We start from the raw sequence: 135122 nt of genomic DNA, 5'->3' as shown, positions 1-135122 counted from the left end.
TTTATAGCCTGCAACTTTGCTGAATTCACTTATTAGCTGTAACAATTTTTTTGTGTGTGGGTTCTTTTGGATTTTCTATGTGTAATATCATGTCACTATGAATAGACACGATTTTACTTCTTCCTTTCCAATTTGGATGCCTTTATTTCTTTTTCTTGCCTAATTGCTCTGGTTAGAACTTCCAGCACTATGTTAAATAGAAGTGGCGTAAAGTGGGCATCCTTATCCTGTTCCTATTATTAGTGGAAAATCTTTCAGTCTTTCACCATTGAGTATGATGTTAGCTATGGGTTTTCTTTTGTAGCGTTTATATTATTGAGGATATTCTCTTCTATTCCCAGTTTATGAAGTGATTTTATTAGGAAAGGGTGTTGACTTTTGTCAGATGCTTTGTTCACACCAATTGAGATGATCATGTGGCTTTTTTCTTCATTCCTGTTAATATGGTCTATTGTAGTATGCAGATTGATTTTTGTATATTGAGCCATCTTTGCATTCCTGGAATAAAACCCACATAAATCATGATGCATAATGCTTTCAAAATGCTACTGAATTTGGTTTGCTAGTATTTTGTTGAGAAATTTTGCATTTGTATTTACAAGGGATCCTGGTCTATAGTTTTCTTGTACTGTCTTTGTCTGGGTTTGGTCTCAGGGTAATGTTAGCCTCACAGAATGAGTTAGGAAGGCATTCTTTATATATTCCAAATTTAATTCCTTGGTCATCTACATTCTATCTATGCTTGTCTTTTTCTTTTGTTCATAGTATCTCCAATGTACTTTTAATTTAAAATTTAAAAAATTCCAATATGATTAAAAATTTCAGTCTTGGGCGCCTGGGTGGCTCAGTTGGTTAAGCAACTGCCTTCGGCTCAGGTCATGATCCCAGGGTCCTGGGATCGAGTCCCACATCGGGCTCCCAGCTCAGCGGGGAGCCTGCTTCTCCCTCTGACCCTCTCCTCTCTCATGCTGTTTCTCTCTCGCTCGTTCTCTAATAAATAAATAAATAAAATCTTTTAAAAAAAAATTTCAGTCTTTTTCTTTAAAGTTTGTACATTTTGTACCTGTTATTAATGGGAAAGATCCTATTCATTTGTATTTTTCAAATTATAGAAGTTTTCTTCTCATATGTTGGACTTTAATTCAATAAATTAATTTAATTTGATGTATCATGTAAGCTTGGAACCCAAATATACCTATTTTTCATCTGGATAACTGGCTGTCCCAGCATCATTTATTGAGCAGCCCATAGTTTCTCCCCTGATTTGTAGTGCTGCACCAGGCATGTATCAAGCTGCCATATATATGTGCATTTTCTTTTTGGCTTCTCTTTTGTTTCAGTAGTCTGTCTCTTCTTATGCCAATACCACATTGTTTTAAGTACTATAGCTTTTTAGTAAGTCTTGGTACCTGATAATAGGCATTTTTTTCCTTTGTTCTTCAAAATTGTCTGAGATATTATTGGACAAGTTCTGTGAAAAAACTGTTGGGGATTTTAATTGGAATTACATTGAATTTTATTATTTTTTTTTTAAAAGATTTTATTTATTTGACAGAGAGAGACACAGTGAGAGAGGGAACACAAGCAGGGGGAGAGGGAGAAGCAGGCTTCCTGTGGAGCAGGGAGCCTGACGCGGGGCTCGATCCCAGGACCTGGAATCATGACCTGAGCCGAAGGCAGATGCTTAACGACTGAGCCACCCAGGCGCCCCTACATTGAATTTTATATTAATTTGGAGAGAATTGATATTTATGATATTGACTCTTCATTCACAATGAACATAATGTATACTATTTATTTATTGCCTTGTACTTTAGAAATATTTTAATTTTCTCTGTGAAAGCTTTTGTATATCTCATGTGAGGTTAGTTCTAGATACCTTGTAGCTTTTATTTGTGTCTTATGTGTGTAGGCAAATGTTTCAAGCATATAGGTACCTTATAGTTTTTGATGCTATTGTAAATGGCATCTTTCATTTATTTATTTTTTAAAAGATTTACTTATCCATTTGAGCAGGGAGGGGCAGCAGGAGAAGGAGAGAGAGAGAGAATCTCCAGCAGACTTCTCACTGAGCATAGAGCTCGATGCAGTGTTCAGTCCCATGACCCCGAGATCATGACTTGAGCTGAAATCAAGAGTCAGACGCTCAACTGACTGAGCCTGTAAATAGCATCTTTTAAAAATTACATTTTCTGATTGTTGCTGGGGTATGGTCACATTATTAATTTGATATATTGATCTTGTATTCACAACTTTATTGAACTCTCATTCCTAATAGTTTGAAGGTTCTCATGGATTTTCTATGTGAATAATTTGTCATCTGAAAATAGGGGCACTTTGGTTTCTTCCTTTCTAATCCTTATATATTTCATTTTTCTTACACCTGCAGTGCAGTAGACGTGGTTATGGTGGGCATTTCAGCTTGTTCTGACTTTAAGGGAGTACTCCTGAAGTTACACTATGAACATGATGTTTTCTTGTAGGCTTTTTGTAGACACCCTTTATCAGGTGAATGAAGATCCATTTTATTCCTAGTTTGAGGAACATTTTCATCATGGGTAGGTGTGGAATTTTAACATGTTTTTTCTGTATCTATCAAGATGGTTATATGGTTTTCCATATTTTTTTTTAATATGGTGAATTCAACTAATTCATTTTCTAAGATTTTTTTTTTACCCTTGCATTTCTGGGATAATTCATGGTCACAAAGTATTTTTTTAAGATTTTATTTTATTTATTTATTTTTTTTAAAGATTTTATTTATTTATTTGACAGAGAAAGACACAGCGAGAGAGGGAACACAAACGGGGAGTGGGAGAGGGAGAAGCAGACTCCCTGCCGAGCAGGGAGCCCGATGCGGGACTCGATCCCGGGACTCCAGGATCATGACCTGAGCCGAAGGCAGTCGCTTAACCAACTGAGCCACCCAGGCGCCCTAAGATTTTATTTTTAAGTAATCTCTACACTCAACATGGGGCTCGAATGACAACCCTGAGATCAAGAGTCACGTGCTCTACTGACTGAGCCAGCCGGGTGCCCCTTGAAATATTCTTAATACACTGATAATATTCAGTTTCCTAATATTTTAATTGATTTTTACAGCTGTTATCATAAGTGAATTGGTCTACAATTTTCTTGTATTGTTTTAGTCTTGTCTTGGTATCAAGTTATATTAGCTTCATAAATGTCTTGAAAAGTTTCTCTTTCCTTGTTCTCTGGAACAATTTGCTAAGATAGGAATTCTCCTAATCTGTTCTTTAAAGGTTTGGGAGAACTCTCTAAAACCACCTCGTCCCAATACACCACAATCCTGTATATTGTGTATTGTGGGGATGGTCTTTACTACTGATTTAGTTTATTAAATGATGATAAGAGTTTTTCATATTAATGCATGAAGCATTAACAAGTTACAGTTTCATAGGCCATTATTTAGTTGTCTAAATTTTCAAATGTATTAACATAAAATTATAATGTTTTTATTTTATTTTTTTAAAGATTTTATTTATTTATTTGACAGAGACAGACACAGCGAGAGAGGGAACACAAGCAGGGGGAGTGGGAGAGGGAGAAGCATGCTTCCCGCGGAGCAGGAAGCCCGATGCGGGACTTGATCCCAGCACCCTGGGATCATGACCTGAGCCGAAGGCAGATGCTTAACGACTGAGCCACCCAGGCGCCCTGTATTTTTTTAAAGATTTATTTATTTGAGAGAGAGAGAGCACACAAGCAAGGAGAGGGGCAGAGCGAGAGGGAGAAGCAGGCTACCCGCTGAGCAGAGAGCCCCATGCGGGGCTCAATACCAGGGCCCTGGGATCATGACCCGAGCTGAAGGCAGACGCTTAGCTGACTGAGCCACCCAAGGCACCTCCTATAATGTTTTATTTTTAATAATCACTTTTTATAGATCTGTTCCCTTTTTAATTCCTAATATTGACTTCGCCTTTTCTCTTTTTGTTGATCTGTCTTGCTAGAGATTTGTCTGTTAGTCCAAGAGCTGCATTTTGACTTTATCCACTCTGTTGTCTGTTTACTATTTCATTAACATCATTATTTTATCTTTATTATTCTTGTCCTTCTGCTTTATGTTAATTCACTTCTCTAACTTATTGAATTTTTTTCACACTTAAAAAATTTTTTTTTTAGTATTTTTTAAAATTTAAATTCAATTAACATATAATGTATTATTAGTTTCAGACGTAGAGGTCAGTGATTCATCAGTCTTATATAATACCCAGTGCTCATTGCATCACGTGTCCTCCTTAATGTCCATCACCCAGTTACCCCCCCTTCCCCCGCAACCCTTAGTTTCTTTCCTATGATTAAGTGTCTCTCGTGGTTTGTCTCCCTCTCTGATTTCATCTTGTTTTATTTTTCCCTCTCTTCCCCTATGATCCTCTGTTTCATTTTTTAAATTCCACATATGAGTGAGATCATATGATAATTGTCTTTCTCTGATTGACTTATTTCACTTACACAATACCCTCTAGTTCCATTCACGTCACTGCAAATGGCAAGATTTCATTTTTTTTGATGGCTGAGTAGTATTCCATAGTATATATACCACATCTTCTTTCTCCATTCATCTGTTGATGGTCATCTGGGCTCTTTCCATATTTTGGCTATTGTGGACATTACTGCTATAAACATTGGGGTGCAGGTGCCCCTTCGAATCACTACATTTGTATCTTTAGGATAAATACCCAGTAGTGCAATTGCTGGGTCATAGGGTAGCTCTATTTTCAACTTTTTGAGGAACCTCCATACTGTTTTCCAGAGTGGCTGCGCCAGCTTGCATTCCCACCAACAGTGTAAGAAAGTTCCCCTTTCTCCGCATTCTCGTCAACATCTGTCGTTTCCTGACTTGTTAATTTTAGCCATTCTGACTGGTGGGAGGTGGTATCTCATTGTGGTTTTGATTTGTATTTCCCTGATTCTGAGTGATGTTCAGCATTTTTTCATGTGTCTATTGGCTATTTGTATGTCTTTGCCCATTTCTTGATTGGATTATTTGTTCTTTAGGTGTTGAGTTTGATAAGTTCTTTATAGATTTTGGATACTAGCCCTTTATCTGATAATGTCATTTGCTAGTATCTTCTCCCATTCTGTTGGGTCTTTTGGTTTTGTTGATTGTTTCCTTTGCTGTGGAAAAGCTTTTTATCTTGATGAAGTCCCAATAGTTCATTTTTGCCCTTGCTTCCCTTGCCTTTGGAGACATGTCTAGCAAGAAGTTGCTGCAGCTGAGGTCGAAGAGGTTGCTGACTGTGTTCTCCTCTAGGATTTTGATGGATTCCTGTCTCACATATAGGTCTTTCATCCATTTTGAGTCTATTTTTGTGTATGGTGTGAGGAAATGGTCCAGTTTCATTCTTTTGCATGTGGCCACACTTAAAAAATTCTATATTTAATTTTTTTAATAGATATTACATTCTCATAGCTCAAATATAAAAATACTTATATGCTCAGATTTTTTTTTTTTTTTTTTTAGAGCGAGAGCTTGCATGCGGTGGAGGTCGGGGAGTAGAGGGAGAGAGAATCTTTTTTTAAGATTTTATTTATTTATTTGACAGAGAGAGAGTGAGAGAGAGGGGGCACAAGCAGAGGAAACAGCAGGCAAAGGGAGAGGGAGAATCAGGTTCCCCACTGAGCAAGGAGCCCAATGCGGAGCTGGATCCCAGAAACTGGGAGAGAGAATCTTAAGCAGGCTCCACACAGTGCAGAGCTGACGTGAGGCTCAATCTCATGATCCACCCCTGAGATCATGACCTGGGCTGAAATCAGGAATTGGGCGCTCAACCGACTAAGCCACCCAGGTGCTCCTCAGAAATTTTATTTTTAAGTAAACTACCCCCAACCTGGGGCTCAAATTCACAACCCCATGATCAAGAGTCGCATGCTCTACTGACTGAGCCAGCCAGGTGCCCTGACTCAGAGATTTTTTCAATGTTTATACAAACATTTATCTTTGAGCTCTTTCCAAATACATATATAAATAGCTTCCTTTTCCTCCCTCCCTTCCTCCCTCCCTCCTTCCCTTCCTTCCTTCCTTCCTCTTTGTTTCTTTCTTCGTTTTTTTTTTTTAAGATTTTATTTATTTATTTGACACAGAGAGCCACAGCGAGAGAGGGAACACAAGCAGGGGGAGTGGGAGAGGGAGAAGCAGACTTCCCACTGAGCAGGGAGCCCGATGCGGGGCTTGATCCCAGGACCCTGGGATCATGACCTGAGCCGAAGGCAGACGCTTAATGACTGAGCCACACAGGCGCCCTCTTTCTTTTTTTCTTTTTGTCTTTTTATTGAGGTATAATTGACATGTAACATTATATTAATTTCAGTTATAAAATACAATGTTTCAGTATTTTATGTATTGCAAAATGATCACCACAATAAGTCTAGTTAACATCTGTCAACCATACAGTTACAAATTTTTTTTTCTTGTGATGAGAACTTGTAGGATCTACTCTCTTGGCAGCTTCCAAATATGTAATATGGTATCATTAACTATAATCACCGTACTGTACATCCCCATGACTTATTTTATAACTGGAAGTTTGTATCTTTTGGCTCCCTTCACCCGTTTTGCCCATCACCCTCTTGTTCATTTTTATTTATTTTTATTTTTAAGAGATTATTTGAGAGCAAGAGAGAAAAAGTGTAAGAAGCGGGAGGAGCAGAGGAAGAGGGAGAGAGAGAATCCTCAAGCAGATTCCCTGCAGGGCACAGAGGGGAGTGGCAGGCAGAGGGAGAAGCAGGCTTCCCACAGAGCAGGGAGCCTGATGCGGGACTAGATCCCAGGACCCTGGGATCATGACCTCACCTGAAGGTAGACGCTTAATGGCTGAGCCACCCAGGCGCCCCTGGTTGTTTTAACTCTTATTAACACAAAAGTGCTGCAGTGAATAACCTTGTACCTACAGAGTAGTGTAGGTTAAATTCCTGGAAGTAGACTTGTGTGATTTTGATACATACTGCCAAGTTATCCTGCTTAGGTAAATTACTCTCCCTCCAGCAATGTAGGAGAATGCCAGTTCCCCTACAGCTCTGCCAGCCCAGAGTATTTTTAACTTGTGGATTTTGGCCAGTCATTGAATAGGCATCAGATAAACAGTGATTTCTTAGTATGATTTTAACTTGCATTTATCTTAGGAAAAGGTAAATAATCTTACTCCTATTTAAGAGCCATTTCTCTTTCAACCTTTACTCTTTTTTCAACCATCCAAAATCTTTGCTCATTTTCCTAATGGATTGTTGGTCTTTTTCTTCTAAACTTATAAGAACTCTTTGTATAATAGATTGTCCCTTTGTCCGTAATAGGAATTGCGGGACGCTTCACTCACTTTCTCCTTTCCTAATCATGTATGGAGAAAGGTGTCCATTTCAGTCCCTGTGGGGTGCGTTCCTCAAGTTTTGATAGACAGTGTTTCCATTTTCATTGTTACTTGCACTTTGCTTGAGAACTTCTTTTAGATTTATGCTTATTATATTGCTAAACAGTTGTTTTATTTTCATTGTTTTTATGTAATTGCTGTTGATTTCTCATTTTTCACTGTTATGTCAGTGATTCATTGGTGATTATCGACTTTCTCTGGTGAACTTTAAAAGATTGTCTGCGTGTGCTTGAAAGCATGTGTTTTCTCTATTCAGTTCAAGACTAATTGTATTGGTCAAGTTTTCTATTAATTTTATTTTATCCACGTGGCCAGTAATTGAAAGAGGTGTATTAAAATTTTCACTGTGATGGTGGATTTGGCAATTTTGTTAATTTTTCCTTCATATATCTTGAGACTGTGGTAGATGCATATAAATTCAGAATAGTGATATCTTCATGGTAAGTTATTCCTCTTATATTCCTCTTGTACCTTAATGTTGTGGTCATTTTTTTTCCTAATCACATTTTAAAAATATTGCAAAATACACCATACTATATAAAATGGTGTAAAACATGCGTCTGTTGTGTAAGGATGAATAAAGGAGATACCCATCCAATCGCCTTAGGTTATGGAAGAATGCTGACAGTACCTTGAGTTCCTCTGTGCCCCACACACCACATTGCTCTCTCTCCCTTTACCACAGAGCTAACAGCTATCCTAACTTTGAGAGGAGAACTCCTTTGCTTTTCTCTAGAGTTTTGCCATCTGTGTGTGCATCTCATTTAATTTAGCTGCCTTCTTCTGAACTTTATACAAATGGTATCATATTGTATGAAAACATGCAGAGTGCATACAAGGAAATCTGGGGTTTGTTTCTTTTGCTCGGTACTGTGTTTGAGATTCAGCCCCGTCAAGGTCCGGAGCTGCTGTGCACTTGCTTACCGGCCTGCAGCATATTCCTTTGTATAGTTCGGCGTCATCTTTTCATCTAAATTACCTTTTGCGGACATTTGGGTTGTTCCCAGTTTTCTGCTATTACCAAAACATGCTGCTATGTACAACATTCTTGTAAGTATCTCCTAATATAATGCACAAGGATCTCTTGAAGGAGAATTTTGCCTGGGCATAGGATTGCTGGGTCATGGGCTATGAAGGTGATGAGCCCCTGTTCTACTTTATTTGGCATTGCAGAATATTTTCCCAAGTTTTGGTTCCCATTCATATTCTTATTGCAGTATGACTTCCCAACATCCCATATCCTGGCCAATATATATTACCGGACTTTCAAATCTTCACTAATTCGGTGGATGTGTAATGGTATCTCATGATGAATTTAATTCGCATTTCACTGATTCCTAAGAACTGGTCATTCTTTCAAGAATTTATTAATATGAAACTGATTTAAACTAATGTACTTAATTAATATCCTAATATTAAACCAAACTTTAATTTGAAATTAAATGATTTATTGATTTTCTAATGTTAAACCAATTTTGCATTCCTGAGATGAACCCAGTTTGGTCATATGTATTATCCTTGACTATTCTTTTTAGATCTTGCTGGATTCAGTTTGCTGCTTTTTAAAGGACTCTGTATATATCTCTTGAGAGAGACTGACCTGTAGTTTTTCCTTCTAGTACTGTCCTTATCACGTTTTGGTAACAAGATTATGCTCTCCTCAAAAGATGAGTTAAAAAATGTTCTCACTTTTTCTATACTCCAAAGAATGTTTAAGATTGTAATTTTTTTTTTTAAGTAGGCTCCACACCAGCATGGGGCTTGAACTCATGACCCTGAGATCAAGACTTAACTGGCTGAGCCACCCAGGTACCTCAAGACTGCAGTTTTTTTATTCCTTGAGCGTTTGCTAATCTGGAAAATCATGTTGGTCTACATTTTCGTTGTGGGAAGATTTTCAGCTTGATTTTCTTGTTCATTTTAGGAATATTCAAAGTTTTCTATTTCTTTGTGTCAGTTATAGTAAGGTGTATTTTTAGGGATTTATCCATTTCATCTGATTTTTCAGATTTATTGTCATAAAGTTGTTCATGATACCGTTCTATTATTATCTTTTTAATCTCTGTAGCATTTGTGATTAGGTTCCTCTTTTCATTCCTCAGGGGTTGTTTGCCTCCTTTGTTACTGGTCAGTCTCACCAGATGTTGGTCAGTTGTATTACTCTTTTTAGAGAACCAACTATTTTGGCTCTATTGAGTTTCTGTATTGCATTTGTTTTCTATTTTATTAATGTCTACTCTTTATTTTCCTTCCTTCTGCTTTCTTGGGTTTATTTTACTGTTCCATTTTTAACTTCTTGAAATGAATGCTTAACTCCTTCATTTTCAGCTTTTCCTTTTTTATAAACATTTCTTATAAATTTCTCTCCAAGCACTACTTTAGTTATTATAAGTTTTTATGGCTATTTTAAATTTCTTTACCTAAATTTCTTTTTTTTTTCAACCCCCCCCCTCCCCTTCAGCAACCCTCAGTTTGTTTCCTATAATTAAGAGTCTCTCATGGTTTGTCTTCCTTTCTGATTTCATCTTGTTTTATTTTTCCCTCTCTTCCCCTATGATCCTCTGTTTCATTTCTTAAATTCCACATATGAGTGAGATCATATGATAATTGTCTTTCTCTGATTGACTTATTTCACTTAAACAATATTCTCTAGTTCCATCCATGTCATTGCAAATGGCAAGATTTCATTTTTTGATGGCTAAGTAGTATTCCATAGTATATATGTACCACATCTTCTTTCTCCATTCATCTGTTGATGGTCATCTGGGCTTTTTCCATATTTTGGCTATTGTGGACATTGCTGCTATAAACATTGGGGTGCAGGTGCCCCTTCGAATCACTACATTTGTATCTTTAGGGTAAATACCCAGTAGTGCAATTGCTGGGTCATAGGGTAGCTCTATTTTCAACTTTTTGAGGAACCTCCATACTGTTTTCCAGAGTGGCTGCGCCAGCTTGCATTCCCACCAACAGTGTAAGAAAGTTCCCCTTTCTCCGCATTCTCGTCAACATCTGTCGTTTCCTGACTTGTTAATTTTAGCCATTCTGACTGGTGTGAGGTGGTATCTCATTGTGGTTTTGATTTGTATCTTTATCTAAATTTCAAACAGATAATACTTTTCCATGATTGAAAACCCAGACAGTATAGAAATTTTTGTGCAAGGAAAATTCCCCCTCCCAAACTTAATCTCCCACCTGCTCAGTTCCCATTCATGCCCCACCCCCCACAGGTCACCTTGCTCTTAGTGTTTCATGTGCACTCCTTGCCTTTCTTTGTGGTTCACAAGCAGTTATGACTAGAGAATCTTATTTCTTTTTCTCTTTTTTTATACACAACGTATAGTTTATTAAACACATGTTGCAACTTGTTTTTATATATCGTGACAATAATTCTTAGAGATCTTTCTGGATCTCTTTCTGGCCTTACATCTAGAGCTTTGTTTTTTGTTTTTACTTCTGCATATTATTCCACTGGATGAATGTCCCATCATTTTGTCATTATTGCTATAGTGAGTAAATAGTTTTCCCTCCAGTTTTTGTTGTTATAAAAGATTATTACATTATACATATATTCATGTGTAAATATGTCTTAAAAGTATAAGTGCTGGGTGCAGTTTATATGTATTTAAGATTGTCCTTGTAAAACCTTTATTTTGGAAAGTTAGAAATACATAAAATCAGAGATAATTGTACAATGACCCCGTGATCATCTAGTTTCAACAAATATGTCCAGTCTCATTTTATCTATCTTCTTGCCCACCTCCCTCCACTACCGCCTCCACTGCCAGACTATTTGGAAGTAAATTACAGACATCATTTCACCCATAAATATTTCTGTATTTATCCCTCTAAAGTTAAAGCTCTTTTAGGGGCCCCTGGGTGGCTCAGTCGGTTAAGCGTCCGACTCTTGGTTTCAGCTCAGGTCATGATCTCCACTGAGCATGAAGTCTGCTTGAGATTCTGTCTCTCCCTCTCACTCTGCCTCTCCCTCCATCACACGTTCATTCTCTCTCTCTCTCTCTCAAATAAATAAATCTTTTTTTAAAAAAGCTCTTTTAGGGACGCCTGGGTGGCTCAGTTGGTTAAGCGTTTGCCTTCAGCTCGAGTCATGATCTCAGGGTCCTGGGATCAAGTCCCACATCTGGCACCTTGCTCAGCGAGGAGCCTGCTTCTCCCTCTGCCCACTCCCCTGCTTGTGCTCTCTCTCTCTCTGACAAATAAATTTAAAAAAATTTAAAAATAAATGACAAAGCTCTTTTTTTTAAAGATTTTACTTACTTATTTATTTATTTATTTGAGAGAAAGAGCGAGAGACAGAGAAAAAGCATGAGAGGGGAGAGGGTCAGAGGGAGAAGCAGGCTCCCCGCTGAGCCGGGAGCCGGATGTGGGACTCGATCCCAGGACTCCGGGATCATGACCTGAGCTGAAGGCAGTTGCTTAATCAACTGAGCCACCCAGGTGCCCAATGAAAAAGCTCTTTTAAAAACATAACTACAATACCATATCACACTAAAGAATTAACAGTAATTCCTTAGTATTATCAAATATTCAATAGCTTCAGGTTTCTCCGATTTTCTTTTCTTTTTTTTTTTTTTTAAAGATTTTATTTATTTATTCATGAGAGACAGAGAGAGAGAGAGAGAGAAGCAGAGGGAGAAACAGGCTCCCAAGGAGCAGGGAGCCCAATGCAGGACTTGATCCCAGGACCCTGGGATCATGACCTGAGCCGAAGGCAGACGCCTAACCATCTGAGCCACCCAGGCGCCCTCCCTGATTTTCTTATATATCTCATAATTACATAGAATATCTGGTAGTTGTGCCATTTGAGTCCTTTAAATTCGTTGAGACTTGTTAAATGGCCCAGTATATGTCAGTTTCTCGGAATGTTTCTTTGTGCTGAACGTGTACTCTGTTGTTAGGTACAGTGTTTTCTGTATGTCTTTCAGGTCATGATTATTAATTGTGCTGTTCAATCATTTGTCTTCTGCTATAATTATTGACTTGTCTGTTATTCCTTATTCTTAAAATTTATTCATTATTCTGTCTGTTGTTGCTTTATGTATCTTGGGGCAATCTGTTCATTTCTTCAACAAATGTTTATTGAGGGCTTCTACATGCCAGGTGCTGTTGTAGTTGCTAGGGATATTTTGGTGGACAAAAAAGACAAAAATTCCTGCTCTAGTTGGGAGAGACAGACAATAAGGAAGATAAAGAATTACATACAATTTAGGGTATTATGTTGAGCGAAATAAGTCAAACAGAGAAAGACATGTATCATATGATCTCACTGACACGAGGAATTTGTAATCGCAGGAAACAAACTGAGGGTTGCTGGAGTGGGGGTTGGGGTGGGAGGGATGGGGTGAGTGGGTGATAGACACTGGGGAGGGTATGTGCTCTGGTAAGCGCTGTGAATTGTGCAAGACTGTTGACTCTCAGATCTGTACCTCTGAAACAAATAATGCAATATATGTTAAGAAAAAAAAAAGAAGAAGAAGAAGAAGAAGGTAGCAGGAGGGGAAGAATGAAGGGGGGGAAATCGGAGGGGTAGACGAACCATGAGAGACGATGGACTCTGAAAAACAAACTGAGGGTTCTAGAGGGGAGGGAGGTGGGAGGATGGGTTAGCCTGGTGGTGGGTATTAAAGAGGGCACGTCTGCATGGAGCACTGGGTGTTATGCACAAACAATGAATCATGGAACACTACATCTAAAACTAATGATGTAATGTATGGGGATTAACATAACAATAAAAAATTACATACAATTTAAATTATCTTCCTCATAAGTTGAACTTTTAACATTATGAATTGATCTTCTCTATCTTAATTTTTTTTACTTACAGTCTCTTGTGTGGTAATAGAACTGTATGACAGCTTTCACTGAGTTTACTGTATTTTTTCATCCTTTTACTTTTATCCTTTCTATATTCTTATGTCTTAAATGTGTTCTGGAAACAGCATTGTTTTTTGTTTTTTGTTTTTTTTTTTTAAAGATTTTATTTATTTATTTGAGACAGAGAGAATGAGAGAGAGAGAGCACATGAGAGGGGGGAGGGTCAGAGGGAGAAGCAGGCTCCCCGCCGAGCAGGGAGCCCGATGCGGGACTCGATCCAGGGACTCCAGGATCATGACCTGAGCCGAAGGCAGTCGCTTAAACAACTGAGCCACCCAGGCGCCCTGGAAACAGCATTGTTATATTTTTAGAAATTTTTAACCATTTCTTTTATATATATATATATAAATTCATATATATATTTTTTGGATTTACTTCTAACATTTTATTTTATGCTTTCTTTTGTTCTATCTGTTCTGTTTCTTTTTCTCTCCTTTCTTGCTTTTATTTTCTTTCATTTTGTCTTAATCATGCCACCTTTTCTTTCACCTGAGTAAGAAGTTATGTAGTATTTTTTTTCAGTAAGAGTTTTGTAAAGATATGAGTCACATGCCATGCAATTCAGCGCACAGTTTAGTGGTGTGTAGTATATTCAGAGTTGTGCCATCATTACCACAATTACTTTCAGAACATCTTCCTCACCCTAAAAGAAAGTCCCTACTCTTTGGCAGTTACTTTCCATCAAACTGTCCCCTTGACCACACCCACCACTCTAGACAACGTCTCATCTTTCTGTCTCTACCGATTTGCCTCTTCTGGACATTTCATGTGACTGGAATCATACGATATGTGACCTTTGTGTCTGGCTTCTTTCACTTACTGTGTTTTCAAGGATCATCCATGGGTAGCATCACTATTACTTTCTTACACGTTATTGCCAAGTACTGTTCCACATACTGTTCATCCATTCATCACTTGGTGGACATTTGGGTTATTTACACTTTTTAGTTTCATGAACAATGCTGCTTTTAACATTTGTGAACAAGATTTTGTGTGGACATAGGTTTTCATTTCTCTTGGTAGATACCAAGGAGTAGAACTGCTGGATCATACAGTGAACTTTTGGAGAAACTGCCAGACTTTTCCCAAAGCAGTAGCACCATCTTACAATCCCGCTAGCAGTATATGAGGGTTTCTCCACATCCTCATCAACATTTGCTTTTATCTTTTAAACTATAGCCATCCTAATGAGTGTGAAGTGGCATTTCATTGTGGTTTTGATTTGCATTTCCCTGATGGTAAAAGATGTGGCACATCTCTTCATGTGCTTTATTAACAAGTTGTGTATCTTCTTTGGAGAGATGTCTATTCAGATCTTTCCAGGTGCCCCTAGGATTTTCTATATATAAAATCATCTGTAAATGGAGATAGTTGTATTTTTTTCTTTCCAATATTGATGCCTTTTATTTCATTTTCTTGCCTTATTGGCCTAGTCAAATGTTGAATGGAAGTGGCACAAGCAGACATCCTTGTCTTATTCCTTTTTTTTTTTTTTTTTTTTGAGAGAGAGAGAAAGAGCTTGAGCATGAGAGAGAGCTGGGAGAGGGAGGAAGGGGGAGAGGGAGAGGGGAAGAGAGAGAATCTCAAGCAGGCTCCATGCCCAGTTTGGAGCCAACATGCGGCTTGATCTCACAACCCCAGGATCATGACCTGAGCCAAAAAATCAAGAGTTAGACACTCAACCAACTGAGCCACCCAGGCGCCCCGTCCTTGTCTTATTCCTGATCTTAGGGGGAAACCATTCAGTTTTTCACCATTAAGTATAATGTTAGCTGTGGATTTTTCATAGATGCCTTCTAGCAGGTTGATGAAATTCCCTTCTATTTCATGTTTGTTGAATGTTTTAATCATGAAGATGTGTCACATTTTATCAAATGCTTTTTCTGCATCCATTGAGATGATCATGTGGGTTTTGTCCTTTATTCTATTGATAGGGTGTATTAAGTACATTAATTGATTTTTTTATGTTAGCCCAACTTTACACTCCTGGGATAAATCCACGTGGTCTGGTGTGTAACCCTTTTTATACGTTGCTAAATTTGATTAACTAGTATCTTGTTGACGATTTGGGGTCTTCATTCATAAGAGATACTGGCTTATAGTTTCCTTTTCTTGTGATATATTTGTCTAGATTTGGTATCTGGGTTATAATACTGGCTTTGTAGTATGAGTTGGGGGGAATATTCCCTCCTCTTCTTTTTTTCTGGAAGAGTTTGATTAGGATTGGTATTTATTGGTTTTTAAATATTTGGTAGAATTCACCAGTAGACCCACCTGGCCCAAGATTTTCTATGTGGTTAGTTTCTGGATTACTAATTCAATCTCTTTACTTGTTACGGGGTCTATTCATATTGTCTCTTTCTTCTTGAGTCAATTTTGGTAGTTGTGCCTTTCTAGAAATTTGTCCATTTCATCTAAGTTATCTGATTTGTTGGCATGTAGGTGTTCATAGTATTTCTTTACAATCCTTTTTTGTTTCTGTAAGGTTGATAGTAATATCCCCTCTTTCATTCCTGATTATACTAATTTCAGTCTTCTCTTTTTTTCTTGGTAGGTCTAGCCAAAGTTTTGTCACTTACTGATCTTTTCAAAACAACTTTTAGTTTCATTGGTTTTTCTCTGTTGTTTTTCTGTTCTCTATTTCACTTATTTTTGTTTTAATCTGTATTACTTCCTTCCCTCTGCTTGCTTTGGGCTTAGTTTGCTTTTCTTTTTCTAGTGATTTAAGGTAGAAGGTTAAGTTACTGATTTGAGGTTTTTTTTTTCTTTCTTAATATTGTCTTTTGCAGGGAAAAATTTTAATCATATATATACACATACATGCGTACACACACAAAAGGAATATATACATTTCAAATACATATAAGTACAGTTGACCCTTGACTAAAGCAGGTTTGAACTGTGTGGGCCTACTTATAAGCTGATTTTTTTCAGTAAATATATTGAAAAATTTTTTGGAGATTTATGACAATTTGAAAGAACTCACAGATTAACCACATAGCCTAGAAATATTGGGAAAATTAAGTTAGGTATGTCATGAATGCATGAAATATATGTAGGTAGTAGTAGTCTATCATTTGCTACCATAAAATATACATAAATCTATTATAAAAGTTAAAATTTGTCAAAACTCAGGCACAGACTTATAGACCATATATGGTGCCATTCACAGTAGAGAGAAATGTAAACAAACATAAGGATGCAGTAGTAAATCATAACAGCATAAAACCGTAGTACGTTCTGTATGACTGTAACACTTTCGTAGCCACCTGCTGTTGCTGTTGGGATGAGCTCAAGTGTTGCGGGTATCAGCTCCAAACTCCATGACGCTAATCATCTCGGCATGAGCAGTTTGTCTCCAGTAACTTGTATGTCACAGTTAAAAGTGACCTCAGTGTCCCTAACACCCTGCATTGTTCAAGGGTCAACTGTGTATATATATATGTCTATCTCAAATACATATAAGTATATATACGCTGTATTTATATAAAGCAAGAATGTGAAACACAAACTGGCTGGTTACCTGCAGGGAAGCTGCCTGAATTCAATTCCTGTTTTTACCACTTACCAGTGGTCCACCTGACTGAGTCCCTTAACCTGCATCAAACCTCAATTTTTTGAGCCACAAACTTGTGATATGCATCCCTCCCTCACTAGGTTTTTGTGATAATTAACGGGGCTAATGTGTGTACAGTGTTATCCACACAATGCACGCACAGAACCAGACACACAGTAAGTGCCACATAACAGGCGGCCGCTCCCGGAACAAAAGCTCCTTATTAGTGGTAATTATTATTTGTCCGCCCTCTCCATCCTGGCAGTTCCTCTGTGATGAGGGTGCTGGTATGTCCGGGGACTACATCGACCGTGTGGATGAGCCCTTGTCCTGCTCCTATGTGCTGACCATTCGGACGCCTCGGCTCTGCCCCCACCCTCTCCTCCGGCCCCCACCCAGTGCCGCCCCCCAGGCCATTCTCTGTCACCCTGCCCTGCAGCCCGAGGAGTACATGGCCTACATTCAGAGGCAAGCTGGTGAGTAATGAGAAGGCCAGGAGAGGAAGAAGTGACACGGGGCGGGGCCGGTGGAAGAGAAGGGATGGAGAGCCCAGAGGCACGTGGCCTCTCCTGCCCACACACTGTTTCTCAGTAGACTCCAAGCAGTATGGGGATAAAGTCCTAGAGGAGCTGCAAGGCCCGGAGACCCAAATGTGGAATGAGGCCCAGCCGGGGGCAGTGCCCTCAGAGAGAGCAGGTAGGACCTTGTTGCCTCAGTTCCACGAAACCTCTCTCCGTTTCTTCCCTTCCCCAGTCTTACTGCCCTGGACTGACTGTTGGGGGCGGTAGGAAGTACTCTGGGTCCTGATTCCTTAGCAATAGTGAAGGAAAATGTACCCCATTCTACTTGCTCCCTTCCATTTCTCCCCTCCTGTCAGATTCCTCCCTGTTCTCTGTATCCCAGGTGCACGCCCCACCAAGGATGACAGTAAGGAATCAGATTTCTGGAAGATGCTTCATGAGCCAGAGGAGCAGACCCCTGGGGCAGAGGAGGCTCAGGCTGAGGTGAGAGCCAGCTTCCCGGCCATTTCTCTGATGAGGCTGGCCCTGGGCGAGCTGAGGTCATCACGAGATGACCTACACCTGTCTAGGGAGGCAAGGCTGTACCCCGAACCACCGCCTTACGAGTGTGGTAGACATAAACACCTAGTGTACTGGACTGTGCCCTTTCTCCTCATCAGGAGCAGGAACCAAACCCTGAGGCAGCAGATCCAGCTCCGGGCCCTCCCCATGGTGAGCGAACCCTCCCTGTCTCCTTTACTGGTTGAATGTATTCTGGGGTTGGCTGGGGTGGGGGTGGGGTGGAGCTAAACACTGGTCGGGGAGGTTGGGCGGCCAGGCCAGCATCCAATTCATTGCTGCAGGAGGTAATGCTGTTTGCAGACAGCAGTTCCCTTCTAGGGAGATAGCAGGACACAGTGGGTCTGCTACTTGCTGACTTTGTAATCCTGGGTGATTTCACTTAACCTCCGTTTCCTCAGCCCCCAACAGTGGGTAATACCCCTACCTTGCAGGATGGTTGTGAGGTTAAGAGAACGAGTCTGTGGTTCGTAGCAGAGTGCCTGGAACAGAGTGGACAATCAGTGGTTTGTATTTGTGGAAAGGGGAGAACAGTATCCAGGGAGGAGTCTGTGGCCCTAGAATCTCTTCCGTGGGCCTAAAACCTGGAGTAGTTGTCAGCAGGGCCAGCGCCAGGAGCTCGTTAGCTTCCCCTCGCTCACCTGTGGGCCCACCTCGGGACAGTGCTCTCCAGGGGGCTGTGTTGGCCCCATCTCACTGACCAGACGGGTGGCTCCTGGAGGCGGGGGCCACGTCTTTCCTTGGTCTCCTCAGGAAATCAAAATAGAATTTAGGACACAACTGGTTCACTCCTGCTCTTTCATCTCAGATTTTCAGAACAATGTGCAGGTCAAAGTCATCCGGAGTCCTGCGGACTTGATTCGATTGATAGAGGAGCTGAAAGGTGGCTCAAAAAAGGTATGGGCCCTGCTTAAGGGAGGGGGAGACTCCGCCTCCCTGCCAGGAGCGCTTGGACAACCGCCCCTGACCTGGGCCTGAAGTGAGCCCCGTGGAGCTGACCCCTTTCTTTTCCCCCTCCCGAGACTACCCGCCCCCCTCCCGCCCCGCGACCGCGCTCCAGCCACTGTATGTCTGCCACCCGGGCGCCTCTCCTGAAACCCCAACTGTCCACCTCTTTCTTCCGGTCACCATCTACCCAGGGGAGGCCAGACGGAGGCCAAGAGCAGCCTGCAGACGATGCTGCAGAAGTCCCTCACAGGGAAGCAGAGGTGAAGGAAAAGAGTGACGCGGATCATCAGAATGAGGTGGAAGAAGAGGAGGAGGAGGAGGATGAAGACGAAGATGAGGATGAACAGCAGTTACTGGGAGAGTTTGAGAAGGAACTGGAAGAGATACTGCTGCCCTCAGACCGAGACCGGCTCCGGTCGGAGGTGAAGGCCGGCATGGAGCGGGAACTGGAGAACATCATCCAGGAGGTGCGCACGGCTCTCACTGCCCACGCTCCCGGCGGCGCTCCCGCAGCCCACCGCTCCTGGGGGCTGGGCCGGCCTGAGGGCCCAAAGGGAGCCCTAGGGAAGGGGGTGCAGAGAGAGGGCTGGGACGTGGCTAGTGCTCTCCTGGAGAGCGTGGACCGCTGACCAGCCCCCCCAGCCCCTTGACTCCCCACTCCTGCCTTGGGCACTCCAGACAGAGAAGGAGCTGGGCCCAGACGGGCTGCAGAAGGAGTCCGAGCGTGACCGGGCAATGCTGGCCCTGACCTCCACTCTCAACAAACTCATCAAAAGGCTGGAGGAAAAACAGAGTCCAGAACTGGTGAAGAAGCACAGGAAAAGGAGGGTTGTCCCCAAAAAGCCTCCCCTCTCCCCCCAAACAGCAGGTAAGAGCTGTCAGACAGGGAGGGGCAGTCAAGCCCGTTGTCTTTATCCCTCAGCTGGTGGACCCTGGAGGGGATCATGTTCTTTCCCTTCTGAGGGAGCTTACTCCCTTCCTTCTTTCTGGAATGCTGTGTTCATGCCTGCCTTCTTCCCACGGCATCCCTTTGCCTCATTAGCTCCTATTCATTCATCTTTTTGGGAAGCAGCTTCTAGAACATGTCTGTCTTGTTTTCTGGCTTGCTTCTGTGCACCTAGTGCCTGGCACTTTCCTGGCACATAGTGGGTGGTCAGGAGACAGGAATGGAACGACTGCGAGTGGGCCTGTGTGCTGAAGACCACACAGTGGTGAAGGACGCGGCTTATCAACAATGAGCCCTTTGCGCTGGGAGGGGCCCCAGCCAGTGGGGTGTGAATAGGCAAGCCCAGCTATTTATAAGCCCGTTGCCTGGACAGACTTGAAGTTATTGCTTCTTCTTGCACCCCGTGATCTCCCTTCCACAGGGTCGTATGAGATCAGACATTCCAAATGGAATGTTCTGTTTTCACACCGTCCATCCCACTACCTCTATGAACTTTGGAATGTCTTTCGAGTACCAGCATGTGGAGTACCAAACCACAGTTTTCCAACCTGGCTTTTTAAAACTTTTTTGTTGGCCCAGGTGGCCTGATTTTTGCCTCAGAAAACACAGTTGTTTTTCCTGTAGGGGACAGGCAGAGAATTATTGGTCCGGGAGGGAAAAGGGAGGCTGCAGTTGGTGGAGGGAGCTTTATAGGCTTGAAGGGGAGGGCACTAATTTATTCTGAGCCCTGGTTCATCTATGTGTTTGTGATGGAAAACTGCCCGAACCAGTGGATGGCTTAGGGAGGGGTGACCACCACAGCCCCTAACCTGGAGTCACGGCTCTGCTTTGTGTCTCCCTGTGTGTCTCCCCCTCTAAGAGGAGGATCCTGAGCACAGAGTCCGGGTCCGGGTCACCAAGCTCCGTCACGGAGGCCCCAATCAGGATCTGACTGTCCTCGAGATGAAACGGGAAAACCCACAGCTGAAACAAATCGAGGGGCTGGTGAAAGAGCTGCTGGAGAGGGAGGGGCTCACGGCGGAAGGTGGGCCCTGGGGCTGGCTGGCTTAAGAGCTGTTGGCAGGGCCTGCTGCCTGAGGTGGAGGGGCTGGGTCAAGGTGGACTGGAAACCTCGCTGGGGACCTGGGAGGTCGAGGGCCCTGCACAGAAGCTCCCATCCTGCCTCTCCTCTCACTGCCCACGCGGCTCCTTTCCAGGGAAAATTGAAATCAAAATCGTGCGACCAGGGGCAGAAGGGACAGAGGAGGATGCCCGTTGGCTGACTGACGAGGACACGAGAAACCTCAAGGAGATTTTCTTCAATATCTTGGTGAGAAGCAGCCCACCCTGGCCCTGGCTCTCCAAGCCTTCACCCTGCTCTAGCGCACCATGGAGTTGAGAGCATGGCCAGGCGCATCCTGGCCAGTCCCAGCCTCACCCCCTTCTGAGCTGCTGGAATTTCGGGCGGCTGTTCCCTTGCGAAGTGCGGGTGCTGGGTCCCCTGCCCACCCCCACCCCCCCGGGGCCAGTCCCCGGACCCTCGGGCGCCCAGCGCCGCCCTTGGCTCACCAGCAGCCACCCCGCCCACCGTGCGCCCTCGCCGGCCTCCCCGCAGGTGCAGGGAGCAGAGGAGGCGCAGAAAGAGCGGCAACGGCAGAAGGAGCTGGAGAGCAATTACCGCCGCGTGTGGGGCTCTCGCGGCGGGGAGGGCACAGGGGACCTGGAGGAGTTTGACTTCTGAGACCACCAGTGCGGTCAGCTGGCCAAGGAGTCCAGAGCCTGCCCAGACTGGCCCTGCCTCCTCCCCCACCCGTGCCCGGGGCCCTGAAGTCGAAACAGCAGAGGCGCACTGGGCTGTGGACCTGGCCTCCTGCCTAGGCGGGGGGAGGGGGCGCCTCCGCCTCGGCTGCTGCTGCTGAGAGCCACCCAAGACCTGGCAGGCCTGTGGGGTTTGCTCTCCCAGGCTTCTCCACAGCCCCTTCCTTTCTCCCTGGCTGCCCGGTCCCGGTCCCCTAACTTGTCGGTTCCTTTCTCCTCCCTCCCTAGAGAGTTGATGAGATCTTTTGAAGGAGGGCAGGGAGAGCAAGAAGAGTGGGGCAGTTCAGCAGGTCCCCCACACCCTGCCTGAGCTGCTCTTCCGGGCCACCCCCTTCCCTTGGATCGGCTTGGGATTCCCTCCTCCTTTCCCTGCCCACACTGTTCCCTACAATCCGGGCTTCCGAGTTGAGGTGCCTTCGCCTCTGTTTCTGAGGAAATGGGAGAAAGTTGCCCAGCACCTCTGACACGATGCCACCAAACAGGGTGGGGTACAGAACCACCCACCATGTTCTTGAACAATCAGGTTTCTCAATAAATAACTGGACCATCAATCCATCAATCTGTGATTTCTTCTCAGGGGGTAGGTGGGGTGGAGGCCCTAGCAGGCATGAGGGTTCTCCTCAGGGTGGAGTGCACACTCTCCCATCCCATTCTGTGCTCCGCAGCCCCTCCCCCTCCGAAGTGGCAGCAGTGGGGACTGGGATGCACGGGAAGAGACCAGGACAGAGGAACAAAGTCCACTGACCTGAAACCCTTGTAGCTCTGTTGTCCCTCCTCTTCCTCCTCTATTTCTATTCCTTCTCCTCTCCTCCTTCACATCCAGAAAGCGGAGTGCACAGCATGGAGTTACCCCACCACGGGGACCCTACTGCTGAACCCCCCCCCCCGCAGTGTGCTGCAGCTTCTGTTGGCCACCCGCACCCCGTGCCCACCTGCCATACCACGTCCTTTCTGCCAGGCCCAGAGAGGGCACTGCTGCCCACCTATGCCAGCTTCCTACTGTGCCGAGGGCGGGAGGGTCAGGGTAGGTCTCTCCTCCTCCCTGTTGCCAAGTGCACACACGGGGCCCCTCACCTCCCCCTTTCTCCTCTTGCTCTCCATCTCTGAGATGTACAGTCTTTCTGCTGAAGATGGCACTGACTCACAGGTAAGCCAGAGGCCATTGAACTCCTGGGTCTCCAGAAGTCAAAGTGAGATTCGATCGTTGTTGAAGGAAGTTGTCTGAGACCGACCTTCTTTCTAAATGTAGCCGGGTGCTTATTTTGCATGTCATGCTGACATTGTTTTACGGAGAAATGTAAATGGGTAGACTTGCTAAATCTTGCTTGCCCAGATCCATCTGGGTATCTTGCGGGGAGGACTGCTTCCCAAGGGCAGCTGCAGTCGGAATGCTGGGTTCAGATCCCCACTCCTCTCTTTACTCAGTGGGGCTGTGAACGAGTTATTTAACTTTTCAAGCTGTTTCCTCCCGGGTAAGTTGTGGATAATCACACTGGCCTCCCTTGGTGGTTGTGAGTATTGAAGGAAATCTACTGCGTGTGTCATACTCTTAGCACAGCACGTGGCCCACAGGAAGTGCTCAGTAAGTTCTCACGAACCAGCTCCTGAGTTCTGAAGAAACTAGATGGTACTTGGAGGCAAGAGTCTTAGAAGGAATCTCAAAAGCTGATCTGAAGCTACAGTGGAATCTTTTAGAATGGGAGAGCAGGAGAGGCTGGGGCAGGAAAGTTAGCTTTGATTTGATGAGGATGGACTCTTAAGATCATCAGAAAACAGAGTTCTGGAAACCTCACTAGATTTAATCATCTTGTACTTTCAATAGAAAATTCCTTTTTGCTTTCCTTTGGGTTTTGGTGAAACTCCCATGGAGAAGGTTGGTCTGCCCCAGCTGTGCTAAGGCAAACAAAAGGAGGGGAGCAGGGTGTGCGGCAACAGGGGTGGGGCGGTGAGGAGAGGCGGCAGGAATCCAGGTGAGGACACCCGAGGTGAGCTGGGAAGGTGGCATGGATGCAAAAGGGCAACTTCTCCCCTCAGCCCCCCCAGGGAGTCTCCTTCTAGACTCCTATTGTGCACGGCCTGGAGGGCTTGACATTTTGTCATCCCATCCACTACACCCTTCACATTTCTCACCAGGCCAAAGATGCAGCCAATGACAAAAAGCCAGTGGATTATTTAGTGTTGGGATTTTCAGTGGGGGTTGCTGACACCCCGACCACCTTTCCCTGGCTGGAAATGAAAGGAACTCCCCACTGGCCTGCAGTTCCCTGTGGTAATTTCACGCTCTCCGGGGCCCTTGCTTCCTCCACAAACTCTCTCACACTCGAGCTTCTGAGGAAGGGAGTGAACTTTTGCCACCAAAAAGTCAAGTGGAGATGGACTGCGGGAGTCCAGGGTCTCTGAGCTGAAGGTGGGAACGGCCAGGTGGTCCAGTTGAGTCTTTTTTGCTAATTCCCTCTCTTCCTTTTTTTTTTTTTTTTCTTTTTAAGAGAGGGAGGGGGGTGGAGGGGCAGCAGGAGAGGGAGAGAGGAGAGAGAATCTTAAGCAGGCTCCACGCCAACCGAGGAGCCTGACGCAGGCCTTGATCCCACCACCCTGAGATCCTGACCTGAGCTAAAATCAAGAGTTGGACGCTCAACCGACTGAGCCACCCAGGCACCTCCCCCTTCCTTTTGATTTGCCTTCCCAGACTGCAGGCCTGTCACTGCACCTGCATCCTATGTCGGGCTGCTGTGCCGGGTGGTCCACAGCCTAGAATCCTGGAGAATGGAGGCCTCCGTGTGATCAGGACCTGGCCCCACCGCGGCAACCACACCTTGTTAGCTTCATGACACACCTGCGGCTGTCCGTCGTCGTGGGGCTGAGAGGTTCTGAGCCTCTGCCAGAGGCTCCATTAGAAGACTCAGGGCCATTGACTGAATGACATGTGGTGGCTGTGCCCAGCCCGCATTGGCTGCTGGCCAATGCCACTCCACCCAGTCCCTCTATCAGGGCAAATGCTTTCTGCTGCCCACGAGAAACAGCAGGATGGGTTTCATGCTGAACCAGGAAGCACTGTAGCTCTTGAGGGCAGCACTGGCCTCGGTGGCCTAGATGACATGGAGGTGGGCAGATGTCTGCTACAGCAGCTGGGCATGGAGTGTGCGGACACCAGGGACCTTTGTGGCTGCGAGATTTCCCACCTCTTGCCTCCAGGTCCCTACTATAATGAGCTCTACTTCTGGCACCAGGTCCCTAGGGCAGTCCTCCATGGCCAGTGCTGGGGTCCTCACCAGGTCCTCTGAACAGATATTGTTCAGATTACCAATAAACAGATGCCACCAAGGTAACCTGCCCGAGGCCACCTAGCCATGAAGTGGAGGGCCCGGTTACAAAATCAGATCTGACTCCAAAGTTCCTGCTCTCAACCAAAGCTACCCCAGCTTCCCACCTCTCCAAGCAGCCCCCTCCCCTGTCCTCTCCTCTAAGTTCCACGCCCCAGCTCCTTCCCAGAAAAGGGATCATGTTGGGAGTCATTGACTTTTCAGCTCCCTGGATCCCCACTGTTGCTCTGACCTGCCTGGTTCCTTTCTCTACAGGGTGAAGTATCTGACCTGCCACCAGGTTGCCCTGCCACCAGCCCCAGCAGGGGCACCCTCTGCTGGCCCTCTCCCACCTCCAGTTCCCCACCTTGACCAAGTCCGTTCCCTGACCCGCCTCTTCAAGAACAAACCAGCAGCTCACCCCCTAGACAAAATCACTTCCTCTTTAATTGCTGTTGAAGAAGATTCACACCATCTGCCTCAGAGGAGATGGGGGCATTTCCCTCTGCCCCAGTCCCTCTCCCCTCCCCAATTACCTGGTCCTTTGCAAAATATTTTAGCTGAGAAAAAAAAAAAAAAGAAAAAAAAAAAAAAGACCGGAAACCACTGACACAGACAGTCCAAGGGCTGGATTGATTAAAGGAGGCAGGGCTGGGCCAGGTAAATCCACCCCACCATCCCCTTCCTGGGGATGGGGAAGGAGGCCTGGAAACCCTCCCAGCCACCTCTCATCCTCTCAGCCCTGGCTGGGAGGGATCATGGGGTTGAAGGACGGGTCTGGAGCTGCTCCAGTGGGAGGGAGGGGCTTGACAGGAAGAATAGTGGGGGAGGGGTCCCATTGCAGGGGTGCCCCCTACCCCAGATCACCATGGGCGCTGCACAGTCACAGGTACGCAGTCACGGTCACAGACACTCACAACCCGAGAGCACCCCCACCCCACCCCACCCTCTGCCCACCCCTGGCTTCCCCTACCCTGAAACGCCCTCCCCAAGTCCCTGCCCGCCCCCGCCCCCTTGTTGGAGAAAAAGCAATAAATTACAAGGTCCCTCCCCAATCCCCTTAGCCCGCTCTGCTCCATCTCTTCTCCCTCCCAAGATAGTAGTGAGGAGGGACCCAGGCTCTTGGCTCCCCCGGCCCTTTAGCTTCCATCCATGGGTGGGTGTGGGGGGACGTCCTGATTTCCACTCCTCATGGTCCCTTTCACGGAAAGGGTTGGGGACCCCCCTACCCCCTTGGGCAGCAGGGGTCCTGCCCCTCGCTGCCCTTCCCCTTCACTGGGCAGTGAGATTAGCATGGAAGGGGTGGGGGTCCCGGTATTGGCCCCAAGTCCCAGGGCTAGCTCTCCCACGTACTAACCCCTCCCTCTGGCGTGGCGTCGCCCCAGGAGCCAGCCTGGGTATGTGCTCCCGCCTGGGGATTGTCGAGCACAAGCAGGACTGGGTCTCCCCCCATCCCCTCCTAGGGGGCGCGAGCGGGCAAATCCAAGCTCCCAGGAGCAGGTACCGCGACAGGGGGTCCGCTTCCGCAGACACCCAGCGGGTAGACCCAGAGCAATCCGAGCGTGGAAACGGTGGAAGAGGGGGCGTGTTGAGCTGGGGTCTCCATGCCTCGTTGGGGAGAGGGAGGTGAGTTTGTGTCTTCTGGGAGGCGTGGGGGCGGTGCCCTCGTGGGGGAAAGAAATGCTCCCGTGGGGCGGGGTGCGGATTGGAGAGGTGAGTGGGTGCATCTGTCCAGCGGTCCACCCGATGTGGTCGTGCCCGGCCCGTGTGGGAGTGGGGGTGTCTCTCCCGCTGGGCAACTATACCAGCGCGACGGGGGCGTCGGCGCGGCCCATGCTGGCGGCGCTGCTCCGGCGGCGGGGGCTGGGCGTGGCGGTGATGCTGGGGGTGGTGGCTGCGCTGGGGGTGGTGGCGGTGCTGCCGCCCTCACCCGGGCAGCCGTGCTGGAGAAGGATGTCGGCGCACAGCTGGCTTCCAGCCTGGCGGGCGTAGAACAGCGCCGTGTGGCCCTGTGCGTCGCGGGCGGCCACGTCGGCGCCGTACTAGAAGGACGGAGACGGCCCGCGTCACCAAGCGGCCCCGTAGGGCCGACACCTGCACGCCGTCTCCCCAGAATTTCCAGGCCCGCTTCCAGGGTCCTTTCGGGGATAGCAGGCTCCCCCGTGCCTGGCGGGAGCCCTCCAAGGCCCCCCTTTCCCCATGCCCCACGCACGTACCCACAACAGCAGCTGCGTGATGACAACGTGGGCGAGCTCGGCTGCCAGGTGAAGGGGGGAGCGAAGCTGCGGGTCCTCTACGCTGGTGTCGAGCGGCCCGTGTCGCGCATGGGCCAGAAGCAGGAGAACGGCGGCCACGTCCTGGGCCTGCACCGCGGCCCACAGCTGGCGGCCCAGCGGTTCCTCGGGAGTGCCCAGCGGTTCCTCGGGAGTGCCCAGCGGCGCCAGGAACAGCAGCTGCTCGTACTTGGCGCGAATCCATGATTCACGCTCCTCCCTACAAGACCAGGGACGAACAGGAAGGGCTCTAGGGACCCTCGCCCAGGACCTCTGCCCCTCACTCAGGGAAACCTCTCGGGAGCCGCACGTCCTAAGCGCCCCCCTTCCCTCACACGTACCGCGAAGAGTCCCGCGTGGGTTTGGTGCGGCCCCGCGTGTCGCTCTCCCACACGCGGTTGGCCATGTCGTTGCCAATGGCCGTCAGCACCAGGGTCAGCTCCCGAGGCCAGTCGTCCAAGTCCAGCGAGCGAACGCGGGACAGGTGTGTGCCCAGGTTCCGGTGAATGCCAGAACACTCGATGCAGATGAGTGCGCCCAGGTTCAAACTAGCCCACGTGGGGTCTGGGGAGGGAGTGCAGAGGTCGGCGCCCGGCGGGCAGGCAGCATGGGCACCCCAGCGTTCGCCCAACCCCAGCGAACCACACTCCCTCCCAGACCCCTCCGCTTCCCCCTTGCGCTCACTGGGGGCCCCGCAGTCCACGCAGGTAGAGTTCCCCTTGGCGTTCCGGATCGCCTGGATGGCCACGGCTTCACTTTGGCTGTCTGTGCGCAGCTGCAGAAAGGGTTGGGGTTTGTATTGACTCTCCCTTGTATTGAGCCCTTCTCCAGACTCTTAAGACACTCACCTCTGCTCACCCCCAACCCTCACCCCCCCCCCCCCGACCCATTACCTTGACCTTGCTGCTCTCACAGCATTGCAGACTGGCTAGGATCTGACTTTCGATGGCCTGGACCCAGGCATCCCGCTCCTCAAAACTGGCTGCTTCAAAGTGCCACGTCTGACCAGTGCTGGACACGATCAGGAATTCGAAGTTTTCCTCTGAGTGGGGGGATGGGATGGGGTCATGAGGGATGGAGTTCAAACAGGGCTGCCTTGCCCAAACCCTTCCCCCCCTGATGTCCATCCCAAGCCCCTGGGAGTGGGGCAGAAGGGTTGGGGAAGCAAAAGGTGGGGGAGAGCAGGAAGCCCGAGCACATGCAGGGGAAGGCAGGGGCACCCCCACCCCTCTGCACCCCAGCTGAGCGCCCCTCCCAGCTCCCCACTTGTTACCTGCTTTATAAATATTTCTTAAACTACCAAAGGATTTTAGTTTCCACATTTTGCGCTTGGCTGGTTTCCCGAAGCGAAGGAGATAGAGATAGAATGGAGAGCAGAACAGAGAAAGAGACCAAGAAAGGAGAAAGAGAGAGGCAGATGGAGAGATGGAGAGAAATAGTGACAGAGTGCCAGAGACAAAGCAGGACAGACAGATGGGGAGAGAAAGCAGAACTAAAGTCAGTGGCCCCGGAGCAGAGTAGAGCAGAAGCCAAGAGCCATGAGAGTAGGCAGATCTGGAACCTGGGTCTGAGCACCCAGCAGAGAGCAGGGCGTGGGGACCAGTTATCATGACCAATGAGGAGCCAGGGCTCTGGGAAGGGAAGGGATTGTCAGGATCCGAGTGAACACAGGGAAAGGGGACAGAAGCTGAGTCACGGGCCTGGGACAAGGGGGTTGTGGGGTTCCAGAGGAGTTTCAGGGGCCTGGGGAGGTCACTGAGGGCAGGAATGGGGATCACTGTGGTCAAGGGCTGTTGGGGGAGCTTGGTGATCACAAGAAGCTATTGGGAACAGGGGCTGGGTGGTCATAGAGTCCGGGAGCTGAGGACTCAATGGGTGACACTGAAGTCAGGTGCTGAGTCCCTGGGGGCCACAGGGGGTTCTGGGTGCAGGGTCTGGGATGATAAATGGGGTTGAGGGCAGGAACAGAAACTAGAGGGTCATTAAGAGAGGAAGCAGGAGCTACAGGCAATGGGAGTCATTGGGTATGGGAGTGGCAGGACTGGGAACTACTGGGGTACAAGGCATTGTCTGGGGAATGGGAGGAAGGACGGGGCTGAGGGGTCTTCGTCCATTTTTCACTAGGTCATGTGCACAGTGATAATGATAGTCAAGCACTCAGCTCAGGCACTTTTCCTCCTCCTGCAGGAGCTAGGCCAGGGATCTGGAGTTGGGGGTGAGGGTCCAGGGTGGGATGGAACTGCCCACCAGGGCCTCACCTTCAGCCTGCCCAGCCGAGCCTTCGGTCTTGGATGGTGTTGTCAATTTTTTCCTCCTCTGCTTCTTCACCATGGGAGAAGGAGGGGGTTCCCGACTCAGGGGGCTCAGGTCTCCAGATGGGGTACAGTCTTAGGGAGGGGGACACAGCTGCCTCAGTTGCCCCCTCCACAGATTTCCTGATTTCTCCATAGCCTGTCTCCTCCCCTGAACTAGCTTTGGTGCCCCTTCTCTCCAGGAGGTCCCCCTTGATCATGCCTGGGAATGTGGGCAGATGAGTGGTCAGAGGAGTCAGACCTGCACTCAGCTCCTGGCTCTGCCACTTACTGGCCTTTGAGACCTTGAAGCAAGTCACTTAATCTTCTGAGCCTCAGTTTCTTCATCCCTAGAATGGGGATAATAATCTCGACCTGACAAGTTTGCTGTGAGGATTGCCATTACAATTTATTTGTGTGTGGGCGCCTGGGTGGCTCAGTCGTTAAGCGTCTGCCTTCAGCTCAGGTCATGATCCCAGGGTCGTGGGATCGAGCCCCACATCGGGCTCCCTACCCGGCTGGAAGCCTGCTTCTCCCTCTCCCACTCTCTCCTGCTTGTGCTCCTGCTCTCGCTATCTCTCTCTCTGTCGAATAAATAAAATCTTAAAACAACAACAACAACAAAAACCACAATTTACTTGTGTGTGTGTGTATATATACAGCAAGTATATTGTAAATTGTAAATGTGTATATATGTTGTACTTACACAGTAAGTTATAAATTGTAATTGTACATATGTAGATTGTGTGTGTATATATATATATATACTCAAACACTCCAAATACTGATGGCTGACTATGTGCTAGACAGTGTTCTCAGTTTGTTTAAGCCTCAAAGCAACCTCTGAGGTAGAATCTATTACCTCCACTTTACAGATGAGGAAACTGAGGCACAGAGAGGTCAAGTGACTTGCCCAGTGGCAAGCCAGGGTTTAAGTTCAGGGGACTTAGCTCTAGAACCCACTCGTGTTAACCATTACGATAATCACAGTATGACTGAGCTTGGTGCCTGGCGCCCAGTAGATGCTCAGTGTGTCCACTCACACACCGATTCCAGCCTCTAAGCTTCTACCCCAAGTTCCTTTCCCACCCACATCCCATTCGCAACTGGAAGAGAGTGGATGGAGGGTGGGTCCTCACTGACCAGTGCTGAGGGCTCGGGCCAAATTCCGGTCTGGCTTTAGCAGGTGCTTGGATGTCTGGTCTGGTGGTGGCTGCAGGGAACTGGGGCTGGGGCTGGGGCTGGGGGTGGGAGTGGTGGCCTCTGTTGGAAGGGAAAGAAGATAAAGCTTCAGTGAGCCCCTTGGTCTTTGGGACCCACTCCTGGTGTAGTTCCTCGTTATCACCCACCTTCCCACTTACCCAGTCCCAGCCTCCACTTCCCTACTATCCCTCCCCATCCCCCAGCTCTGGTCCCTTTTCTGCCTCTCTGTCAAGAGCCCCACTCACCAGGACCTTCACCCATCTGCACAGTGCTCATGTCCTTGACCAACCCATTGATACTGGCTGAGGGGCCAAAAGCAGAGATGGCTCTCGGGGGCCTCTTGCCAGGGACTTTGACTGTTGTTCGTAGCAAGTCCATCTCCTTGCCGTGGGTACTGTGGATGTAATCCTGGAGGGGCACAGGGGTTGCGAGTGTGGGAAGCCTGAGGTCCCTGGTGGTGCTGAGAAGCAGCCAATAGTGTGGGCTAGAGAGGATCTGGAGAGGGAGTCCTGGGGGCTGACTGTGTTGGGATGAGCTTCTAGGGGATGGGCTCCCCAGATTTGGCCCAATACTATCTCCTCCAGAAAGCATTCCCTGAATGGCAGAGCAGGTGGAGGTCCTTCCTCCGTCCTCTCCCACTAGACTGCAAGTTCCCCAGGGGGATGTCTTTACTTTCCCCTCTCCAGCATGGGTACATGGTGGGTGCCTAACACGTGTTTGCTGAACCTAAGAGAACGGGACTAGGGCTTCCCGGAAACGATGCTGATGTTTGTCAGAGGCTCAGACTGGTAGGGCGGAGGGGTGTTCAAAGCCAGCCAGGGTGGCCCAGCCAAGCTCTGCCACTCACATTAATGCTGGGGTGGTAGAGTAGGAAGCCATTACTGGACAGGGTCACATATTTCTTCTTCCATTCTTTGTTCAAGGAGTTGCCACTTCGCTTCAGTAGGAAGCTCTGGAGGATGGAAAGAGACATGTGGGAGAAGAGCCAGTCAAGACCAGCTACCCCCAGCCTGCCCCCAGCCCCTGGACCACTCACCTGTTTGATGGGGATGGCTCGCCCACTCCCTGTTGTCTCTCCCCGACTGTCCAAACTCCGCTTCTCAGAATCACTGCCCCGACGATTCTGGAATGGTTATTGGCATCAGTTAGAGAACTAATAGAGGGATCCACTGATGGAAGGACAGGGAAGGCAATGGAAAGGGGCCCAACAGCGGGGTCTAGGGACCAGGGAAGATGGACAGGTAACAGAGAACCGGAGGATGGGGGAGTCATCATGTCCAATACCGCGAAGAGGCTGGTCCTGCGCTTGGCAGCCCGGTGCAGGGACCCTGGGGTGCTCAATCCAGCCACGGCAGCTGCCTCAGCTCGGAGCTCCCGGTGACCAACATTGGGTGAGGATGGTAGGGAAGAAGAGTAGTCGCTAGTGTGGCCCCCATTGCTAGCCTGGGGATGGATGAAGGAGTCAGCAGAAGAGTTAAGATCGCCCCCACCCCACCAAGCTATAGTTACATTTAGTTATGAGGAATTCCAGACATTCCTTGATCCCATCGCCCTTTGTTTGCATTATCGTTCATAATAAAACTCCTCACTGTCATATGCTTTCCATTTTGCAAGTATTAGGTCATACAATTTTCCTGAAACCTTGGGAGGTTTAGGTGACTTGCTTGAGGACATTCCAAACAGCGTTTCAAACCTGCTTGATGTCCAGTCCAGTGAGCTTTCTACAAATGGTGTCACTGCCATTTCCATTTGCCCCCCACCCCCAACTGCTTTGGTATGCGGTACCTGTTCTTGGATCACCAGTCCCTCCTCTGCATCCTACCAGCCCCTCTGTGGACCCTGAAACCCCAACTCACCTGCCCAGCTACAGGAGTGGAAGCAGCCGAGTGGCTCGGGGAGCTGGGCAGGGACTTACAGGCAGCCAGAAGCTGTTGCTGTTTCCGTAAGGTCACCACCTTCTGGGCCACTGAAGGAAGGGAGAGAGGAAGGGCACATGAACAGGGCAGATAGCCAAGACCACCCTTTGTCGCCCAATTTTGAGAAATCCCCCAGAGATAACATAGGCCCAACTTCCTTGTCACCGTAGGCTTCGTGCCACCTGGAATCTTGGCAGCTCATCCAGCCCAGAAAGACCACGTGGTCATTAAGCAAACCTTCTCCAAACCTCCCTGATGCCGCCTCTCTCCCATGCAGGCTAGGCTGCTGTCACTCCCAGAGAGAGGCCTGGATGCCCTAAGAACTTCGCAGGCCCCTCGCTCCCTGCTTCCCACATGTGCGGTGAGTCACGGTACTCACCCTCCTGGAAGACGCGGTCCACATTGAGCCCGTAGGTTGCACATGTCTCGTAGTAGCTGCAGCGCTTCATGTCTGCGCACAGAGCCCTGGCACGAGCATCGCCCACCACTCGAGGGGAGGAGGCACTAATCCTGTCTGAGGGGACAGGAAAGGGGCAGGATTGGATGAGGGCGCCGCTTCCCCACTCTTCCTACTTTCTTTCTCCTTTGGCTCCAGTCCCAGGCTGGGCACACTAAGGACAGGTGATGAGAGAATATCCCCTTCTTGTCTGAAGGCTGGGCCCAAGCTCACAAGCCCCGAGGCAGGAGGAGCAGGTGGGTGAGCTCTGTGTACGTGTCTTCAGGGAATACTCGAGAGGTGAGCAGAACTTCTTAACAAGGTCTCAAATGGCTGAGACTCCCAGGTGTCCCGTCACCCTGCCCTGCAAACCCAAAGAACCCTGAGCAGAGTGGGAGTTCACCTTGGAAAGGGTTGAAAGTCCACAGGGAACAGGTGGACTGTTCACTCCGCAGCAAGGAGCCAGGAGGCGAGTGGCGAGGGGAAGCAGGCTCCTGCAGGCTAGGCATCCAGACAGAAAGCTGAGCCAGCTCAATACAAGGTGGGTACTGGGAAAGCTTTTCCTGGGCCTGCTGGCATCTGAGAGCCTCTGAATCACTTCTTTGAGAACTCAGACTTTTCTGCCCTCTGTGTTTTCTCTATCATTTCGTTTGTGTTTTCTCTTTTTTAGATACGTCCCTTTGAAACATGTTAGCCTGACCCAGCTGTAGCGAGGGAAAGGTAGAAGGCTTTCTATCCACACTAGAGCCTGAGATTTTCTGTGTTTGCCATGGTGGTGACAGGAAATGGCAGGGTGAGAACACAAAGTAGGTGACATCTCAGAGGAGTGGAGACTGCTCCTATAGCTGTCCCTTCCTTCCTGGAGGGTCCTCTTTTCTCCGCTCAGACCCTGGGACGTTTTTTTTGGTTTAATGACTCCTTTATTTGGAGACAAGGCTCCTTCCAGAGGGTTCCTGAAATCCAAGTGGCCATTGCCACACCTCACCAAGCTCTCACCTGTGTTGGGCAATACCTCAGCGGCCATCTCAAGGACTCCCTTGAAAGCAGTGCTTGCCCAGGCCCTCCTTACCTTGTGTCCCCACCAGTGCCAGTGCCAGGCCTCCTCGTCCTTCCCCCCGAAGGGAGCTCAGCTGCCCATGGAGACGGCTCACGGCCTGGAAACTGTTTTCATCCTCCAGGCTGAAGACCAAGATGACAGCATCTGCCCAGCCTGAGAACTTGCGGGGGGTGAGGAAGCAAAAGGGGGGTCAGACAAATCTACTCCTCTGGACACTATGTCCAGGGAGGTCTGGGGAACTAGAGCTTTCTCCCTTGGCCAGTGCTGACCCCAGCCAGCCTGCCTATCCCAACGTCTCACCCCTCACCTTGGCATCAGGTGCCCCAGCTTCCTCTCGGATCAACACCAGATGAGTCTGTCCATCCACCAACATCTCTTTCTTGTGCTGCTCACCTGTCCGGAAGGGTGGAAGTGGTAGTAGGTCAGAGGTCACAGGTCACCAAGTTTCCCATGCTCCCTGTACTTCAGCTGTTGTGGCCTCATCCTTTCCTCTGGTCTCCACAGCTGCCTAGTCATTGATCCTGGATTCCTGACCCAAAACCTTAGCTTACTATGGCTCCTGAGAACTCACTTTCTGTCTTCTCCAGCACTTGGTAGGAACCGGTCAAGAATCGGTGGATGAGCGATGACTTCCCACTCCTGGTGTCACCCAGCACACCCTGAGAACACGGTTGTGGAGCAGAGATGGTGAGAATTAAGAGGAGGTCAAATGTTTGGGTCTGAACACTCCCGAGAACTCAAAGAGATTGGCAGTGTTAAATCATCCAAGCAGGATCCTGCAGGGACTGGGGATGATGACTGGGCAGGAGAGAGCATTCGGGAAGATCAGCTGAGTGGGATAAGAAATGATCCCAAGCTCAAAGTGGACCGCAGGCTGAAGATTCTCAGCAACCCAGTACTGTGTGTGTGTGTTTGGGGGGGGATGATGTCACAGCGCTAGACCCTGGTTGGAAAGTTTTACCCAATTCGAGGCAATAGAGCATGAAGGGCTAAAGGGGAGATGCCAGAAATGAGGAGAAGCTTGGACAAAGACCATGAACAAACAGGAAAAAAGAAGCTAGAGAAGAAAAAATTGTAAGGATATATCAAGCCCCAGGAAGGTGGTAGACTCTCAGGAGTACTAGGAAACTATCCCCCATTCCCACAGAGAGAGGGAAGGGAGGAGGTGAAGGGGAGAGAGTTGAGAGTGCGGTGGGTGGGAAGTCAGCCTTCATACAGACTAGGGGACTGGGTTACCTACCAGGCGCAGTTCAGGAATGGAGCGGCTCAAAGTCCATTCCTGGCTATTGACCACAGCCTCTGTAATAAGAAAGGAGCCATTAAGAGAGGATGCTCCAGGCCCAGGAGCACCCCCGCCCCTCAGCCACCCCTCCTCATTTTGCAGCTTCCCTTAACCCCCAGGACTCTGCCTGGGCTGGAGAACTGTGTGGAAAGGCTAAGTTCGAGAGTGGTCCCCAGTCCTCCCATCCTAGCCGCTCTCCCCACAGCTGTTGCTGCCGCTCAGTGGTTGCTTAGCAACGGAACCAGCTAGACAAAAATACTTCAGCTGGCATCTCCTTTAAAGCACATCCCCAAACGTAAGTCTGCCCCAGACCAGGGACCAGAGTTCTGACAGTAGCCGGTTTTTCCCTCTGGAAGAATGGGAGAGGGTCTCCTTCCTACCGGCCTGACTGGGATTCCAGGGCAGATCCTGGGAGGAGGGGCTGGGACATGGGAGGCAATGGGTCTTCCTCAATCTCCATTTCACAAGAGAGAAACTGAGGTGAGGGATATCCCTCCCCCTTTTCAAGGTCAACAGCATGGTGGCCCTGACCCCTTCCCACAGTCCAGGCAACGGAGCTTGGACTTGCCTAAGCTTCCCTCTCCCATAGCTTCCTCACAAGCACCCTCTGAAACAAGTGTGGGGAAGGGCTCCATTCCTTGGCCGAGAGAAGCCTCAGGCCTGGGGGCGGGGGGTAGGATGCTCCTTCCGCCCGCCGTGTCCAGCCCCCGCGCCTGACACTGGCCGGACGTTCCCGGGGCGCCGCAGCTGAGGCGGGAACTCTGGGATCCGGAGCCATCTGCTCCCACCCGCTCCAGAGCCAAACCCCGGGGGCCGCCCCCGCTCCCGAACCCGCCTCCCCTCCGGGGAGTGTGAACCGCACCAAGAGTCCCTAGTCTCTTTCTTCCAGAAAAAAAGAAAGACCCCCCCCCGAAAAAACCAGTACCTTCTCAGCACCCCCTCCCAAGTCTCCGGGGGTAAGAATTGCCTTTGCAGCAGTTCGTCCCCCCGAGTCACTCCTGGGCAGCCCCCTGGGGGTTTCAACGCCGCTGTGGGGCCGGGGTGGGCAGTGGGGGAAGTGAAGCCTCCTATCCGCCCCCTCTCACTTCACATTCAAGTATTCATCACGTTCCAGCCCCCACGCACTCCCGTACAGCCCACTCCACCTTCACTGCATGGAAAGAAACAAGAGTCCCTCCCTGCTGCCTCACCAGCCGGGGCTCAGCCCAGGGAAGCCCTATCCCTGGCGAGGAGCTGCCTGCAAGGTCACTCTCATGCCACCTGCCCCAAGTGCTCAGGAGACACTGAGGCTTCCTCATCTCCTTCACCTTTAATATTCGTTTAGGCAAGGCAAAGCTATGTTCCCTTGCTCCCAGAGTCCAGCTGAGGCTAGAAGTGGGGTCCGGGGCTTCTCTGGGAGCAATTTCCTACAGTCACTCTGACCAAGGGCATTATTTTCCCAGAAAGCTCTGAGGCTTTCTGGGTCCCTCTGAAATCAAGTCATCTCTCGTGTGGCACAATGTAGCTACCCACCCCCTTTCAGGACCTCTTAGGCTTTGCCCCAGTCCTTGGCAGAGGAATGAATTTGGTTCATCCACCCACCCAAGAGAGAAGCTTCCCTAGTTCAATCCTGCACACCTCTCCTCCACCCCAAACTGAGCATTCCACGTGCCCTCCCCTCCCGGTTCTCAGGCCCTGGTCCTACTCACTAGGGGAGGCGCGAAGCTCTGCGCCCAGCAGCTCCCTGGACCCGCTGCCAGAAGACAGGCCCGGGGGTCCGGGAGGGGGCCCGGAGCCAGGAGGCCCCCCTGTGCTCTTGGTGAAGATGCCGCTGATAAACTTGAGCATCTTGCGATCTCGAGTGGATGCTCGGCCCCCCTCCCGGCCCCGTTTCAGCCCTGGAGCTGGAGGCTCCAGAGTGATTGGAGGTGCAGGCCCAGTGGGCTGCGCGGAGGCGGCGGTGACAGCAGCGGCTGGAGCCGGGGTTGCTGGGAGGGTTAGCGGAGGAGGAGAGCCAGCAGGCGGTCCCGGGTGCAAGTCACTGTTGTCCAAGGTCTTACTCTTCCCTTTCCGAGGGGACAGCTTCCCTCGGGCTCCCGACCCAGCCCCGACCCCACCAGAGGTCGTGGCTGCCGCTCCTCCTCCCCCGGCGGCGGCGGCGGCAGCGGCGGCGGCAGAAGCTCCAGTCCCGGCGCTGCTCTTTGACCCCTTGACCCTGGGCTTGCCTTCGCTCTCGGGCCATGACAGGCGGCTACCCGCGCCCTTGCCCCCGCCGGCTTTGGAGCCACTCGTGGTTACGGTCTTGCAAGGCTTGGGAGCCGGCGGAGGAGGCGCCACCTTGAGCCTCCGACTGCCGGTGCCGGGGTGCGGGGAGGACGAGCCTGGGACGCCGCCGCCCGCCCGGCCTTCAGGTTCCGGGGCCCCCCAGCTCGGGCTGCTGAGCAAGGGGCGCCGGGAGGTGGGGGCGCCCCCGGGCTTGGGGTCAGGGCTCAGCCCCCCGGAGAGTGGGGGCCCCGGAGGGGCGGCCCAAAGGGAGAGGCGGCGGCCGGGAGCAGGGGAGACGGGGCGGGCCGGACTGGCCGGAGCCGGGGACAGGGCGGGGGGCTCGGCGCCCCCGGCGCCCGCGCTGCTCGTGCTGATCCACAGCGCATCCTGCCGGTGGAAGAGACGCTCGTGCCGCTTCTTGCCGGGCTCCTCCGCGCCTCGGGGGCTGCCAGGATCCCCGGTCTCGGCACCTCTGGTCCCGGGGGCGCCGGCTGCGGCCGCAGACGGAGAAGGCGGCGGCGGAGGCACCGACTCGAGCTTGACCAGGGTCAGCGAGATGAGGTAGGTCGTTGTCCGGCGCTGAAGCGCGCCCGCGCCCCGGCTCATGGGGCCCCGAGACCCCCGAGCTGGGGAGGGGAGGGGACTCCCCCGGACTGCCTCAGGGGGGCCCGGCCATGGGGCCGCCCTGCTCGCTGCCCCCAGCCCCCGGACCCCGCTGAGCCCCCAGCCCGGCTCCGCTGTCGCCGCCGCCTCCGCCGCCTCCGCTTGCGCCCCCCTCCCATCACACGGGGCGCCCCCTCCCCATGCTCCCCGCCCTGCGCCCCCACCCCTTTGGAGCCCCGGGACCTTGGTGCTGCTCCAGGGAGGCGCGCCGGACCTTGCGCCCCTGCCTGGGTGGGGGCGCCGAGATGGGCGGAGGAGGGCGAGGAGGACAGTAGTGGGGGCAAATAGGGGAGAGGGAGAAAAAGGGGGCAGAAAAGAGGGACCCGAGGCTGGGGGAGAGGAAGAACCGGTGCGGGGGAGGCAGGGGCGGGGAATGGGGACTCAGGGGACAGGGGCCGTGGATGGGGGTCGGAGAGGGGATCTGTAGGAAGGTGGGAAGCTAATGGGCTGGTAGTGCGGGGGATTCGCAGGGGCGCGGGGGGGATGCTGGGGATGGAGATACAGGCGCCGGCGGGGGAGGAAGGAGGGAAGCCTTAGGGGGTGGGAACCCACGGGTCTGGGGTCTGGGAAGGAAGGGGCGTGAGATCCGGGCGAAGGGTCCGGGGGGCTCGCCGGGGCTCGGCTCGGTCCGGATGCGCTCTGTGTCCGGGCGCTCCCCTCACATTGAGGAGGAGGCGGCCCCCCCCCCCCCCCCCCCCCCCCCCCCCCCCCCCCCCACCTTCTCTCCACCAGCTCGGCTGTCTGAGAAGGCGGTGCAAAATCCAGGACTGGATTTCCCTCCCAAATCCTGGGCTGGATTTCCTAGAACTTGGACTCGCCTACTCCAACAATCTAGCCCCTTCCCCTAGCACACCACGGTTAGGGAGCGCGACTGTTGGGTGTGGCATTTAGGGACAGGGGTAAAAATCAGTACACGGGTGGACAGTCCGCAGGGAAAACGGAGCGAATTTAGGGGTCACTGCCAATTCTGGAGAAGTTGAAGTGGGGAAATGGGAAGTCCTGAAATCCCTTTCCCAAGACCCCTTGTCTCCCCCAGGTAATTGCACGCATTCTTTTTCCCATCACCCAGCCGCCTGGCCCACCCCACCCCACCCCCACCGCAATAAATTGATGGGGCCACGACTTAAGCCCAACTGTCCCAAAGTGAACTTGGAAAGTGTTCCCTGGGGATGGGGACAAACATGGAACTTAGCAGGGTAGGAAGGAGGGGGGTGCCTTAGGAGGGGAGAGATCCGAGGGCTCCAGGAGCCCAGGCCAAAAAGTGAGTCAAAGGCTCCAGCTTGAGGTGGAAGGAGAAGAAATATGTCTACAGATTGACACCCCCCCATACCAAAATGCCTCCAGTCTCCATAGCAACCGTAGCTCCAAGAGTGCCTCAGAATCAGCGGGGATAAGCAGAGAAGAATCGGTGTGTATGGTGGGTGGGGGGACCTGCCAGGGGACTGGGGGTTAAGGAAGACACCATCCTTGAATCCGGTTACCCACACGTGGGGTATTTAGTATCCCTGAATATAAGGACCCCTTCAGTTGAGGCGGGAGCCGGCCTCTTTTCAGTTCCCATTCGGTCTCCTGAGGTTTTCAGGGTGGAGGCCTTTTAGAAGGTTAAAGAGGAGATAGAGAGAATGGAAAACGTCTGTCTGCTCTGTGTCCACCACCCTTCTAGGGACCCTGGAGTTCAAGACTCACTGTCCTCTACCCTGGGGAGAAGGTTGAAGGGGGTAGGCCAATGGGGGAATGGAGGCTGAGACCTGTCAGGGATAGGCCAGAGTGACGGCAGGCCTTCATGCAGGCTTGGAGACCCCTCCCTGGACTCAGGGAGTCTCAGCATTCCCCTAATTTGGTGTCCCACCCTCCTGACGCAGCTGAGACTATAATAAGTGCTGTCGTGGGCGGCTCTTGGAGGCAGGAGCCAGCCAGGAGCAGGCAGCGTGCTTGGCCTGGTAGGGGGTGAAGGGGGGGGTGGTACCAGGATGCTGGATGCCCTTTGTTTTCCCTGAGACCTGTACCCAATCCTTCTTGAGTCCTGTCCTGAGGTCAGCAGCCCCCTCTCTACCCCACCCCAGGAGGACACCATTCCCAGGACAGGGGACCCTTCAGTAGCCTTTTCTGAATGTTCTGAAAGAGAGGGTAAAGGAGATTTGCTATTTCTGCCTTGATTTTCCTTCCTTCCTTTGGTGGCCTCAGTCTTCCTTTATGCTCAGTGGGAAGAGAATCCTGACTCTCAGGGAAGGAGTGGGACAAGTCACTTGTGAAGAGTGGAGTCTTCTGGGCGATTTCAGCTTCCACCCCTCCTCACTCCCTCCTCCAGAGCTAAGGGGAGCTCCTCCACCCTGACTAAACCCTTTTCCTCCCCCTCTTTTTTTTTTTTTCTACAGGGGTGGGGCTTGGAGTTCCTTCCTAGGAGGCCCCATGGGGCCACTCCCCCTGGGTCTGCCTTTCCACCCACTGAGGCTGTAGGAAAGGTGTCAGCCATCATTCTTGGCAAAGGGTGGGGACAGGAGGTGAGAGGGGCACTTGCCTCAGAAAGGCAATGGGAAGGGGATCAGACTGTCCCCTTAGGAACCCGAACCAAATGTTCCCTCCCCAAGTTACGGTCTGGTGGCCTCTACCACCAGAGAGGTCTGGCAGCAGGTGTCCCTGATGGAAAGAATGGTCTCTTGAATCCCCACCCCCACCCCAGGTAGGCAGCTGAGGCTGGAGCGGCTGGGAGACCAGGCTATGATGAAGGATGTACTTCTCCCAGACACCTTTCAGGAACAACATGGCTAGCTTTTGTCAGCTCTTTGCCACCTCAGAGGTAAATGAGAGGAGGCTAGGCTGGAGACGACTTTCAGTTCCACCAGCTCCTTAGCGGTGGGGCCCTGTGGATAGAGAGAAGCTGTTCCTGCCAGCCCGCCCCCCCCCCCCCACCAGACTGAAGGCTGGGGTGGGCAGGAGGATGTGGCGGATGGTGTTGCCATGGCAGCACTTCCTCCCTGTGTTGTCATCACTTGCTCTAATGGCACTAAGGAGGTAGAGCGGAAGGTGTGTGTGTTGGGGGTGGGGGGAAGGACAGGAACAGGGGCATGGGGAAGAGAGGGGACCGAAAAGAGTCCTGGGGACTTCGTTACACTTTGGTTACAGTATGAGTAGTAGTGTGTGCCTGGGAGGCTGAGATTCTCTGCGTGGTGTATTTCAACGTGTGTGTGTTTCTCTCTACAGCTGGAGAACAAGAGGTCACTGATCCTTTGTGGGTCCTGGGAATGAGCACATTATCCAGTCCCAGAACCTCCTGTCCCACACTGCTTCCTGCCCTGGACTCCCCAGGCAGGGTCCCAGGCTACCCTGGGTCTGTCACGGCCTCCCTTCCCCATGCTCACCCACTTCTCCATTGCCAAGAAGGTCAGCTCAGCAGTGACTTGTATTTTGATCCCCTGGGAGAAGGATCAGAGTTGGGGAAAGAGGAAGAACGACACCTCCCATATCTTTTTTCCATCCTGTCCAAATATTCTTCCCCCGAGTCCCAGCTCCATCTAGAGGACTAGGAAGTGGCTGATTGGGAAGTGATGTATGGCACAGCAAGCCCTTCTATGCCTCCGCTGGTCCCCGATACACCCAAGTTGGGAGCTAACCCTTCTCTTACCTCGCACACTGTCCAGTGAGGCCTGGATGCTGTCCCGAAGTTCAGGATCGCCCACCCTCTCTGCCAGCTTCCTGAGGCGGCTTAGAGACTGCTTGGCCACCTCGTGTCGCCTGACTTCTGCTCTCACTGCAGCGACAGCCAACTGCCTCTGGGCATGCATGTTGCGCAGACCTGTCTTGCCAGGCTAACAGCAACCTCTGGCCTTGAAGCCCATGGCCTCGCAGTCCTCAAAAACCAGAAGGCCCCTTCTGCTGTGCCCCAGAACTCTGCGCTCCTGCCCGCCCTTCCGTCTGTCGGCCTCACTTCCTGACTGGTGAGTTTCAAACCCACAGCCTGGGACAGCACTACCTGCTGAACCTCCCACCCCCTCTAGCGTTGGCCCATGAGCTCTGCCAGCCAGCCCCTGCTGTACGTCCTCAGCCAGGTGGATGGAGAGACCTCAACGAGCGTCCTAGGGCCTCCTGTGGGAGGTGGCTAATTAAGATGGGTGTTGGTGCTAGGAAAATGTGCCAAGCCAGGCCCCAGGTGCAATCCCAAACTCTTGGTGACCTACAGATTCATGCTCAGTCTTAAACTCTGACAGGAATGTATACACACTTGGTCTCTCACCCTAACAGCCCTGCATTCCAGCTCGCAATTGTACTCACCACCCACTCTGTACCCACCACATCCAAAGAGCTCGTATACCTACATCTTGCTCCAGAACCCTTCTTCAGTCAGCTGCCCCACTGTAACCACCTCCTGCTTATAAAGTTCAGGTAGTTATGGGGAGAACAGGTTATGGAGAAGAACAGCAACTATAACCAGACAAAACCACCATGCTCTCTCAATTACTTTCATAATAATTGTCTATAACAACAGTTTACGACACACTTTCAAATATATGGTCTTTATGACAGGCCCAAGGGGTGCAAAAAGGAAGCCAAAGTTCAGAGAGGCCAGTAAGAGGTGAAAAAAAAAATCTATGGAAATCTATGGGTCTAGGTCTTTTTTTTTTTTAGATTTTATTTTTAAGTAATCTCTACACCCATTGTGGGGCTCCAACTCACCACCCTGAGATCAAGTGTTGCACGCTCCCCTGACTGAGCCAGCCAGGCACCCCTGTGAGCCTAGGTCTTCTGATTTCAACTCTGATACTCTTTTTCACTATACCACCCAAACAAGATGCCTGCCAACCAGTTCCCCTTATCTCTAATACCATTGTCTTGCCCTTGATTTCGGACCTGAAAGAGAAGAGGGTAGACGAGGAATTAAAGGACAGAATGAAGATGCAGGGGGTATGCGGGGGTGTGTGTGGCTAATTTGACCTAATCACTTTGTTTCAGGACTCAAACCCTTCTGGCCCTGCCAAATGTCTTTTCTCCTGCATATGTTCTTGATACTAATTTATGAAGGATAGGGGATTATAACTATGTGACTATTTGTATAGTTGGAGATAAGGGAATTGGGGGCTGGGATTACCCACTGGAACTTATAGCCTGACGAAAATAACTAACACTGAGCGTTGACTGTGTGCCGTGTACTGTCCTAAGCATTCTGCATATATTAACTCATTCGATTCTCACAACAACCCAAGAGGCAGGTGTATTGTTATTTATCTCTATTTACAGATGAGGAAACAGCCACAGAGAGCCAAAGGTTACACAGCCAGTAAGTGGCAAAGTTGGAACCCATGCAGTCTGGCAGTTAGACTACTGCTTCGGCAGTCATAGAATCTAAGTACATACAAACTGAAGTCATCCTGTGGGGTTGAAGGGAGGTTTTTTGTTTGTGTTCCCATTACCACTGTTTCTCTTGGGGGAAAGAGGAATTATGCCTTTTCCCACATCCATGAAAAACATTCAATACTAAGCATATTGATCAACCTCTATGCCCACCCCCGTGAAAATGTGGAGACTCCTCCTTTCCCTAATATTTATTCATATTCCTTCACATTCCAGACCTCTTCCTTGGACTTTTTTTTTGTAAGCCCTGGATCAGGCACGTGCTCTGAAGATACCAAGCACACGCATGTCTGCGCTTGTGGCTTTGTCATGCACAGGAATGCCCTGGCTCGAAGAAGCTGTTCTTCACACTGAATTTCTAGCATATTCACACCCAGTTAGGAGGGGATATGGAAGAAGAAATGTGTACTAGCGGACACACCTGCAAATGTGTGACGGCTTGTTGGATGTTACTGTGCCCAACCCGGGCGAAATAGCTCGATGTTTTGCTCCTCTGGGTGTTCCCGAGTGTGATGCAATAACAACAAACAACGGCGTCATCATGAGATCACTGCGGGACAAGGGGAAAGGGGCGGGGAAGAGCGCTCCCTCGAGGGGAGGAGCCCTTTCACCCTGCCCTCGAAGCCGCACCTCTCCCTCTTCCGCTGGGTTTCTCCTGAGCCTCCTCCCTCGGATTAGCTCTCTTCCAGCGGCGGCCACAGAAAGCTCCGCTTTCAATCCGGGGAAGTTTAGGCTTTGCTCCTTATGAGAATCTATGGAAGCCCTACCCCCAGTTTAAGTTTCAGCCAATAAAGAACCTAAAGGAGGGGCCGGCAGGCGGGTCAGTGACGCAATGCAGACTGATTGGCATTCAGGCCACCGACGTCCTGGATTAGCCCCGAGTTTCGCCAATCCAGAGGCAGGGGTGGGACGGTGCAGGCGCAGAGGACTGGGTTTGGCTGGACTCGATTTAAAGAGACAGAAGCTGTCGGGGTCCAAGAAGACGGTCCCCAAGAACCTCCCCCCAAGTCCTTGGGACCACTTGGGTCCCCAAAGCTGGGGAGATGGTTTGCGGTGGCTTTGCCTGCTCCAAGAATGCGCTGTGCGCTCTCAACGTGGTCTACATGGTGAGGTTTTGGAGGTGGTTCGGGAAGCTTCAGGGCGGAAAGAGGAGTGGGGAGAATCTCTAGGGGACTTCCGCTGGGAAGAGGGGTGTACTGGGGGTTCCGGGAAGATTCCCGAGAACTTCCGGCGAAGAGGGAATTCCAGGGGACTTCCGTGGGAAGAGGAGAGACTTCCGGTGACCAGAGGGTTTGTCTGGGGGTGGGGGCGGATGAACCGAGGGCTGTGGGCATAAAGGCCCATTCCGCCCTCCTGGGAATTTGTTTCTCCCAAAATAGAAGTAATGGATGAAGCTAAAGTTTCCTTTTTTATATTCGTAGACTACTATCCCTGCTGCCCCCACTCCCATCCCAGCCATCCTGACCTCTGGTGGGTGCATACACCTGCTGTCCTTAGTTCACACAAACTCAGATCTCCTTTTTTGTCCCAAGACTCCCTGTAGGGCTTTTGGCTGTGCTAGAGTTCTTTTGAGATGTAACCTGTTCTATTTCCTGTAGCTGGTAGGCTTGTTGCTCATTGGAGTGGCTGCTTGGGGTAAGGGTCTGGGTCTGGTGTCCAGCATCCACATCATCGGAGGAGTCATTGCTGTGGGAGTCTTCCTTCTTCTCATCGCGGTGGCTGGACTGGTGGGTGCTGTCAACCACCACCAAGTACTGCTATTCTTCGTATCCTGACCTTAAGTGGGGTTCTTGGGAGGGCTGAATTGGCTAGGAATGTTTGAGAGGGGTAGACTTGAGGGATCTTGGGGACAGGTCTCCTGGCCCTGCCCTATACCATACTTCATGAAGCGAGCTGATGACTTTGTTTTCAACTAACACAGCTATGCAAGTTCTATGAACAGATGACAACAGATGGTTATTATAGGTGCAACATAAAGGAATCTAGGACTTTTTTTTTTTTCCCCATAACTCTTCCTCTCAGTACATGATCATCCTTGGGTTGGTCTTCATCTTCCAGTTTGGAATCTCTTGCTCATGTCTGGCTATTAACCGAAGCAAACAGGTAAGTGCATGTCCTCTCAGCTATTTGCTTTTTTTCCTCTACCCTCTAACTCCCTCCCCTCAGTCTGGACCTCTTAGTAACCCACTACCAGACTCTTCAGCTATTTGCTTCCTCTGCGAAGTCTGGGTAATTTTCCATGAGTATTTTCCAGAAGAACCCAGAGGTGGACTTTTATCATTTTCTGTATAATCCACCTTTGTTTCTGAGGGATGTTGACTGACTTTGCTGGAATAGGGAAATCGAGGCACTTGAACTAAGATCATGATATAAGAGCATTCTTAAGGTTAGCAGCATCCAATAATTTCCCTCTTGCCTATATTCTCCAGACAGATGTCATTAATGCTTCTTGGTGGGTCATGAGCAACAAGACCCGGGATGAACTGGAAAGAAGTTTTGATTGTTGTGGCTTGTTCAACCTCACAACCCTGTATCAACAGGATTACGCTTTCTGCACTGCAGTGAGTTGGTGCAGAGGTGGGGCCGGGGGCCGGAGGGTAGGAAAGCTGGTTAAGGACACTGCCCAGACTGGCAGATTTAAGAGTTTGAATGACTGTCTCTCTCTAGCAGCTCTCTTGCACTGGGGCCATGTGCAGAGAGGGCGGGAGGTATGGATACAAAGGTTAGAGAATTAGTCAAATGAGATTTCATTCTGTAGGATACTGATTAGAAACTAGTAAATAATTTCTGGGGCCCTTCACCACAGGTGTCAGGATAGGGCAGCCTAGCAACTCTGCATCCTCTAAACACACACATACGTGTTTTATTCTCAGATGTGTAAGAGCCGGAGCTCCACGTGCCAGATGTGTGGAGAAAAGTTTCTTAAGCATTCAGACAAAGCCCTGAAAATACTGGGGGGTGTTGGACTCTTCTTTAGCTTTACAGAGGTAACATTCTTCAGTTCTCTCATACATACACCCTTTCTGTCTTAGCTCCAGAGATTCAGAATTGCTGATAATCTCTTTCCCTTTGCTTTTTACAGATTCTTGGTGTTTGGCTAGCAATGAGATTTCGGAATCAGAAGGATCCTCGAGCTAACCCCAGTGCCTTTCTATAAGACTCTAGATCCTTCTGACTTCTCTCCTGCTCTCTATCCTCCCTAAGCTTTTTTTCCTCCCTTAGGGAAAACCTAGGGTCTGTAGCCCTTTTTGTTTGAGAAAAAGGAAGGGCCCTTTGCCACATCCCCCAAAGATGACTGAACAGCCAGGCTGTATGCCTTGACATGTTTAGTGGGAGCAAGATCATAAGGAATAAAGAACAACTTCCTCCCTCTCTCCCTAAGTGGATATGGGAAGCTCCTGGGAGTGCATGAGATGGGATGGGGGCTGGAGTCATTCCTGGCTCTGTTTCCCCGCTTTTCCCTTCAACATGCCAGACCACCTCAACACATCCTGGCCTGGCTCCAAGGGTAAATCAGGGATGGAACCAGGGAAAAAACCACCAAGAACTCTTTCTTACACTAAGCAGGACCCGGTGTGGGGAAGTTCAGTGAATATAAAAATAAAAGCCACTTAAACTCCACATTCAAAGAAACAATGTAAGTGCCTTTTCTTTTGCCAGTTGAGGGGCTCCGCTTGCCTACATAGACCCTGTGACCTAGGGAGAATCTTTTAAGATTCTATAGGAAAGTGCCATCTTCCAAATGGCTTTTCCCAATCCCCAAATGGCAAAGCCCATGAAAGGAAGAAACATTTAAAAAAAAAAAAAGACCGTATTTCTTTGTTTTCTTTTGTTTTTCCTGTATAAAAAAGATCCCAGTATCAAGATAGGAAAGGGGAGAACAAGGGACATACCCCTTGGTGTACGAAAATAAGGGGGCAGGAGAAGGATAAGCCTCAAAAGGGGGTGGGGGGATGTCATTAAGGCAGCAAAATATTCTCATAAAAAGTGGGAGGAGTTGTTTCCATAGCCTCAGAGATGAAGGCCGAGATGGCCTTACTCAACTGGGGGGCTCTCCACTCAAGTGTTCAAAGGAAGGGAAATGACAGCTTCTCTTCTCTCAGTATTGTTGCGGCCACTCCACTGCTCACTCTGGGTTACCTTCTGCCTTTTGTAGATAAGAGTGCTGCAGGGCTCGGAAGGCAGAGATTCGCTTGTGTGGGTTAAAAGTCAGCATCTCCTAAGATGGGGAGGCAAAGATCAAAAGACCATGAAGACAAAAACAAAAGAAAAAGAAAAAGAAAAAGACTTGCTCACCCCCAACAATACCCAGGATGGGCTCTTTTTCTACATCCCTCTTTGTGGATGGCCTATTCACAGCAACAGTAAAAACTAGCCCATCCACCAACCAACTCTTAGTAACCATGACGATTTGGGTCCTTTTTATACTGCTTTTATTCCCACCCCAACCTCACCCTGTGCCCATGCCCAAGCCCAGTACCAGCAGCAGCTGTGCTCCAGATTCCTCCATCTCAGGTACCACTGACTGCACTGGACGGGGCCCTCGGGGGGAAAAGGCTCCTCGGGGGAGAGACACATCTCGGGGCCAGTCATCCTCTGGGGGCAGCCCGATCAGGCTATGGGGAACAGGAGAGCTCTGGTCAAGAGGGTCCTTCTCCAGTCTCCACCTCCAGAGGCAGAGCCAATTGCCATCCAGGGCTCAGCAGAAAGAAGATTCAGAATGGAAAGTTCTTTTCCCCATGCTGGTCACTTACTCAAAGATTTTGCCTAACTGGTCAGCTTCAGAGTTTCCACAGAAGAGAGGCCTAAAGTGAGAAAAACACAGGTAGCAGTCATTTTCAAAGATATGGTAGTGGAATAATTATTGCTACTGGCTCCAAACAGAGGGTGCGGAGAATATAGGGATGTGAAGTTCCTAATTTCAGGACATTTCAGAGTTTCTGGTTAGGAACAAAATGGTCAGTAATATTTAAGTGAAAGAATACGCAGGGAATGGATGTGGCTTATGACTAAGAGATTTGGGAAACTCAAGAGTTCAGGAGACTTGGGTCCCATACTTGCGACGAAACATCTCTGCGAAGATACAGCCAACGCTCCACATGTCCACGGGTGTTGCGTATGTAGACTGCAGAAGAACTTCTGGAGCACGGTACCAGAGTGTAACAACCTGACCGGAATAAGAAAAGTAGATGAGAACCCTACGGGTTACCATGAACTACAACTGCTTGACTAAAGTCACGAAGCCCATGACTTCTCAACTGCTATGGTCAACCACTCTCCTACCCTCATCTTTCTACTGACCACAGGTGTAAGTGCCATCTGGTAGCTGTAGATTCTGGCCAGGCCAAAGTCAGCCAGCTTGACTGTCCCACCACTAGTCACCAGAATGTTCTCTGGCTTCAGGTCTCGGTGAACGATGCAGTTGGCATGAAGGAAATCTAGGCCTCTTAGAAACTGGCGCATCAGATCCTGGTTTGGAAGGAGGAGGAACAGAGGAACTGGAAACTAGGTACCATACCTGAAATCACAACAGGTTCTACTACAAAGGTCTCAATGTACCTTCTCAAGTGTCTACCCACCCTACTCACCTTGATGGTCTCCACTGGCAAACCTGGTGGGGGTGCCTTGTCCAGATAGGTCCTCAGGTCTTGGTCCACGTGCTCAAACACCAGGGTCACTTTGGTCTCCCGGTCAGTTCGGGCGGTGGCACAGACGTCCATCAGCCTGGCCAGAGCAAATGGTCACTCACTGATCAATCCCTTTGTTCCCAACATGGCCTCCCCTATTTCCTCAGGATCCCCACTTCTCTCCTGACCACCACTCCCCACCTATAAGCTGTCTTTTCCCCTTTACTGCCCACTCCTAACCCTCCACCGTCTCACCGGACAACGTTGGGATGCTCAAAAGCCTCCAGCCGCCTCAGTAAGGCCACCTCACGAACTGTGCTGATGGGAAGGCCCCCTCCAGCACCTCCTCCATTAGGGACTCTCACACTCTTGAGGGCCACGAAGTGGCCACTGTGGGGATCACGGGCCTTGTATACCGTTCCATAGGCACCAACACCAATCTCAGCCACTGGCTCATATCGAGGAGTAGCCATTCTCAGATCAGAGGAGACCCTACAATCACAAAGACTCCTAACACCGAAAATCCCTTCCAGAGTTCAGATGGTATGAGCCTGCAGCAATAAAGTGACTCCCACAGAAGACATCACAAAGACACCACCACCACCATCCCGTCCCTTCCCCAATCTTCCATGAGGCTGGCCCCTCAAGTAACACAATGACTCTAACCCCAACCCCTCCAGCCACGTGAAGCCCTAAAATAAAAAATTCCTTTTCCTTTGGGCCCGACCATCGCGCCCCGCACAAAGTTCTATCTCACACGACACACCCCTTGCATCGAAGACCCGACATCCAGGCCCTAAAATTACACCTCCCTATGACCACAAAGGAACAAATTACACCCTGCCCCACTTCCCGCCCTCGAGCAACCCTTCCATAACTTGTCCGCGTAGGCAGCCGTGGAGAGCGAAAACGGTCCCCATTCCTGGGAAGGGGCTATGCTTACCTCACTCCGTGCCGGGAGCTGCGGGGGCGGCCCGTTATCGGGGCCCCGGAGCCAGATCCTGCGGCGCCATACACTCGAGCTCTGTCCCGGGAAGCTGGACGCTACGGGCCCGACTATAGACACAGGCCGCAAGCTAGAGCGGCCCCCTTACCCCCACCCTCACCATGTGACCAGCTGCCAAAGAGGCGCGCGGAAACTGGCGGGGCGGGGCGAAAGCCGGACGTTCGGAGCACGTGACGAGCCACTCATGCGCAGAGGGGTACCCAGGAGAGGCTTTGACTGGGAAGGGGGTGGGTAGGGGAAAGGGGCGGGGGAGGGGAAAGATGGCAGCCACGTGATCTGTTGCTATCACACGTGACCGCTCGACTGCGCTCTGAGGAGCAGAGGTGTGGTTACGCGGCGGGGCACGTGACTGACTGCCAGACCCTGGCGGCGTTGAGGGGGCGGGGGAGACGAGAGAGGGTGGAGTCCAATGCGGTGCCATGGCAACCTGGGCCACCCAGATCCCAACTCAGGGCTGCAGGCCGAGCCTGAACGCTTCTCCAGTCTCACTACACACTGCTCCTCTCTCACTCTCCATATGGTGGTCAGGGATCGGGAGGATGGGACGGGGGTCGAGAGGTGGTGCTGTAGCCTTTCCGCTTCCCTGCCATGGGAAAACATATTCTCATTTGTGTCTTTGTTTCATTCATTCACTCATCCAACAAAATTTTTACTGAGTGCTTGCTTCCTGTGTGCATGAGGAGTTTTTTGGGCGTCTCCGTCACTAGCCCTTTAAAGTTTTGATGAGGCTGTCTGTGAAGATGTAGCCAACAGTGTGGTCGTATAAAATAGTAGACAATACCCATTTGAGGGCAAAACTAGGATCAAAGGATTGATGGAGAGTAGATTAATGCAGTAATCCGACAGGAAGAGTGTCAAGGTAATGCCCTCCCCTCTTCTAAATTCCACCCCTTCCTGGTAGTGTTAAAATAACGCTTTCTGGCAGAGAAGTTATCAATGAGCAAGAGACAGGAATACTTAACCTTTAAGCTTCTTTCCAACACTTAGATGCTATGATATATGTGTGTCTGTATATGTGTATATAAGTGTGTATATTTTACACATTATATAGATGGATAGATACAAGAGTGAGCATGTGCAGGGAAGTTACCTCCACCACCACCTCGGACCATGGCATTGCATGAGAATGATTTGTGCTCTTCTACAAATCCTGTGACTCCTTGTTTGGGGTCATTCTGCTTCCCTCTTTTCCCCAGTGCAAGCTTTCTTAGCCCTTGCTCCTGGCCAGAACACAGACTTTTCAAAATAGCCTCTGCTCACAGACACTTAGGTAGACAACAGACAGGTTTCTCTGACTTTCCTTGTCTTTTTTTTTTTTTTTTTTACTTTCCTTGTCTTACTGGTTCCTGGCTCCAACTTCTTTTTTAATCTCCTAAGCCTTTAGGGGAATGGGACTAAGGAGGGAAGGGATCAGTATCTCATTTGCAAGAAATTGTCTAAAATCTGAAACCATTTTATAACTCTATTTGCCACTCCTTCCACTTTTTTAAAAAAAGATTTTATTTATTTGAGAGAGAAAGAGAGAGAGAGAACAAGGGGGGAGGGGCAGAGGGAGAAGCAGACTCCCTGCAGAGCAGGGAGCCTGTCACAGGACTCTATCCCAGGACCCTGGGATCATGACCTGACCTGAAGGCAGATGCTTAACCGACTGTGCTACCCAGGCACTGCCCGCCACTCCTTCCACCTTAACTTCTATTCTCCTTAACCATCTAGTGGAGGATGTAAGAACTCAGGCTTGAGATGACTATAAACCACACTCCAGGGCAAAATGGAATACAGGTAGGTACAGATTCCCCCTCTTGCATTCTGATAGTTGTAGCTCTGGGCCCTTGCTGGCAAGGGCAACTGGGACACTGGAAAGAAAAACCTCAAGATCTAAACTGGCTCAGGGGCTTCTGAGGTGAATGTTTTATTGGCTCTCTTGCTGGGACTGGTTGGTTTATAAACCTTCTGGCAGGCAAAGTGAGTTTGTCAAATTTCTTTCCTACACCAACAGGGTCCACTTCAGCTTCACCTTCCACAGCTTACTGTCTTTAGAATAAAAGTCATCCTCTATGTTGCCTTGGGTTCCAGCCCCCTTTGTGATTCATCCATCCATCCATCCAAAACATTTGAATACTTTATAAAAGCATTACTCTCCTTAATCTCTTTTCTTGAGGAGACTTCGTTTGGCAGTCTGTCCCTGGTTCCATACCCTCCCTTCTCCTGTTAATTACTCTTTTACTAATTAATTTTTTTCCAGTGTGTTTGACCCAGAGGGCTCCTCTGCAATCCGTTTTCCCTCAGCGTTGGAGAGGGAGGACATAAGTGTAAGGCAGAGATAATGTGATGAGGGGGAAGAGCTGGTTCTTAGGTCAAGGCCTCTGTAAAAGCAAAACCAAAGAGCTGCGTGTGTGTAGGTGTGTGTGTGGTATTCACTTCACTGTAGTGTGGTGGGGCAGGAGAGTACCAGGAAAGACACTCTCATCCCTTTAGCACTCTTGTCTCCCTTGCTCACTCACCTTCCTCAAGCATTACAATTACACACTCTGTTTTTCATACAATCCGATTGCATCCCTTACACACTCATCTGTTTTCCACTGTCCCACACCGTGCACACTTTTCGGTCTTTTGTGTAAAAGTGTTTATTGCTTGAGTCCATCTCTTGCTCACCTTCCTCACACCTCAGACCCTTGCATAGCTCTTTCTTTGCACACTCCCATCTTGCACAAGCTTCTCCCTCCCTGGTGCACCTGTGTCTTTGACCACTCACCTTCCATCCTTACCCGCTCACCACCCCTCCCCCAGACCCCCATTAACACACCTATTCTCCTACCCGTGTGTACACCCCCCTTCCTTGGCCACTCCCCTCCCTCCACCCTCCCCCGGGCTCGCACACTCGCCCCCGCCTCTGGGGACACCTGCTCGTGCGGGGCAGGGCGGGGATGCGCAGCCGCGGCCACTTCTCTTCTCCCGCTCCCCGCCCCGCCCCTCCCTCCATCCCTCACCGGCTCCCCGGCTCCCGCCCCGCCCGCCCCGCCCGCCCGCCGCTCCGGGGGGGGTCTCCGCCGCCGCCGCCGCCGGAAGGAGCCGCCATTTGCCACCGCCGAGCGCACGGGCCGAGCCGAGCCGGAGCCGGGAACCTGAGCGGGACTGGGGCCAGCAGGACGGCGATGGGGGGCGGCCCCGCCGCAGGAGGACTGGGGCGCGTAACCCCGGGGGCCCGGCCCGCTCCAGACCCGGACCCGTGGGGCGCGGCACCTTGAGGTTCCCCTCCCCGCCCCCTGCCCCGGCCATGGCTGCCCGCCCCGCCGCCCCCGGGCCACCAGCCCTCTCGGCCCCGCAAGCCCCGGAACCCCGGCTGTGGCAGCAGTAAACGGCGCTCTCAGGCCCCGAAGACCCCGGCCGGGCTCGGCTCTCCAGCGCGCGCCCCCTTCCCGGCCTTGTCCTCTCCCTTCCCCCCCGCCGCCCTAGAGCCCCCCTTGCACGCCGCCTCCCGCCCCCCCGGCGCCCGGACGATGCTCAAGTCTCGGCTCCGCATGTTTCTGAACGAGCTGAAGCTGCTGGTGCTGACGGGCGGGGGGCGGCCCCGGGCCGAGCCGCAGCCCCGGGGGGGGCGGGGGAGGCGGCTGCGGCTGGGCGCCCTTCGCCGGCTGCTCGACCCGGGACGGCGACGGCGACGAAGAGGAGTACTACGGGTCGGAGCCGCGGGCCCGGGGCCTGGCCGGCGACAAGGAGCCGCGGGCCGGACCCCCGCCGCCGCCCGCGCCGCCGCCGCCGCCTCCGGGCGCGCTGGACGCCCTGTCGCTCAGCAGCAGCCTGGACAGCGGGCTCCGAACCCCCCAGTGCCGAATCTGCTTCCAGGGTCCGGAGCAGGTCAGGCCTGGGCACCGGGCGGGGCGGGGAGGGGTGGGGGCGCGCGCACCTGGGGCGCCCTTGCCGACCACGAACAGGGGGCGGGGCCTGAGGAGGCAGGGCGGGACCCAGGACCCAGGACCCAGAGTGGGTACCGGGTGCGGCTGGGGGGGCTTGGCTGGAGAGTCCGGGAGCGCACGTTTGGGGTGGAGGAGGTCAGGAGTTTCCAGGGAAAGGGTGGGGCTTTCTCCTGGGAGGGCTCCAAATCCCTCTCATCCACTAACGGGGACAGCCTTTCTGCCCCACTTCTCTCACCCCGGGGTCTCTGTAGGCTGAGGGGCCTATTCACTCGGAGGTGGGCAGAGTGCTTCTGTTCCCCCTTTGAAGGGAGGGGCCCTGCTGGCGCCCTTGCCTCACTCAATATTTCTCTCCATGGGGCACTTTTCTTCACTTCCCATTCCGTAACTTTCCATCTCATTCCAAAGAGTACTCTTTGTTTAAATGTTATGGACAAAGTTGTCCCGGGATAGTGCTGGGGGGTGGGGGGTGTCTGTCATGAGAAATTATTCCTTGATTAAAGGGGGACACCCTCCGTTCCCACACCCAGGATCTCTCCCCGCTTTTTGATACTTGGAGCTGAGGACAATAACCCATCCCAGTCTGCACCACACGTGTGAAATACTTTACAGCGATGGGAAGGAGGAGGAAGGCATGGCTCAGAAGCTCTGACCCTCCCGTCCCTCCAGATCCTAAGCGGTAGCTTTCCATTTGGGAAGCCTTAAAGAGCACCCTCCCCAAATTTTAGGAAAGGAGGAGACCCAGTCATTCCCCCCCACCCCCACCCCATTTCTTTTTATCCTTCGTCTATTTGGTCAGGGAAGTTTACCTTCAGCTCTAACTTTTTTCTTTTTTGCTGTGGCTTTAGCCTCTTGCCCTATTTTGGGTGAAAGGCTTGAGGTGTTTTGTTTTGTTTTTTGTTTTTTTTTTAACGTTGGGGAATGACTGATATGGAGGGGTTTCCCTCTCGGGTTGGAGAGGAGTGGGGTCGGGTGGTGACAGCTGACGGGGACCCTCCTCACTCTTCCTCCAGGGGGAGCTCCTGAGCCCCTGCCGCTGCGACGGCTCAGTGCGCTGCACACACCAGCCCTGCCTCATCCGCTGGATTAGTGAGAGGGGCTCCTGGAGCTGTGAGCTCTGCTACTTCAAATACCAGGTCCTGGCGATCAGCACCAAGAACCCGCTGCAGGTGAGGTGCAAGGAGAGAACTTCCAGACGGGGGCAAAGGCCTTTCAGCAGTCACAATCAGGGACTCTCCAGGGAGCCTATTTATCTGTTTCATCTTTCCTCAAAGTTACCCCTACCCACTGTTATCACAATCTCCTGTCTGCCTGTAAATCCTCCCTTCATTTATTCACATTTATTGGGTGCCACCTGTATTCCAGGCACTGTTCTAGGCACTGAGACAGGAAAAAAAAGGCAGCAGCAGAAGATGATGATGATAGCAAACATGGTGTGTTTTCTATGTGTTACACTCTTGGTGTATAGTAACTCATTTAATCTTCATAATAATCCTATTAGTTATGTGCCATTATTATCTCCATTTTAAAGATGAGGATATTGATGCTCAAAGAGATATAAAAACCTTCCCAAAGTTACTCAGCAAGTAAGTGATGGAGTTAGGATTTGGAATTCAAACCTAGATGGTCTGGTCAGAGCACTTGCCTGATCCTGCCTTCCTAAAATAAGACAAATGGTCTCAAACAATGTGAAAAGTGCTCCATACTATGTTTGATCAGGGCACAGAGGAGACAGATTGCTAATCCTGCCTGAAGGGTTTCAGGAAGGCTCTGGAGCATCTTCCTCTTCAGGGCCACTCATCACCTGACCCTCCTTCTCTTTCTGTAACTTTTTGGAGCCCTTTCTCCCACACAGTGGCAGGCCATCTCCCTGACGGTCATCGAGAAGGTCCAGATCGCAGCCATAGTCCTGGGCTCGCTCTTCCTCGTCGCCAGCATCTCCTGGCTTGTCTGGTCCTCACTCAGCCCTTCAGCCAAGTGGCAACGGCAGGATCTGCTCTTTCAGATCTGCTACGGCATGTACGGCTTCATGGATGTCGTCTGCATAGGTGAGGGCCCCTCTCTCCCCCTTACCTGCTCAGTGTCTTCCTGCAGCTCACACACTTAACTTTCCTTGCCCATTCCCTCAGCTCCACAGCCACATCTTCTATGATTGGGAGCCTCTAAGGCTATCTTGGTGCCTCTCCCTTCCCTGCTTCCTCAGGCCTTTTACAGACTCCATCTCCTCACTCTGGAGAAATACTTGCTTAAGTACCTTTGGCCTAGGTCTGGGCAGCAGGTGACCCTGGATTTCTTCTCCCTTTTGCTCAGGCCTCATCGTCCACGAAGGCTCCTCCGTCTACCGCATCTTCAAGCGCTGGCAGGCAGTGAACCAGCAGTGGAAGGTCCTGAATTATGACAAGACCAAGGACATAGGAGGAGATGCAGGGGGAGGGACGGCAGGGAAGCCGGGCCCCAGGACCTCACGGACGGGCCCCCTCTCTGGGGCTACCAGCCGCCCCCCGGCTGCCCAGCGCATGCGGACGCTCTTGCCTCAGCGCTGTGGTTACACAATCCTGCACCTCCTTGGACAGCTGCGGCCACCAGATGCCCGTTCCAGTTCCCATTCTGGCCGAGAGGTTGTCATGAGGGTCACCACGGTCTGAAACTGAATTCCAGGAGCAGGGATCTTGAGTCGATGCATCGGCCAGAGATAACCTGTCATGGCTGCTGGAGGTACCACCTGGACAAGGTGTTTGGGGCACACTGCCCCCACCACTGAGGATCTCTGTGGGCAGCCTCAAGCTGGAGACATTGTCTGGCCTCTACTACCCACTGGGTGGAGACACCTGGATGACATTCCAGTCCCCACCGATAGCTCCTCACACTCATCCTGGGGCAGCCAGTGGGCAGGTGGGGAGAGCACCTTTTCTTCCCTAGAGAACCGTCCTTACCTCAGCTCCTAGGGCCTCCAGCCCCCCAGCTCCACCATGGTGACTTGGTGAAGGGGGACCAGTGCCAGAAGAAAGGGGTTGTAGACCCCCCATTCCCCACCCCATGGCCACAGGGCAGCTGGCAATAAGACTAGTATACATTGACCTCCCGTTCCCTGCATGAGGGCGGGGGGACCTCCCCCTGCTCCACCCCCCATTGCATGGGGGGAGGGCATAAAGAATCATTTATATGCACGTGGAGACTCCTTTCTCATCTGGGGCTTTTCTGGAGGGTTGGGAGGTGTGGGGAGGTTTCTCTGCAGGGGTTGCAAATCCCAAATGCAGCAGTGGGTTCTGAGCTGGAGGTGTGACTCCCACTTGCTGGCGAATAATTCACAGTGGCTGCTAGGTGGCAGTGCTCAGAGGTATCTAAGGGGTGGACCTGCCACCTGCAAGTTGTATGATTTAGAAGAAAAAAAAAAATCTCTCCGCCGTGGTTTTCCTGTCTACCTCATAGGGTTGGAATGAGGATAAATGAGGGACAGGTTGAATGCCATTGCAAAGAAAATTAGTGATGGCGTAAAAAGATTTCTAGACTAGTTGATGGTCCATTTATTTCAAATAGTAGCTGGTTAACAAATTCCAGAATGTGTTTTTTCATCTGGAGTTGCACAGAACCTTGGAAATTTGTGTTGAGTATCATAATAGAAATGGAAATATGAGGGGAAATGGATATTGCAAATGTGAAGGATGGTGGTTATTTGCAAAAATGAGAGCTCCTCCAACCCCCTAAACACGGGGCTGGGGAAGGATGGAGCTATCCTTCTTGCTCTGGGGATCTTGTGGGTTCTATTAGTCCCTCCCAGGTAATGTGTGCACCCAGGGAAGTGGTGTGAAATGAATTTGGACTCATTTGGAGTGAGACAGACAGAATGTCCCCATGTTATGAATCTCCAACCCCGGCTTAAGCTACTCCTATGGCAGTTCAGGGTCACAGGTCTGATCCTGTGCCCCAGCTAGTGGTATTAACTAGGAAGTATTGTGCCTGGAGGCAGCTGTGTAGAGGGCTGTTGTTTATAGAGAAAGGGTTTGGGAAGGACTGGTTAAAATGTGGGTCAACCTGAGGCCTTCACCCTTTCTCCTGAGGCCTTGGGGCTGTGTATTATATGAATGATGGTGTCTTTTAAGTGAACTATTCATCAGCAATTAAAATAATTACTTCATACATTGTTAAGTCAGATCCAGACGCCTTTCCTATTATTGGTCCTTTTCTCAGGAAGGTTCTGCTCTGCCTCCTCCCTGGGGATGTTTTGGGGGAAATGCTTCTCTACTAAAGGTCACACATACTTGCCCTGGAAATGGTCTTCCTTTGTCCTTCTCTGAAAGGGGGAGTCTTGGCTGCTGTCCATGGTGCTGGCACTCAGACTTGCCTGGGAATGTTCACATTGAAGCCAGACTCAGGTTTGAGTCCCTGGAAGTATTGAGGTGTATCACTTCTAACCTCTGAGGAGATCAAAAAGAGGGGACAGAGGCCAAGTGCTCCATTTTTTTCCAGTGGGATATCGTTTCCCTAGAGAGACAACCCTATATATTCTCCACCTGGGAAGACAGAAGGGCCAGACTTTCCTGATTTGCTATTCACAAAATAGCTGGTGGGGGCCAGAAGGGAGATAGCAAATCAGAGTGACTACTATTACCTATCCTGGCAAATATGACCGGTGGGTATGCCACAGGTGGGGTTTCTTGTGCCAAGCCCAGACTGTTCCTCATGATGGCCCTCCATGGAAGCTTAGACATGCCAAAGAACATACACACACAAACACACCCTCTCTGATTCCACTCTGGGTCCTAAAACTGGGCCAGGCGAGACAGTATGTTTCCCTCCCTTTCAGTACCATGGGAGTCTTGCTTGATATAGGGGTTAGGACCAGCAATCAGTATGGTCCCTTCTCCTTCCCTTTTTCCAACTTAAAGAGATTCTTGTCACAAAAGCGTGATGGGAACTGCTGCCCTCCTCAAGTAGATCAGTCGTACTTGCCCAGTGAGGAATGTGGGTGTACAGAATTCTCATCACTGATTCCAGGGGAAAGAATGTGAGAGGAAGCTGGGCTTTATTCTCCTTCAAAGTTCGGATCTGCTAAAAATCAGGTCAGTTTGGTTCAGGTTAAGCTTAGTGATAGGGGAGTGGGGGTGGACACAGAATACGGTAGAGGAGTTGAGAGGTGGGGCAGTAAGGGCACACAAACCTTGGTCTCTGCACAAGGCCTCAGGCATACTGTGCCGCTCTGTACATCTTACAAAGATAGATGCCCTTGGAAGGCCCAGCGGCAGACAGCCTCTGTGGTCAGGGAGCCCTGCCTAGGGCAGGGGGCCAGGCTTGTGGAGGAGGAGGAGGCAGGGGGCAAGTCCTGACATGGGGAGGGCAATCTAGGCTAGGGAGGGGCTGCAGGAAGTGTGCTGAGAGATTGATTTGTATGGAAGATGAGTTAATCCGTATACATCACAAGGGGAGAACTGTGCCCAGACTCTGGGGGGCCAGAGAATGCTGACTGAGGGAAACAGAGGCTCCTTCTGCCCTCCCCACTTCTGCCTCAGTGCCCCAGGGCTTCCGGCCACCCCCACACTCGGCTTTCATCCCGTCTGTCTGACTTCACTTCTGTGCCTGTATCTGTCTTTCTCTGAAGGAAATTACCTCGGAGCAACTTTTCCAGAGAGGGCAGATATCCTTTGGTCCTGGCAGTCCAGGTTCCAAAAGCACTTCCACCAAAGAGTCTGTTGCCTCGGCCATCTCTGCAAATCCCTAGCTCCCCAACCCATTTTTAAAGGCTAACCCTTGGTGTTACTTCTCACCACCACCCCATTAATCTCTTACAGGGAGCCAGACTCTGGCTCTTCCCAGTACAGACAGAACAGTGTTGGGTTTGTGATGCAAACCACTCTCTCAGGTGTCTAGACCTCCCATTGTTATGGAGGTCACTCCCAGGATCAGATAAATCAAAGTAGGGGATTTGGTGAGGGTCTTGCCTCCAGGACTTGTGGAAGAGAAGTAAGTCAAAAACCAAGGATGGAACATTTCATTCTTTTATTTCAAAACTATGAATATTAAAAAATTCCAATATATAAAAGGAAGGCTTAAGCAGGTATAAGGCCAAAAGATGTCTGCCCAGGAACTAAATGGTGGGACAAACGAACCCCTAATAGTGACCAGAGAGTCAAGGAGAGTTTTAAAACATCATAAACCAGGTGAGGGCAGAAAGATGAGGAAGAAGAAGAGTAGACAGAGTCTGGTAAGCTGCTTATCCCTTCTGCCACATGGTCCAGATTCAATCTGAGAACCCGTATGGCATCACCCAATTAGGGGATATAAAGACATTTGAATAAGGTCTCATTCTTCCTCTCAAAGAGCTCACATGCAAGAAGGGAAGACCAACCAGGTGCAGACCAGATGCATAATTTCTGAGCTCATGTGGTGATAAGTGCTTACCCAGCAGCTCCTGAACACTGTGGAAGCCCCAATTCCATTTTGGAATGATTTCTCCACTGCCCCGTTACATCCCGGAGAGAGGCATTCAGGCCAAAGGGAAGGTGAAGGGCTTATATGGAGTGTTTGAGAACAGGATGGGGCCCAGCTCCTGAACACTGTGGAAGCCCCAAAAGGGCAGTGGTTGAATCCTTCCTCAGGCCACCCAACATTGTTAAGATCTAAGCTGGCCCTTGAAGGATGCATATGATAAGACCAGGAGAAAAGCTGAGTAGGCAGAGGGACTATGGTTTTCACAGGGCCTGATGGGTCAGGCCAAGGCACATTTCACACCTTGGTCAGGGCTGCTTCAAGCAGTTTGCTAGTGTCCTTCTAACCAGTCTGGTCAAATAGACAGGTCTCAGGGGGAATACATATCTCTTGGTCTTGTGCCTAATAAATCCCTACAATGAGAGAAAGGGTGATGATGATAGCCTCCTTCCATGGGACTATCTGTCCACAAACTGTAGGTTGATGCTCCTCTCGGGTACCAGGACAGTCCGGGTCATGGGTCGGATTGGGGCAGCACCTGGCTCAGGCTTCACCTCAAAGTGGGTCAAGATCTGGAAAGGGAGGAAGAAGGCTATCACTTTGGGAGGGGTCTACAATGGTGGGTTTGATTGGTAAAGGGTATTATTATGTTAGGTCGATATTGAAATGACACCTGTGGTCAGTAGGGAATTTCTTAAGGGATTATGGCAGGGGGAAAAAAATAGTCCAAATACCCTTGCTCACTCTGTAGCTTAAAACAGGATTGCTGTATTCAGAGGATTAGGTTTACCAAGTCATATATTTTGCTATGCTTGTCAGAAGAGCTCATGGCTTTAGAGGGTTAGGGTCTCTCATGTCTGGGGAAGGTATGTCGAGATCACTCACCTGAGCCAAAGCCATCTGCAGCTCAAGCTCTGCCAGGCGTCTCCCCATGCAGCTGCGCTTGCCGAAGCCAAAGGGAAGAGATGCAAATGGGTGGGGGGCTGGACCTTCCCCCAGCCATCGAGCTGGACGAAAAGAATTTGGCTCTGGGAACTGGGCAGGGTCCCTTGAAGTGGCATAATGACACAGTGTGACCAGCGTCTGATGGGGAAAGAACATAAACTTGTCAGTTTGGGCCCATGAATGCAGGGAGGGACATGGAAAAGAGGATATATGGATTGGAGCAAAGGCGGGCTCTGGTTGGTGAGGGGGTAAGTTTTCTGGAGCTACTTTTGGAATGATTTCTCCACTGCCCCGTTACATCCCGGAGAGAGGCATTCAGGCCAAAGGGAAGGTGAAGGGCTTATATGGAGTGTTTGAGAACAGGATGGGGCCCAAGATGGTGAGGGATGGCTTAACAAAAGGGGCCCATAGGCTCTACTCACGTTTTTGGGGATAACATAGTCACCCACACGAACGTCTTTGTCTGGGACACGGGAATTTCCAGGTACCACAGGGTACAGTCTGGATTGCAGAACAAGAGGGAAACAGCAAGGTGAGGCTGGGGGCTGTAGCCTCCCTCTTGTCCCCAAGCCTCCTACGTCCAAACCCAATCTTGGCCAGGAGTAGGTACCATTTTCCTCTGCTGGCTCTCCCCGCTCCCATTTACCATCTGCTTCCCCAGCCCTTCCCAACATTTTCTTTAGCTTCTCCTCTCCCATCCCCTCACCTTAGCACTTCCTTGACCACTGCCTTCAGCAGGGGCAGCTGGGATAGAGCAGCAGCTGAGGGGTGGGCATTGGAGCCAGGGCCCAGGGCAGCTGTGATCTCAGAGTGGAGTGCCTTCTGGACTTCGGGGTGCCGAGAGAGTTCATACAGAGCCCAGGAGAGTGTGTTGGATACCTGAGAGGACAGTTGAGAGCCTCAGAGGTGTTGAGAGTGGACACCCAGTAAAGGGGGGCAGAATATGAGGCAGTCTGGAGCTCAGGAGGTGTTAAGTCAAGCTGGCCGAAAGGGTCATAGTGGATCCCCTGCAGCAGCAAAGTGGCCCCTGAAGCTGGAGAGGCTAAGCTCTGGAAGTGGGGCTCCCAACATGGAGAAGAACCTCACTGTGTCCACTCCAGCCAGTAGCAGCTCCGTCACATTGCCCAGGATGGACGGAGCAGGCAACTCTTCCCGGAACAGGAAGTAGGTCAGGTGTGCCCCAGATCCCATGTCCTCCTCAGGCTTTCCCTTGCTCCTCAAGGCTACCTCAGCCTCTCGCCTCTCCACGTGCTGCTGGGCTGTGTGGGGGAGAAGGTACAGGGGTGCCTCACCATCCCTGAACAGCTTTATGTTCCCCTATCCCCACTTCATTTCCGTGCCTTACCAAAGGCAAACATCTGGTCCCAGTCTCGGCAGAGGCGGCCCCAGGGTCCGGGCACCAGGCGGTGAAGCCAGCCGGGCATCGCCATCGTCAACAGCGTGGACACAAACACCGATCCCACCGCGCGGATGAAGGTCTCTGTGTCTGGGGGCACTTCGGCCTCCAGGCAGCCCAGGCGGGAACCCAGAAGCACCGCGGCTATGCCTGGGCGCGAGGGGGCGCTGTCAGGGCACCGGGAGACCAGGCGGGGGCCTCCCACGCTTGCCCCTGTCTTGGGACTCACCTTCTAGTCCAAACTTGTAAAACTCTCCTGCCACGTCCCGAACCAGGGTGGGCGGCCCAGCCCCACGTCCCCGTTGGTGCCGCAGTCGCCGCACAAGGTCATGGACCACGTCGTCCAGGGTCCCGGCATAGCGGGCGGCCGCTTGAGGCGGGAGGAGCAGCGGGGCCAGGAGGCTGCGGAGCCTCTGCCATTCTTCTCCTTCCCTGCGGGTGTGCAGAGAGGGGGCGCGTCAGGGCGGATGAGGGTGTGTGGAGGCGGCCCGACGGGGCTGGCGGCAGTGAAGATGGAGCGAGTTCGCCTGGGGTGGCCAGGAAAAGGATTGCGGCTGCTCCCTTGGGGTACAAAAACCTGCTCCTGCCTGCGCCGGCTTTCCGTCCCCCTTCCTCGTTGCTCATTTCCTGGCCCCGGGGCGGGGGTGAGGGGGGTGGGGTGGGGGCTGGGTTCCTGGGTAACTTGAGTCACGGAATCTCACATTCCATGTAGGTCCTGGTACCTTCGCCCCTTCCACGGATTTCCAGGATTGCAGACTCCAAAGACAGGGAGATGGGTGGGGGACAAAGGTGGGGTTCTACCTGAGCCTAAACGAAACAGGCTGGGGTGGGAAGCCCAATTTATCAGACGGTTGGGGGAAAAGGCCAACCTCCCTCCACACCCCGAGACAGACTGTTTCCAGACCAGCCACAGGAGAGGGACGCAGCTGGGCGTTTGGGTGTTGGGGCCAGAGAGGACTCACGCGGTGAGCAGCCCGCAAGCCTGCTGGCGGTGGCGACGGTGCTCTGCCCAGGGTGAGAAGCTGCAGCGCTCGGGCCGGGGCCCCTCCTGTCGCAAGAGCTGCTCGACGAGTGTAGGGGCCGCCAGGTACACAGTGCGCACCCTCCCGAAGCTGGCCAACCACACAGGCCCGAAGCGCGAAACGCCCTGCACCTGGGAGAATGGGCACAGTGGACACTGGAGACCCCGGGCCCAGGACTTCCAGATTGGCCCGTCAAGGGTGTTGGCTGGGCTTTGCAAGAGGGAGCTTGTTTCTTCACTGGCTCCCAGCTAGTTTATAGCCCTGATGCTGCAAACCCTTCCTCCTTTTCTTTTCCCCACTTCCCATCCCTAGGAAGTTTGAGTGATGGGCAAAGCGGAGGAACTCCGCACAAAGCAGACATTCAGGACCTCTCTTAGGTCACCTGGGCTGAGCCGACGCGAAGAAATCCCTGAAGGCTCCTCACGTGGACTATCTCAGAACGAACCCCCAGTTAACTGAAGAGGAGCGCCTGTAGCTTTAAGTCGGACGCGAGGGAAAGGTACTGTGCGTTTCTGCCTCCCGCGCACTTCTTCTGGACCTACCTGGCCCCAACTTCCGCACAGCGAGAAGGCGCTTTTTGAGGGCACTCTTCTGCTGGGTGTGGGGATGGACTCCCGCGCAGGTGGAACCACCGCCCGCAGTCCCAACTTTTCTAATTCATGGGCATCTGTTCTCACTGGCCCTCCTCCTACTTTCTGCACTAGTCTGTCCTTTCTGGTGTTGTCAAAGCCACCTTCCCCAGCATTCCATTCCCAGGAACGTCCCCTTCTACCTGCAGCTCGTGTAGCCGTGACAGACCCCCCTTGCAGAAAAGTTCAGCAAGGAAGCCTGGCGTGGAGGGGCCTGGGATGTCCGCCAAGCTCCGGGGCGCTGAGTCGGAGCCTCTGGAGCCCAGTGAGGCACCTAGCTTGGGAGCACAGTGGATGCGATGGAACACTCTGGAGGCGAGCTTGAGGGTCTGGGTCATGGTCTGGGTCAGGGAACCGGCAAAGGAGAGCACTTCTCTCAGGCATCTTGCTTGCTTGCCTGAACCCCTATTTAACCTTTGGGTGAGATAGTGGCAACGCCCCCTCTGCAAGCTCCTCAGCCAATCCCCTCTCCTGAGTGGTCCAGCTGGGGATTAGCACCCAGGCACAGTAGGCGGGGCTGGGGTTCCCTGGCAGCTCTCTTGGGTCTCATGTTGCAATGACCCTCTTGGGAAGGGAGGTCTGCCTTGGTTTCCCCCTTCTGGGCTGGTGCCCTAGTCCAGCCGCCTAAAGATCTCTTCCTGGGAAAGTCTCTCTGGTGAGGTTTAGGATACAGAGGTACAGTCAGTCCCTAGTATTCCCACTTCCTCAGGGAGCCAGGCCCTCTTGGGACCATCCTCAGGAATTCCCCATCCTCAGCTCCTTCAGGAAGGGAAGAGGCACAGCTGTAGCTTTATATTCTTGGCTTATGGGGCTGCGCCTTTGCCGTAGGTAAGCAGAACTTTTTGGCACTACCACATCTTCCCCACCTCCTGTACCTGACACTGGGCAGATGGTGGGTGAGTTAATGGGTTAAAATGGCTCCAGGAGCCTTCATCTTTGTTCCTTGGGAAGAAGGGGGTGGTCTCTTAGGTCAACACACCCTGTCCTTCCAGCCATGGGAACCTAGGGCTTCAGGAGCAGAAACAAAGGAACCTTTTGCAAATCAGAAAAGTTCAGAGATTTCTCTGGGCTCTTGGATGGTTGTAAGGGCTACGTGAGTGCTCTGAATCTCCAGCTGACTCAGTCCTCTTTGTGGCGGGGGGGGGGGGGGATTTCTAGTCAGCAGCCCATTTTTGCTTTTAGCCTCAGAATCTTGCACAGTTTAGTTCTCTGCTCCTCACTCCCCCACCCTGCCCCCACTGGGCTCTGTGCCAGTCAGTTAGCTCTGAAGTTCTGGAATCGAAGGTCAACATGAAAAAGGAGAGGGTCTCCACTACCCCGACCCAGGACTCTCCAGAGACAGTAACAATAAAGACAGCAGATTCCTCAGGTCAAGTCTCAGGCAGGGAGAGGATGGGGGATGGGAAAAGGCACGTGATACATGCTCTAGCCGTTCCTGAGAAAGAGCAGCACAGGCATGTGCACACGTATACATGTTATCCCCAGGACTGCAAAGTAAACACAAGTGGACAGGTGATTTGAGTCTAGCAAGCAGTTTAGATGGAGAGTGGAGAATTGTATTCCTCACTCCAGCTGAGAAGGAGATCCCAGAAGGAGAAGGAAGTGCTAAGGAAGAGCAAGACCCCACACCCTTCCAAACATCCCTTCTGGTCCAAGATCTTTTGACCTTCCCAGTTAGCTTCTTTTGCTTTCTGTTGGTGGTAGACGGGCAAGAAGATGAGAGGTCAGTTGTGAATCCCAGGCTTCTGGCCTGGGCAGTTCCCCAACTTCTTTGAAAGACTGTCGCCTCTCGGCCCTAGCAGTCTCAGCTGGGAAGGTCCTGGGGTCAAGCTAAGGCAAGGCAGGCCGTCAGTGGCCCAGGGGGGTGGGATTGGGGGCCACTGCCTGGAGGGTGGGATCCTGTATTCTTCGGAAGATGGCTGGGAAATTCTTGCCTCCGTTGCGTAAGACTTTCTTGCCCTCCTCGGTTGAGGTGCCCAGATGTCCCACAATGGGGTCTTCACTCTGAGAAAAGAAGGGTCTGATAAGTCCTTGCCCACCTTTCAGATGGCCCCTGGCCCTGAGACTCCCATCCCATCCTCCTGGCACTGAGCTGGGTTCAAAGAATACAGAACCACTCTGGAAAAGGCCTCCTTCTTCACAACTCCCCTCAGGCCCCCTACTTACCAGTTCCTCCAGGGGCACACGCTCAAACAGGGGGTGCCTTTCAAAATGGGTGCACATCCAGTCATGTAGCTCCAGCACATCAGTTATGGTGTATACCAGCCCCTGCAGAGGCAAAATCACCCGAGACGGGGGGCTGCATGCAGTTGAGCAGGGGGATGATGGGAGTGGTGGTGTGAGTCCTAAATGCACCCCCACTGAATTCTTAGTGGAAGGCCTCCGAATGGGCCACTCACCTCTCCCTCTCACTCCCGACTCACCCCAACTCTTAGCACGTAGGCATATTCTGCCAGCAGCGTGGGACTGATGATTCGCCACTTGTGCTTCGTCCGCTTGAAATGTGGGTCAGGGAAGAGGAAGAACATCTTTGTCAGCTGTGAGACAGACATGCATCGACAGGGTTGAGAGCCCGGCTTCAGTGCCCCACGTGCCTACCAGCCTAACCCACCGGGGCCCCTCCCCACCTGGCCCTTGCGGAAGAAGTTAGGAAGGTGTTTCATGGCATTGCTACGGAGACAGGCGATGTTCTGGAAGCCACCTCCAGGAGCTGCTCGAAGGGCCCGAATCCGGTCTTGTACATAGTCTGAGACTTTCACCCGGATCTCCAGACCCAGAATCAGTGTGTCTGGGAACAATGGTGACAGTTCCACTGGACACAGAAACAGGAATGGAATCGTCAACCTCATACTTGCAGGAAGTGCAAAGGGGTCAAGAAAGGAAAGGAAGTGTCACTGTGCAACTCCCAAAATCAGGAATGGCAAATGTGGACGGAGAGATACCTAGATGGCTGGTTCTATGCTGGAGAAGGGGGTTAAGCTTAGGGTTAGGCTTAGATCCAAAGACTGTCACCTGGACTAGAAGTGGGAGGGCCTGCAGATACACGTATATTTGTAAGTGCTTCCGAGTTTTCAGTGTTTTCACACATCATCTCAGTTAATCCTCCTAACGCTCTGTGGTAAATCGAGAAGATGAGGATACTGAGGTCAGAAACGGCGAAGGTCACAGAGCTAAGAAGAGGCAGAACTGGAACTTGAACCGAGCTTTTCTGCCCCCAACTACCATGTTTTTCCTCTCTCTGTCATGCTGTTACCTCTATGGGAAGATCTAAAAATAGAGAAGTGGCCTGGCACGCAGGATTGGGACAATACAGACAATACAAGAGGAATTTGAAAACATGAGCGTAGAGCAGAAACAATGAGTTTTGGTGAAGGAGGGGGATGGAGAGGGAGAGTGGTGGAATCCCTCAGAAAGACAGTTCAGGATCACTGGCTACAGTGACTAATCTCTGACGCTCGTGCTGACCAGCTCACTGACCCGGTACCTTGCAGGTGAAATGCCTCAAGTAGAGACTGAGGCCAGGGGTGGGGCCAGACAAGACAACCCAAGTTCTAAGAGGCATTTGAGACAACACCCTCCCTTCTCCAGGACAAAGGCCACAGACTCAGAGTACAGAGAAGGTGGAGGCTCTCCACACTGATGTCACAGCGCTGGTGTCTGGTCCGAAGGGGAAAGGCCAACTATGGCCCCCAGCAAACCTGCTGAGGTAGCAGAACCTAGGCATTGCCTCTCTGTGCCCTAGAGGAAAGGCCAGAGTGTTACCTAACAGGCCACCATAGCCACAGCCTATGTCTGCAAACTCCACTTGGGCCTGAGCTCTCTTTTCTTTCTTATCCTTTGGGTCATCATGGCTCTTATTTTGAGTCAGTGGAGCGAAGAACTCTGGGTATAGCTCAGACCAGTCCATCTCTTCAGGCTTCACAGGGCTATTGGAGAGAAGACATGAGGGACATGAGAAGGTTGGTCAAGCCATTGTGGAAGTGGTACTGCGTGTGAGTGGGCGGATGGGTAAGGGTGGGAGGTAAATGGGAAGAGCGGTTCTCAAAAATTCTGTAACAGTGGGCCCTGTGGTCTCTAGGAGACACAGTGGAAACCACCCTTAACCCCAAGTGTGAATCACAGGCCCATCATGAGGCTCATGATTGCTGACCTGCCCATCTCCACTTCTAGGAGTCGATGTGACTCTGGTCAGGCAGCTCTCCTTTCTGGGTCACAAGTTCCCTTCCCCCAGAGATTGGCTGCCTCTGTTTATGTGCTCTGTGGGAAGAGGATGGACTAAGGCGTGGGCGGGATTTGTGTGTATGTTTGTCTTTTTATTAAATCCGATCAACGAAACCGAAAGGTGGAAACGACATTCTGCCCGCAACACTCCAGTCTAAGTTACTCTCCCTTCCCGGACTTGCACCGCTACCGAGACTTCGGGCAGAACGCCACGCCCCCTCCCAACCCTCCAACTCCGCCCTCCCCTAAATCTCCCCGACCCACCTCTAAAGCTGACGTCACCCAGCCGATCCTCCCCGGTCCGTCTGAGACCCTGCAGACCGTCCAGAACAACAGCCCTTTCGGACTGCTGCGAACGTTCTGCCCTCCTTTGCCTCCCCCTGCTCCCGTCCCCCCCTGCCCTGCTCACTCCCTAGCGCAGCGTGTGGTCAGCCATGGGGTTGGAGTGAGCACGTTGCCGATAGTAGCGCTTCTGGGGCTGCGGGGCCTCAGCTCCTGCCGCGTCCCCAGTCTCGGCTCCCGCCATGATCCCCAGTCCCCGGTTTCTCTACTGAACCCACGTGGAGACCAAGGCCCAGGCGCACGATAATGACGCAATCAGGAGCGTTGAGAACAGATCCCGCCTCTTAAAGACCCAAGAGTGTACTCCGCGGATCTGGGTGGGGAGGGTGGGCGGCAGCCGGAGCGGTAGGGGGCGTTCGCGACGCGGGTCTCCAGCTGGACTGGCAAGGCCAGACCCGGCACCCTACCTCTTTCGTTAGCCCGCTTCTCCTTGGTGTGGGATACTATCCTAGTTGCAGGTACCTCTGCACCCCGCAGGTGAGAGGAGTCCCAGGACCCCGCTTCCTACAGAAAAATCCTCACTCCTTTCCCCTCTCCCCCGGTCTCAGACCTGTCGGCCCTGTCTGCCCCGCGTGGTCCGACGTGAGCGCCGTCGGTGTGCGCTGGGGACCGGAGCGGGAGGGGCAGCTCCTCATCCCACCTCCAGGAAGTCAAACTGAAGGGAGGAGGGCAAACTCGGAGAGGCGGGGCTCGGTGCCACGGAGAAGCCGGGACGACCCGCGGCCCCCCACCCCCACCCGGTCCCAGATCCGGGATACCAGCGCTAGCCGCGGGGTCCGCGCGCGCTCTCAGCCAGATGGCGGACCCCTGCCCAGATCGTGAATCAGAGCTCGAATCCGTGTTCCCGCGGGAAGTCGGGCTCTTCGCGGACTCTTACTCGGAGAAGATACGGTTCTGTTTCTGTGGGCACGTGCTGAGCATCACACAGAACTTCGGGTCCCGCCTTGGGGTGGCGGCGCGCGTGTGGGACGCGGTGAGGAGTGGGCGGCTCTGGGCGAGAGTCCCCGGGAGGTCCGGACCTCGGACTCTCCCTCTTCCATATGGAAACATCCCCGCGACAGTCTTTTTCTCTCTCTTCTCTCTTTTTCCCCCGTAGGCTCTGAGCCTGTGCAACTATTTTGAAAGTCAAAATGTGGATTTCCGAGACAAGAAAGTGATCGAACTAGGCGCAGGGACGGGCATCGTGGGGATCTTGGCCGCGCTGCAGGGTGCGTGAGCTTTGTGGCGGGAGTGGGGGGGGGTGGGTGGCGCTGGGTGGTGGAGAAATTGTCACTCCCTGGATTCTTGGGAGAGGGGAGTGATTTGCGACCAGACCAGTCTCTTTTTAACAGTGTGTGTGTGTGTGTGTGTGCGCGCCTCTTTCTGTGTGCCAGAGAAAACACCCAGGGTGGTTGATTTGGGGGCAGGAAATAAAAACCGGGCAGGCCTTAGTAGGAGTTTTTTTCTACCCTTTTTGCTCTTTGTGATTTCATGAATAATGCTGTCACTTAAAACCACCTTTGCTTTCGACATGGTATTTTGTCAAAATGCATCCCCTTTGGGGGCATTCTGTAGGGGGAGCAATCTGCATGTGTTAAACCTGAGGAATGCTTTATAACTTTATTATGAATAGATATTAGATTTTTAAGGTTTTGACTGCTTGGGAGAAATAAGGGTGAATTCTTGAGGGTTGTTTTTTGTGGGGCAAGTGGGGTAGGAATTAGGCACCACAGACTTGGGAAAGGAAAAAGTAAGGAAAATTTTGCTTCACTTTTGTCAAGGATCCAAAACTACAAAGGAAACAGTTCCTCAATTTATAATCTAATGGGCAGGCACAACCTCACATCCAAAACATTCATTTAAAACACTTATGATGTCATCTCCCTAGTAATGCCAATGTCTTTGTTCTTGGGAACACAACTAGGTCACATTCAGGGAAGTCTTCCCAGAGGCAGGCATTCATTCTTGTATTCATTCAGTCAATATCTATTTGGAGTCGTCTGTCATGCCAGGTATTGGGATACAACAGTGAGTGAGACAGCTCTCCTGTTCCGGAGGAGCTTATGGTCTAGTGGGGAAGGTGGGGGAATTATGCCTGTGTATGCACAGGGCAGGTGGACATGCTCTGGCTATGTCTCCCTTGACTCCCTGGGTCTTCAAAGAGAAGCACTGTCAGATGAGAAGGTGAACAGTGCAAACATAGCAGGCTCACAAAGAACCAAGGGAGTGTTAAAAGAAATTTTCCACGAAGGAAGAGCAGAGGAGAGGTGTGCAGTTATGCTAAAATGGGAGAAAAGTGTGTAATATGGATGGGAACACGTATGTCCATTTGCTCAAAGACTGGCTTCTCCTCCTTTGCCCCCTATCCAGCTGCCAAGTAAGAAATCTGGCTGTCATCTTGTCCCTTGCCCTCTCCCGCTCACATCCCGGCAGTCAGTCAGATCTGTGGGTCATAGGTCCTTAATATTTCCCCAATTGTCTGCTTCTCTTCCTACCATCTCCAGTTCAGGCCACTGTTGTTTCTTCCTTGGGTTTTCACAAGTCTTCAAGCTTTCCCATGGGAAGGTGAGCATGCTGGAACTAGATCTTGTGTTCTTCCTGCATGCAGGCTGTTTCTCCTTCAGGCTTCCCCATCTCAGTGAATCAAACCATCATCCACCCAGTGGGAAACCTAGATATCACCTTTGACATGCCCCTTTTTCTCACCCCCATAGCCATTACTTGAGTCCTACTGATTTTGTCTTCTAAAAATCTCTCGAATCTCACGTTTCTCCATCAACACTGATGGCTCCCCAGTCCATGCCACCACAGTCACTTGCCTGCACTGCTGCATTTAGGCCAACTTGTCTTCCTGCTTTACTCCTTGCCCCCACCTAGACCTCTGTCCACTCTACCCAGCAGAGTGATCTTTTCAAGATGCAGCTATAATCACCTCTCACTCCCATCTTTCAATGACTTCTTGTTCTTTCAAGACCAAACCAATACCTTTAGCATGGCCTCCAAGGTCCTGCCTTTCTCTCTGGCTTCTTTCTGTGCCTCTCCCTTCTTTCTTGTGCTCCTCATGCTGTCTGTTACCCGTCTCTCAGGGTCTCAAGTCTGTCTTGATGTTCCCATCCGTGGAGCCTTCATACAGACTGTACTCTATGCCTGGAATCCTTGGACCACCTGGTTAATTCATATGCATCCTTCAGTGCTCAGCTCAAACATCACTTCCAAGGGAAGGCCTCTTTGATATCCCCACCTCCAGGTTAGTTTAGGCCCTCCTAGTATATATACAACCGTGCTGACTGGTTTCATTTTGAATTTGTCTTTACTAACCTTAGGCAAGTCCTTAACTGCTGCCCAGCTAGTCTATTACACTTCCCTTGTCCACGTATTCTTCCGCTCTCCCAAACATCTGTTTCTTATCTTCTTGCCCTTCGAACCTCTACATGCCTCCTCCCCTGTCTTCACCCTCAGCTGATGACTTTGTTGCCCATCTCTTCTGATTGCTTCTGTTTTCTTATAGAACATGTTCACATGTTCCTATCACAATGTCTACTCACCTAACTGCCTGTGTCTATTTTAAGTGTTGCCTTCTCTCCTGTTACCATGGATAAACACTCTGTGCTCGTAGCTAAGGTCAAGCCCTCCATTTGTCACAAGACCCTGAACCTTCTCATCTACTCAAAGACATTGTTCCAGCGAACCTCCTCCCCATCCCCAGTCCCTCCTGCGTTAACAGTTTTTTCTTTTCTCTGGAACATTCTGAATAGATACACATACCCCTATATACATCTATAAATATGCTATATTTTCTCTTAGAAAAAACTGTTGTCCTACATATTCTTTCAGTTACCACCCCATTTCTCTGTTCTGCTTTACACCAAAACTCAAAAGAGTTAATCCTCTTCGTCTGTAGTACCTGTCTTACTCTTCTTTCCTCAGTCCATTCCACATTCCCACCCCCAGTCGCAGCAGTCAAGGTGGTGAGCTTCATTTCCAACTCCATGTTGGTAAGTACAGGAGTCGGTGATGAGCCCACTTGACTTGACTTTGCAGCATTTGACTCTCCCTCCTCCTTGACGTGCTTCCTTTCATTTCCAGGGTACCACACTTCTGCTTTCTGCCCACCTCACTGGCACTCTTTTCCAGTCTCCTTTGTTGGTTCCTTTTCCTCTTGACAACTGTAAGTTTGAGTGCCCCGGAGCTCAGGAGTGGTCCTTTGACCCTTCCCTTTTCTGTCTACACTCCCCAGCAATCCCATCACCTCATGGCTTTAATGCCCTTTCTGTGCTCATGACCCTATAACTCCCATTTCCATCTCCAGATTTGTTTGTGGAACGTCCTACCTACCCGATATCTTCATGTGATTATCTGATGGGCATCTCACTTAGACAGAAACTCATGATCTTTCTGTCCAGTCCTGCTCCTCCTACAGCCTTCTCCACCGAGTAAATAGCATTTCGGTCTTCTAGTTAGTCGGGTCAGACATCCTCTCTCTCTAGTATTGTGTGTCCAGTCTCTCAGCAAATCCTGTTGACTGTACCTTCAGAATCATTCAGGATCTGAGCACTTCTTAGATGTGGCTAATGCCCTGGTTCAAATGAGCATCACCTCTCACCTGGGTTACTGTAGCTGCCTCCTAACTGGTCTCTTTGCTTTTGACCTTGCCCCTCTGCTGTCCTTTCTCATCACAGCAGTCAGAGTGATCCTTTTATTCATTTGTTTATTTCAAAGATTTTTATTTGTTTATTTATTTTAGAGAGTGGGGGGAGGGACAGAGGGAGAGGGAGAGAGAGCATCTCCAGCAGCCTCTGCTCCAGCCACTGGTCTTCCTGCTTTTTCTTAGACCTGCTGACACTCTCCTGCCTCAAGGTCTTTGCACTTGTTAGTCCCTTATTTGGTACATTTAGCCTGAGAGGTCCACATGGTTTGCTCCATCATTTCCTTCAGGTCTTTGCCCAAACATAATCTGTTGAGTGAGGCTTTTCCTAACCACTCAGTTTAAAATTACATTCCCTGCCCCATCTCTGAAGCAAAATTCTTACCCCGTTCTCTGCTTAATGCTTCACTGTAGCATCTGATGTACAGTGTATTTTCTTTGATTTGTTTTGTTTGTTGCCCATTTTTTGCCACTAGACTGTAATCCCTATGAGGGGAGGGATTCTTATCTGAGTGGTTCACTGCTATATTCTCAGCACCTGGCATAGAGACACATAATAAATATTAATGAATGAATGAATTCTTTTTTTTTTTTTTTTAAAGATTTTATTTATTTATTTGAGAGAGAGAATGAGATAGAGAGCATGAGAGGGAGGAGGGTCAGAGGGAGAAGCAGACTCGCTGCCGAGCAGGGAGCCTGATGTGGGACTCGATCCCGGGACTCCAGAATCATGACCTGAGCCGAAGGCAGTCGCTTAACCAACTGAGCCACCCAGGCGCCCTGAATGAATTCTTAATACTTCCTGGGTCTGTAACAGTCGTCATGATCATGATTAGTTTTGCAGTACCTAGTGTGTCTCTACGTTTCTAATAAAACTTAAGGAAGGCTGAGGTTTTATCTTGCTCACCACTGTGCTGCCAGAACTTAGTAGGGGCTCAATACATATATTTCTTGCATGAATGGAGCTTTCTGAGGTGCTAATCTGATTATCTTCACTCTCTGCTTCTACCTATAAAACATACCACCCTCGGGATCAAGCCTGAGTCTCTTCAGCATGTCATCATTATCCTTAGGTCTTGATAATTTTCTCCTTCCTTCCACATTCCCTAAGGTTCAGCCTTCCTTGAATATGCATTGCTCTCGCCCCCAGGCCTTTGTACTTTTTGTTATCTGCTTGGAAAGCTCCACCTAACTAACTCCTACTTGTCCTTTAAGGCGCGCTGAGGCCATATCTTCTGGGAAGCTTTCCAGACCCATGAAGTTGGGTTTGGGTAAGTAGGGGCTGGATACATACATAGTCTGTCTCCAGCTTAGTCCTGCCCAGGCTTCTGCTGACATCTGACAGTTGTGTGTTGGGCAGAGAGGTTGAAGATTAGCTCCGAGACAACGTTGATGTTGTAGAACGTAGAGTAACGAGTAATGAGCATGGCAGGGGGTGAGATGGAGGTTAGGGTAACTAAAAGCCAAAGTGCACACTCCCGTGCTGTCAAAACACCGTCCTCTAGGCCCTGTGGTCTCTGGACCTTCTGGGTAGGAGCCGAGACTCCTTGGTTGGTCGGTCTGACTTGCATTTCTCCTCCTTCCTCTCTCTCAGGGGGGGATGTTACCATCACTGACCTGCCCCTGGCCCTAGAGCAGATCCAGGGCAACGTCCAGGCCAATGTGCCAGCTGGAGGCCAGGCCCAGGTCCGCGCCTTGTCCTGGGGGATTGACCAGCATGTCTTCCCTGGAGACTATGACCTGGTGCTGGGGGCTGATATCGTGTACCTGGAGCCCACCTTCCCACTGCTGCTGGGCACTCTCCAACACCTATGCGGGCCCCATGGCACCATCTATCTGGCCTCCAAGATGAGAGAGGAGCACGGGACAGAGAGCTTCTTTCAGCACCTCCTGCCCCAGCATTTCCAACTGGAGCTGGCCCAGCGGGATGAGGATGAGAATGTCAACATCTATAGGGCCAGGCACAGGGAACCAAGACCTGCTTGACATCACCCTTCTGCTCCTCTGAACCCCTTGTCCTAAGAAAGGAACTGCTGTATCTCCAAAGCCATAAACATGGGGAAGAAAAGTCTGGGTTTCCCTTGCCTCTCTCTTTCCTCCTTCCCTCTTTGTTGCCCCAGATACTCTTAGGCTGATGCAGGGAGGTGCCTGCTTGCTAGGAATCTTAGAGCCCTAAATAGCACTGGGTTAGAGCACAAAGGAAGTTCCCAGTTCCCATTCTCAGAGGACAAAATGAGGAAGGTGTCCAGGATTTTTAGGGGTGGGGGGGGCAAATGGGAGGTGAGATCAGTGGCTGCAGAGAGACTGTTCCTGAACCCTTCCAGTCCTGCTGTTGTTTTTTTTATACAGAATGGACTTTTTTTTTTTTCCTGCCAGATTCGAATGGAATTTTTTTTTAAAGGGAAAGAAGATCATCTCTGCATCCAGTGAACTCATGCTTTTGCTGGGGGGCTAGGAAGGAAGAAACCTCAGACTACACACTTCTTGCTTCTGGAGACAGAGTCTGGGGGGACCATGGCTCTAACTGGGTCAAGTCCTGCCTGCCCTGATGCTGGGGATGGGCAGCAGAGCTGTCCTTTGGACTACAGCTTCTTCATCCTTTTTGGAGCTGGAACCGTGATCACTAAGTACTAGGTTCTTCTCATCTTTGAGTTTTCCTTAGGTTTCCAAGCCCTGTCCTTCCTTGCTAATGTGTTTTGTCTTCACCTCTTTTCTCTTCCCACTGTGCTACCTCTGCTTGGGGCTCTCTTTTACTCCTTGGGCCACATATCACCTCCTCTGGACTCCTGGCCTCCATTCTCTCCCTTTCAAGCCACTCATCAAACTCTTTTTGATCTTCCCAAATCAGCTCTGATGAGCTTCTGATGCCTACAGCAAGAGTAAGCTCCTTGGCTTGGTACTCAGTCTATCCTGTGTGATCCCAAATTACCCTTCTATTTCATTTTCAACTGGTTTCCTACATGTATTGCAACCTCTGGACAAATTCCAAATGTCTACTCTTTGTTCCCTATTTCCACACCCAAATTCCTTGTTTTCTTCATTCTTTTTGGTGATTCCCTGCCTGGAAGGGCTATTTCTACCTGTCAAAATCTTTATTACTTTTCGCTTCTTTCCTGAAAAAAGCTTTTACGGAGCCTCCTGTTTGGTTGTGATTTCTTTCTCCCTGGAGACCCTTTCACTATTTGTTCATCTTATGGGACTTACCTTGTCTTGCGTGGTCACTTGTCTGTTCCCTATTTTCTCACCATTAGATTACCTTGGACTGTAGGCTGTGGTTTACTCTTCTCTAATTCCCTGGAGCCTAGCAGTTCCTGGCATACAGTAGATGTTCAGTAAATACTTTGCTCATTCAACAAATATTTACAGGGTTTGTTGAAAGGGCTCCACCCCTACTTCCTCAGGTGCCCTTGGCCAATTTTCTGAACCGCCCCCCACCTCACAAGTTTGTCATGAGTCCTAAATGGATGACTATGAAAGATGAACGGAAATAAAGAAACATAAAATGTTTGCACATGTCTCGAATTGTTATTTTGCGACAACTCTGTCTCATGGTTTCTGTTATTTTACCTACGGCGGGGGGTGGGGTGGGGTGGGGGGGTAATTCCCTTGTGAAATAGTCTCTGAAAGCGAAGTAGAAGCGGCGAGTGTGCCCACCCCGGCCAGCAGGTGGCGCCGTCCTCTCTCGGCGCGTTGCGGTGGAGAGGTTTGGCCCTGCCGCCGCGCCGTAGGCCTGTGGCCTCACTGGTGCGCCGGCCGGCTGCGGTGTACTCTGGGGCCAGAGAGATGTCGCTGCTGCGGTCGTTTCGCTTCTCCCTGGCCGCGCGGGCCGGGAGCTGCCCGGTGGGCGTTCTGGGTCCTCCCCCCGCCGTCCCGCCTTCCTTGCAGATCTGTGCACTCGGAACGCAGCCTTCCCTTCCTCCGTCCACCGTTCGACGCCATCCCACCCTTCCCCCCCTTTTCTCTGCGCGGTCCCACCCCCCCCCCCCCCCCGCCGTTGGCTGCCTTCTCCCACCCCCGGAGCCCCAGTGTCTCCTAGTGGCCTCCCTGCCGGCATGCTCTCCACCCGCCGGAGCTCCTGGCTGCTTCCTGCTTCTCATCCCTTTCTTCTTACCTCTGCAGGCGGGACCCCTTCTGCTTCAGGCGCCTCAGCCGTGGCACACATTGCGCCCTGGGCCCCGGCTCTCTTCCTCGGCCTGCAGCAAGGAGCTTCTCATGAAGCTACGGCGAAAAACAGGCTATTCCTTTGTAAACTGCAAGAAAGCCCTGGAGACTTGTGGCGGGGATCTCAAACAGGTGTGGGGGAGGAGGACGAGGGGAGCAGGGCGGGGTACTAGGGTTCGACCTCAGTCTCTCAGGGAGGTGCTGCCGGGGCGCAGTAAATTAGACGTGCTGCGCAGGGACCCATAACTGCAGAACTGCAGATAGGATTCTGACTTAGGTGACAACCTCACCTTTTGACTGTGTTTTGACTCCGGAAGCCGTTAACTCAGGATCCCATGGTTAACAAACTTTATTCCACGCCCGACTGCTATGCTGTTTCCTGCTGCTTGGAGCCCAAAGGGCTTGTGTGGGCTTTGGGAGTCAGAGGGACCAGGACTCAGACTGTGGTGTCCTCACTCTAACCCTGCGATCTTGGATACCTTAATCTTTCAGAGTTGCATTGTTCTGGTCCGTATAATAAAAATGCTACTGTCTCCTCCATAGGGTGGTTGTGAAGATTAAATTTATCCAAAGCACCAGGCACAATGCCTGATATTTGGCATTCAGTGGTAGGCTGCCAGTAAACAATAGATTGCTTTAGTTTCCATTATAGGACTGAAGAGCAGAAAGAATTAGGGAACCTGAACATATTTTAGAGCTCCGTTCAGTTCTAAATTCGATGACTTTGTCATCTGCCCTATTTTTAATTTATAGGCAGAGAGCTGGCTCCACAAACAGGCCCAGAAGGAAGGCTGGAGCAGAGCTGCCAAACTCCATGGCAGGAAGACTAAAGAAGGTCTGATTGGGCTGCTTCAGGATGGAAACACAACTGTGTTAGTAGAGGTGAGTTGTCGGAATTCTAGATAACCAGGAACAGCAGCCCCTTGGGCGGAAAGCTTTGTGGTAGACCCTTTGCATCCTTCAAGAAGAGGTGTTTGAGAACCACAAAAGGTTGTTAGAATTGAACCGGTGAGACCACAGTTATTGTAAATTCACTTATGTATAGAAATGCACAGGTGTGTTGACGGTTAAATGTCTAGAAGTCAAAAAGATTACAGATATCCCCCACTTTTTGAAAGTTTGAGTTACACACTTTGCTTTTACAAAAGACCTACATTTGTACCTGTTTTTGTTTTTTGTTAACTGAAAGAAATTCAGAGAATACTTTCACTTCTATGAAAAAAGGCAAAAAGTGAAAATAGCATTCAGTGTTGGTTTTGCACTGAGTCGTTATAGAGGCAGGGGGCACCCCAGCAGCAAGAGTTGCCCTGCCAAACTACCCCCCCCAAACTACACTCAGCATCAAGCCGCCATAGCTTTGAATTTTGTGAGCATCTGTGCTCTAGGTCGATTTATTTTGTGCATCCATGTCTATATGAATTAATGGTAATTGATTTTTCGCTTTATGCCATTTTGGCTTACAAAAGGTTTCATAGGAACACTCTACGTGCGGATAGTGGGGCAAACCTGTACTTCTAAATGTGAGTCCTATAGCCTTATACCTTGCCACTGATTGTTTCCTGGAACAGTTAGATTTAAAAGCTAGGAGTTACATTAATTAGTTGATGGATAGCATGTAGCTGTTTTAGAGGAGGTTTAGGGGCCTCAACTGGTGAAGAATCAGGTGTGGATTAGTTCAGAGTGAGAAAAGGAGATAAGCATACTGACAGCAAAAGTGGTTTGGTGTTGGAGGAGGCTGGAGAATGAGGTGTTGATGGCCTGCAGCCACCTGCAAGTGGTGAACGTGTAGTGAGTCCTTTGGGGACATTATGGAACCATCTTTTGAACATGCGGGTCATTGCTAACTCATTGGCAGAGCAGGAATCACGGCATTCAGTTTCTGGCCTCAAGCTAGGAGAGGGACTGAAGCCTTAAAATTCTAGGGTCCTTTATTTCTGTTTTGTTGAGTCTGCAGCTTGTTCTGCAGTACCTTGGTTTACTCTCCCAATTTTAAGGCACTTTTGCAAACTGTCCGTAAACAGCTTATACAACAACATCAATTTGTTCCCACCAGGTAAACTGTGAGACAGATTTTGTTTCCAGAAATTTAAAATTTCAACAGTTGGTCCAGCAAGTCGCCCTGGGGACCCTGTTGCATTGTCAGAACCTAAAGGATCAACTCTCCACATACAGTAAAGTGAGTTTTGGGATTGTCTGTCAATATGCTGGATTTACACACACACCCCTTTCTTAGGGTCTTTGCTGTTCCCTTTTTTTCAGACATTCTCATGTCTCACTCCTTTACTTCATGTCCCTGCGTAAATGTTATCTCTTTGTAGAGGAGTATCCTTCCTGTTGCTCTATCCCCTTATTTTGCTTCATTGAAAAATTTTTGTTATAATACTATATACTTATGTTTTTACTTATTTATATGTTGTTTGTCTTCCCCAATAGAATGTGAGTTTCATGAGGCAGAGAATTTGTCTTTTCACTACTGTGTCTCTGGTGAAAGAGGAGTGGGCCCAGCATTTGGTTGGGGCTCATAAAATCTGTTGAATGAATGAATGAATGAATGCCAGTGGGGTAGAGTCTATCAAATCAGGTAAAGCTTTTCTTTCTTTTTTTTTTAAGGTTTTTTTTTTTTTTAAATTTATTCATTTGATACAGAGGATACAGAGAGCATGAGCAGGGAGAGAGGCAGAGGGAGAGGGAGAAGCAGACTCCCCGCTGAGTTGGGAGCCTGATGGGGGACTCGATTCCAGGACCCTGGGATCATGACCTGAGTTGAAGGCAGACGCTTAGCTATCTGAGCCACCCAGGTGCCCCGTTTTTTTTTTTTTTTAAAGACCTGTCCATTCTAGAGAGAGCGAGAGTGTGCACCTGAGTTGGGGGGAGGGGCGAGGGAGAGGGAGAGAATCCCAAGCAGACTCCCTGCCAAGGGCGGAGCCCCATGCAGGGCTCCAGACTCCCCGGGGTGGGGGCCTCAATCCCTTGAAAAGACCTGAGCTGAAATCAAGAGCTGGAAACTTAACCGACTGAGCCACCTGGGCACCCCAATCAGGTGAAGCTTTGTATTCAGAAATCTAGAATGGCCTGAGGGAAGGATTTCTTTCTTTTCTTTTCTTTTTTTTTTTTTTTTAAGAAAAGGATTTGTAAATACAGATATTGGAGAAGGCACAGTTGAGGAGAATAAGCATATTCTTGTCCATAGGAGGACCAGGATGGAATTAATATCAGTCTGCCTTTGATTCATCCTTATTATCAAGGCAAAAACGAAACAACTACTCACAGTAGTTTTGTGTGTGTGTGTGTGTGTTTAGTACTACTTTTTTCTCCTATTTATCTTTCTTTGAGATCTTGTGGTAAATGTTAATTATTACTGGCGTTAAATAGTCATCATATGGAAAACCATGTGGAGACTATTTTTTAGAACTGTATTGAGTAGATGAACAACTTGAACTAGAAGTTCTAATCTTTTTCCTTCCTTCCTTGCTTCCTTTTTCTTTCCTCCCAACATGGGGCTCAAACTCACAACCCCAAGATTAAGAGTCACATGCTCTTCCAACTGAACCTGCCAGGCACACCGAGAAGTTCTTTTTTTTTTTTTTAATTTTAAATTTTAATTTAATTTAATTTTTTTATTATGTTCAATTAGCCAACATATAGACACCTAGAAGTTCTAATCTTGACTTTGCCAGTAACTCTATTTGTAACCCTGAGCCATTCACATACTTTGTCTATCTTTCATTATCTGTAACAAGAAATTTTGGTTCATTTTAGCTTCGTTTATTTTTTTTCCTCTTTTGGTCTTTAATTTTTTAACTTTTATTTTGAAAAAATTCAAACTTAAAGAAAAGTTGCCAGTGTTCTGCCGTAAGCTACATTGTACTTTCATCTAGATTCACCATTTGTTAACATTTTGACACACTTGCTTTATTACTTTTTATACATGTATTGTTATCATCACTATTTTATTTTATTTTACTTTATTTTTAAGTAACCTCTACACCCAACGTGGGGCTGGAACTCACAACCCCAAGATCAAGAGTTGCCTGCTCAACCAACTGAGGCAGCTAGGTGTCCCATCACTATTTAAAAAAAATTTTTGCAAGTATGTTGCAGACATCAGGACCCTTATTCCCTTGAATAGGTTATATCCTAAAAATTACATTCTTCTGTGTAACCAAAGTATAGTAATCACAATCAAGAATTTTAACACTGATACAATATTTTTATTTTTATAATATATGATATATATTCATATTTTGCCAGCTAGTACTTTTTCTTTCTGATCCAGGATCCAGTCCAGTATCACGTGTTGCAATTAGTTGTCATGTTTGTTTAGTGTCCTTTCTTTCTCAGCCTTTCTGTCTTTCATTACATTGACCTTTTTTTTTAAAGATTTTATTTTTATTTATTTATTTATTTTTAAAAGATTTTATTTATTTATTTGACAGAGAGAGGGAGAGAGCAAGAGAGCACAAGCAGGGGGAGCTGCACAGGGAGAGGGAGAAGCAGACTACCTGCTGAGCAGGAAGTCTGATGCGGGGCTCGATCCCAGGACCCTGAGATCATGACCTGAGCCGAAGGCAGACGTTCAACCGACTGAGCCACCCAGGCGCCCCAAGATTTTATTTTTAAATAATCTCCATACCCAAGGTGGGGCTTGAAACTACAGCCCCGAGATCAAGAGTTACATGCTCTTCTGACTGAGTCAGTCAGGTGCCTTGCATTGACATTTTTGAAGAGTAGAGGACAGTATTGCAGAATGTCCTTTAATTCGGGTTTGTCTGATGTTTCTTCATAGTTAGAGTATGGGTTTTTAGCATGAATATTAAATTATCTTGTATTTTTCTCAGGATATCACATCAGGAGGCATGTAATGACCGTTGGTCCCATTATTGATGATGTTAATTTTTATTTTTTTTATTATTAAGATTTTATTTATTTATTTGAGAGAGGAAGCATGAGAGAGAGCACACAAGCAGGGAGAGGGGCAGAGGAAGAGGGAGAAGCAGACTCCCCACTGAGCAGGGAGCCCAACTTGGGGCTCAATCCCAGGACCCCGGGATCATGACCTGGGCCGTGGGCAGACACTTAACCGACTGAGCCACCCAGGCGCCCCTGATGATGTTAATTTTTGAAGATTTTATTTTTTTATTTTAGAGAGAGGGAGAGTGAGAATGAGCTTGCACCTGAGGGGAGGGGCAGAGGGAGAAGGAGAGAGAGAATCTCAAGCAGACTCTGCACTGAGCGTGGAGCCCAACCTGGGGCTCGATCCCACAACCCTGAGATCATGACCTGAGCTGGAATCGAGTCGGATGCTCAACCAACGAGTCACCCCCTCGTCCCTGATGATGTTAATTTTGGTCTCTTCTTGGTCAGGGTAGTATCTTTCAGGTTTCTCCACTGTAAAGTTATTCTGTTCCTCTTTGTAATTAACACATAATCTGTATGGGAGATTCTTTGAGACTGTGTAAGTGTCCAGTTCCCCAACAGACTTTTACCTGAAAGTATTAGCATCCATTGATGGCTCTTGTCAGGATCAGTTATTACTATGAGAGTTGCATAATGGTTACTTTTCTAACTCTTATGATTTCTTTTACATGTGTTTTATTAGTTGGCATTCTACTGTAAGAGACTTCTCTTTTCCCTATGTTTACTGCTTTACTTAGTACTGACATTGACTCATGGATTCTTATTTTATACAGTAAGTTATAACTCATTTTATAATCCATTATTCAGTTTGATGTTCAAATTATTCCTGGATTTGACCAGAGTAAGCTGGCTTTGTTGACCTTTTGCAGTGTATTGATTATTTTTGAGTATTTCCTTACTTTTTGGCATAACAAGATATTCTGGGCCTATGTCATACTTTCCTTGCCCCACCATGGAATCAGCCACTTCTCCAAGGAGTCCTGATCATTTTTAATGGGGGAATAGTTTTTAGAAACCAAGATGTGGACATTAGGTATGCTTTTTTCTACTAAGATGTCATTGGTGCTCTGCTCTTTCAGCAGACAGATGCAGCAAGTGTGTGTGTGTGTTTCAGTTCTAATCCTGCATCCCAGGGTTCTTCCTTTCCTTCCCCAGTTCTATATTTGTATCTTCCTTCTCCCATGGTTAGTACACTGGCTCTTAGCAACTTCAGTGTTTACTTATTTTCTCATTGTTCTAATACACACTAAATTGTTTTAATGACTATACCTGGCAACTGCAAATAACAAACCTATTAAGGAGTTCAAGATTTCTTTGACATTCTTTTGTCTTTATATTGAAGTTATATGGCCAAAGGACTATTGAAAGTTACTGGATTAGTTTTTTCCCACCTTCTGTGAAGTTACATTATTTTTTTGAAATACAGTTAGTGTCTTATGTTTCTGTGTAATTTTGGTTTTACCCCCAAATTCTTGTTCATCTAAGTTTGTTTTTGAATATGTAAAACATTAATAAGATTCTGAAAGTTAAAGCTGTAATACACACACACACACACACACACAGAAATCTCACTCCTTCTCTCCCTTCTACCTTATTCTTGTCTACTCCTGTAGATAACCAGTTTCATTGGTTTTGGGTATCCTTTAAGTCTTTTTTGCAAAAATAGCATACTTATATAAATGCTTTTTTCTTACACAAATGATAGTATAATATACATGTACTCTTTTTTTTTTTTTTTTAAAGATTTATTATTTGAGAAAGAGTGTGCGTGTATGGGGGAAGGGGCAAAGGGAGAAGGAGAGAGAGAATCCCCAGCAGACTCCCCGCTGAGTGTGGAGCCCAGTGCAGTCGCCACTATATATGTACTCTTTTAATTTGTTTTTTTTTTTTCACTTAATAATATAACCTGGAAATACTCTGTAGCAGCTCATACAGATCTTTCTTTTGTGTTCTTTCTTTTTCCCAGCAGCATAGTTTTCCATTATGTGGCTATGCTATGGTTTATTCAACCAGTTTTTTAGCCTTAACATTTTATGATTGTTTGAAAATACCGCTCCTGATTTCTTGGAAACTACAGTTTAAGAAGTTAGGCCATACGGGAGTGGAGGGGGATGAGAGGGATGGGGTGGCTCTCATGGACATTGGTGTGTATTTTGTAAGACTGCTGAATCACAGACCTGTACCCCTGAAACCAATAATACATTATATGTTAATAATTTAAAAAAAAAAAGGCCAGAGGATGGGATTGAGATGGAATTGGGTGTGGTGCAGTGATAGAATAAAATACTTATAAAAATGGAACTGTTATCAATTTATAATATCTTTGGCTTAATGAAAATACTCATTTAGGGGAGCCTTGGTGGCTCAGTGGGTTAAGTGTCTGACTCTTGGTTTCAGCTCAGGTCATGGTGTCAGGGTCCTGGGATCGAGCCCCGCATTGGGTTCTGCGTTCAGCGGGGAGTCTGCTTGAAAGTCTCTTCCTCTCCCTTTGCCCCTCCCTTGTGCAGGCACGCTCGCTCTTGTGCTCTCTCTCTCTCAAATAAATCTTTTAAAAAACCCAAAAACATTCATTTATACTTGGTTGTCTTAAATCATTTTTTGAGAAACAACTGTTTTTGCCTAGTCTCTTGGTAATTTAAGTAGGACAGAACTGATTTGTTCGTTTTTTTGTGCACTTAGGGCTTCTTGAATTCCTCTGAGCTCTCTGAACTTCCGGTTGGGCCCGAGAGAGAGGGCTGTCTCAAGGATCAGCTAGCCTTGGCAATTGGTGAGTATTTGTAAGGATTGTGGGAACTGGAAATTATGAACTGGACCTCCTGGTATCTTTGATATTCTTCCACACCTAGATCAGGAATTGCAAGCTCATGTGCCCACAAGGGTCAGATAATATGAATGTGAGAAGTGGGTTATGTTGTGTGTTAGACATTAGTGAGCAGTAGGCTCCCTGAGAAGCCCACACTCTGCTGAAGGAAACTGTTACCAAGCTCTAGCCAGTTGTTACCTTGGGGTCCCAGCGTTGTCAGAATTTTTAAATTCCTTCAAAAGAATTTAGCTTTGTGTGTAAAAATTTCAGTTTTTAGATGTTTGCAGCTAATTAAAATCATTTTCTGCACTCTGCAGGCTGACCAAACAAAGCATGTCTTTAGGCAGGGATGGCCTTTGACTTCTTCCGGTTGACTACCTCTCTATACACTGTGGGAGACATACTACATCCAGAGTCATCTCATCGTCTTTATAAAGGGATCCAGGAATAATTGGGGGCATCATGTGTAGGAATTTGATCTCTTTTTTAGAAAAATCTGATCCTGAATTTGTGAAGGTTTATTCTTGCAGAACCACTGGCCGCAGGAACCACATCTGGATCATCGTGCCAGAACTAGGGGGGGTTCTGCTTTCTTCCTACATGTCCTTGATGGAAGGAGGGGAGTAGGGCTGGGTTGGAGCTTGCTGGGAATTTACTGCTCATCTGACATTTCCAGTCAAGGCATCAATTCTGCTTTTAACAGGTTATCTTGAAATATGTATGATGTTTTAGTGAGTCATGGCTGAGAAACCAGGCAGACAGCTGTAAATGGGACTTACTAAGAAATTCTGGAAGAACCGGGTGTTTCAGCCTTGTCAATTTCTGAGAATCAACTATTGTTCAGATGCTTTGAGTTGTTTTAAGATTTCTTTTGATTTCTCCCCCATTAAGACTTTTAGATATAACTATGGCTAATGCAGGGATATTTACCTAGATCCCTTTTGGGGTCTCCTAACCCCTTTCCAACCTTTTGGCTTATTTGGACTTATGTTAGAGAGGATAGCATCCTGAGGAGACAGGGAAACCTGGAATTATTTTTGATTATTAAAAACAACTCTGGGGGCAACTGGGTGGCTCAATGGGTTAAGTGTCTGCCTTTGGCTCAGGTCATAATCCTGGGGTGCTGGGTTCGAGCCCTGGGTCAGGCTCCCTGCTCAACGGGGAGCCTGCTTCTCCCTCTACCCCTCCCCCTCCTCTTGCTCCCACTCCCTCTCACTCTTCAATAAGTAAATCTTCAAAAAAAAAAAAAAAACTGAAAATTTTTATTTTTGGTGAGAGGAAGTTGAAACTATCCGATGGTATGGGGTTTTGGGTTTTCTGGGGCTTTTAGTTGTGGACTTTTTCCTGCTACAATGGATGAGGAAGAGTTGTCTGTGTCAGTTATGGTGATTTTCGGGAGGGATGGTAATTTCAGGGGAAGAAAACACTTAATTGCTTTGGAGTGAGATGTGGGTTTTACTTCCAGCTCTGGCATGTATTAGCTATGTGAGCTTAGGGGAGGGTAGCTTGAGCTTTCTAAGCCTAAGTTTAACACAGTAACGATAGCCAGCATTTGAGTGCTGCTTTGTGCTAGATAATGTAATTAAGTGCGTTTACATATGTTACTTTATTTACATCTCCTTAGAACCCTGCTTTCAGGTTATTGTAAGTGGCATCATCTCCATGTTGAGGAAACTAAGGCTTGATAAATTCGTAAATGGGCTTATGTCACTTGCCTAAGGTCATATAGCCGATAAAGGGCAGGACTGAGACCTGACTCCAGGGTCTTTGTGACACACCATGGCCTGTATTTTTAAATACCAGTGTGGCACATTGTTGGTGTTCCATAAAGGTATTCTTTATTTCTCCCACCCCTACCCTCTCCTCCCACATACGTTTTCCTCTTTAAACGGCAAATGCTATCTCTCCATCTTACAGCATATTCACAGTGTAAATGCAGAGGACTGTCTTCGACTCAGCCACTTCTATGCATATCTTGGTACTGCCACGGGCATCATATTCTGGAAGCATGTTACTTGTTTTTGCTTTTTTATAGGGAAACTGGGAGAAAACATGACTCTTAAACGAGCTGCATGGGTAAAGGTGCCGGCTGGGTTCTACGTTGGCTCTTACGTCCATGGAGCGATGCACAGCCCATCGCTCCACAACCTGGTGCTGGGGAAGTACGGGGCCCTGGTCATCTGCGAGACATCTGAGCGCAAAGCAGGCCTGGAGGACCTGGGTCGCCGCCTTGGGCAGCATGTGGTGGGCATGGCCCCTCTCTCTGTTGGCTCTTTGGATGATGAGCCTGGTGGGGAGGCGGAAACCAAGATGCTGTCCCAGCCATACTTGCTGGATCCCTCCATCACGTTGGGACAGTATGTGCAGCCTCAAGGAGTGTCTGTCGTAGACTTTGTGCGGTTTGAATGTGGGGAAGGCGAAGAGGCAGCAGAAGCTGAATAGGTGCCAGAGACTTGGCCCCGGAGGAAATGTTTCTTCTCAGGTCTGGACATCATTACGAAAAGAAGTTATTTCCTGAGCCTCTTCAAACCCAGAAGTTGTTTTTCGTTGGCGTTTATAAAGAAATGATAGACTTGGTGGGTAAAGTTATGAAATACAATTGCTATATAATAAAGAAGAGTAGAATCTTTTCCTTGTTTGCGTAATGCTGGGGTTTAGCTTTTTTGTGCCTGACTTGTGCCAAGTTGTCGAAAACAGCAGGCGGGCCTTCTTGAAGGGGCCGAGGATTCGGGACGACAGGCGTAAGCAGTTGGGCTGCTACTTCCTTCAACCGAGATCTATCCTGGTAACCCTAAAATGCCGAACTCCGTTGATCTTAGTGCTTCTGTGACCCTGCACCCTTGTTCTGCTTTCACTTTGTGATGCCTTGGATGGTGCTCCTATCCTGGACCGTCCCCCCTTACATTATTTCTGCCACATGGATTCCTTGGGAGTTGTTGACTCCAGCTTTGAGCTGTCTGGAAAATGTGGTTCATTTGTTGCTGTCTGTGGCCTGCACACTGGTTCTGGCCTCGTTACTGAAATTAATAACACATGGCCCTGTTTCTCTTTTGGATAATGGGGTAGAGATGGGTGGAGACTGAGGTTTCTTGGATAGCTGTAAGGCAGATTTTGGCATTCTTGTGCCAGCAACAGGACTTAGAGTGGTCCAGTTATCCAGAGAAATCACTCACCCATACTTGCTGGATCCTTCCATCATGTTGGGACAGTATGTGCAGCCTCAAGCGGTGTCTGTCATAGACTTTACTACCCCAGTAAGGAGACTTTTCTCCCAGCATCACAAAATAATTACCGTAACAGGCAAGCCCCAAATGGTGAAAAGAACTCTCATTTGCTCACACAGATATCTTTATTTGAAAAGTTAAAAATCTCTGGCACATACAGATCTGGGCATTTGGATTTTGCCCTTGGGGTATATATGGAAATAACTTCAGTGATTTCGTGGGTTAAGTAGATTTTGCAAATACCGAGCTTACAATTTAAAACAACCTTACATCCTTGCCCCATTATTAAATACTTTAAACTTCGTTGGTTTTTTTTCCTCTCACTTCTCTGGATTCATGCAGTTGTGGTGCTTTCTGCTGAGACTTTAGCCGGAAGGCCACACAAATCGAAAAGTAGGTAATTAACATTTTAGGTATATAACAACTGTGGAATGCAGGGGTGAGAAAGATGGAGAACATGCTGTGATTTGCAAACCATACTGTATCTAAATTAAGTAGCTAGCTATTGGGCAAAAATTGGTAGATAAATTCTTTCCTGTTCTTGGCACTATCTGCTCACTTCTGTGGTCTTGCAATAGGCATATAGCTTCTTGCCTTAGAAAAGCCCCTTTTCTTTCTTCATTTGGAGCTGCTTCCAGCAAGGCAGAGCAGCAAATTGCCCTCTTGTGATGCCAAACACAGAAATAAAATCCTGTTCAGAGAGGTAATTCTAAGAGAGAAAACAAAGTCTGTAGTTAGGAGGAGGACATGACAACCATCAATGCCAACAGAGGAGGGGAGGGTAAAGCCAAGAGCGTGTCTTTGAAGGGGGAAGGAGAAGGAATTTTTCAGAAAGTCTGTAATGGACTTAAATTATTCACTGGAGGGTTCTTGGGTTGTAGAATCCCATTTTGGCCTGAGCAGAAGCTGACCGGATTTGCTGCTCTCATGGTCCCACCTGGCACCAGTTTTTGGCCGGAAGAACAAGAATTGGGTTATATATAATGAATTCTAGACATGAGTTTTGGCTGAATGGAGAACTAAATCGAGTGCTGGTGTTCCTCACTTCAGGCCCTCATCTGCCATTTTTTTATCCAGACATTTTGAATGCAAGATCGCGTGGATCTTGTTCAGAGCATAAATTGATGCTTACTGAATATTTGCTCTCTGAAAGATACGGCTTCTGTTTTCAAGCAAGTTGTGGTCCAGAGTCCAACTCCTTAAGAGTTGGTTAGCTAAGACATTGTGGAAAACCCAGAGACCCATCCCAAATCAACTCCTTCAAGGGGAAAATAAGTGAATTCAACCAAAACTTCAAGAGGGCATACCATCTGCCAGGCCCTGTTGTAGGTGCCGAAAAGCGGAGAACGTGGTGGTGAACAAGACAGAGAAGGTCCTTGCTCTTAAGCAGTGTTAGGGCAGTCAGGGAGGGACAGCCAGTACCTGAACCATGAGGAGGAGCTAGCTCTGTGATGGTCTGAGAGAAGAAAGGTTTCTCAGGCGGCATAAAGGCTCAAAGGCCGGGCCGAGCGCGTTTGAGACAGGGAGCCCCTGGCTAGAGGGTGGTAAGTGAAGAGGGCGGTAGTATATGAGATCGGACATCAGAGAGGCAGGTGTAGGCCAGGTTGTGTAGAGCTGCGGAGGCCACAGAAAGGATTCTGGATTCTTTTTCATTTGCAGCGGGAAGCCAGCTGGGGGACTCTTGGCAGTAGTCCGTGATGGCTGGACAGCAGAGAGACGGGGAGGAGGGGACAGAGGCCAGCTGATGGACTGATGTGGGGGGTGGGAAAAAAGGAGCCCTGGGTTTTTGTCTTGAGCTACCGGGTAGCTCAGATGTCTGCTGAGGGGCCTACAATGTGCCAGAACTGTCCTAGGCCATGTACTGAGACAGGTGCTTCCCTCATGGAGAGCTCCACTCACAGTAGACATAGTTCCTTTAGCCACTCACCTCCTTTTTGGCAGGGTTCACATTCTCAGGCAGCTCCTGATTTTGATTTTTCAACAGGACTTCTATAGGGTAATATTTTGGCTCAGAATTCAGGGAGAGGGTTGCATTCCTCATGTCCTAGGTAAGATAAGAATGTGGACAGGATAAAAGACTGTTCAGGGTCTGTGCAGTTGAAGTTCTGTGTGTATAGTATTTAATATTTTGGCTGATACTACTGGACCCTTTGTGATCACCTTTTTGAACGATGATCCCTAAAGCTGGCTGCCTGTCAGAATCATCTGGGAATCTAAAATATTCAGATTTTGGGGTGCTTCTTGGGAAAGCTGCTTCAGTGAGTCTAGGGTAAATCCTGTATAGGCAGTTTGGCTTAACGCTGTGCTTAAATCTCATTTCAATACTGTGATCACAGACCTTCTTTTGGCGCTTGTATTTAGGCTCTACATTTCCAGCCTTTAAATGACTTCAAATTGAAGTCATACTGTTGTTAAATACATTTTAAAGATACTATGTAGCCATTAGCTTTGGAATCTTGAGTTTGTAGAGCACAAAGGATGGAGCTGCAGATGGCATGGACACCTGCTATCATGTGCTCATCCTGATGCTAAAGAGCTGTTGCATTCCTGGCCAGAGGCTCCACTTCTTTTCGCCATTAGAGTAGGGGTAATGAGTTTTTTGTGGTCTGCACGGTCAGAAACTGGTAAGCATCTCATTTCGGTTAGAAGCTTATTATTTATGAAAAATACTGCCAGTCAATTTAGTCTGTCCTGAATGATAAAATTGAATAATAAACCTAGTTTTTGTAGTTTTTGTTTGTTTTTTAGCTTAAACAACAAACATTCATTTCTCAAGAGTTCTGGAGGCTAGGAACCTAGTCCAAGATCAAGGTGTCTGGAAATCCTGGGTCTGGGGAGAGCTCGCTTCCCAGCTTGTGGATGGCATCTTTCCAGTGTATCCTCATCTGGTAGAGAGCCAGCCCTCCTAGCTCTTCCTTCAAGGGCACTAATTACCCCCTAAAGGCCCCACCTCCTCATACCACCACATTAGGGGCTAGGGGTTCAACATACGAATTTTGGAAGACAAACACATTCAGTCCATAATTGTAGGTGATTCCTAGGTCATAATTCCTTATATTTATATTTAAAAATATGTTTTTTTTTAAAGCAGCAAGTCTATTCTAAATTCAGGAAGACAGTAAAACGAGGAACTTGGCTTTGAGACCTGCTTTGCTATTGATTAGAACAATCTGAAATCAAAAGAGCCCACTAGAGTGATATTAAGAAGGACACGATAGGGTTTCGCCCATGTGGTGTCTGTAGCGTTTACGGTTTCTCTCTGGCTCCGAATGCCCGTGTGACTTGCTTCTGCAGGAGCAAACCCAACTCACAGCAGTGATTCTCGTGATAGCAGTGGCATCTCCCAGCTCTTCTTTTAACTGCTCATAGGATTTCCCTGCCTGGAACAAAGAGACGGAAGACAGGACAAGGTACTGCTTACAGGGGGAGGGACATCTTAGGCCTCGTCTACCCTCGAGGAAAGCAACAAAGCTGGGGAATCAGAAGACATTGCAGGGCTACGCAGGAATGAAAATCCCCCCTTCTGGGTCCACGCCAGGTTGGAAGGTCCTTCAACATGATCTGCATTCTTTGCTGGTGTTCCTTAACCCTCCACACAAGACCGAAGAAGACAGAGCCATTGACTAGGAGTCAGAAAACCTGGCTTCTTCGGTTAACTGTGACTTTCGACAAATCCCCTCCTCTAAGCTTCCTCCTCTTTAACATGGAAACGTTTGCCCCAGCTGTCAGGGTGGTTGTAAAGCTCAAAAAAGGAGATGTGTGTGGATAAACTTTATCAACCATCACTTACTTCCACAGACGGCTTCTTCCTGAGACAAGCTGTGAATTCTCTAACCAGACTGAGTGCCGTGGTGGGCAGAAAAGAGAAGGAAAGGAAGAAGCAGGGGAGTGGAGAGGGGGTGGGGGAAATGTGGTCCTGGATTTACTCAGCCCTTAAGTCAGTACCCTGCCTTCCCACTAAGCTATTCGCGCTGAGCTTCCGGGCAGTAGGGAGGTCTCCCCCATTCTCTCTGTTCTTACACTCCAAACATGAGGGTCCCACGCCAAGAACCAGCCCGTGAAGATGGGAGGCTCAAAGCCCTGTTTGATGATCAGGATCGGTGTGTCTGCATCCCGGCCGCTGGGGTGAGTGTGCAGGTACTCCTGGGCCGTCACAAGGGCGCTCTCCTTCTCTGTGGCATTGGCCTCAGCCCCAATCCACAAGAACACCTGTGTGGTAGAGGTGGCATCTTAACGCGCTTCTATCAAGGACTAAGGACTAGACCAGACCCACCGCCTTTCCTTTCCCCCTCAGCGAACCACAGCCTCCGAGAACTTTCCCGGCCTCATTTGCTCAGCAGAGAGAAAGGCTTTCCCAGAATCAGCTTGGTGTTTTGATTTTAATTACACATGTATCTCCTAAATCTACATGTCCAGTCCCAAGCTGTCGCTGAACTTCGGCTTCCTGAACTCAACTTTTTGCAGGACACTCCCCCTCCCCCTGACCGTGGCTGTCTCTAGGAACCTCAAACAGAACCCCCCAAATGTAGCTCTTCTTTTCTAGACTTGCGTCCGTGTCTCCATTCTTGGTCAATGGCATCCATCCATTCACCTAGGGCAGTAACCTGGGAGCCATCCTCGATGCCCCTGTACCCAGCGAGTCACCAAGGCCAGCCCGTTTCCCTCCTATGTATTTGTCATAGGTGTCACCATTCCTCTATCTGAACCCATTGCCCCTGTGCAGCCCGAGGTGGCCCTTAGTCCTCTTACTCAACTGTTAACAGTGCTCTCCTGACTGGCCTCCCAGCACACCTTCTGTCGTTTCCCCCATCCCTCCTCTCCCACACTTTGCAGGGTGATCAGTCGAAAGCACAGCGACCGTGTCATTCACCTGCTTAAATTTCCGTAGCTTTCCAGGATAAAATTAAAACTTGACATGGTAGGTAAGGCCCATACCTACTTCTTAGCTTCATCTTGAACTCCTCTACCCTATCTTAAGGTCTGATGATATTGTCGGGAGTTCCTTGTATACTAGACGATTACATGCCTTGCTTTTTAACTTGTGCTATTTCCTTTGCCCAGGATGCTCTCTCTATCTGATTAATGCCCACTCATCCTTTGCGATTCAGCCTGGGAGCCATCTCCTCTAGGAAGTCTTCTCTGAACCCCTAAACTATGTTGAGTGCCCCTAATTTGTGCTCCCATGGCACCATACCTCTATCACAGCAAAATGATGTTTCTCTGTTCAGCCCCTCCAACAGCCTATAAACTCTGAGAGCAGAGGCCCTTCACCTTGGTGACCCTACCCCTATCACAGTGACTGGGGCACAAAGGAAGTGCTGAGTACGTCTGCTGAGCTGAGCTGAGGAAAATAGGATGTCAGGGAGGGTTTGCCTTGGAGACCTCCCCTTTACGGCCCAATATTCCCTAAGAGGCCCATCGTTCTGAGTGTGGAGCCTGTTGCTGTCTCTCCTAAGAAAAAGAAGTGCATGATGATAAGATGGACTGATTTTCCCAAGGCAAGGTGGGAAACTTCCCAAGGTGGTCAGTTTTAAACAACACTCTGTTCTCTCCATCCCTGGCAAAAAGTGGGCTCTTCCTTTGGCTACCACTGACAGATGTTTGGTGGACTTGGGGAAGGGCCAGGGCTACCCCAGGTTTATCCTGGTAGGGGAGGTGCGACATGAAAAGTAGCCTAAAGTCGGCGGGGGGGGGGGTCTTTGTCACTTGTTCCAAGTTCTCTGGCTGTGTCTTACCTGGTCCCAGGTATCTAGGAGCATCACATCACCTGGGTTCAGGTCATCCTGGGTGAAGTCTGTGATCTCCATGACAACGAACCGCCCAGTCTTATTGGAACATTCAAAGAGACGAGGCTGCACATCTAGGATTTCCTGCTGTAGTCTGCAATGCAGTCCATTTAGAGGAACTGAGCTACTAAGAAATCATGTTTTTTTTTTTAAATTTAAATTCTAGTTAGTTGACATACAGTTCAGTATTGGTGTCAGGGGTAGCGTTCAGTGGTTCATCAAGAAATAGGTTTTTAGGGGGCGCCTGGGTGGCTCAGTTGGTTAAGCGACTGCCTTCGGCTCAGGTCATGATCCTGGAGTTGCGGGATCGAGTCCCGCATCGGGCTCCCTGCTCGGCAGGGAGTCTGCTTCTCCCTCTGACCTTCCTCCCTCTCATGCTCTCTCGCAAATAAATAAAAAATCTTAAAAAAAAAAAATTAAAAAAAAAAAAAAAAGAAATAGGTTTTTAGAACTGAAAGGCATCCTAGAGTTTGTGCAGTTCACAAGCCTGGGCGGCAGGGGGAGCCCCGAGGAGGGGACAGCGCGTTCCCATACCTTTTGTCGTTGGCATAGGCAGTTTTTCCTCCCAGCAGGTCCCAGAACTCAGCTGGCTCCTGGCCCTCAGCCACAGTGTCCTCGGTGCCCTCGCAGAGAAAGCTGGCCAGCTCCTTAGCCATCGCCCGCTCATCCCCACTAGACCCCTGAGAGTGGGGTGAGGAGAACACAAGTGTTAGTCGCACATAGACACGTCGATGGGCAGGGGGAGGGAGTCACACTAAGACTGTACTTGGATCAGCTACCAGGCAACAGTGCCCCAGGATGGGGAGCTAGGTTTGTTCTAGTCTTGGGAAAGGAGGGGTGGGGAAAGGAAAACAGCGTGGTGGCAAAGAGCAGGACTGGACTCTGAGCCCACCGTGGATGTTGGTCAGAGACACCTTTGTTTCAGCTTCGGTTGGAATGTTAGCACCTCCTCTTGATTTTTTTTTTTTTTAAGAGAAAACATTTAAATTTATTCTTTAAATTACATTCAAGAAAATTCACTTTTTGGTGTACAGTTCTATGAGTCTTGACCAACAGAGAATCATGTTACCGCCATCAAAATGAAGATACAGAACATTGCCTCAGCCCTGCAAAAAATTCCCTCAGGCTACTCCCCCTTTGTCATCAGACCCTCCCCAAATCCTTAACCTCTGGCAACCGCCAATCTGTTCTCCATCACTACAGTTTGCCTTTTCCAGAATGTTATAAATGGAATCATACACTAGATAGCCTTTGAGTTTGGCTTCCTTCACTTAGCATAGGACATTTGAGATTCACCCTTGTTGGGAGGATCAACAGCTTTTTTCTTTGTGCTGCTGAGTAGTATCCTACTGTATAAATATACCACTGTCTTTTCATTCTTCAGTTGAATTGCTTCCAATTTTGGGTGATTATGAATAAAGGTGCCAGATATATTTGTGTGAAGGTAGTTTTTTCTTTCTTGTGGGTAAATAAATACCCAGGCACAGGATTGCTGGATCATAGGTGTGTGTTTTATAAGAAACTGTCAAATCATTTTCCAAAGGCTGGTGCATTCCCACCAGCAATACAGGTGAGTTCCTGCATCCTCATCTGCCCTTGATATTGTCTTTTTTTTTTTTTTTTTTAGCCCTTCTGCTAGGCATACAGTGGTATCTCTGTGGTTTTCGCTAGCATTGCCCTGATACCTGTGATGTGGAGCATCTTTTCCTGTTCAATTCTCTTTTGTAAAACAATTTTAGTGCTTTTTAATGTAGATGCACTCCGAATTGACAAAAATCACAGTTTTAGTGTTTGTGTTCAATGTTAATGCCTGTCCTACTACGATCCACCAAACTGGTGTGGAAAGATTGACTTATCCAGCCTCCCTCTGTGTAGAAGTTTATGGAGCATCTCCTGGGTGTGAGCAAGGCTGTCAGTGAGTTTCTAATCATGGGGAACTTTGGCAGTTCCTTTGAAGATCCTTTAGGAAAAGGCTCATCTTCTTGAGGACTGCTCCGGCCTACTTTTTAGTTCCTTTGTCCTTGCTGACAGGAAGGTGGGCATGGGGCTGGGCTCCAAGGGGCTGGTGTGAGCCCTGGGCCCAGCTGTCTCACCTTGCCATACCACAGGTAGTGCTCTGCCTGGCTCCGTAGCAGAAAGGCATCACTGGAGTTCAGGGAGGAGGCCAAGGCTGGAACCTCCACCGCTTTGGTGTTAGCTTTGTCATTTCCTTGAATCTGGAAGAGCCTTACTGGGGGATTGGGCTCAGCATTTCCCTTTCTGGAAGTCCCACCCTAGAGAGAAGGAGAAAAGCAGAATCTGGTTCTAAGAGGCACCATGTGAACAGAGCACTAGGCTAGCCATTGTGGAGATTACGGATGAATTTACCACTGCTTTTGCCCTCGGGGAGCTTCCATGCCAACTGGGAGAGGTCAGGTGAGCTGGAACTGCGGTACCAATAATATTAGCTCTCATTCAGAGACTCTTATTATATGCTAAGCTCTATGGCTGGTGCTTTACCTATATCATTTCATGGATCCTCGTAATAACTGTGAAGTAGATATTTATTTATTAGTTTAAAATATTTTTTTCTTTTTTGTTTAGATTTCATTTATTTGAGAGAGAGAGCGAGAGCACAAGCAGGGGGAGCAGCAGAGGGAGAGGGAGAAGCAGGCTTCCTGCTGAGCAGGGAGCCTGATGTGGGGCTTGATCCCAGGACCCCGGGATCATGACCCAAGCCGAAGGCAGCCGCCAACCAACTGAGCCACCCAGGCACCCCAGTAGGTATTTATTTTTAAAGATTTATTTATTTATTCGAGAGAGAGAGAGAGAGAGAGAGAGCACACATGTTCGTGAGCAGGAGGGGCAGCAGGAGAGGGAGAGAGAGAATCCCAAGCAGACTCCCTGCTGAGTATGGAGCCTGATGCGGGGCTCGATCTCACAGCCCTGAGATCATGACCTGAGCTGAAATCAAGAGTCGGACGCTTAACTGACAGCCACCCAGGTGCCCCCAAAGTAGGTATTTATTACAGTACAGATGGGAAAATTGAGGCTTAGCAACCTGGTTAATAAATGACAAGGCTAGGACTTGCCCGCAGGCTTGGGTGATATCAAGCATATGACATTATAGTGCTGGTAGTGCTTCAGCCAGGGCTTCATGGAAGAAGTGGGCACGCCCAGGGGCGGACTGGACAGGGCATCATGTGGCACATGTGAGGTCTAATGGGGAGACCTACCTCACCGGAGTGGAGAGTGTGGGTTAGGGCGCTGAGAGTAACACACCCGCATGGGTAAAACCGGTCAGATCATGAAACACCTTGGATGTTAACGAGGCAGTGGTTTGGACTTGAAGCCCTGGGCAGCTGGGATTCCCTTGAGAGTCTCAGAGAGATTAACCCTCTTCTTGTCTGTGTCTACCCCCAGCCCTGGTTTCCATCCCTCCTCTCCTATACTGCAGCCTCCTGCTGACTTATTTGTCTGACTATTCCTGCTCCTGGTGTCACTTTTTCTGAGGGGTCTCACCTCAAAGATAACCAGCTTCCCTTTGAAGATGGCCATGAAGTGGCGGGGCTCCTTCCCCATGGTAACTCGGACCTGCACAGGCGCCCCGTCAAACTGCTGATCCACCTCCGTGGCCTGGTATGCTGAGGCCACCAGCTCATCCTTGGAGGCGTGGCGGCCCTGCAGGGGTGAGAGGGCGAGCAATGGGTCCTTGCTACCCCTCGCCCCCGCCCAGTGGCCAGAGGTAGCGTCAGGATCCCAAGGAGGAGCCTGCGTCAGGCCTACCTGCCAGATATACAAGATGTAGCGTGGCTTCCCATTCACCTCGTATGTGTAGAGAACCAGATAGCAGTCTCCCCCATAGAAGAAGCCGTACCACTGATGCTCCACGGGGACCAGCTCCAGGTTTTCAATCCTCCAGATCTGGACACAGAAAGAGACACAAGTTCCCAGAGATGGGGCTCCTATTTGTAAAGATGGCTGCCTCAAGGGAACTGGGCCATGCTTCGCGGAGAATCCAGGCGGGTGAGGCATGAACATCCACCCAAAGTACACCTTCCCTCTCTGGTTCTTCTTTCCCAGTTGTGAGGGCTTATCACATTTGCATGATTTGAATCCCGAGAAGAACCAGATCATTCCTGCTCCGGTGCATCCCCATCGTGGCTCTGAGATGATTTGACTATTTCTGCCCGGTGAGTTATTGATAGCACACAGGGGTAGTGGCTTTTCACTTCCCTGAGGGGTTGTGGGAAAGCGCTGCAGACTCCGGTCACCTCTGAGAGCTGACTCCTGAGGTCCCAGAGATGAAAACGAAAGCAAAGCAGACCAGAGTCACCCTCTCCCTCCTCTCCAGCAAAACAGCTAGGAGGGCCGGTGCTGCCTGCCCTGAGATGCCAATCACTGACTTACCTCAACTTCCCCATTGCCATCATCGACCATTCTTTCCTGGGCAGCGACCTCTGGCTTGGTGTGCAGCAAAGTCACATCAAATTTATCCTGGAGAACTTTAGCTGCAGAGAAGGGGTTGGGAGAAGCCAAGTGAGTGAAGAGCATCTGTTCCTGCCTTTCTAGAGAGTCCCAGCAGTGGGAAGGGGATCTGGGGAGCAGCCTTACCAATTTTGCCGACACCAAACGTTTTCCCCAGGCCCACGGTCTGGTCCTTCACTGCCCACTTCTGGAACAGCTGCTTGAACATGGCCGACTCAGCACCGTCGTTGATGGTCTCCACGTTGGTGCTGCGGGGGTAGCCCTTCATCTGGATGAAGTTCTGCAGACAGCCCCCCCCGCCCCCGAAAGTCACGTCAGTCAGGGAATGCACTGGGTTCTTTGCTTGTCTGGTGACTTGCCCTTTGAAGCCAGTCAGCAGGATTGCTCCCTTGTGGGAGTCGGAGTCAAATGCTAACTCACTTATGTCTAGGGACCAAGTTACCTGCCTCAGGGAAAGGACTGTGGGAACATTTTCATATCTCTGGATTGGCCTGTCATGATCATTAATTTTTTTTTGCAAGATCCTCTATACTGTGTTCCTGCCGCACTCGTGGACTCCACTGAGTTTGTGTCATAAGCATTTGCTCATTTACTGCTGCGTAAGCGCATCCTGCTGGGTTCATCTGCATGGGTCCGGACAACGTCACAGGCCCCTTGAGGACAGGGCCGTTGACCGTGATGTGATGTCCCCTTCGATAATAGCAGCCATGTTTACTGAGCAAGTGTAGGCACCAGTTACTGTCCTAAGTGCCTTACAAATGTTACTGACGCCTCAGAACAACCCTAGGAGTTGTCTCTTAAACCTGGATTTATCCCCAGGTTGTCTGTCTGACTGAAGTCCGTGTATGTAACAGTGCTGTCGTAAGCCCAAGTGCCTCGTCTGGTTCTCTGAACACATCTGACGTGGTCCTGACAGAATTTTGTGGACAATACTGTACATCTGTAGCTCCTACCAGGGCTTTAGACATGGCCGTCTGTTTCTCAGTCTTTGTGGCTCTTCTTCCTTTCCACACGTAGATCTTGGTTCCACTTTGGTCTAAGATGTAGCAGTCCTGAAGCGGGCAGGGATAAAGGTGGTTACTGCCAATCGGGACCATAAGGAAGATCTCTGAAGCCAGGTCTGGCCACAGAAGCCGCGCCTACCCAAGCTCTACTCACATCATGGTTCAGTAAGTCCTGGACCAGGGGCCTTGTCGCTACCTCTGTGACCACCAGCTGCCCAGCTGAGTCCGAGACACTGGAAAAGGGGAGAAGTTAGCTTGTGCCTTCTCTTCTACAAAGCATCTTGTAGTCAGTTTGATATTTTGCTGGTTTTGTTTCAGTGTAGAGTTTCTGGGTCAAGTTTGACCTCTTATGACAGGCGTGGCTTGAATGCAGACAGGAATGTGATGGACTCTGTTCTCGAGAGGAGACTTTGGTGCATCTCTCTCCGGAACATGATCTCCTCCACATCCCTGGGCATAGATAGAGCCAAGTAAAGGAAGAGTCTCCTCAAGAGACCAGGAAGAGTTGCTGACAAGAGCAGATGGTAGCTGCCTCCTTGAGTGGGGAACACTGAGCTCCTTCTGAAAGCTGCATTTGAAAAGGGTTAAAAGAAAGCCAGATGCCTGGGGGCACCTGGGTGGCTCAGTCGGTTATGCTCAGTCTGCTTTCAGCTCCCTGGGTCAGGTTCTGGGTGTGTGGGGGTGTGTCCTGGCATCGAGCCACCTCCCTCTCTCTCTGTGTGCATGCGCTCTCTCTGTCTCTCTCTCTCTCAAACAAATAAATAAAATCTTAAAAAAAAAAAAGCCAGATGCCTATACCCAAAATGAGGAGCCAAGCACCCACTACCCCAGCTTCCAACCAGCAGCCAGGTTTAGTTACTCACTGATACAACATGATGTTTGATTTCTGCTGCTGGTCCATGATCTCATCGGGCACGGCAGGCTTGATAATAGAGCGCCGGCCAAGGGTGTCCTGAAGGACCTTCATCAGCTCTGGACTTGCTGCCTCCTTGTCTCCCTCGATCACGCCTATTTCAGCACGGCCCCCTCGTTCCCTGTCCCGAATATCCTTTGCCAGAAGCATAGCCTGTCAAAGAAGCCCCAAGAAGCACTCAGTCCCGCTGGGCCCCCTTGGCGCTTGCTGGCTTCGGGGGCAGCGACCTGGGTCCCAGACACAGGAGTTATTCTGCGGCTTAAGACCCCGGGGGTGAGTCACAGACTCAGGCACTTGGCCTGTCTCTGAAACAGATTCTGCTCCAGCGCGGGGGTCTGTCTGTCTCCGCATCTCACAGAAGAGCCAGTGAGGAAGGAAGATGGAAAAGGCAACCTAGAGAGTGAGAGCCCCATAACCGGGCCTGAGGGAGAGGAGAAGGGGCTCAGACTGGGAAGAACCACACCTTCAGGCGTTCTCCGCTGTTGCTCTCTGGGCCATTCCATTGGATGATGACCTTCCCAAGGTCCAGCAAGAAGACATCGCCTTGGTTAAAACTGTCCCAGATCATCTCCACCTGCAGATGAGAAGTAGACGTCGTTCAGGAGGAATTCTTAGGTACTAGCGGGGGAGGCTCTGGGCGCAGGACAGAGAGTGGGCAGGACTTACCTCGGTGGCCCTTATGTTTCTTTTCCCCTTCACGTGTAACAGCCGCTTCACGTCATAGGTGTTGGTCTCCACATGCTTCATCCCGGAGGCCACGCCCCCCTTCTTGTAGCTGAGGGGATATCCAGATAACCCCCTGTTATTTATGTGCTAGGGACTGGGGAGGCCTCTGCCCTCAGGGGCGGCGGCGACAGAACAAGACTCCGTGAGGCCTTTTTGACAGAGTGGTCCAGGCAGTCTTCTCCGGAGGAGTGACATTCAAGCTGACATACGAGGAGGACTAGGAGCCAACCAGCAGAGGACTGGTGTTCCTCCGGAGCGGGTAGCTCCGTGGTGAGGACCCCGTAGCACGAGCTTGGCTGGTTCTAGCCGCTGTGTGAATTGCAGCATGTGACAAGGAGAGGGGCACAGGCTGGGTGGCCGCAGCCGAAGAATTCATGGCACTATGGCCTTAAGACCAACCGGCTCGGGGAGTCCGCTCTCCTGGCCCTGGAGCTCCCCCCAACCCCGCGTCCACCCCAGGCGTCCTGACCTGGAGGACTAGGAGCCACCCTGGAGTAGGACGTTTGTCTGTGGGCTCCCTGGTGACTCATGGGGTGCGCTGTGCCCAGCAGGTCCTCAGTCAGTGCGACTGCCAACCGGCAAGGAGCTAGCCTTGGACCAGCCTCAGGTCTCTCGAGCTCCTCAGAATCCCTCTTTTTATTTTCAATCTCGAGGGCAAAGTTTGGAGTTAAACTCCTCAGTCCGTGGAACATTATCATCCCCGTCCTTTCCAAGACCCGTCTCCTGTTTTCAGTACTTATGCATTCCCTTTTCTCTGCATATGTCCCCCCACTCCTCTCCCCACCACAGGCATCCCTTCCGACCGTTGAATGACTGCCTTTTTATTTTCATTCGGGTAAATGTGTCCTGTTGTTTGGTGGGCATGTATTTTTTTTAAAACAGAAATTGGCACTGTTATATATTTCAGGTCCGTCTCTTACTCTGGTCACTAGGACCATGTTTTAATTTCAGGGCTGTCCACAGCTCAGCCGGTATCTGCTCCACGGCCTCCGCTGTGTACTCCTTCCTGTCCCGTCTCCCTGTGACGGGCACTTACGGGGGGGCCACGGCTTCACACCGTCACTCCTGACACTGCTGTGAACCTTCTGGCTCATGAGCCCTTGCGGAGCTGGGTGTGGGAGAGGTCCCCTGACTTATACACCCGGGGGTGGGATTGGCCTCAGTGACAGCACACTGTCCTCCAGCCGCCACGGACCACCAGACTGGTCCTCACCGCCCCCTGCCCCGGACGAGCCACACGGCCTCCCCTTTCCCCCCCAGTCTTGCCACCGCTTGCCTCCGCCCGGCCCTCTGGTCTGCCCTGCTCTGGTAGGTGGAAGCCATAGCTTTGATTTGATCTGTATTTCTCTGATTCTTCATACACCGATTGGCCCTTTTGGTTTCCTCTTTGGTAAACTGCCATTTCTGTCCTCGCGCTGGTGAACTACTCACATGATGCCCTGCTTGAAGTAGCCGTGGAAGGTGTCAGACTCGTGGTACTGGACCTCTCGGTGCTGCACGGGGCTGCCCCCCAGGTAGTCATCCAGCTGTGTGGTGTAGATGGCCGCGCAGGTCTGCTCGTCCTGGGAGGAGTCCTTCCCGATCCAGAAGTGGATGTCCTGGGAGAGGAGGCTGCCCACTCTCCGTGTCTGGGATGTCCAGAGAGATCAGGTCAGGGGCCAGCTCACCTCCATCCCGCTCTGCTGCTGGCCCCCCGGGCGTATGGTGGCTCGTGGCCGCCCTAGGCAGGCTCCGGGCCTCTCTCCCTCCCTCCGGGGCCCCTGTGCACACCTGCTATGTGGCTCAAGCTCTGGCAGCCCAGAATCCTCCCGCATTTGGGGACAGTTGACAGCTTACTGTTCTCCAACTACATGGAGACCCGTGAGGATCTTTTCCAAGTTGAGATACAGACTGACCTTGTGCCCCTTCGCTCCCTGCTCTCCTGCGGCTGACACGGTGCCAGTCTGTCCATCTGCCTGGCTCGGTCGGCATCGTTCATGTGCGATATTGTTCCCTCAACCAGAATGGGCACTTTGAGGCATGGCCTTGTATTTACCTGGCCTGCCTCCATACCACTCTAATGTGGGGGCTGGGCCCCAGGAGGGAGAGGTGCTGCTTGCGGGGTCCTCGCTGAGGTTCAGACTGAGGGCCCCATCCCCTAAGAATGGCCTTTCTAGTCAAACTGGAGGCCTGTTCTGTACAACACTGAAGAAGAATCAAGACAGATACCAGGAACCTGATTAGCATCAGCAGCAGATCTCGGTGGAACCCAAGAACGGCTCTCAAGGGAGAAGCTCATGGGAACCGGCAGGGGTGGGGGGGTTTGGGGGTGGTGGTGCTCACCGAGAGGATGACATAGCAGTCCCCCTCATAGAAGTTGCCATGGGCACTCAGGGGAACCAGTGCCAGCTCCAGTTTCTGGAAGGACAAGGGCTGTGTATAGTCTGCATCCCACCCCCCACTCCCCAGCCTCCCTGTCCTCCATCATTTGGCACAGGTGGCCGGGGAGAAGTAGGGAAGACGTCCCTGCTGATTCTATAGGGCATGGTGGCTAGCCACAGGATTAGTGGGCCCACCCCTCTAGCTTCTGCCGAGCTCTGCCTGCATGGCCCCAGGGCTGAATCTGGGTCCCTGTCTTTACCCCACCCCCCTCCCTACCACCTGCTTGGTCTCACTATACGTGAGGAGCCTTGTGAGCTCCTCTAGCCCTTTGCAGGGAAAAGAGCTGGATATAAGCGGTCGGGTCAAATCCTACCTCTGAGCAGCTGCACCTGTGCCTCTGACAATGCCCTCCAACCCTGACCGCCCAGTGCTGGGCAAGGGCTGCAAACAGAGCGTGGGGGTGCCGTGGGGCTGTGAGAGGCGAGTGCCGGCGGTGCGTGGGCGGGGCTCCACGGCCAGCGCTCCGTATTGGATTGGGGGGGGGGGCTTGATGTGTCCCCTGCGCATATGGCTTGTCCCAGGAGAGCCATTCACATGGCCTCAGATAGGGATTTTTCCTCACTCTCTCAAGTGACAGGCACCTGCAGTCATACTTGTGTATATTCTATGTAAGATGTGTGTGTTAAATGTAAAGATGTTAAATATACCATACTTTTGGTAACTTTTAGTACCTACTTTGAAATAATCAGGAAGATTTAAGGGCTCTGGGTTTTAGGCAGCCGCCCCTCCCTGGGCTCAGAGCAGGGAGGAGAGGTGGGGGGAGGGGGGTTCTTACATCTGGCAGGTGGAGCTGCCCAGGCCAGGGCTGTTCCCAGCTAGACTGCTGGAGCTCGAGGTCAGCTGGAGGGGCTCAAGCCCAGGTGGGAGAAGGGATGAGCGGCCCCCTGATCTACGCAGTAACCCCACCTCCCCTACCACTTGGCAGGAGCCAGCGTGCCCTGTGAAAGACAGGTTCCAGTTTTTCTGACAGGAGCCTTCGGTCTTTCTCTAGGGCATTTACTGCAAGTGCAAACTCACTGAGCAGATGGCAGAATAAAGGGCAAGCTTAGTTTTGCTTGGAGCCCGGCTCTCCAGAGCTAAAAGCATTTCCTCCACCCGCGAGCACCCAGGAGGGGTCAAGGATAGGAAAAGGTGACTCCGATGCTGTCTCTCGCTATTTCCCAAGGCAGGAGACTGCAGGAACCCGGGGTGACCAGAGACCGCCCCCAGATGCCGTGTGAGGAGGAAGGTGCGCCTCCAGCCCAGCTCACCTCTATTCTCCAGGTGATGATCCCAGGGTCGTTGCCCACAGCCCTGAAGGCGCTGCTCAGAGACATGGCGCTTGTCTTCCCAGGACTGCAACATCACAGAGTGAGCGGGGCGGATGATGCCTCTCGCGGCAGGCAGCCCTCCAGCTTTTCCCCTAAGTCATTTCCTAGCATCTTGTCAGCCACCCTGCCATGTGTCTGTGGGGCACCCTGCACTGTTTCATGGCGATGTGGGAAATGGCTTCTCCAAGTTCCCACTGTAAGCCTGGCTGGCCTGGGGGAGGGGGGCTCACCCAGAAAGAAGGTCGCCTTCCCCCTTGCCACTCCCCTGGTAATAGCCGCGGTTATCTACTAAAGGGCTGATAAATATGGTAAGCCCTGTGCGGGTTCACTTTATGTTGTCATTTAATTCTTACAAACTGAGTCTATTTTCATCTTACATCGTAGGTGAGTTGAGGTTTGGAGAGGTTAAATAATTTGCCTGATGTCACACGCTAGAGTGAAATTCATATCTGGCCCTAAAACCTGTGCTTTTAGTCACTCTGATGTCGTGTAACCCTTCCTAAACTTATCTGCCTTCAGTGGCACACGGGAAGAAAGGCTTGTATCAGTATTTCCAGGTTCGGCTGCCTTCTCTCATTCACCCCGTCCAGCTCTTCCCAGGGTCCTCGCTTGCCAGGTCCGCTGTGCGGTCAACTCTTTGGCTTCCTCTTTGGGCTTTACTTTCCAGACTTTTCCCTTTTAAGTAAACTGTCCTAAAACTCAAACACCCCATCTTGTTTTTGTCCTCTGACTAATAATATTCCCTGTGCCTCGCGGAAGAGGGAAAGCAACATGGCCGAGCAGGGTGTGGGACCGAGTTGGGGTGCTGGCAGCGACAGGCTGGGTGGCCGGGCCCGCCTGGGGGCAGAGGCCACCCGTGTCCCCTCCCACACAGACCCGCAGGAGTCGGTGGTGGCCGCCCACAAGGCAGGGTGGGGAGGAGGAGGAAGCGGGGAAGACAAGTGCGGGTGGATCGGGCACCATCTGTGCTCAAGGCGTGTCTAGGAGCATCAAGCACTTCCACACATCCATGCTCCCCTAGCGGCTTTGTAGCATCAAAGTGCCTGCCTGGTTCTTGCTCTCAAGGAGCTTGCGTTCCCGTAATACCTATAACTGATGAATGCTCTCAAGAGGCGAAGGAAAAAAGATGTGCTTGATGGATTTACATAAAGTAAAAAACCAAAACAAAAAACAAAAACACGACCCACCCAGAAAGGGCCGCGTGGAGTTGTGCTATCCGGAGGCGTACTGCGCCGTTTGGCCATTCCATCCTTGAGCCTCGGTGGATGAAGCCAGGTTTGGAGAGTTTGTGCCATTATCTAGCATGGGCTTTGGCAAAACACAGAATACCAGACTCCCTTTGTGTTCTCCTACAGCAAGACTAAGGCGGAGCAGCCAGTGTTTGAGGATTTAATTTGCTAACTCGTGCTGCCCCACCCTCCCCGGTGCTGCTCAGAACTGCCAGGAAGTATTTGTTCAGGATTTTCTCAGACCCTCAATTTCATTCATTAAAGGCAACTGCCGTGACCCAACTAGGGGAAGGGGACAAGGGCCAACGAATTCATTTCTTGAAAACCGAGAGGTTTCAACCTGGGAAAAACCAAACCAGCTGGCATTAATGAGGGCTGTGACTCTCAGAGGCCAAAAGCAGTCCCATTTCCCAGCAGGGACTTAGGGATCAAAAGGGAAGGAGCTCACTGGGCCAAGGCTCCCCAACCAAGGAGAGGACATGCTCAAAGAAGGCACTTCCTGCCACACTGGAACACCCGGAAAACGTGAAAACGTGATTGCATTCGTGACATCGAAGTCCCCCGAAGCTGAGTTTCTTCCTCCCTCTTCCCCAAGTCCTTATTTATTATAATTCGGCGTTGCAGAAACCCTTGGGGTGGGGCGGGGTTTTGAAATCCCAGGCTAAAAGCCAGCGGCCCTCAATTCTTACAGAGCTCTGTGAATGGACCCCAAGTGGAGGAAGCCGGTTCTAACTTCTGCCTTGCCCCACACCACCTTTCTGAGCTAGGTGAATGGGGCAGTCTCCTTATTTCCCAGCGCTTGAGACCTTTGCTTTCTGTTCAGTGCTTTCTAAAAAGGGCCTTAACTGCTCAGCAAGAAGTTTGCAAAACTGGTACAAACTCCTGGTTTAATCCTTTAAAAGCCTCATCCAAGAAAACAAAGGCACAGAAATTTCAGTGTCCTCTTCCCCTCACTTCCTCCTTGTTCAGCAGGATTGCTCTACTGGCGCGCACCCATCCACCGAGCAGACCTTACCGTGCCTTCTCTCCCGCCGCGTCTTCCGAGGCCGCGTCTTCCGAGTCCCCGGGCAAGGAGCAGCCGTGTCAGAAAACCACCCCAAGGCGGGAGGCGCCAGGTCCTGCTGCCTTAGCTTAGTAATGGCCGCAGACACTGCGTTATATTTGCTTGTGTTTGCATCTTAACCTCATTTTCCCAGTCCTGGCCAATCACAGCCAACCTAGCCCTGGGCTTGACTTATTCAAACCAGAGGGGAAGCTTTATCTGCTCCTATTCAAAACAGCAGAAACAAGAAGAACGGACTTTTAAAGGTTTTTCTCTTTTGACTCCAGCTCCACACCCCGATCCAATTGATTTTTTTAAAAGTGCACAGCCCATCAATAATGCAGCAAAGAGGGTGGGAGGATACGAAACTTGCCATATTGTAGAGATGGATGCATTATGCTGATGATGACAAGAGGCAGGGGCCAGAGCTGCCCCAGAGTGCCTGGGATGTCTAAGCTGGCAATGCCTCCCTGAGAAGCTTCTGGGCATTTTTCAGAGGGAGGGAAGTCCAGCAGAGGGGCCAGGAGTGTGTTATCTTCGGTCATCCTGTTTTGCTGTTTTGCTCCGTAGGGTTTCCCTTGGGGTCCCTACAGCAGTCCAATCAAAATCTGAGTGCCTACTATGTGCCAAGAACCCTGCTGGGCTCTCCCGGGGATCCTGGTTTGGGAGAATCGGTAAGGGACACAGAAGAACGAAGACTCCCAGTCCCTCGGGGTTTCTGGTTTGTCCCCCAGAAGTCAAGAGGACACAAGTGTATGCTTATTAAGCACCTGGATGGCAGTGGAGTTGGTTCCAAACGGGGGCCAGAAAAGAGGCCAACTTCTGTAACCTTGAGCAGAAGCCCAGTCAGTGCTGAGTGTGCAGCTGGTCTCCCGGCCGGAGGCAGCGGCTTGCCCAGCCTGGGTGCCCCGAGGGGTGGCAAGGGAGGCAGAGTGTGCCCGGTGACTGCCCACATGAACGACAGCAGGGTCAGGAAGCCGCTCCCATTTCTGGATGGGTTTTTTAAACCCGCTTTTATTAATTAATTGTAAGTAATACAAATATTCCAAAAATATAAACAGACACTTAATGGCGTCCTACATTTCAAGTTTTTGAATACAACAAATTTATCAAACCATGAATCTGGAAGCAAGGTCGTCAAGTCCCATAGCCCAGTCACAGTGGGAAGCAGATCCCCTGCCCTCCAAATGGCATCTTGAGGGGGAAAGTGGCAGGACGTGGAATGTGTCAAACTTGGGATAACTATAAGCAAAGCTCATGGGGCCCAAAGAGGAGGGTCTGCTCCGGGGGCAAGCCCTACAGCAGGGCAAGGGACAGCGGGTCACACCCCTGCCTTCCCTCCTCTGCTTGAATGCAAATGCTTATTGGCATTTAAAAAGGAAAAAAAAAAAAAAAGACAAAACTAACCCCATTTTACAGAAAGTAACTGAGGAATAACAACGGTAACCAACTGAAGACCTGAAGGTGAAAGGGGGCTTACCTTCCACAGACACTCGGCCTGACTGGGACATGGGGTTCAGGCCAGCCTTACGTGGGGGCTGCTGTCCTGAATGAGGCCTCAGGAATAGGGCAGGGGCAGCAGATCTGAATGGGACCCATCTCCCAGGGAATGACTGCCCTTCTAGATTTCCCATGCTTTTAGCATAAAGATGCTTCTGGGCCACTGTTCACAGAGGTGAGTTTATATACTTACAAAATGGTCAAAATCTTTGGGAGGCAGGGGGGAACTAAACAGAAGGTCCTGGGTTATCTGAAGGCAAATTTACTCAACCTCTCTACAGTCAAGGACCCACGGGCCTAACAGAGCGTCCCCTCTACAATGTGCAGAGTGGAAACTCTCCCCTTGACCGTTTCCAGACTGGTCCTGTGTCCCAAGCTCCCCCTATGAGAGGGACACGAACATCAGGCTTTTGATTTAGAAGCCCAATCAGAGAGACACACTGTGTCCCTGAAGAGGCACCTTGAAGAACTGAAGCTGGCCGGCGGGCAGATTCTGGGCATGGCTTGAGTTGGGGCTGACCAGGCACAGTGGCCTACTGCCTCCTGAGGACAGCCTCCCACGGGAAGGGCTGATGGGAAGTCCCAGAACAGATCCTGGGCTAAATTGCTTCCCTCCCAAGCTTGCCCTCCTCCAAAACGGGAGTCTGGCCGGATTCCTCTGAGGAGCAAGTTTGGCAATCATCACTCGCCCCTAACACACTGTGAAACTGGAAACCAGACAGCAAATAATGACTTCAGGCTGGCTCTGGTCCACATGGATGGACCCTGTTTAGGTTTATTTGGCCGAGTTCCTTCTCCACCCAAGGCGGGAGAAGGGGGAAAGAGGGAATAGGATATTCCTGCTGAGGACCTGCGGGTTGGCAGGGCAGGGTTCTGCCGGGAACAAGGCCTAGAGAGCAGGGGTTTCACGCAGAAGCAGCAGGGACACCCCCCACCGAGATATCCCCGGCCCTGGTCACGAGTCACACTCGGAGCATTTGGAGGAGCCTGACAGGAAAGGGGGTGGCACAGGCTCTTCCTTCACCGGGAAAAACACGGGAGACCCAAAGGAGGGCAGAAAGGGTCCTAGAACTGGATCAGCTTAGCGCCTCTTATTGCTTATTTAGTCAGAAAAGCTTGGCTGGGCCCAGGTGGCAGATTTGGCCCAGAGGCTAACCCTTAGGGTGGGGCTAGGGAGAGAGGCCCCTTCCAAGGTTATCAGGCTAGAGGCCTAGACAGGGCCTTAGAATCAGAAGCTCCCATTTTCCCTCCGAGGTACGGAGGTACCATTCCTGGCTAGCACCGGAGCCCTCTTCTCTTACCTGTAGGACCCCAGGGGCACCAGGGAATGATACTGGGGGAAATGACCACACGTGCTTCGGGGACTCTGTTCCACTTCTGTGACACCAATGGGAAAGACAAGGCCATACAACCTTGGGACAAGGAGGGGAGGTGGTACCACAAGCTAGAGAAAGATGCCAGTCAGCCCACTACCTCTCAGAACACCACAATGCCGCTCCACCACCTGCCAATTCCTTGGGCTGGACCACTGTGTGGACATTGGAAAGGATAATAGGGATGAGTCCTGAGTGTGTGTGTGGGGGGGTGTCCTCACACCTGAAGAGACTCACAAATCCTTTGTGACCCCTGCCTCCAGGGAAAGCAGAGATGGGGAGAGGAACTGCCTCCCGCCCCAGAAGGAGAGAGGAAGGGAGGGAGAGAGGGAGAAGAGGAGAGAACCCCAACCAGCCCCAAGGGAGGCCATGATTAAGGCAGTGATGCTGGGGCGGGGCTCCCTTTTGGGGGGCCCTCGTGCTCCCAATTACAGCAGCACTTCCCCTTTTCCATCCTCAGGAAACTTCCATCTTGTGGCAATTTTTGAAAGCATTCACTACGAAACTTTGAAAGTGAGAGACACGCAAAGCGCAGGTGTGGAAAGGGCTCGCTCACACCCACTCCGGGAGGCAGGACGCATGTGCATTAGGGTGGCAAAGGAAAGGATGAGGACGCCCATTGCCCTGAGCCCAGGAAAAGCAGGAGCGCCTCTGAGGCCCTGGAGCAGAAAAGCAACATTGCGGGAGGACCAGACACGAGCAGGGCGTGAGAGGCACAGGCCAGGCCCTGGGGGAGACAACAGGAACGAGCCCTGCCCAAGAAACAGGAGGGGCCGGGCTCGGAGCGCCCTTCCTGGACTTTGGAACAGAAGTGCTCGCACCAGCACCAGCAGAGAATCCCTGAAGAGCAAACTTAGGGACCCAGTCCCATGCTCAGCTCACCTACAAGCCAAGGGGACACACACACTCATGGTTTGGGGGTTTTCCTCCTCCCTGCACCACCAGGGCCTCCCACATTCATCCCAGGCCCGGGACTGCAGCTTTGTCAGAAACAGAACAGGCCCAACACTCCGTGTTTAGAAAGAGAATTTTAAAACAGAGTCCAAAGAACGGAAATGTTATGTGTCCTCTTCCAGGGCAGGGAGAAGACCTCCTTCCCCCCAGGTTCAAGACTATGGCTAGGTGGTGAGGAAGGCAGGCCCGGTGCCCAGGCCGTGGGGAGACACAGACGGGGCCCATGCCAGGCACTCGACTGGAGGCAAGGGCAGCCCTCAGACCACAGGACGTGATGGCCGCTGGGGCTGCTGGTTCTGGAAACAAGCTCTCATCTTTCCAGAAATGTCGTTCGGTCTGCAGTAGCTGGCTGGAGAAAGGGTTCAGAAAGGGGTGTGCCTGGGACACCTGAAGGCAGCCTCTGATTGGCCCTTTCTCCTTGGCATGAGCCTTGTAACACCGAGGAAAGGCCACGGGTTTGGCAACAGAGCCTTCGACAGTTTCCGTCCCTACCGGCTCGGGTGTTCTCAGGGTGACTGGTGAGGAGGCAGACTAACTTGGGGAGTCTCGATCTCTCAGTTTCTCCCTCCACCTGAACACTTACATCCCGGGGCCACAGTTCAGGGCGAGACACACAGACACAGACAGACAGACACACACACACTCACATTTGGGAACCCAACTCAGGGAGCAGGCAGCTCTGGGTGTCGTTGGTCTGATATGTGCCCACTTCGCACCTATTCTGTCCTAAAGCCCTTTCCAAGCACTTCTCTTCCAGGCCCCATTTGGTGAGATGCTCCAGCTTCTGCTCCATCAGGCTGATCATAAAGGCACAGTGTAGAAAGTCCCCTAGTGGGAGGGCCATTGCTCGGAAGCAGGGAAGGCTAAGGGGCCCGCAGCTGCCCAAGGCTGGTGTAGACATCCTCTGCTCCGCTCAGTTCCTCAAAGATCGGGATCAGGTTCAGCAGCTCAGTGTCTGCCATGTCATCAAACCAAGACTGCACGGGCACCTGGGACGGGGAAAAGGCAGCGTCAATCTCCTGCCAGGTCTTCCCTCCCTTGTGCCAGAGCCCCAGGAGGCTGGCGGGGGGCAGCCGGGTGGTACGCTCTTCTGGAGAAGCCCGCGATTCCACGGCCCGCCCCCCTCTGCCCCCCGTGGGGTAGGGGCTCCCCAGGCCCTGCAGGGTGGGTGTGTCTGGACCCCTCACCGCATTCTCTGGGTGGAAGATGTAAGAGGCGGGCGAGTTGTCCAGAATGAGGGTTTTCCTCAGGTCCCTTCCCAGGCGGCTGAGGTCCTTGACATAGCAGCCCTGGTGGAACACGCAAGACTCCCGGAACAGGCGGGCCCGGAACACACCACACCTGTCCAGCAGATCCGTCACCGGGTCAGCGTACTGGGAGCAGAGAAGATGCTTTTGTCCCGAGGCAGTCCTGGCTCCCCCCCAGGCTGCCCGCAGACCAGCAAGGAGCTGCTGGCCCCCCCGTCCCCGCCATCGCTCTTGCTTCCTTACCCCCCTCCCGCCCGCAGGTACCTTGGCCAGGCTGGCAGTGAAGAGCACACATTCAAAGAGTTCCCCCATTCGTCTCAGGAACTCATCCACGTAAGGCCTCTTGAGCACATACACCTGAGGCAAAGCAGAGAGTCCTGTTGGAGGCATCCCCGTGAGGGGGACGCACGCAGCAGGGGTCACTGTCCCGCCCTCCACACAGCAGGGTCAGCGGGGTCGCCCCTTACTCTGCCGGGCCCCTACACCCTGGGAACCTTCTGCCCCCCCACACCGGGACTCTGCTATCACCTCCTCACGGGGCTTCTGCGGGCGTGGCGGCCCACCCGTGACCCGGCTAAGGAAGAAACGCATGCGCCGCGTCCCAGAAGCCATCTCGGTTTCAGGTGGCGAACCATCAGCTGCCTCCAGAAACAAGTAATCAAGAATAGGCCTCACAGACGGAAACAGCCTATCCTGGATTACTTGAATCCAGCCACAGCCTCTGTGGGAGCTTCCTGTCCTTGGCTCTGGCAGGGCAGTGTCCAGGTCACCATCAGGCAAGGTCACAGACACTTGTGAAACCTCACGCCCTCACACGGCTTCTCTGAAATGCGCCGGGGAGCAGTGACTCGTGCCCTCGGTGGCTGGGGGTCAGACACCCTGCCCGTCTTGCTCCCGTGCCCCACCGCCGTGCCCGCTCCAGCCAGCCACCCCTACACTCAGTCCACCCCTCACGACCTTGCACATTTTGGCCTCAAAAGTTCGTCGGCTACATGCCGCTCACCGCTCCGCATTCTACTGCCTCCCTTCCCCCGGGATCTCTCCCAGCCAGCCTCGAGGCTACGAGGCTACGAGAAGCATTCCTTCAGAAGCATTCCTTCAAAGCCAAAGCTCGTTATCCACGTCACGCCCTGCTCAATGAGCACGTGCCTGCCATGCCTCTCCCTCCTTGGCGGTGGCCTCAATTGGCCACCAACTCGCCAGACCCCCGGTGGCTCTGCAGCAGGAATCCTCCGCTCCAAGGAGCCACAGCTTGGCTCTCTTGCTTGCATGTGCCACTTCTCAACCTCCAACAGGTCCCTCCCTCTTCCTGGCTGTTCATCAAGCTTGGCATCCCCTCCCCTCTCTCTGCTGAAAACCCGCCTTCTGCAGGTAGCCGCCCCCCCAATCTTAATCTCAGCCCTTTTTCCCGAGGCACTCTTCTTTCTCCCTGTCAATCAGGAGTTCACTGTGCGTATCTGCCTGTTTGAAAACATGCCTTCCTCTTCCCTCTGCAGGTTTTGCACGTCTCCATAACCTCAGCCGGATGGAAAGGGCAGCTGGGCAGTCGCTGGGCAGTCCAGGGCCAAGCCTGGTTCTGAGGAGGAGCTGTGCTGGGCCTGATGTCGCCTCAGATGGGAAGGCCGGTGGTGTTGGGGACGAAAGCTTCGAAGGGACACAGGATAGTGGTGACTCCTCACGGAAGCCTCAATCCCCACATTCCCTACAAGTAACTTGTCTATTCCACCGGGCCATGCGAACAGTTTCAGGGCTACCAGGGCCTTGTTCCCGATGGTCCCCGACTCTCAGGCCTGCTGGCAGGCAGCTTCTGGGCAAACATTTGGAGTAAATGCTTTTTTGCTATCAACACTGCATGATCCCAGACTGAGCAGGTTACGCAGGGCCAGAGGCTGAGCTGACTTGGATTCAAGTGCTCTCTGATAGCATTTCCTGGGGTGGAATCCAGGGCAGGGACCTAAGGGGAGGGGAAGGGGAGAAGTTTCACAGAGGACGGGATGCCGGGGCCGGGGAGGAAGAAATCCACTAGCTAGACGGAGTGGGTGGGCATGGGGAGGAGAGAAAACAGGCAGAGACACCAGGGCTTCAGGATTCGAGAAAACACAATCATTTAACAGCGCTGGCCACCTTGGCCAGGAGGTGGTGTTCAGTAAATGACAGCTATTACTCTTACTGAGTCATATTTAAACAGCTTGGCTGCAAAGCAAAAAAGGATGACAGCTAGAGGGGATGAGAGACTGAACTGTTCTTAAGATCAGAAAGCCCTGAGTGCAAGAGGTACCAATAAAAGAGAGGCTGAAGTTGCAGGAGAGGGCCCCACGGACGGAGCGCATCGGCGGGCGGAGGGGCCCGAGGCCTCGGGGCTGGCTGTGGCCTGGCAGGCAGCTCACCTGGTGCGTGGTCCCCTCAATCTCTACAGGCACTATGAAGTCGGCATTGTTGATTGGCTGGAAGGCAGAAAAGTTAACGAGGTCAGCAGGGTGGGAAGCAGACAAGAAGCCCCTGCCACAGCCACGGCGCTGTCCCCTGGGAGGGCTGGGGAGGAGTGGATCTCAAAGACTCCAGGAAGCTCATCCCGCCACCCCACTAAGGAGCACAATACCCCCTCCTTCCCACCACCCCCAATCCTGCCTGAGCGGTTTCAGGGCCTTCCTGAGTTAACAGACATCCTGACAGAATGGAGGCAGGCAAGGTGCAAGGCTGATGCAAACCCTCTCACAGGCCTGCCCTGCCCAGAGCCCTGGCAGCTCTCTGGGCTACGTGACTAGGGGCAGACCAAGAGTGTGGGCAGTGACTGGGGGGAGCAGGGATTCCTACTCCACAATCTTCAGTGTGGCCAAAATGCCAGAGGCGCCCCAGCCCGCCCTCAGCTTCAGGCTGCCCCCGAGCACCTCCAGTTAGGCACACAAGACAGCCGGAGATGCGGGTAGGAAGAACTCCCGATGTGGAACTACCTTAAAGGAGCTGTGCACGAGGGTTTCATCCAAGTCAATGACCACGCAGATCCTTCCTTGATCTTCCTCTGTCACCTCTGGGAGCAGGCAGGTCCCCGGGATCTGAAACCAGAGCCAGACTGCTGAGGCCTGCCACCAAGAAAGCCCAAGTGTTCTCCTCAGCAGAACTCTGGGAAGGACCGGGGTCACTGCAAGACACAGAAGACCCCCAACTTCAACCCAGAAGAGGCGCCCTTTGAAGGCCAAGAGGTAGAGAAAGAGAGTTGGCTCCTCAGCTCCAGCCTCCCACTGGACTGTGAAGTGATCTGGACGTTGAGCTGCAGGCCGGGGCTGGTGTGGGATGGAGGTCAGCTATGCCCCCCAAAATCTAACGCCCTGCAGCAAGTGGGCCCTCAGCAAATATCTGGGACAAATGGCTTCCCAAGGCAGCGCCCGCTAGGCACTGCGGAATGAGGGCGTCACCCGACATGACCACAGGTCTGGGGCTTCTGAACATGTACCCGGTCCAAGTCACATACCTGATAAAATTGGTACTGGAGACAGTGGAGCAGATCCGACTGTTGGAGAAAAGGAGGCAGTCAGTGCCCACCAGCCAAAGCCGTCCCAGCTCAAGCCCACTGCTTCTGCCTCCGGCCCAGAGGGTCATTTTCTCCACAAAACCCCAGCCCCCTGGAAGGTTCTGACATGAAACAGTGACTTTTTTTTTTTTTTTTTAAGTAGGCTCTCTGCCCAACGTGGGGCTTGAACTCGGGACCCTGAGATCAAGAGTCTCATGCTCTACCGATTGAGCCAGCCAGGTGCCCCAAAAATGACTTTTCCTAAGAGCTGGACAGGAAAGGGGAAAGGCCAGAGCTGCTTTCGACATCAGGTCTGATGAAGGATGGAGAAGGCGGTGTCTCTGTTCTCAGCTGTCACTGCCTCTCTATTGGACAAACTGAGGAACAGGGAACTCCAGTAGCTGATGCGGGGACACGGAATCAGAGGCAGAACCCAAACAAGAACTCCTCACTGTGGTGTGTTTTCTAGACACTCTTTTGGCGGGGGGGTACATAGTGAGGGGGTACACAGTGGGGGGAGGGTGCTGAGCCCCTATAAAACATCACGCATGCCAATGTGAACCCACACTATGAGCCCTAAAACGTGAGCGGTAGTGCAGTACAGAGAGGTCAGAAGGCTTCCCTGGCCTTTCGCTAGTAATAAAAATGTTAGGGTTGTAAAAAGTGATACATGTTCTTAATGGAAACCCTGAAGAAAAACGAAAATCCTAGCATTTAGAAAAGCTTAATGTTGGCATTTTAGTGTATTTCCTTTAGGCCTGTTGTAGCAGCTTTTCCCCCCATAATATGTAATTTCATATTCTGCTTTTCAACTTAATGTTGCAACTCAATACTTTCCCGTGTTATTGTGAACTTTGTAAAAATCAATTGTTAAGTAATACTGTCATATTGCACTTTATTTACCGATTTCCCCCTACTGGATAATGCACTGATGCACATGTCTTCAGCCTGGTTTTGAGAGAGAAAAAGGAGAGCTCGACCTTGGTGTTTCCAAAAGAAGTAACCAACGGCTTTGGGGGCAGATGAGATTTTGGTCTGGGCTGTCCCCACCCTTGAAATGCCAGACATACCTTCTGCTCGTTGTAAGGCTCAAAGACACCCACACATTTCCCAATGTCCCCCCTGCCCAGGACAGGTGAGAGGGCTGGAGGAGGGTATCGAGAGTGTGGCAGAATTTTAATTCCTTGCTTCCTGGGAAGTCAAGTAACTTGGAAGACAGCTTTGCATAGGACAGGACCAACAACAAACACAGCAGGTAAGCCACAGAGCTTGGAGCTCAAACTCTATTAGCCATTAACTCTCCGGGGGCTACACAGACCCTCTGGATCTGTTTCCAGGCGTGTAAGTGGGAATATTCTGTGAACCTCCCTGCATGGCTGCTATATGGATCACAGAGACAATATATGCAAAGCGCCTTGCACAGTTCCTGGAACCTGGAAGGGTCCAGACCGCAGGGGCCCTGAGAAACTACAGAGAGAGCCACATGGCCCATATCACAATGGAAGCCAGGAGAAAGGAGATGGACAATGCGGGCAAGACAGAGGAGAGGCCTCTGAGCCAGAGAGCTTTGAGACTTCAGGGCCGACCACCCTGCCCACGTGCCTTAGCTGCAGGGGCCCCCACCAGCAGCCCCCCCTTGCCGGCACCACACCACCCTCTTCTAGCTACCTTAGCAATGGTGTTGGCCTCCTCCTTGTACGCGGAGAGCTCAGTGGAGGAGCTTGACTGGCCAACATGCTGGGTGCGAAAACAGCAGAAAAAGGCCTTGAAGATGTTCCGTCCACGGGGTTTCTTAGGAGAGGACTTGGAGACCAGGCCTAGAGCAGAGGGAATGATGACACATTAGCTACAGGGCCCGTCTGGCCACAGGTACTCCGGGCCCACCTCCCTCCAGTCTGTAAGCCCCACCAGGGCACACAGCCGGTGTTCGACAGAGCACCAAATACAGTCCACAGTGAAGGGCGCAGCTTTATTCCAACACCTCTCACAGCTGAAGCAGCAGGAATCCCCACTCTCTGGTTTGGGAAATGACGTGCAGAGAAGCTGATCTTACTTTCACGGCAGGGGAGAGGTACTCAAAGATGGGGCCGGGTATAGAATCCAGGGGACCCACCACTCTGGTAGCATGCCGAAGGTCCCCTCAACAGTCAAAGTTACCAAGGCCACCCCCCCGCCCTCCGACCAGCCCTAGTTGGTTCTCTTCTTCGCAGAAGAACTAGTTGTTCTAGACAAGGGAGACACCTAGGCCCCTTCGAGTCAGTGGAGCTGCGGTTCTGTCCGGGGTCAGCGTCCCCAGATGCTGGGTCTGCGGTAGCAGAGCTGAGGCCAGGCCGGGGACAACAGACGAGAAAACAGACAGCTGCAGCCCCAAGGAAGAAGCTACACTCTCCCCCACTCCCCTGGCCGTGGTCCTTCCTCCTCTCTCCCCTCGCGGGCACGAGGCCGGACCCGCAGGCCACAGGCACGCCAACCCCTTGGGGAACACACCTGGTGTGGGGTTCTAGGCCGACGGCCCGGCTTCTAGACTGCAGCCGCTCCTTCCTGCCTTGGTAGTTCAAAGCCATGTGAATCGGAGGCTTGGCAAGGCAGCCCCAGAAAAGCCAAGCTGGACAAATGGCTTCGGCCATTACAGGAGCAACCAGAAACGGACTTCAGAATATCATTCCAGTGCCTTTTTTTTTTTTTTTTTTTAACAGAAACTGTTCTGGCAACTGTTGAGCAAGTGTTGGGAAAAGCGGTGGGGGCCTCGGCCAGGAGGTGGCGCCGCGTCACTGCGGCCGGACGGTCCCCAGCCACAGGTCTCCGCCCGGGCGGGAGGGGCCCGAGGCTTAAACCCAGCCCACTTCACCTTACAACACGGGCGGACCACTGTGCAGGAAATAGAAAATAAATCTGGAAACACCTGTCCCTGTGGGGGTCAAAAAGGCAAAGAGAATGTGGCACCCAGGACGACTTTCCTTGAGTTGTTCCCTTTAGGAAGGGAAGGGGGAGGCAATGCGGTGGGACCCACCCAGGATGGGTCCTCAGAGCACAGAGGCCCTTGCAAAGAGTTGGGGGGAGGGTCATTTAATACCTAGGTGCGGGCTGCCTGTACCCGAGTGGAGGAGAGAAAACCAGACTCTATGCGCCACGGCCAAGGGTGAGGAAATGGCCGCCGAGCGGTAGGCAGCAGCGCCCAGGCCAGCCCACTCAGCTCTGACTCAACAGCAGCAGGGGGCTTCCTGCCGGTGCGGGCTGCCACCCCTGGGCTTCAGAGCTCGCTCCCTCCCTGGGTGAGGCCTGACCCCCTGACACTGGGATGACCATTAGAAACCTTTCAGTAAGGGACCAGGCCTCCCCAGCAATTAGCCTACAAACCCGGGTATCGCTCTTGAGCTCTTGCCCCGGGTGGAAGAACCAAGATTTCCAGGGACTGGGGCTTTTGTCACAAACCAAGAAGATGCATGGGGGAGGGGACTCCCCTCCCCCCCTGGCAAGGCCCCTGTATTAAAGAGACAAACCTTAGAGCGGAGCCCAGCACCTAAAGAGCAGTATGAGAGGCTCCTTGGACTTTTCCCGACTCTTAATAAATCTCTGCAGCAATCAGAGGCAAAGGGCAGCTTTTCCACCTGCCTGTATGGCCCACATTCAATTCCGAGCCGGGGGACGCAAGCAGACGCTGACACAAAGCTCCAAGACCAAAGCTGAACCATCACTTTTCCTTTGGTTTATGGTTTCTTCATGCAGAACCACAATCAGAGGCTTAACCCAGGCATGGAGCCTTTCTTAAAAGGCCACACAGCCCGGGCCCTTCCTGAAGAGAGGCCATCAAGAACGCACTCAGCATCTTAGTGACAGACGCTGTGAAGGCTAAGTAATCCTGAGAGGCAGGGGGGTGAAAGGGGCAGCTGGCTGGGGCCACAGAGAGGCCTCGCTGGTGCCCACGGCAGGAGGCCCAACAGGCAGATGCACTCCAGCCTTAGACACAGAGCTCGGCCGGGTGGGGGTGGGGGCTCCTCAGCTTGGTTTGGACTCAGCAGGGGATGAGGTCTTCTCAAAAACACAATGTAACCAGGCAGCCCCTGGGCCTCAGAGACCACAAATGCCTCGACCTTGGGGGCAGGCGCTCCGAGCAGAGCACAGCGCTGCGGCGCCTGGGGAGGGCCCCCCAGGCCCACAGCAGCAAGGTCAATACCCCACACATCCCTGTGCTGGGGCCCCACTTCCCTCAGTCCTTCTCCAGGCTGTCTGTCCTCCTTACCTTTATGAACACTGCCTCTGAGAATCTATCACAGCCTCTTTAGCCTCCCCTCAACATGGCTGCCTCCTGATGGGCAATGGCCTCGGCTGAGAACATTCACCAGCCTCTGGCCCTGTGTAGAGCAGGTGCTCCGTGACTGACTGGCCGGGGGAGTGACTCTGGGAACTCCAGGGCCCTGTCACTCGCACGGAGCCAGGACCCGGGGAAGCCTCCACTGGTGTGCAACAGCCCAGAAGAGGGAGAAACAGAAAAGCCTCCTTTATGTGACGACGGGAGGGTGGGCACTGAAGGAGCTGAGCACCTGCGGCAAGGCACTCAGTCTTTCTGGGCCTCAGTCATGCCTACTGGGAACCGAGGCTGTACCAGACCTGTGTTACAACGCCTGACATCATCACCTCACTTAATCCTCACCACAGACCCATCTGTAGGCACAAATCCCCCATTTTACAGAAGGGAGACCAAAGCTAGCTGCTCGAGGTTGCACCGGGATGACAGCAGAGGCAGGACTTGAGCCTAGATCTGATCCGCCTGAACCCAGAGCCAGAGCTCTTACCCACTACCCACCCCGACGGGCTCAGGGGCGTCAAGTACATTTACTCCCACAGCACCAGGGAGGTGGTGGGGCACCCTCAGTCTCTTAGAATGTCTGTTCCCCTCCTCTCTAGGCCAGGATGCTATAGGACTAGTTTGGAGCCCAGCCCCCTTCTTAGAAAGACCATGAAAGGTGCAAGGGGTGAAACAGTACCAGGCTCTGCGACTCCACTCCAGGGCCTGCTTCACCCCCATCCCAGCCCGGCACCTGCTGTGGCTGACAGATACCTCTGGGATGTCACGAGGACGATGGCGGAGGGGGGAGGGAAGGGGCTGGAGACAGGAGCTTTGGCCTGAGACCGGCTTTGTTCAGTGGGTTTCAGGGTGAGGGGGAGCACTCATCAGAGTGGGATCTGAAACTTGTGTCAAAGAGCCTTTCAAAGGGCTCCTTTCAGCTAGCGCTCAGTACTGTGTCCCCGACAGCCAGATGGAGGCCACCCCTAACCCCTCTGTGTAGGATGGGGAGGGGCACTGGCCCCCCTCCCAGGACAGGAACACCAGGCACAAGAGGATTTACAGGCCCGGGCGCCTGGGTGGCTCAGTTGGTTAAGCGACTGCCTTCGGCTCAGGTCATGATCCTGGAGTCCCGGGATTGAGTCCCACATCAGGCTCCCTGCTCGGCGGGGAGTCTGCTTCTCCCTCTGACCCTCCCCCTCTCATGTGCTCTCTCTCATTCTCTCTCAAATAAATAAATAAAATCTTTAAAAAAAAAAAATAAAAAAAAAAAAGAGGATTTACAGGCCCTTGGGCACTTCGTTGCCCACGGTCTCCCAACCAGGGAGGGCAGGATTCCAATGGGTGCCATGTAGCCCCATAACCAGCTGCTCTCCCTCCTGCATCCCTCCTGCTGCCCGCGCTTTGTGGGCACCCCTCCTCTCCTGCCCAGCTGCTGATGTGCACCTGCTCCCTCGGTGCCAAACATCTGGTTTGGGGCCGAGTGTCAGAGAGGACCAGCACAGACCTAATGAGGGGAACTCGGCTTCAGAAGACAGTGCGCAGGTGGCTGAGAACAAGGCAGGCAGGCCACTCCTCCAGTTCACCGCTGCAAGGCTTCCTGCCAAGGCAGGGCGTGAAGAGGGGGCGGAACACGGGAGGTGCGCCCTGCTCCGAGGGTCCCCCGGGCTGGGGGCCGGCCTCTGCCAGTTACTGACTCCGACACACAGCCTCCCGGAGCCTTGGTTTCCTCGTCCACTAGCTGGGCCAACACCAAGACCTCACTCCGGAATGGAGGGATAAACAAGGCTTGCTGTTGGCGCAGTAAGGTGCTGTGGCAAGTCCAGCCAAGTGCCGCGCTCGCGTGAGTTATCTAAGGGGAGATGACCCCTCGTTAGCAACACTGGACCTCGCTGTAGGAGGCCAGCAACAGGAGGTCGGGGGCCCTCCCACCCCCAGCCCGTGGTTGAAGCTCAAGAAGAGGAGCCGTGAGAAAGGTGCCAAAGGAACTCTGATCACGAGCAGGTTTTAGAAAAATCAAAACCACCCCTATATACCTACTTCCAAACCCACTAGGGAAGTTGTTCTCCAGCTTGCAAGCACCCTGGCTAATATTCTGCAAATAACAGGAAAGCAGGTGAGGCTGTTCCACTTGAGACGAACAGTGCCCTCTCCCCTTCTGTCCACCACTGCTGCCTGCCCCCAAGAAGCACCAGATGGGGACGCTATTTGCTCAGAAGCTCCTGCGTGTACAGGTCTGCGTGCGCGCACGTACATGTACACACACGCCCCCCCCCGCCCCTCCCCCCGACGGGGACTGGCTTTGCCAGGACAACACTATTTTTAACCTTCTTCTGAAGGTCAGGTTCAGATATCACTGTTGCCAACAACACAGCTTCGTGTCCCAGCAAAGGAACTCCTCACACACCCGCCTGGGAGGCGGCAGAAGGCAAGCACTCAGGCAATCAGATTTTAACAAGCCCATTCACGTAGAAGGATGCTTTCTTGGTTCCCTCAGAAGTACTTCTTTCCCCACCATTTCCCATCCCCCCATAGCAAAGGATTTAGTCTGGCTATCACTATAAAATGGCCTCTCTGAGGGGCCTCCCTCCCCCGAGCTATTGGAGGAAGGAGAGTATTTGGAGCATTTCCGGCCCTTCTTGGCCAGCTGCCTGGGCCCTGCAGCCAAGGCACGTCTGATTGGGGCTCCCCACAGAGAGGAGTCCTCCCAGGTCCACAGCAAGGGGCATCTGGGCCTTGGCTAAGGATAGGCCCTGAAGTGCCAGGTGGACGGAAGGGCTCCTTGGACCAGCAGGTGAGTCGGCAGGGGAACAAGAGGCTGAGAGATGCCTAGACATCCCCCACACAGAAAAGACTAGAAACAATGGGGAGGGTACACCAGTTCCCACAATGCCCAACTGCTGACACTGTTCTCTTCAGGTGACAAGGCAAACAGGGCCTCACTCAGCTCAGCACCAGCTCCCAAAATTCCAAAAAGCAGCTGTGAATCTGACGGTGCGGACTTTTAAAAGTGGTTTTAGCCATGCTCTTTAGCTCACACCGGCCCCTTCTATACTGGGGCCCTCCCTGCGGCCAGCATCCAAGCTGTTTTACTTGTGCGGTGTCTCCTGATAGTCCCCTTCCCTGGGCAGGAGGACTCCTTGCATCTCCCTTTCTTTTAAGACAGGAGGGCTTCTCTCAGTCCTGGGTCCTAAATGCAGCCTGTAGGGCGGCGGAGGGGGTTACAGGTCACTAACTACCTGCCTCCTGCCCTTTCCCTGCCCCCTCAGCAATCTGGTCACTGATCTCAACACAGGGCCTCAATTTTAGGGATGTTCCCTCAAGAAGGACTGCTTTGGGAGCAGGGGATTCCTGGCAACTTCTAAAACATGATCAAGATACTCTCTATCAATCAGCCTTTATACAAGTTATTGCCAAAACACCCGCCTAGGTCGCTCTAACATACTTTAAAATCCTACTTCAAGGCACCTGGGTGGCGCAGTCGGTTAAGTGACAGACTTTGGTTTCAGCTCAGGTCGTGATCTGGTCCTGAGATCAAGCCCCATGTCCGGCTCCGTGCTCAGCATGGAGTCAGCTTGAGATTCTCTTCCTCTGCCCCTCCTGCTCGTGTTCTCTCTCTCTAATAAATAAATAAATCTTTAAAAAAAAACCCCAAATCATACTTCAGAAACATGCTGGGGTGGGGGCAGGGCTCCCAGAAGCAGCAACAGGTCCTGGACTAGGGACGGAGGGGCCGTTTCCTCACACAAGTGTCACCAGCAGGCTCAGCCCCCAACCCCATGCCAGAGGGCTCTCAGTGGATGTCAGGAAGTGATCGATGGCCCATGGTGGCAGCTGAGACAGACAAGAGATACCATCTAGGAGAACCCGAAGGGCTGGATCCTGTTCTTGCCTCTGCCAGAGGCCTCGCCCCGTGCACGCCAGCGAGGGCAGAGATGTCATTGTGGGGGACTAGAAACCACACCTGCCCACCTCGAGCCTCCCTCTCCCCAGGAGGAGGTGCTGAGCAGGCCCCTGCTGGAGGCTGGGAGGCTAAGAGAAACCTGCCAGGCAGGACACAAACACGTTCTTGGTGGCTGTTTCGGCCCTTGCTTTGGCTCTCTGGCTGACTTCTGGAATGCTTGATTTGGTGAAAAGCCATGAAGAATCCAGTGCCTCTTTCCCCATCAGCTACGTAAGCCCGCTTTTGGGGACATGCATGAGTGAGATGCAGAAAGAGCAGTGAAGGCACAGGACAAAGGGACCCTCAACCACCTCTCCTCCAACCAGTGAACGATAGAGTGGTTACACAAAGCACCACAGACTTGGGTTTAAATCCTGGCTCTGCCACATATAAGGTGTGTGGCCTTGGGCCTCAGTCTCTTCACCTGTAAAATGGGAAGACTAACATTACCTATCCCACAGAGCTGTGAGAATTATAAGGAGCTTAGGGTATGTCCTGGCTCTAGTGTCAGCTGCTAGTCATTAAGTACAAGGTACTTTCTTTTTCTTTTTTTTTTAAATTTTATTTATTTATTTGACAGAGAGATAGACAGAAGCAGAGGGAGTGGCAGAAGGAGAGGGAGAAGCAGGCTCTGCACTGAGCAGGGAACCCGATGCGGGACTGGAACCCAGGACCCTGAGATCATGACCTGAGCCGAAGGCAGACGCTTAACCACCTGAACCACCCAGGCGCCCAAGTACAAGGTACTTTCATAACCTCATCTCCGTCTCAATCTCAAAATGTTCACACCGGAGGAGACCACAGAGATTTCTTCTCATTCCACAGGACGCAGAGGTAGTGGCAGGGCCAAGCCTGGGAACCGGCCTTTTCTGGGACTCCACAAAAACCAATCACAGTCTGTCTCTGTCACACACACACACTCTCTCTCTCTCTCTCTCTCTCTCTCTCTGAGGTTGGCCAACCAGTTCTATCTTCCTCTAGTGGCTGGCCTCTGCAGAAGGACCGGAAGGAGTCTGTCCTACCTCCATGGAAACTCACCGGCTCCTGCCACACTCCTCAGCTTCACCTGGGATCAGCCAACCAGTGCATACACTTGAGAAAGCACTGAGGTACAAGTCAAGCAACCCAGCTCTTGCCCCACTTCAGTCTCTCCAACAGCTTTGTGGTCTCACCTAAGGCACAACCTCTCTGAGGCTCAGTTTCCTCACAGGTTAATGGGAAAAGGTCTCAGTGTAGACTAAGTGTTGATTTGGTGAAAAGCCATGAAGACCACTACAGGGTCCCTTACAAGATGGCTTCAGGTTACCTTAAAAAAGTGGGGATGCACAATGCAAATGAGAGGCCATGCAGATCATGCTTAGGGCTTGACTCTGGAGTCTGAGTCCTGGCTGACACTAACTAGCCACGTAGCCTTGGACAAGGTGCTTCAGCTCTTAGCTGAGATTTTCCTTATCTGTGAAGCAGAGATTAATTCCTATCTCACAGGTCAGTGTGAGGATTAAGTGAGATACTAGATATAAAAAGCTAGGAACAGTATCTGGCCCATGGTCAGTGCTCTATAGTCTGTGATCGTTACTGGGTGAGAATCATTACTCTGTCCGTTCACACTCAGAAAACTTTAGGACTCCCCTTTAGGAGCCACAGGCTCTTTAACAAAACAGCAAAACTGGATCCCTCCAGGGGACTCTTCCTGCTCAGGGCTAAGCAGGCAGCTGGGGCCACTGCTGTGTTTACCTGGCTCTTCTCCAGGGACACTTGTCAGAATCATAGGGAGCATTTGGAACACACACATGCCCGGCCCACCTGCTCATGCTCTGATTCGGCAGGACCCAGGTGGGGTCTATATTTTTAGTAAGCGTCACAGGAGATCCTGATGTGTGTCCCTGGCTAAGGGCCAACGCCTAAGGGTTGCCAGTGGTCCTTGACTAACCCTCCCAGGACTGGATTCAGCCAATGTCCCCTTGGTCCCTTTCCCCATCATATCTCACTGGCTCAGTGTTTCTGCATGTCCCAGAGGACTTGTACCCTAGGGTCTGGTTTTCCTTTCTAGGAGTACTTGCTCTCTCTATCACTGAGTCAAAAGACCCAAGCCTGCTGTCTCTTCTTACAGGCCCCTGTTCCTGTGAAGGAGGGGCCCCAGCCCCATTCTGCTATGGAAACAGAAGAGCTGGGATCTACCACACTGGGAAGTCATTTCCACAAGCCTGTGTTAGGCGATTTGAGCCTTCCCATGAATCTGCTTGGCTCTCACTGGGAATGGGGCCACACTTGTTCCTTGAGGACAGTGCGGGTGGGGAAGAGCAAATTCTACAGGATGAAAAAGCTATTCATATGTCAAGAGATTAAAAAAAAAAGTATAGAATAAAAAGAGAGTAAGAGCAAAGTCCGATTTTTAGGGGGCAGAGCGGAGGACTAGGTGCACCTAGAAAGGGAAAGGAAATGTCAGGAGGTCTACTCAGAGATCAGGTTCAAGGATAACCCCTAGAATAGCTGACCTATAAAACAGGACATACACAGCTCCTGCCTAGCGGGAGGCTGGGTGCTCCCTGGAGTACCCATTCGGTAACAACAGACCTGGTGCAGGCACACGGACCTGAAAGGGCTGGGCACTTTGCTGGACAAAGAAACCCTGGTTCTACCTGGCCTCTGGTCCAGAGAGGCTTCCAGTTCTAAGTCAATTTCTCCACTTTGATTTCTACCAGTTCCTTCGTTAAGAGCTACATGTTAATGAGCTCATCTATATCCCAGTTGGCAACCATGCCTCCATTTCAGAAGCGGGAGGGGATCATGTCAGGGCCACACCCAGTCCCATGACCCCGAGACAAGTGAGTTAATTCTGTGCTTCACAAGCAAGCTGGCCCAGGACAGGATGAAAAGCAATTTAATGCTGCTTCTGTGCTTTCTCAGTGTTGTACCCCAAAACCACAGCAGCAAAGACACAGCTTAAGAACATCTATTTCTCTTCAAAACCCTAGTTTTTTATTTCTCTCGTTACTAGAATTCTCTAAAAGAAATGTGACTCTCACTGGGTCCATTAACTTGACTCTCACTGGGTCCAAAGCAAACGCGGCCAGGGCGAGAAAGCGGCACGTAGCTGTCTCAAGCGTTCATTACATCCATTTCTGAGAGGCTGGGCAACTGCTCAGAAGGTTTAGACTTCAGAGACTCTTCCCAGGAGGTGCACGGCCCCCTGGCCTCCTCCCACCCCCAGATGCCCAGACGCCAGCGGAGCGGCAAATGCCCCAAGGCGCACGCTGCTCGCAGGAGTGCAGATAAAACCCCATCCCAAGTCACACTGGCACAAAGAAGGGGTCTGCGCAGCAAGCCTGCTTGCGGGCCTCAGAGGCTGATCCTTCCAGAAGGCCCAAGCCCCCGCATCAGTGTCCCCTCTGACCCCCAGCCACCTGTCTTTAACAATAAAACCCACATGACCCCGCGCTGTTTGCACTGTGTCCTTGGGGGAAAGGAGGAGGAACTAAGGAGCGGTGGTCTAGCAGTGTAAAAAAAGAAGGGCATTAACATTTCTCAATCACCTCCTAAGTATGAGGCATTATAGAAGCGGAAATATCAATATTCCTATTTTACAGAGAAGTCACTCCAAGCACTAACATGATTTGTGAAGTCTCCCTGCCAATAGGAAAAGTAGGGATGTGCACCCAGGCCTGAAGCAACTAACTTTGCTCCTGGAACAATTCTTTGAAGTAACAATGAGCACTTCAGCTGCTGCCCAGCCTAGCCCGGCCGGGCCCTCCACCCCTTCCCATTTCACCCAAACACCAAACTTCCCAAGATGGCACTAAAGTGGGCAGGAAGCCTAAATTACCCAAAAGTGGGCAGGAAGAAGAGGCAGGGAGACACATCTGCATGTACACGTGCATACGTTTACACGCCGTCTCTCCTTTCTCTTCTCGTCCACTGCTCCAATTTCATTCTCCGTGGAAAGGCAGCAACGCACCCTGGCTAGAGGTGGGACTTCTACGGGGCCGCGCCGTTTCGACAAAGTCCACCATCGTAACGGATGTGGAGGGCCCCGCGGAGGACGAAACGGCCTCTCCACTGCCAGTTTCTGTAAGACCCCGATAGCTGAGGAGGAGACAGGACCCCACCACCGGCGCCAGCTCTGCGGGGCTCCCCCCCCTTCCAAAGCCCTGCTCCGCTGGAAGCCCCGCAAGTCAAAGGCAGCAGAAGCATCAGCTCCCCGCCTCCTCAGGATGGTAGAAAATCACCAACTTTGTCGCTGAGTTAGCAGCGCTCTCCTGGGGTTTCCTGAGGGAGCAAACCCAGCCTCTACGTCACCACACAGGCGCCTACCCCATTCCAAGATGGAGGGAAGACGCCAAAGGAGACTTGGCGGGGAGCCTCAGAGCCACAAAGAGGCCAAGACTGAGCTTGGGCAGGGAGAGGAGAGGAGCCAGCTCTGAACATGCACCCTGGGCCCACAAAGAGCCAACTAGCAAGAAAGCCCCAACAACACTTGTCCTACGCTAGGGCCTTCCTACAACTACAATGAAAGGTGTTTGAGCTTTTTCATGAGAGAATAAGGCAGACTGGCTCTGCGAGAAAGCGAGAGCTAGAAAAGCTCGCCATCGTCCTAATTCTGAGGGCTGGTCAGCCACCCGGACCTGTGCGATTTCACATGCGAGAAGCCCACTCACCGCATGGTCATCTCTCCCTGAGAGAGGGGCCGTCAGGTCTCATGGAAGACAAAAAAGGTCCTGACTCCCCCATAGGACCGGCGGGTCACAGCGAGCCCTGAAAGAGGCTGCCTCCACCCTGGGAGGTTACAGGGTTGGTCCTGTTTCCTCGGCTTTCCCCCATCTAACTCCAAAGCCCGTGGCACGGCTCCCAGCAATGGGGCTACACCCTCCTATGGGGCTGTAATAAATGGCCATTCTCTGGCCAAACTGATACTAACTTTTCTTTTCTACTTTTGATGTTACACACAACCCTGTCCTCGCTGTACCAGGAAGCCATTTCACCCATCTGTCTGGGAAGATGATCCAATTTTGGTCCTTTTATCATCAATGCTTTCAGTAACTTTGTTCTATTTCCCTTACTGTAATTACTTTTGAATCATCAACACACCCAGCCAGCCTTAAAGCTCCAAGAACTGAATGCTAAAAAGAAAAAACAAAAACAAAAGAAAAAACAAAACCCCAAGAGCCCTGCAATGGCAAACGACTTCACCAAAAAGCCACCCAAGCTGGGAGCAGCAATTTGTTTGTTTGTTTGTTTTCTAGAAATTGACCTGTTAATAAACTGCATCACACCCCTTCCCCTTTTTCCAAAGGGAGGCAGGCAGGGTAGAGAGATGGGATGCTGGGGAGGTGGGGGGGCGGCAGCAAGGAACTCCTAAAGGAGATCATTAAAACATCTACTCCCCACCCCCGCTTAAAAGAAAAAAAAAAAGGTTGCAGGATTTGTAAATAATGAGAGACTCAGAAAGTTGGCTTGCTGGTTGCCCAAGCAGCCCAGGAAAATAGTTATGTCTTCTCCAGAATGCAGTCAAATTACATGGAGAGAGAGAGACCCATGGCTGCTGGCTTGAGAATTCAGATTCCTCCGGGGAGAAGTCTGAAGGACAAACCACACACAAAAAAGAAAACAAAAAACGTAACTCCAAGAAAATCCAACCAACATCAGCAACAGAACACTGTCAAGAAGTCAGCTGCTGCTTCCTGCTGTCATCTCTTCTGTTCCCCACCACTGGCCCTGGTGGCTGAAACTTCCAGCTCTGATATGTAAGCTGCCCCTTCAGCAGTCCTGCTCTCTCTCACTCCTGGTGTGATCCCCTCACCAGGAAGGCACCCTCCAGAGCAGAGCCTCTGCAAGAAGAGGACCAGAGCAGGGAAGCACAGGATGGTTCTTCCCACTTGTCATTACAGGGAGCCCTCTGGAATCCTTCCACACCCAAATCTCTTCACTTCTGGCTCCCTCCTGGAGTCCTTTCCTGGGATGAGATTGGGAATAGGCAGGAGTGAAGTTCTCAACACAGGAACGCCTCCCCTCTTCAGGCCTCAGCACAGCTGGGCGGCCAGCAGAGGTAAAGTTGCCCCCGGGGGGTGGGGGGGGTGGGGGTGGGGGAGTCACACAGCCTTGTTAGTGATGCAGCCAGGAGCACAGGGCACAGGGAGCAGGGGCTTTCTGGGGGCTGGGATCCAATCAGGCAAAGCTCTCCCCCTCCTCAGGGCAAGCTTATTTAAGGAAGGACCAACAATGCAGGAAGCATACAGTGCTCCTCCACCCCATTCCACTCCAGCAATTAGGGAAAGGCTGACACCAGCAGCTCAGCTTGCACCTAGGCAAGTTGAGGGAGCTACTTGGGACTGTGAACCCCAGGAATAAGTGACCTGCTGCCTACTGTTTCCAAACAGGGGGATGTGGGTGACCCCGAGGACCCGCAGCTGGCCTAGGTCTAGGCCTCAATACGTTCAACTGCAGTACTTGGCCCTGCACGTCCTATTCTGGGTGGTCGAGGGAAGGGCAGGAACGCTCCGGATTTGGTATGATGAGCGTGCGCTCCCCAGTCGCAGGGCCAAGTGGCCCCAGTCCGGGGAAGTTCTCCAGAAAAAAAAACCCAAAAACAAAAACCAAAACCAACAGACAAACAAAAACACAATAAAAAAAAACGACGCTAGTCCTTACTCCCCGAGGAAAATTCTGTCCGCTATTTTAGACACATTCCTCAAGGCTCGAGGAGGAACGTGGGGGAGGGGAAAAAAAGAGTTTCGGGGCTTCGAGTGACCGAACTAAGAGAGACTGCACCCTCGGAGGCGACCTTTCCCCGCCCTCCGGAGAGGCCTCGGCCTCACCCTGCTCCTGTCCCCAAGACCACCCCAGAGAGGGCCCGCGACCCCCTAGCGTCTCCACCTGACCCTCAGGAAGGCGGGGGCCGCGAGCTGCTGCCCACGGGGAACTCGCACTTTTTCGCTGCGCGATTCAGAAACACGCCGGGTCTGATGCCATCCGGCGAATTATGTAACCAGGGACACCGCTCCCGGGCTAAACAAACGCGGCTCTGTGTCTGCAGCCGCTGCCCCGGGGAAGCGCACCGGGGCAGGGAGGGGCTCCGGCCAGGCCTCGGGGTCGGGCTCGTAGGCTCAGCGAACGCGGCAGCAGGCAGCCGGGCCGGAGCGCCGAGCCGCCGAGGTCCCGGGCCCAGCGCAGGGCCGCGGGCGGGCCAGTCGGGTCCCGCAGGCTCGGCCCCTCCCCCACCGCGGCCGCCCCCGCCTCCGGGCGGGGAACTTGGTCCCAAGTCCCGCAGGACGCCGTCACCGCCCGCGGCCAAAGCGACCTCGGGCTTGGGGGGGGGGGGCACTGAGAAGTGCTGGACTCTCCAGTTCCCGCTCCATTCCAGCTCGGGACCCTTCCGTCCTCCTCCCCACCCCTCTCCCCCACGGCCCTGGGGCGGCTGCGCGCCGTCGTGTGGGAAAGGGACGACCCCACCTCCCAACTCGGGAGGGGGACGGACGCGGGTGACTCGCGCTTCCAGCGCTACTCCTCAGTCTCTGCGTACGGGGGGAGGGGTGCAGGACGGGGTGACAGCTGCGCGATGACGCCCCTCCCCCTCGGGCGCCAGGAGCCCGGGCCCCGCGCAGCCCCATCAAGGGTCTGAGTGCGGACAGAGACGCGGGGGCGGATGGACTAGGGAGTCGAGTCGGAATCGCCGGCTCTGATCCCCAGGAGGTCAGGGACCCGGACTCGGGTTGCGGGCTGTGCTGGCCCCCCACCCAGCCGGGGGCGACTTAAAGTTTTGGGAAGTTGCTGCCCCTACCTTGCTTGGTGAGCACCAGGGCGTCTTCCCTCCGCGCCTGGGTGATGATGGAGCCGTGTTCCATCTAACAATCCCGCGGGCCCGGGCTGGCTGGGCGGGAGGACCGGCGGGCGCGCAGGCTGGGCTGGGCTGGGGGGCCTGGGCGGGGGCCCGCTCCGGCTCCGGAGACTCGGACTCCCACAGCTGTTCACATCCCTGCTCTCGTTTCCTCCCTGGGCCGGGAAGGGAGGCGGCCTGTACGGAGGGCAGGCGGCCCGGGCAGCGGCTCCCCCGGGTGCCCCCGGCCCCGATCCCCCGGCAGCAGCTCCGGGCTCCTCAGTTTGGGTCCAACATGGAGAATCCGGAGCGAAAACAAGAGGAGGAAATGGGACACGGGGCGGTTTCCAGGCTCCCCCCTCCCCTCCGTACTCCGGATAAACAACCCGCGGCTGCAGCGCCCACCCCCGCGCGCCTCCCGGCCCCCGACCCGGCCTCTCCACGGCCCGCCAGCACCTCCCTCTCCAGAGCACGGTCCTAGGCCCCAGGACCCTCCACCCGTGAGCGGCCGGGGCTGCGGAACATCCGGAGCTTTGCTATTTTGTTACGGAAAAAGCGAATCCCCGAGGGGGGTGGGGTGGCGGGCGGGCAGGCTGGCGGGGGAGACTTGAAACCGCTCCTGCGCTCCGATTGGCCCTCTCGGAGAAAAGAGGCGTGGCCCCTCCTTACTATGCGGTGCGAGGACCCAACAACATTCCAGTCGCTACGGCCACGCCCCCGGGCCCCTCCCCCCTAGCCCGGCTGAGGCCTCCCAGTCTCCTCGGCCACACCCCCTTCCCAACTACTTAAAAGGACACTCCAAAGCTCACGTTTCCCTACTCGGGCTGGTGTGTTCACGTCTGTGCGTCGCTTCTCGGGTAAGGTGAAATGGTTCCGCCCTTCGGGTAACCAGGGCAAGCCGCGAATCCTAACCCAGGTCCGGTCAGGATGGGAGGGTTCGGGGCAGTTTTCTTACTTCCTGCTTGGCCCTCGAATCGTGGACCCCCAGTTTCACATAAAAGTACAACCATTGAATCTCGAAAGGGATGTGGGTGGGAGGCGGACTTGGGACCCCAGAATATCAGAACTGGAACTGACCTCGGGACTGTCTGACCTATAGTTCAAATGAGACCTGAGTCGCAGGGCTTTGCTCAAAGCCACTCACTCATTCCCATTCAGGGCTTACCTCTTCCCCGCCCCCTTCCCCTATAGTCCTAGCTTCAGATTAGATGGATAGAGGTCTCTAAGGGAAGAGCTTTTGCTCGGCTGACTCAGTGCTGCCCTCCCTCTTTGCTCTTAGGCCTCAGGCACCCTCCCCTGGCTATGTATGGCTCCTGGACTTCTCAAGGCTTTAGGTGAGGGATATACACACACACATTTGCTCCCAACAAGTGAGAGCTCCAGAAAGGCAAGTTTCAGCTCAATATCAGGCCCTTTCCAGTGAGCTACATCTGTCCACAGGTGACATGGGCTGTTCAAGGCTGGCAGGAGTGATGTAGGGTGACTGCACCAGGTGACTTCTGAGCTACTTCCAACCCTAATAGTCAATGATTTAATGGAACTCACCTACCAAGGAAGGGTCTTCCAGAGGGTCAGGACTTCTCTGGTCCCCGGCAAGTGGGAGCAGCTGATGGCCTGCCCTCTGCAGTTTGCATTGCCCAACTTACACCAGGCCTCACTGGGGGGGGGGGGGGGCTGTAGAACAAGTAGCCAGGTACCATCTTAAATAGCCAGGTACCATCTTAAATAGCCAGGTACCATCAAATACCTGTCCCCCCACGGTCCCTCCTTCATGAGGACAGGTGAGGTTGTGATGTGTATCAGCCTGTGTGCCTTAATAGTGCTCATGCGTGCCTGGTTCTTCTGTTCCTACACACACATACACAAAACCTTTTTATATAACACCATATTAATGGAAATGCTGTTTTTCCAAAATGAAAGCTGTTACAGAAGATCTGAATGGTGCTTATGTAACTTTAAAAACTGAGTTTGGGTACATCTTAATTCATTAACGGAAGGGGAAAGGGAGGAGTTCTTTTTTCTTTTTTTTAAAGATTATTTGAGATCGAGAGAGAAAGAGCACACGAGCAGGGTGAGGAGCAGAGGGAGAGGACAAGCAGACTCCGTGCTGAGTTTGGAGCCTGACACGGGGGCTCTATCTCACGACCCTGAGATCATGACCTGAGCCAAGATCAAGAGTGGAACACTTAATGGGACACTTCACCAAGGGAGCCACCCAGGCGCCCCAGGGAGGCGTTCTTACATATTTACCTCCCCTCATTATTATAAGATCACTAAACCAATAGGATTCTTAAAGGTAAATCTTCAGTAGTCAGGGTGTGGGGGGCCCTTTTTGGGCCCTGCCCCTTTGCAAGGTAGTTGGGTTGGGACGGCAGGAGGAAGAGTACAGGCAGGAGCTGAGAATTGAGGATTGAGAGACACCTGCTACCCCCAACTCTGTAGCGGTGGGCAGGACACTCCATCTCTCTAGGCTTCTGTTTCCTCATCCATGGAGACAGTCCCTCTTCCATTTATAGTTTACAAAATACTTTCACATACACTCTCTATCTCATTTAATCTCTCATCTCCTTGAGGCTGACAGAGCAATTTTATGCCCATTTTGTCAACGAGGAAGCGGTCTGGAAAGGTTAATTGACTTACCTAAGGTCTCTCACAAGCTTATTAAGAGGAGGAAGGAGGACTAGAATTTGTCTTTAGACTTTCAAGACTAGAACTCTTGAACCTTTACCATAGTTCC

The 135122-nt window shown here is 51.2% G+C and overlaps 11 protein-coding genes across 26 annotated transcripts in view; 5 read left to right on the top strand and 6 right to left on the bottom strand.

Moving 5' to 3' along the window:
• The window catches only part of OS9 (OS9 endoplasmic reticulum lectin), a 30957-nt gene extending 8802 nt beyond the window's left edge, over positions 1 to 22155 (top strand). For 2 of the 9 annotated variants that reach the window (XM_044914783.1, XM_044914780.1), the window contains 9 exons: positions 17102 to 17312; positions 17431 to 17532; positions 17740 to 17840; positions 18017 to 18068; positions 18724 to 18812; positions 19055 to 19285; positions 19542 to 19731; positions 21006 to 21118; positions 21404 to 22155. In XM_044914783.1, coding sequence (XP_044770718.1) covers positions 17102 to 17312; positions 17431 to 17532; positions 17740 to 17840; positions 18017 to 18068; positions 18724 to 18812; positions 19055 to 19285; positions 19542 to 19731; positions 21006 to 21118; positions 21404 to 21529 — 1215 coding nt within the window. In that variant the 3' untranslated portion in view covers positions 21530 to 22155. Of the gene's footprint in view, positions 1 to 17101; positions 17313 to 17427; positions 17533 to 17739; positions 17841 to 18016; positions 18069 to 18723; positions 18813 to 19054; positions 19331 to 19541; positions 19732 to 20668; positions 20834 to 21005; positions 21119 to 21403 lie in introns of all 9 variants that reach the window. The other 7 variants (XM_044914782.1, XM_021687211.1, XM_044914781.1 and 4 more) reach the window with 5 other exon arrangements.
• Positions 22156 to 26384: 4229 nt separating this feature from the next.
• On the bottom strand, positions 26385 to 42072 carry AGAP2 (ArfGAP with GTPase domain, ankyrin repeat and PH domain 2). Of its 2 annotated transcripts, none has more exons than XM_021687300.1 (18): positions 41893 to 42072; positions 35322 to 35380; positions 34653 to 34740; positions 34389 to 34474; positions 34094 to 34241; positions 32968 to 33102; positions 32529 to 32638; positions 31957 to 32115; positions 31709 to 31795; positions 31520 to 31624; positions 30918 to 31080; positions 30613 to 30732; positions 29437 to 29565; positions 28072 to 28220; positions 27863 to 27953; positions 27520 to 27742; positions 27122 to 27398; positions 26385 to 26947 (listed from the first exon to the last, which is right to left on the bottom strand). In XM_021687300.1, exons 1-18 carry the CDS (start codon positions 42050 to 42052, stop codon positions 26705 to 26707), a joined length of 2532 nt encoding a protein of 843 aa, XP_021542975.1. In that variant the 5' UTR covers positions 42053 to 42072; the 3' UTR covers positions 26385 to 26704. The 2 variants fall into 2 exon arrangements, with proteins under 2 accessions (XP_021542975.1, XP_044770713.1); XM_044914778.1 differs by lacking the exon at positions 41893 to 42072 and adding an exon at positions 37052 to 38213.
• A 2389-nt stretch (positions 42073 to 44461) lies between these two features.
• TSPAN31 (tetraspanin 31) lies at positions 44462 to 46961 on the top strand. Of its 4 annotated transcripts, none has more exons than XM_021687303.2 (6): positions 44462 to 44722; positions 45215 to 45343; positions 45639 to 45719; positions 46046 to 46177; positions 46490 to 46603; positions 46699 to 46961. In XM_021687303.2, the coding sequence occupies exons 1-6, from the start codon at positions 44660 to 44662 to the stop codon at positions 46771 to 46773; spliced, it is 594 nt and encodes a 197-aa protein (XP_021542978.1). In that variant the 5' UTR covers positions 44462 to 44659; the 3' UTR covers positions 46774 to 46961. The 4 variants fall into 4 exon arrangements, with proteins under 4 accessions (XP_021542978.1, XP_021542977.1, XP_044770711.1 ...); XM_021687302.1 differs by having other exon boundaries at positions 45215 to 45382; XM_044914776.1 differs by lacking the exon at positions 45215 to 45343.
• A 455-nt stretch (positions 46962 to 47416) lies between these two features.
• CDK4 (cyclin dependent kinase 4) lies at positions 47417 to 50424 on the bottom strand. Its single transcript, XM_021687301.2, has 8 exons — positions 50187 to 50424; positions 49499 to 49735; positions 49205 to 49340; positions 48918 to 49085; positions 48674 to 48783; positions 48371 to 48421; positions 48097 to 48232; positions 47417 to 47835 (listed from the first exon to the last, which is right to left on the bottom strand). Exons 2-8 carry the CDS (start codon positions 49714 to 49716, stop codon positions 47743 to 47745), a joined length of 912 nt encoding a protein of 303 aa, XP_021542976.1. The 5' UTR covers positions 49717 to 49735; positions 50187 to 50424; the 3' UTR covers positions 47417 to 47742.
• Positions 50425 to 53738: 3314 nt separating this feature from the next.
• MARCHF9 (membrane associated ring-CH-type finger 9) lies at positions 53739 to 57621 on the top strand. The gene is given in 5 exon segments (XM_021687304.2): positions 53739 to 53848; positions 53850 to 54104; positions 55174 to 55329; positions 56016 to 56208; positions 56471 to 57621. Coding segments are annotated over 5 exon segments (1041 nt in total). The 5' UTR covers positions 53739 to 53746; the 3' UTR covers positions 56806 to 57621.
• Positions 57622 to 60965: 3344 nt separating this feature from the next.
• Positions 60966 to 66282, bottom strand: LOC110577862 (25-hydroxyvitamin D-1 alpha hydroxylase, mitochondrial). Its single transcript, XM_021687306.2, has 10 exons — positions 66242 to 66282; positions 64719 to 64916; positions 63887 to 64077; positions 63154 to 63356; positions 62874 to 63074; positions 62615 to 62787; positions 62235 to 62407; positions 61951 to 62029; positions 61469 to 61666; positions 60966 to 61155 (listed from the first exon to the last, which is right to left on the bottom strand). Exons 2-10 carry the CDS (start codon positions 64911 to 64913, stop codon positions 61042 to 61044), a joined length of 1527 nt encoding a protein of 508 aa, XP_021542981.1. The 5' UTR covers positions 64914 to 64916; positions 66242 to 66282; the 3' UTR covers positions 60966 to 61041.
• Positions 66283 to 66368: 86 nt separating this feature from the next.
• Positions 66369 to 69351, bottom strand: METTL1 (methyltransferase 1, tRNA methylguanosine). 2 transcript variants are annotated; one of them, XM_021687305.2, is made up of 6 exons: positions 69210 to 69351; positions 68338 to 68501; positions 67203 to 67387; positions 66999 to 67112; positions 66742 to 66843; positions 66369 to 66579 (listed from the first exon to the last, which is right to left on the bottom strand). In XM_021687305.2, exons 1-6 carry the CDS (start codon positions 69320 to 69322, stop codon positions 66424 to 66426), a joined length of 834 nt encoding a protein of 277 aa, XP_021542980.1. In that variant the 5' UTR covers positions 69323 to 69351; the 3' UTR covers positions 66369 to 66423. The 2 variants fall into 2 exon arrangements, with proteins under 2 accessions (XP_021542980.1, XP_044770710.1); XM_044914775.1 differs by having other exon boundaries at positions 66369 to 66843.
• Positions 69352 to 69787: 436 nt separating this feature from the next.
• Positions 69788 to 76007, top strand: EEF1AKMT3 (EEF1A lysine methyltransferase 3). Its single transcript, XM_021687307.1, has 3 exons — positions 69788 to 70111; positions 70235 to 70346; positions 75357 to 76007. Exons 1-3 carry the CDS (start codon positions 69935 to 69937, stop codon positions 75746 to 75748), a joined length of 681 nt encoding a protein of 226 aa, XP_021542982.1. The 5' UTR covers positions 69788 to 69934; the 3' UTR covers positions 75749 to 76007.
• A 1463-nt stretch (positions 76008 to 77470) lies between these two features.
• TSFM (Ts translation elongation factor, mitochondrial) lies at positions 77471 to 88270 on the top strand. The gene is made up of 6 exons (XM_021687309.1): positions 77471 to 77602; positions 77882 to 78055; positions 78677 to 78805; positions 79977 to 80099; positions 85520 to 85607; positions 87679 to 88270. The coding sequence occupies exons 1-6, from the start codon at positions 77546 to 77548 to the stop codon at positions 88083 to 88085; spliced, it is 978 nt and encodes a 325-aa protein (XP_021542984.1). The 5' UTR covers positions 77471 to 77545; the 3' UTR covers positions 88086 to 88270.
• A 705-nt stretch (positions 88271 to 88975) lies between these two features.
• On the bottom strand, positions 88976 to 105500 carry AVIL (advillin). Its single transcript, XM_021687308.1, has 19 exons — positions 105435 to 105500; positions 104086 to 104160; positions 103195 to 103391; positions 101704 to 101812; positions 101501 to 101611; positions 100988 to 101190; positions 100279 to 100357; positions 100074 to 100172; positions 99247 to 99400; positions 99043 to 99143; positions 98419 to 98556; positions 98155 to 98313; positions 96747 to 96926; positions 95188 to 95333; positions 94603 to 94747; positions 92888 to 93076; positions 92179 to 92247; positions 90795 to 90911; positions 88976 to 89576 (listed from the first exon to the last, which is right to left on the bottom strand). Exons 1-19 carry the CDS (start codon positions 105498 to 105500, stop codon positions 89463 to 89465), a joined length of 2451 nt encoding a protein of 816 aa, XP_021542983.1. The 3' UTR covers positions 88976 to 89462.
• Positions 105501 to 108740: 3240 nt separating this feature from the next.
• Positions 108741 to 132763, bottom strand: CTDSP2 (CTD small phosphatase 2). 3 transcript variants are annotated; one of them, XM_021687212.2, is made up of 8 exons: positions 132350 to 132763; positions 118016 to 118164; positions 116309 to 116347; positions 115791 to 115892; positions 115227 to 115283; positions 113104 to 113196; positions 112780 to 112965; positions 108741 to 112581 (listed from the first exon to the last, which is right to left on the bottom strand). In XM_021687212.2, exons 1-8 carry the CDS (start codon positions 132411 to 132413, stop codon positions 112456 to 112458), a joined length of 816 nt encoding a protein of 271 aa, XP_021542887.1. In that variant the 5' UTR covers positions 132414 to 132763; the 3' UTR covers positions 108741 to 112455. The 3 variants fall into 3 exon arrangements, with proteins under 3 accessions (XP_021542887.1, XP_021542888.1, XP_021542889.1); XM_021687213.2 differs by having other exon boundaries at positions 112475 to 112581; positions 112780 to 112933; XM_021687214.1 differs by lacking the exons at positions 108741 to 112581; positions 112780 to 112965; positions 113104 to 113196 and adding an exon at positions 114209 to 114483.
• Positions 132764 to 135122: the final 2359 nt, after the last annotated feature.

The sequence above is a fragment of the Neomonachus schauinslandi genome, chromosome 5 (assembly GCF_002201575.2).
Source record: "Neomonachus schauinslandi chromosome 5, ASM220157v2, whole genome shotgun sequence".
In the NCBI taxonomy this organism is placed as follows: domain Eukaryota; kingdom Metazoa; phylum Chordata; class Mammalia; order Carnivora; family Phocidae; genus Neomonachus; species Neomonachus schauinslandi.
This window is presented reverse-complemented; position numbering and strand designations above follow the sequence as displayed.

Bases quoted from the DNA above. Each gene is read 5' to 3' on its own strand.
- AGAP2 (XM_044914778.1), bottom strand. From the start codon at position 38,213: ATGAGCCGGGGCGCGGGCGCGCTTCAGCGCCGGACAACGACCTACCTC. The intron at 34,741-35,321 runs GTAGGTAACCCA...CCGTGTTCTCAG, and splicing joins CCATTCCTGAACTGCGCCTG to GGTGTGCTGGGTGACACCAG. The intron at 26,948-27,121 runs GTACGTGCGTGG...CCGTCCTTCTAG, and splicing joins TCACGCAGCTGCTGTTGTGG to TACGGCGCCGACGTGGCCGC.
- TSPAN31 (XM_021687302.1), top strand. From the start codon at position 44,660: ATGGTTTGCGGTGGCTTTGCCTGCTCCAAGAATGCGCTGTGCGCTCTC. The intron at 44,723-45,214 runs GTGAGGTTTTGG...TATTTCCTGTAG, and splicing joins CTCTCAACGTGGTCTACATG to CTGGTAGGCTTGTTGCTCAT. The intron at 45,383-45,638 runs GTATCCTGACCT...TCTTCCTCTCAG, and splicing joins ACCAAGTACTGCTATTCTTC to TACATGATCATCCTTGGGTT.
- CDK4 (XM_021687301.2), bottom strand. From the start codon at position 49,716: ATGGCTACTCCTCGATATGAGCCAGTGGCTGAGATTGGTGTTGGTGCC. The intron at 48,233-48,370 runs GTAAGTGACCAG...TGTTCCCCATAG, and splicing joins CAGTTAGGCAAAATCTTTGA to CCTGATCGGGCTGCCCCCAG. The intron at 47,836-48,096 runs GTACTGGGCTTG...TCCCCATCTTAG, and splicing joins CTGGAGCACAGCTGCTGCTG to GAGATGCTGACTTTTAACCC.
- LOC110577862 (XM_021687306.2), bottom strand. From the start codon at position 64,913: ATGACCCAGACCCTCAAGCTCGCCTCCAGAGTGTTCCATCGCATCCAC. The intron at 63,075-63,153 runs GTGAGTCCCAAG...CCTCGCGCCCAG, and splicing joins TTACAAGTTTGGACTAGAAG to GCATAGCCGCGGTGCTTCTG. The intron at 62,408-62,614 runs GTGAGGTTCTTC...CTGTCCTCTCAG, and splicing joins TACTGGCTGGAGTGGACACA to GTATCCAACACACTCTCCTG.
- METTL1 (XM_044914775.1), bottom strand. From the start codon at position 69,322: ATGGCGGGAGCCGAGACTGGGGACGCGGCAGGAGCTGAGGCCCCGCAG. The intron at 67,388-68,337 runs GTAACACTCTGG...TTCTGTGTCCAG, and splicing joins TGGCTATGGTGGCCTGTTAG to TGGAACTGTCACCATTGTTC. The intron at 66,844-66,998 runs GTGAGTCGGGAG...TTGCCTCTGCAG, and splicing joins CCTACGTGCTAAGAGTTGGG to GGGCTGGTATACACCATAAC.
- EEF1AKMT3 (XM_021687307.1), top strand. From the start codon at position 69,935: ATGGCGGACCCCTGCCCAGATCGTGAATCAGAGCTCGAATCCGTGTTC. The intron at 70,112-70,234 runs GTGAGGAGTGGG...TTTCCCCCGTAG, and splicing joins CGGCGCGCGTGTGGGACGCG to GCTCTGAGCCTGTGCAACTA. The intron at 70,347-75,356 runs GTGCGTGAGCTT...CCTCTCTCTCAG, and splicing joins GATCTTGGCCGCGCTGCAGG to GGGGGGATGTTACCATCACT.
- TSFM (XM_021687309.1), top strand. From the start codon at position 77,546: ATGTCGCTGCTGCGGTCGTTTCGCTTCTCCCTGGCCGCGCGGGCCGGG. The intron at 77,603-77,881 runs GTGGGCGTTCTG...TTACCTCTGCAG, and splicing joins CGCGGGCCGGGAGCTGCCCG to GCGGGACCCCTTCTGCTTCA. The intron at 78,806-79,976 runs GTGAGTTGTCGG...TGTTCCCACCAG, and splicing joins ACACAACTGTGTTAGTAGAG to GTAAACTGTGAGACAGATTT.
- AVIL (XM_021687308.1), bottom strand. From the start codon at position 105,500: ATGTCTCTGAGCAGCGCCTTCAGGGCTGTGGGCAACGACCCTGGGATC. The intron at 98,557-99,042 runs GTAAGTCAGTGA...TTCTGTGTCCAG, and splicing joins ATGGCAATGGGGAAGTTGAG to ATCTGGAGGATTGAAAACCT. The intron at 96,927-98,154 runs GTGAGACCCCTC...CCTTCTCTCTAG, and splicing joins GGAAGCTGGTTATCTTTGAG to GGTGGGACTTCCAGAAAGGG.
- CTDSP2 (XM_021687212.2), bottom strand. From the start codon at position 132,413: ATGGAACACGGCTCCATCATCACCCAGGCGCGGAGGGAAGACGCCCTG. The intron at 115,893-116,308 runs GTATGTGACTTG...CTCTGGTTTCAG, and splicing joins TCCAGTACCAATTTTATCAG to ATCCCGGGGACCTGCCTGCT. The intron at 112,966-113,103 runs GTACCTGCGGGC...CTCTGCTCCCAG, and splicing joins TCACTGCCAGCCTGGCCAAG to TACGCTGACCCGGTGACGGA.